Raw genomic sequence first — 139,184 nt, 5'->3', positions numbered from 1 at the left:
TCTCCCAATGGTGCAGAGTCTCAAGGGTAGACTGAATGTCCTCTTCCATTCGGCTGCTATTTCAGTCTCCATGTGAACAAGATGTGAGTCACCACGCAACAAAAAACATTTCTTTCATGGACACTCTCTCAAATGTGTCACTATTGTATAGCACCCAACTGAAATAGTTTAATTTCATGACTAATTATCTTGAAATCCCAATATTCAGGACGCTTCCCATAACTGTTGCACACTTTTCTTATATTCTTTAATGAAGTATTGTTGTTATTACGACATTTTACTGGGCCTTATACTTGTACGTGAATGTAAAGGAGTACCAGGCTGTTTTAGAGACTCACTGTGGGGTGGGCTTCCTCCCAAGAGTCCCAACACATCCCAAAGCATATCTTCATGGGCTACACCTCAGCTCTTATGTAAATCTTTGAATAATTGTTGCCCTACTTGAAAAAAAAAGAAGAGAAATTCTTATGTTCTTATGTGATTCTTATGTTCTCTTAATTCTCAAAGACTTCAACACAACAAGGACTTTTGAGTGTGACTCCAAACGACGTATATTCAGACGCTTTTCTCAAAAGGACTATATCATCCCACCCGCCACAGCATTTGTTGTCACGTGCAGCACAGTCATGTTAGTGACTCAATTGCCGACAGACAGCTCAGGAGAGAGAACGTGATAGAATAGGTTAACCTTCTAGTTTCTCACAGCTACTAAGCCACAACTGTGTAGAAAATATAATGGTAGCTGAGGGATTTTTTTAAATGTACATTTAAACCTGTTTTGAAAACAGACAAAGGGGGCCCTTACGATCACGATCACAAACAGAATGTAGCCAGTGCAAAAGCACCTCCCTTTTGAGTAGTCCTGCTGCTGACCATTTTGGTTTGGTTACCCATAATTCTTTGTTGGTGTCCAGCTTCCTTGGTTTTTGAATGTGTGGAAGTGTCTCCCGGGGCGATGGAGGCCTCTCGCTGCCCTGGAGCTCTGCATAAACATTGCAGCTATCATCAGCCTCTGAGTGTTTGCAACAAGGCAGGGCTTTGTAGGACTGGGGGCTAGTGTTGTTAATGGTTAAGCACTGTTCATCAGTCACAGCTCTATCTGTATTCCTCCCATCTTCAGACATTCATATGAGTCCAATGCTTTCTTCATAAACATGTTTTTTTTACAAACATGTTTGTATCAACACAGGTTGAAGACATGAATGCATGCACAGACATGCATACTCATACAGTACACATATATACTGTATTTCAACAGAGTGTTGTATAAAAATGTATCCTCCTCTCTGTGCCACTGTAGTCAGTGAGAGAGGAGCCATGGTGTTCCGTCAGAAGTCCTTAGCTCACTGTAGCCTCAAGCACAGCCTGCGTTTCCAGCCTACCCTTCTTGTCTCCAACTAATGAATAATTTCTCAGCAAATGTGCTCCGCCAGAACACATCAGAGCGCCGGATCACGTCACTGGACCTCTCTTACGCACATATCCCTGCCAATGCAGCTAGGCAAGGCTTTTCCCACAGACCTCTGGGACTTGTTGTTTTTGTTGGAGTGTAATGGCTGGTGTTATTAGTCCGCCGTAGAGCGGAAAAATTTAGAGGGAGGGACTAAAAGGGATAAATGTGTATCTGCTCTGGAAAACGAACTGTGATGAAGAAACAGTGTGAGTTTAGATGAAATCCTATATATACATTATATACATATATATATATATATATATATATATATATATATAAATCCAAGACCTCTATTAGTCCAAGCCAAAAATACATTCTCAACTCACATGCACACATGCACACACACACTTATAACGAATAAAGACAGAGCTCTACACCAACTCACTGTATCGAGCCATTTGTAAGGCAGTAGCAGCTGTCGGCGTGGGAGGAACTGCTCCTCTCAGTCCTCTCTGTGGCTGAGAACCCCCGCATGGAGTAATTAAGAATCTCTCCCAGCTGAGGAGCAGTGTCTTCCTAATCACATGCACACACACACAAACACATACAAACATTTACACTCACATACACATGCATGCATACACACGTGCATGCACAAGGTTCTCCGCCAATGTGTGCAGAGATGATGTATTATTATTATCCAATGTCATTTCAATATTTGCCATTTTTGTGCAATCTTGACCTCTGGCAAGCTTTCCTTCACACCCTGCTTTTCTCTCTACCTCTTGATCTAATTTATTCTGCTTATTTAGGAAATAATCAAAATAAAAAGATCGGTCCAAGTAATATGAATGGCTGTTATCTGTGTATTGTCACCTTCACAAAAAATATGTGTGTGCATATGAATGGAATCAGATAAGAATACTTTCAAGTTGAAATAGAATGTGAGGTCAATCTTCCTTGCTTTTGCACACATACATACATAAACAGACTTCTGCAAGCGCACTTTAGTGATGACTCACTTTTCAGAGTGCAGGAACAACGCTATTTCTTCAAATATTGGACATACCAGATGAAAAAGTGAATAACCTTTAGGGAAACTGATAATCTTTGTGTTGTTATGATGATGTTGGCACAGTCTCCTCTCCACAAGTATTTGTAAACATAAACTGCCATTCATTCCCTCAAGCAAATTCAATAAAACTATCATTTTACAGCATGTTCATAAATTGTCTCACTTTTCAATCGGAGGAGAAGTATAATAACCTTTTGTTTATGAGAAATTTGAATAAACTGATTATTACTCTCTCATACTCTCTCTATGTCTTTATCTCTACCACTCACTTGCTCGCATGCACGCATACACGGACCCCCCCCCCCCCCCCACACACACACACACACACACACACACAAACAATCACTCACAATATCATTAATCAGGTGTTTGACTGACGTGGAGTTAATGAAGAAAGGTGGCTCACAATACAAGTGCACTCATCCTGCTGATCATTTCTGCTTGTATCTCATTAGAGAACAAGCTCTTGTTAGAAACAACCAGGTGGCAGTGTTTAGAGCACAACTGCAATAAAGCAAGGCACAAGTTGCATATGTAAGAGACACCAGTCTGACTATTTTGCAAATTACAGTAAATCATTTGAATCAAAGTAAAATTATGTCATGAGTCATCTCAATCTCAATCTTAAATGTATTCCCCTTTTCCCTTTCTTTTTCTAGTTGTCACTGTATTGTTCTGCTCTCTCTGTCTCATTTGTAAGTCTCTTTTCTCACCTTTTACCTTACTTCTCTGTGTAACCATCTCTGTCTCTCACTCACCAACACCTACAGTACTGTATGCGTCATCCTCCCTTCTCTCTCCTCTCAAGGGCAGCTCACTTAAGCTCTCATTGGCTCACTGGATCTGTATGTCGTGATGACATCTCACATCCCCAGCTTAACGAAATATGGGTCTGTCTATGATTTTTTCATGCAAAACACATATTTTCACACTTCCACCCCGTGTGTGTGTACGTCAGTGGCATTTATATCAATGAAAATGAGTCTATAGCACCTTAGGCAAAAGGAAGTTTGATGTGCACAATTTCCAAATGTTCATGTAAAATGCTGGTTAGCATTGCAAACCATAAACTCAGAGCCTGGCTAAACCCTTTTACAATTCAGAGTTTCTAAAGTAAAACCTTCCTGGGAGGTAATTGTCAGTCAGTTATCTTTTCTGACAAATTATGATCTTGTGAGGGTGGGGCTCCAAATGGAAACAGGGTTGAAACATTATTTGGATACCTCACCAAGGACCACATTGAAGAAGCTGAGTTATGGGATGGAAAGCAAACATTGTCACAGAATTATCTCAAAAGGAAGAGAAGTTTTGGGAGAAAATGTTGGCCTCATGAGACTAAATGCTGGTAGACACAGTGCGCTGGTATAGCATCACCTGGAAATAAAGAACAGATCCTTCCACTCTCCTGACCTCTCCATTTCAGCACTCTGAATACTGCTCTGAGGAACACACCAGATGCTATGGCTCATTGTACTTGACTCCCGATCAATGAATTTTAACTAAACTATACTTCCCATATTGATCCAATAATCTCCTGGACTTGCTAAATGGTCAGCACCATATCATTAGGAATTTGCCACTATCTCAGCTAAATCAAATTCCGTCACAAACCAGAGGGTTTCTACACACAGTACAAGAGATTTTAGAAAGGAAGGTGTTTATGTTCACGCACCATTTCCTCATCCTTCTCCACTGTTGTGTTATTGTCGTTAAATTGTTTAGCTCTGTTTTGTTTCAGAGATGGTCCACCTGAACCTGTGATTCGTTTTCCCAGGACTTTCATCAGCCTTTCTCTGCCCTGGTAGGGGGTCCATCTTGGATCAATTCCAGTTGCATGATTAATCACTCTATTGAATAGCTTCGCCCAGGGCCCTGAACCTGAAACTCATTAAGCCACTGGGCTCAGGTTGTCAATGGCAATGAGATACAATTAAATGTCTCTGCTCCACGCCTAACACCAAACCAAGCCTTGTGGTGGAGCAGGTGCTACTATCCCATTCAGACTGGAGTCATGGTGAGGTCTGTGGGACTGTGGCAGCCACCCCATGTCCCATGGCACACCACCAGATTTGCCTTTCAAACAGCAATAAAGTTAGTCAATTAATACAAAGCAAACAAACGTCTCCTCCTCCTTTCCACTTCAAAGCTGATCAGCTAATTGTCAATCAAAGGTGTGAATGACATTTACAGTCAGCAGACTTACAAGAAAGTACATTTGTCTAAAGTAAGTGAATCATCTATAAATCAGTCATCATAAACAAAAATCTATGTTAGGACTAGGTGCCATTGGCAGTCACAATGCTAGAAAAAAATAGTATTATTATTGTTATTATTTTGTTTGTTTAAATTATTAACAGTAGAGGAACTGTACAGAGGAGTAGTGGGGGGTGAAGAGGTTTTAGGAGGGACAGTCAAGATGTAGCCCAAAGAGATGGGTCTTCAGTCTATGGTGGAAGATAGGTAGTGACTCTGCAGTCCTGACAGCAGTGGGAAGCTCATTTCACCACCGGGGCGTCAAGACAGAGAAAAGCCGTGACTGAAAAGCCATGACTGAACAGTGCGACCGCTGCATCCTCGTAGAGCCAGCCGAGGTGGAAGAATGGAGTGATCGGGATGGGGTTTGGGGGCTAACCATTGCTTGCAAGTAAAGAGGGGCTGTTCCCTTTACCGCCCGGTAGGCGAGCACCAGGGTTTTGAATCTGTTGTGAGCTGCTACTGGGAGCCAGTGAAGGGTGCGGAGGAGGGAGGTGATATGGGAGAATTTAGGGCAATTCTGGATGAGCTGCAGAGGTCCGCCGCACAGGACAAGTGGTTGTCAAGGATCACCCCAAGATTCTTGGCTGTCTGGGAGGAGGTCACAGTGGAGTTCTCGACTGTGATGGGGAAGTCTTGGAGAGGGCAGGCTTTCCCAGGGAGGAAGAACAGCTCAGTCTTGTCAAGGTTGAGCTTAAGGTGGTGGGTTGACATCCAAGCAGAAATTTCTGCGAGACACGTGTCGCCACCTGTGTGTCAGAGAAAAAGAGTTGAGTGTCATCAGTGGTAGGAGAAATCATGTAAGGAAATTACAGAGCCAAGAGATTAGGTATAAAGTGAGAACAGTAAGGGTCTTAGGACGGAGCCCTGAGGGACCCCAGTTGTGAGGGCACAAGAGTGCAGAGCCAGAGATGCCCAGCTCTGAGAGGGTGGAGAGAAGGTTCTGGTGGTGAGGAAAATGTGGAGAACAGTTTCCTTGGGTCAGAGGCAGAGGATTGAATTTTGTAATGGTAGTAAGAAACTTTAGCAGCTGATGCAGGAGAGGTGTAGTTGAGGAGGAGAGAGAGATAAGGTTTTAGGTCATCAGGGAGGCTGGTTTTACTCCATTTCCTCTCAGCTGCCCGGAGCCCTAATCTACAGGCTTGCAGGGTTTCAGACAGCCAAGAAGCATGTGGGGTGGACAGAGAGAGTCAAAGGGTGAGGAAAGAGAGGACAGGAGTGTGGAGGAGGCAGCATCAGTAGATAGAAGGGAGAAGGATTCAACAGAGGGTAGGGAGGATAAGACAGAGGAAGAGACACAGGTGAGGGAGACGGCTCGCAGGTTGCAACGAGTGGATACAGTATGGGTAGTGTCTGACTAGAACGGGGTGGATTTGAGGGAAAGAGAGAAGGGTGGTCAGAAACTGGAAGAGGGGTAACAGTAAGATTGGAGGTATGGGAGGATCTGGTGAAGACAAGGTCGAGCTGATTGCCCGCCTTATCGGAGGAGAGTGGGAAAGGAGAGAAAGAGGAGAGAAAGTTAAGAAGGCCAGACGAGTGAAACTTCTCTGACTGGATGTTGAAGTCACCCAGTCATGTGAGAGGTGTGCCGTCCTCAGGGAAGAAGCTGGACATCCATCTCTTCCAAGAAGTCACCAAGCTGGCCTGGGGGACGATAGATAACAACAATGTGAACTTTGACAGGGGAGGTGACGGAAACAGCATGGAATTCGAAGGTGGATATGGACAGGTGTGACAGGGGAAGGACATTATGTGACCACTTAGGTGAGATGAGGAGCCCTGTGCCACCCCCTCGACCAGAGTCTAGGGGAGTGAAAAAAGGAATAGGCATCAGAGAGGGCTGCCGGAGTAGCTGTGTTTTCCAGTGTAATCCATGTCTCAGTGAGAGCCAGGAAGTGGAGGGACATGAAACAGACATAGGCTGAGATAGCCTGTGCTTTCCGGACTGCTGACTGGCAGTTCCAAAGTCCTCCCACAACAGCAAGGTCCTGGCCAGTTGAGCATGGTGGGTAGACTAGATTAGATGGGTGCGAGGGTGGGTATAGCGTCTATGTGTCCTCCTGAGGGATGAAATAACAGGAATGGGGAGAAAGCACATTATAATAGTTACAGCTATAGAGTTAGAGGGTTTGTAAGGCAATATGAGATGTAGGTAGTGCTAAATACACACAAGGGTAGTGAAAACAAATACTTCTGGTCCTTCTGGAGTCTGGTCCTTCTCTCAGTCCTTCCTCAATGGACTCCCACAGACAGACTCCCTGGCTTTCAAAGGTGAGAATGAAATAATTTTCATAGTGATTAAGTTGTTGGTTTAATTGAATGCGCAAAGATGCCAATACATGAGGTGACACCATTGTTTTAAAATATCATGATAACAAATGTTTACTGAAAGTGGTTTATATTCCTACATAGAATAGATGATCTATTCCTAAACTTAGTTCTGACAGGTTTAGGTAAGAACGGAATTTGACTGACACCTAGTGGAAAGTAATGTGATTTCTGAGGCACAGTGCATTGGAGATTAGTCATCATTGAGTCTAAATTCTGTAACCGTGTCTCAGTTGGGTTTCGGCAGAATGATTATGCTAAGATAGCTGACAGAGCAATAATCTCAGTATTGCTGCCAAAACAAAACCAACTCTAGCATGATGAATGATTTATTATTATGTTTCATTAATGTGTTAAATACATTAATACATAGTTGAGATTAGGGTCTGCAGTCAGCATTAGCTTCTCTATACTGATTTTGTTGAGACAGATCTAGCACTGTAGATGTACTTTCAACAACAAAGGGGGAAAATAGAGCTCTTATCTGTATCTTGCAAATATAACCTTAGAAAACCATGTATCAATACCCAACCTTTCCCTTTTTTCAGCTTTCAAAGGATGGTTGATTTTCCACACAGACGGTTACTCATTCCGAGCCAGAGACCTGCCAATGCATCGTTTTTATATCTCAGGAATCTGAGGGATCATGATGGATGCCCTGTTCTGACGTCATTCCTTCAAAGGCTCACCATCTTTGATTTGACAGCAGGCTGAGAGGGGGGGAGAAGAGAGAGAGAGGGGGGGGGGGGGGAGAGGCAATAGAGTGACGGCAGTTGTCCAGATTGTACAATAAAATAAACCAGCAGCTGTTGCTTGTTTTGAGTGCTCCTTTGCGACCCTTAAGGACACCAGCTTGCTCCCTGCACATAATTACCTTACGTCTCTCCCAACACTCTGCTGTCCTCTTATAGCTTCTTATTCTTTCATCCGTGTGAATGTTGTTTACATGTCCCCTGTTTTTGTTTCTGTTTATTTCTCATTGACAAATTACAAAGGTCAATTAAAAACTTAAAAAAACAACAACAGAACCAAGAAAACTGTACTTACCAAGTATCTATCAAAATGGAAAGTTTATTTGTTCAGGAATGACAATGTTGATAAATACATATTTGTGTACGCATTCCTCATACAACTGTTTGAGGAACATGTCTGTCTGACATCGGGACATAGAAAAACAAATCAAAAGAGAAATTGTGACAGTTAAATACCAGTATATCATTCCAATCTGCCACCCTATTTGACACAGAAATGTACAATCTCTTGGGTGATCAGTCACCAAAAACAACTGGACAGTAGAGAACACAAAATGTTGTGATTATTACATGTGTGAGTACATGCTGTCTGCCCATTTTCAGCAACTACCAAGTTGACTTTATGCTCAGCTATTCACTGAAAATGGTAGTCAAAGCAGAATAGGAATAAGAAGTCCAACTTTAATATTTTCTTCAGTAAAACTTGACACCACCTGGAGGCATTTTCTGGAAACTAATATTGGCTGCCCAATAAAAGTTTTACAGAAGGGATTCTCTGTAGCTGACCTGGGGGGCCTCCCTGCCTCCATGACTGAAAGGTTGATACTCATCATGTCTGCTCTGTTCCGTTCAGGTCTCTGGTCCTGCTGAGACCTGGCTCAGTCCAACAGCTCTGTGGGCCACTGCTCCAGGTAGCATGCTGCATCTTTCTCCCTGTAACTAGAGTCTATTTGTAATGGCAGGAGTACTAGACAAAAGACTCAAATGCACGACTCGAAGACAAAAACTTAGATCCAATAGAATAGTCTTTACTTTCAGAAACGTTCGGTACACAGGTAGACAGTTCAAAAAGGCAGGCAGATAATCCGAAAAGGGATAGGCAAAAAGGCAAAAACACACTTGGAGATCAAAAACCAGGAATACTTACCATACAAGCTGGGATGTATGACACAAAGACAGCGCAGAAACACTGGAACACACAGACTAAATACACAGGGAAGGAATGATGAGGAACAGGTGAAGCCAATCAGGGCGGGGTAGACAATCACACAGGCGGGAAACACATAAGGGCAGGTGGTGAAGTGTCAGAAACGAGAGACAAGATGAGTAACACAAAAATAAACAGGAAACAATAAATTAATAACATGAAACGAAGGCAAACATAAACTAAGAAACAGGACGAGATGTTACACTATTTCCATTTTCAAATAGACTTTCAAATAAAACTGCATACCAGTGGAGGCTGGTGACATGACTCACGGTGTAGGCGCGGTATAGACAGCAAAGCATGTTTCAACCTAAAAAGTTTATTAAATACATTTATAGTAAAATGTATTTACGGAATAGCAGTGTCCAAGATAGGCTCATCATGGATGGATGGTGGATGGTGGAGAAGAGCTCAACTCTTTCACTCAGGGCAGGACAGAGTTTTTTCTGTGAAGACAAACACTACAAATGTGGTTGGGTTTGTGTATGTGATTGACTCTACATACAGTAATGACAGAATTTGACAGGGCTACTCACAGTGCTTATAGAGGAAACATTCAATGGCTCAATTGATGAGCTGATTAGCTGACTGGTTATTATAATAATTAGTATGAAAATCTAACAAAAAATCTTAAAGAAATTAAAATACAAATATCTCCTTCTCCTTCTCCTTCTCTCTCTCTCTCTCTCTCTCTCTCTCCTCTTACAAAATAAACGTGTCTCGCTTTTTTAAGCGAGACACTGCAATTCTATTTTCAAATGTTCAGGCCAACCTCACTTTCATAAGTGAACAATGTGGTCTTTTTTACTGGACTATATCCTTGCCTACTATGTCAATGGATTACATTAGTTTGTGGGTATCAAGTTTCTTCCCATCAAAAGTGAAAATGTTTTTAGCCCAGTAAGAACAAGAAGGGGGTGGCCTACGTGACTTCATTGAAAATACTAAGACTACCTAGCATGTGATGTCATGCACTAGCTATCTACAGTAGCAAATAGCAATACAACAAAATACCTCTGTTGTTGATAATAAAGGCAGCTACCAAAAGACACATAAATCAAAAAATTTTTTGTAAAAACAACTCAGTCTATTTACCAAACAAAGGCATGGAAAATTGTGTCAGAGCCAGGAGATTTTTTGGTGGCGTAGTTGGAATGCCTAAGCCTAGGCAACAAAGTATGCTCCCTCATCAATCAGGAGAACACTTACAGTAGGTAATATCTATTGCGGTAATTATACTTAAAATCCGGATTATCCCATACTTTCTAAAAATAATCCATGTTTATGTTGCTGTAAGTTAATGGAGTAATACCCTTCGCATCATACTTCTGACCCTATGCCTTTATTTCTGTTTTTCCCTATACAGTTTCTCCCAGTGTTCCTCCCTGTTTACCCCCCTCCTCCTCTCAGTGTAATTCTCACCTCCAACTCCACCAACCGCAGCCTGTCTGACTCATCTGGCCCCGTCATTAAGCTCTTGCCAAATCTCCATGATTAAATCGTAAAGGATGAGAAAAATGAGGGCCGTCAAGCACCTCTGGCCTCCTGCCCTTTTTGTGACAAACTGGAGGCAAATATGGGCCGCTAAAGGCCTCACACGTGGCCATACAACATAAAGGTGTATTTCTAAAACTCAATCCAAATTTCTCATGGCTGTAGCTATTTAAAGCTGCAGGCTAAGAGGTAGATTGGCACACTGGGAAGGGAGTTAGGGAGTTTGTGGCTGTCTGTCTGTTCGGGCAGATCAGGGCTGGGTTCATTTTTATGGATCCCGTCCCTCCCTTTCTCCACCTCTGATATCCAGACATCATGTGACGTGTCATCAATGTCATACAAGTGAAACCTTTGGAGGAGGAGCTAATGAGGCTGTGGAATGTAACAACTGGATCTGCGTTCCGTCATCAGTAACCATGGAGATGATGACTTTCACAGAGAATTATCGTCCATCAATATTTGGTATCAAAGATACAGTAAAAGCTTATCACAATGTTGTGAATTACATGTAACTTACTGTGTAATACTACATGACAGTAACACTGGTCATAAAACATATAGCTTATGGTTTGTTTGTTGCTTGTGAGGCAGGAGTGTATTAAGGGCTCTGCCTCTTCGCTTCACTGATCTAATTCAGATCGTTGATCATTGACTGCATGACTTATGACTTCTAGTAGCTCATATCGACACTTTGGTGGATCACAGCAATGCAATGTTCTGGAACAGCTTGTGTCAGTACAGAAAACATAGAGACTGCAGCAGGCACTGATTATGTCTTCAGTTGTTCATGGCGATAACTCATTGATAATCATTGATAGTCGTATGCACTTAAGGTATTTTTTTGTGTATCTTGTGCCTCTTGATTTGAATAAGGAGCACTCTACCCCACCAGAGAGGAAAACAAAGAATCAAAGGCACAAAAATAACTTCTCTCTGTTTATCTTGCTGGAATTGATAGAACATTGAGTCACCCACCACCTCCATCACATGCATCCTCCCTATCGCCTAGCTCCAAGACCCACTAAACACGGTTTGCTGTATAGTGCAATTGAAAGAGTTTAATTCACCTCTTCATATCAGCAACTCATTATCATAACTATGTTTGAAGCATTTCAAAAGCAATTTGCCATTGATTTGGTGCCCCCACTCTTTGTACTTTTTTCTATTTCATTATAAGGCATGTGCAATAAAATAATTAGTATCCTGTAGTCCAGCAGAGGAGACAGAGTGCTGCTCTATGTCTGTAATAAGGCAGGGGGGTGTGGGGGGAAGGATGAGTCATCCTCAGGAGCCAAGCATGGAAATAAGGAATCTGGAGACTATGTGGCCTCTCGCTGAGATGAAAACATTAGACTTCTGAGCATTAGACACACTCCTGCTGAACAAAAGCAACCACAGTGATTGCTGTAACCACGTGTCGATACATGGCCTAGATTGATTTATATTGGTTCTAATGTTTTAGGATACGACAGGGGGAGATATTTTAGGTTAACACTTTCTACGAACTGTTCTATGCGTGTAGAGCGTTATGATGATATAATAGGTTTGCAGGAGAAAGCATGTAGAAATGTTCTCAATATGAAGCCTCAGGTACAACTTCTTGTCAAATGACCCATGAGTAACAAGCCAAGCTGTATTTCAGAGCTGTCTAATGCTTGTTCTCCTCTTCCTGTGTTTGTTTAATGAATGGAAGAGGGCTTGGTGGGGTGTGAAGTCACATGTTAAAACATCCACGGGAAGTGTTAGATGAATGTGGTAATTAAGTCAGACTCACATTCTTGGTGCATAGTTTATCACTTTTCTAAATATATCAGGGGCTTTGTCAAGATGCTTCAATTAAATCAGATATAAATAGCATTGGTGTACTGTTGTAAATTGTAAAAGAAAAAAATACCTCTTAATAATACCTTGTTTTACTGTCAGGCAGTTGGCAATACGACATGAATTGTAAGGTATAAATCTTGATCACAACTGGATCTCAATGTACAGTATATTGGATCAGCCACACCATGATTTAATTTTTCCCTTATTTTACCAGGTAAGTTGACTGAGAACATGTTCTCTTTTGCAGCAACAACCTGGGGAAGAGTTGCAGGGGAGAGGAGAGTGGATGAATCAGCCAATTGAAAGCAGGGTATGATTAGGTGGCCATGATAGTATGCGGGCCAGATATTTAACCAGGACACTGGAGTTAACATGCCTACTCTGGTGATAAGTGTCATGCAATCTTTAACGACTCGGGAGTCGTGACCTCGGTTTAACATCTTATCAGAAGGACAGATCTCAGATTAGATCTCAGAGATCTCACAGATTGCCTCACTTTGATACTTTTGGATTAAGTGGAATGTGTGTAATCAGTGGAATGTGTGTAATGATAACAGTAAAAGTGTAAAACAGTGGTAAGCCTTCTTGGTGAATATTGTCTTCTGATTCCAAAGACTGTACAGTACTGATTACTACATTGGGATGTTTATTACAACCAAACTCAGTGCTTAGCAAGCATTCAACCAATGGGTCAGTGGTAGTAAATTTCATTTAATTAATTACTGTTGAATACAATTATTTTTGAGCACTTCCCTCTTTAAAGACTCATCTCTCCCGGAAATTGTTGCACATATTTAGAACCAGACTTTTGTCTCATATTACTCTTTTTGTCACTTCCCTTGTTGCATACTATAAAATATTTAAAAAGTAATTAAGCCCTACTTAGTGTTATCACATAAATCAGAGTGGATCATGGGGGAATGAGTCGTTGAGAGAAATCAGACCTCTGCAAGACTACGTACCAGTGTGAGTCCCCAGTGTATTTTCTCCTGGCTGATTTGTGGGTCAGTCTCTAGCCACTTGCAATTGATAAAAGTTATAGATTTTGAGCAGATACTTTTCAGATATCATCAAAACTGTTAGTTGAACAATAGCGCAGTTGTCTCTCTGGTCATTTTATAAACATTGGGTTAAGCACCATTAGCTCCCAAAGGGTCTACAGAATTATGATTTTTTTCTCTTAAATTAATATTACTGATTGGACAAAGCTTGAGTTTACATCCCAAACACGTTTCATAATCATTGACTAAGTGCTCGGAAAGGTTCAGGGTTGAATGTAAATCTACAAAATGACTACAGATTGAGGGAACAGATTGACACCTTTTGGCCTTGTTTGAAACCTGAGTGTGAAGATAGAAGGTAGAGGCCGATTCCATTTAAATCTGTCAATTCATGATATCAGTTGTAATTCCAAATATTAAAATGTTGATGGTTGATCAAATTAAATTCATAAACTGAATTCCAATTCGCTTGCTGAATTTATGGATGAGGAATGGAATTTACCAGAACCCTGGTGGGAATATACTGTAATGTGGGTGCTAGCATTTGCTCTCTCCCTGCCTGACTGAAATCAGGGGATATTATTCCCTTCGCCCTATGGCCTGAAGCAAGTGATACACTGCACAAGGACAAGCGCAGCACTAAAGTGAACACGTTTGTCTCACCCTCTGGTTGCTCCATCCACGGAGAAAGTGGGATAATTAATGTGAGCTACCCTCAGCACGTAGACCTCCAAAGCCAGGCACGCGCAGCCTTCGTCAGGAGAGAGTGAGAAGAGCGCAACAGAGAGAGAGACAGATAAAGAGTGTCTTTCCCTCCAACACGACGCTTTGTGATTTAAGGTAATCTAATAAAGGTCTAGTGTGAGGATAGAGAGACTGGTGAGTCATAGGTCAGCAGTGGGCGGAAGGTGAGAACATCGGAAAGCCTAAAGCGTTTAGGGAGATAATGAGGCCCCTTGCTGCTCCCAAGCGCCAAACATTAAGAGTTATTACTTCCTCCTATATTGAGGCTCCAAGCACCTTGTTTCATGTACAAGCTCACGACACAACAACTTCCCCCCCCCAACATCATGCTGTGGTACACACACAAACAAACAAGAGGTGTGAACCAAACCATCTTTCCTGAGCTGATATATGTAGTTACAGTATAGGGCAGGCATTTTGGTGTGCATGGCGGTAGCATGCTTGTCACCTCACTGTACGTGAACATGCATGAACTGAATCTGCGGTCTATATGCATAACAATAGATATAAGGTTAGGAGAGCTGTTCCTTCAGAATCAAACTGGAATATTGTTACAGGAGAGCACACCATGTCCCTCTGTATTCCCTGGATGGCTCAACAGACAGCGGTCCATCTGGTGATGTTCAAGGGTGATTCAGAACTGAGGACAACATGTTGCAGAGCTTACCTATGTCAGACTATTGGGGACTATAGAGTGAAATGTGATGGACTATAGGATGTCCATCACATTTTGACAAGGGAGTTTGTCTTAGAGGAGAATCCTAACCATTACGTTTGAACCTCAGGGCAGGCTCAGCACAACCATTATGTGAATCTAAAGGTTTATAGTGTGATGGAAAATTACCTTCAAGTCTCTGTGTGTCAGTCTGTGTGGAGAAGAACACATTCTGCAGAGGTTAGCACAGCAGGTGACCATGCAGAAGCGACAGACCACCTTTAACTTTGAGACAGTTAACACAAAACAGAGGCCCATTAAAGGTGCTCGCACACTGGCCAAATATTACTTGAAAAATAAAATGTTGGGTTGGTATACTTTGATAGTAAGTATCAGCTACTGTTTGTTGGTGAATACTTGGAACACTTCAGACTTAGATTAAAGGAATCTTAGTTTTGGGTTTAGACCTTGTTTAAAGGTAACCCCTAACTTTTTAAATGTGACTGGTCGACATCTGCTTTATACCGGCATCCGGATGTGGCCCAAGTACAACTTTATTCCCTGGGCCAGAAGTGGGCTGGCTCTGCCTGCCATTCCTAAGCCTTATCTTTACCATGAAAAGGCTGGTATGTGGATGTGGCCCAGTTATTGATAACCATGTCTGGTTGCTTAAGGCTTTGATGTGGTAACCATATCGGACTCATTTCTGGGCCATAATTCCAAGTGGTAACTGGGCCACATCCACAACGACCTGACCTGTACTAGGCCACACTACCCGTGCCGTTTTTAGCTACCCTTCAGGAGTAGGTACTAAACGTAGTACCCATGCTGAAATGCTTTACTGCTGGCTGTTGATTGGTCAATGAAAGCCGGGGTAGGGGTTGGGGGTTAGGTGACGTCACCACCATATGACGCTTCACTCCTCCTACTTTCCCGATATATCTGCTGCTAGTGCTCTAGTATGGAGAAACGCTAGTAGGCAGTACGCTACGGGTAGGGTACAAATGCGTGCTGTCCTATCATGCCTTACAGTACTGTATAATGGAGAAACGCCATTAGATGTGGCGAACTGAGCCGGTCTACTTTTGGCCCAGGGAACAAAGTTGTACCTGGGCTACATCAACATTCTGGCCAGGGCTTGGCCTATTTGTGACAAAAGTCTGGCTTAGTAATGGAAACCAGACCTGGCCCACTTCTGGACCATCATTCCAAGAGGTTACCTGGTGACATCCACATGCCAGCCAAAATGTGGCCTTTTCATGGTGACAATTGGGCTTAGGTACGGCCACCAGAGCCAGTCCACTTCTGGCCAAAGGAACAAAAATTCTGGCCCAGGCTTGGCCTACTTGTGGCAATGGCCTGGCTTAGTTATGGCAATCATCTTGCTTTGTTCTTCTAAAATTGTGGTCAAGATCTGGCTACTGTACTGCAACCAGATCAAGCCCACTTATGGTTGTATTGTGGCCAAGATTTGGTTTACTTATGGCAACCATAACAGGCCCATTTATAGATGTACTGTTGAGTGTGCTGAGGTATTATTGCCTTATGTATGGTAACCAGATCATTGTTGCATTGTCAGAGATTTGACATTTGTATGGTAACTAGTTATGTTCCTTTATTCTAAGTGGGATGCATCAACATTACAATTGGGTTCACTATGTGCTTTTACAAAATATCCAATTAAAGGACTTTTTTCATGATAGTCAGATGATTCCTTACCCTGAAAGTAATCTATGGGCCTGGAGAAATGTTACCACTCAGATTTGTTGAAGTAGCCAATGCTAACTTCAGCTAATTGTAGCCACTGCTAAAAAAAACGGTGCTATGGAAATACTGACCAAGTTTAACATTTATCATCACAAATTCACATGTAACCAACTATTTAATTTGATGCAATTTGAGTAGATTTGGTTGTGCAGTTTAAAACTTTGTTTGTGCAGTTTAAAGCACATTTATTTGTTAGCCGGGGCTAAAATTAGCATATGGTAGCAGTAGTTTGCTTAAACAAATGCAAACCATGGATAATGCTGCATTCATGACAAGCCGGAAACTCAGAAACTCAAAATGAAATAAAATAAGTTAATTACATAGAGCTTCCTATTGGTTGGTTCTGATACTATCCAAGTGGGAAACTCTGCTATCATCTTTCTACAGTGAGTTCAATATCATTCCAACTTGTCATTCTTGTTAAAAAAGGCCAGACCTTTCTACCAAATGTTTCCCTTAGTTTAACTTTCCACCTCTGCCCTTGTCCTTGATTGTCATTATCTCCCAACCCCCTTGTCACTTTGCCATCGCTGACCTTATCTCACTCCAATCAGTGCCCTAGAACGCACCTTAGGTCACTGCCCTCCTGTCCTCTTGGTAGTGTGATAGTATAACTGTGTTATTACGTTTTTACAACTTGTTCTGTATGCTTGCCTTTTTATACTATTTGCAGTGATAATTGTCATTTATGTATACCGTTCACATCATTTATGTATACCGTTCACATTATTTATTGTTTTCCATGTGTGTGTTTGTTGCTATTACAGGGGCACTCATGCATGGGCAGTTAGATTTTAGTTTTGGTAACTTTCCATCCCTGGCACCAGTGGTCCGCACCTATAGATCACGTGACAGGTCAGGTCACGTTCACAAGTGTTTTTTTCCCCTTATTTATCAACAGGGCTATATGTATGTAGTACAGTAGGTTCATCTGGTCAATGCTTAACACTTAGTCTTAAACTCTGTATGCCATTATTCCTTTGCACCATCATTGTTTTGATAAAACAGTAATTATATACAGTATGATAATATAAATACTATGAATCTCTATACTTTTTGTTTTACTATCACCAGCTGACATTGTCATTGCTTCATTTGTTTGTCTAATTGGTTAATTTCTTTCCCTAAACCTAAAAAACCTTCAAGGCAGCTGGCCATGGGAAGTGAGGTAGGGGGCTTTTCTCAATTACAAGAAACCCGATTCCTCCCGTCCTCCCCGTCCTTCTCAAAAAGCATTGAATGAGTATATCTAAATGGAAGGAACCTAGAAAGGTCTAGGTTCCTTCCATTTAGATATACTCATTCAATGCTGATATACTCCAATGCATGTTGAGTAGGAAGCAAGTGGAGGATGGAGAGGACACAAGGAATCAAGTTGCTTACAATTGAGAAAGAGCCATGGTGTCCTGTTGCTGGTAACATGTGCTCAGGCTGAACGTTTGTAATAACTGAAGAAAATTAAGCTTGGATACCAGCCTTTCGACTGCATCACTTCATGTGTTTTGAACAAAAAAATGTCTTAACCATTTTTCCTGGTTTGGTCATGACCATGGATATATTTGATGAGCTTATATACTGAGTAGACATAGTGGTGCCAAAGAAGGAGTCAATTTTCTATTGGCTAATGCTTATGGAGACTCAGTTCATTCACGCATATCTATGGAGCCTATTGGAACCTATTGCCAGGCAACCATTTGGCTAGCCAGTCTGACAAATATTGCTACTGTAGCTTGATTAAAATTACTGGAATTTCAACCGCAAAACTTCTTAGTTATACTCATATTTGTGTGGTTAAGCCAATTCAGATATACCACTTTGGATAACAGAATAGTAAAGTGATTTTTCAAAAATGTATTGTCAATGGTAAGGTTCCCCCTCTAACCAACCCTCTGGCACCACCTCGAGGCTGCGGTGGTCATCACTGGAGCGTCTTCCCAGTCGACAGCGCACCTGGACCCGATCTCCAATCAACGCACATGCAACCCATCCACAATCAACGACCTACTTAAACCCTGCCTGATCTTCACTCCAGTGCCAGATCGTACTGTGTCCCACGGTAACTCTTTGAGTATCACATACGCTTCCAACCTTTTCATATCTTCCAGTGTTTGTTTTGTGTTTCACCGCGTTCTCCTGTGATCCCCTAGAACCCTCATCTTCCTCGAATTCCCCCTTGTCTACCTTCCACGGACCTATCCCATTCCTGTCTGACTACCTGCCTGCCTGCTGACCCCTGCTCGTCTGACTACCTGCCTGCCTGCTGACCCCTGCTCGTCTGACTACCTGCCTGCCTGCTGACCCCTGCTCGTCTGACTACCCGCCTGCCTGCCGAACCCCTGCTCGTCTGACTACCTGCCTGCCTGCCGAACCCCTGCTCGTCTGACTACCCGCCTGCCTGCTGAACCCTGGACCGACCCTGGACTACTCTCATTTGGATTATCCTTCTCTGCCCTACCCTTTTCCCTTTTATTATTAAATACGCCTTCGGGCTTCATCTACCCTCTCTGTGTGCCGTCGTTTGGTTCCTCAGACCTTCTGTGTAACATTCAAAGTGGGATTCTGTCATAATATCATTTATCAGGATCAATTGGTGTTTGCCAGGTGTTTTGGACAGGGACAGGGCCAAACCAGGAAATTGTTTTAAAAAGGTGGAACATCCCTTTAGCACATTTTAGTACATCTTCTGTCACCTTTGATAGAGGCACTTGAGGCGTTGCTAAGACAATAAACACCCTCATCTTGAAATCTATTTTCCGAGATACAGTAGAGCTGTGAGAACTTATAAGAGTGAAAGAGTACTGCAGAAGCTCAAATGTACATATACTAATGTTAACTAAATACCGTAGTGCATGATACAATGTTTGAAAATATAGTAATTGGAATATGTTTCTTTATGATAATTACACTAACAAATTATTATTTTTGGCAAATCTTTTTATAATGAGGGAAAAGTGATTAATCTAGTTAGACTTTACCTTTGGACCATGCAGATCCCCTGTCCATGAATCAGAGGATGAGTCATCTTCATTTATAAAATGCTCTGCTACAGCATTAGGAAATCTGCTCTGTGAAATGAATTTAAATCTCATGCTAATTATACCAAAACCATAGCTTTGTGATGCACTCAGGGTAAGACTACAATGTATTTGCCACAGTGATTAAAAAAGGGAGGGAAACATTCATACTGAGGAAAAACAGAATACGTAAACATAATCATGAAAGGAGAAATTATTCTAATATTAAGTTTGAACATGAAATATTTGATAACCTCAAATGTTACTATTTCAAGAATGGTAGCTATGAAGTGATATAGATAGATTGTCAATAGATCAGGTGTGATCACTCACATCAGATAACTTTGACTTACAGTCAGAGGCATCACGCCCATAGGGGGCATGTGCCCCCTCAGATTCGTCCTGTTTTAAATGTTTTAGATGTTGAATTAATTACTGTACTTAAAGGTTTATGCCCCTGTTTTATCATAATTATTTTTTTAAAAGATCCAGGAGTTGGCACACTGGGCTGGTCATATACAATTGACTAAAATACCTTTAATTATTTGGCTATGATATTATAAGTTATACAAGTTTTACAGTTAAACTCATAAGGCATAAAATACCACAAGCCAGAGTTTGCCAATAAGCAAACTGCCAATTTCCACCCAGTACTGGTCCCCCTATTCAGACCTACTGTACACTGGCCTAGTGACAATCTGAACTTATTATAGCCATACACTACATACAATAAGAGCTTGCCCATAAGCAAAGTATGGGTACCCTGAAATAAGGGGACTATGCATTTATGGATGGTGAAACCAATATGTACACAAAAACATTTTTACAGAAACATTTTTATTATTTGGGGTCTCCTTGGGCAGTCATAATCACTGAAAACTGAGTCCGGGTATCTAATGGTTAACTTGTTAATTGTATGCTTGTAAAACTAAAAATATAAACAAAAAAAGCTGTTATATAATTTCAGCATACATTAGCATATTCATAATAAGCTGCTGTAGCAATGCATTAATTTGCAGGGTATTGGGAAAAAATAGAAAGTGTATGGCTGCTCTGCATTCAATTTGCTGTAAGTCTTGTTAGTTCCAGGATTCAATTTAAGTCTTGTTAGTTCCAGGATGATGCCTTCCATGGTCCCAAAGGCAGGGTAAGCTGCAGCATTTCTCTATTTATTTTCTGAATGAAAAGCTAAAAATACACATCTTGTTTTATGAATGAAATGCTAAAAATACAGCTCACATTCATCCATTTCCCCTTCTCGCTCTCCCATCTCTCTCTCTCTGCTATCTCTCTACATCTCTAAGATCCGATGGATGACACTATTCAGCTCCCCCCCAGACATATTAATTTCCTGGGCTGAGACTCCAAATGTCTGTATATATTAACACCTGATCTATAACGACCTGGCCATGAGTACTAGTCCTCAGAGCCTCCAGGGAATGAGGAATGTGTGAGTTGCCATTGTCAGTGCCTGTCACCGGGGAACATGCCCATAATAAAATATAATACATTCTTAATAACAACTGTAAACTGTGCCTCTTACATCCATCTTCCTGATTAGGCGGTAGTGCTCTGCACACCTCAATGTAATTTTCCTCTCCTTACAACCCTAAAATGTCCTGTAGCCTAGTCTCCTTTAACTACTACATGAGTCTTTGTCTGAACAAACAACAGAAGGACAAGCATAGTATTAATAGTATCAGACAATCAGACAATCATTACAACATAGCAAGTACTATTTTAGCAGTCATTTTGTCTAGGTCATGAGAGTTTGACTTCTGGATGTACTGCACATACCATGCAAATGTTATGGAATTGACTTGCATAAACAAAAACTTAAAAGTCTTCTCCATCTGCACATCTAATTTTCACAATCTTCACATTCTTATTATTCTACCATCTTTACAGTTTTATTCATTTTCTTGGTCCACCACCTCAATTTGATCCAGCAACAGAATCTTTTCTACCATAAAACCATTTTAGTGTGGTGAACAGCCCCTTGCCTTTACCTATAGACCGCAATATATCACTTTTTTACCACTTACTTGTTAACCTGTCCATTTTGGGGTTAATAGCCCAGTTCAACTTGCTTCCCTTACAATTCAATTGTCTCTCATGATTAACCTTATAGGTCAACTCTTTTAGGTCAACACTGCACACTCTTCACAACTGCACACATTGTGAATACCTGTTTAGTTTAATTTAATTTTCATTAACATTTAAAATACATCAGTTTAATTTCCCTCTCAATACTTGTGTATGAAGACATAGAGGATGCATGGAGCCCAAGGTTCAGTTACTGTAATTAAGTTGCAGTTAACATTACAAACCGTTAGGAGACACTATGTGAATGGCCTAACACATGGAAACATTGTTTTAGGGAGATGATAAAAACAGGGAAATATGTCTTTGCTCAGGCTTGCTTAGGAAAAAAGATTAAATCTAAATCTCTCTTCTCTGTGGATGACACAATCCAATGCTGGCATAACATGCTTCTCTTGACCCAGCTGATCTGGGGTATTTACATAAGACTCATTCAGAAATATGTTTCTCAGGCCCGAAAAATGTAAACTGTCATTAGCTAACTGGCCTTGGCTCACTCAGACGACTCAGGGTGCCTTGCCCAGAACCCACAGCATAGCATGACAAGTTTCAATATTTACATTCCACATTGTCATAAAAAATGCCTGAGACTCAACAAAAGGGGAAGAAAACTATGGAGCTCAGACTATGCTCTTAAAAAGGAAACAGTTCTTTCCAGGCAGTCATTATTAGAATGTGGAGAATGTGATGATGTCACCTGGAAACCAAGGAATCCTTGACCAATGTCCTGTAACCATTGATGTACACAACATATTTTGTGACACTTGCCCTGTTGTCTTCTGGGGTATTATCTTGAGATAAACTGTCCAGTTTTTTTTTATTAAAAGCATGGACTTGGTGAGAGTCTGACGGTGTTGGGGGATGGTTATACATAAATCAAACATATCTCCTGTAAGTGTAGGTGTTCTCCATGTTTGCAGACTCTGGTCTGCCTGAGCTCAGGTTGTTTTCAAATATTGGTGGGTTTTCTGTGTTTTTTCGAATTCCAAACAGATTAGGTAAGGGTATATTTCAGTAGGGATGTGAAAGAAGATGCTCTGGTGTAGGCTACTGTGTAGTGCTTTTTGACTGACATTTGGCTTGCTAATCTAGGACATTGCCGGAAACAGAATATCACAGGGGACAGAGTACTGTAGTTACAACTAGGACTGTACCCAAAATCGGGCCAGTCTGGTCATCCTATTTTTGTGGTGTAATTGGCAGTTCTGCAGTAATTGAATTCTTAAACACCATGTAATCCATCATAATTGCATTTAAACTTTCTAATAGTAGGCTACAATAGATAGCATGCATTGCCATTTGTTTGTGATTTACAATTAAAGGTTCAGTATGTAGATTTGAGGGGGACCTGTTTTTTGCTCTTGTGAGCACATTTTAGAACCAGTGGCTGAACAAATATCCTGTTGTATCACTTTAAGAATAAGACTTACGGACTGCTGGGAGACTAGAGCAGGGGGCGTATGGAGCTGGGGAGGTGAGTACAAATTTAGAAGTCAGCCAACAGATGAAAAAAAAACTTCTCCCACAGGTTTGAAATAAGTCCAAGCCCCCCTGATGATGATGTTCTGCAAGCTGTAAGAATTCTGGAACACCTTCCCCAGTTGGCCCCCTCAAAACATCATACACCTTTTCGCTGAGCTTGCCTCTGCACAAACAATGGTGTTTTTGCATCCATAGAGGATTAAAATGCCTATTGAGTGTGAACTCTGTCTGACCTTGATGATTAGCTCATTCAACAACTACACTTTAAGTTATTTGGCTTATCATTCACTTGGAATATTAAGGTGTAATGTGTAATGAGGTTCGTTGAATTATCCCCATTGGTTGTCTTTCCTTTAATCATCTATTAAAATCAGTACAGTGCTAATCATTCAATTGATTTCATAAGACATTTAATAATAAATGTATCTGTATGTATCACTTATGTTCATTCTTGTGTAGCATGGATGAGATAGACAGGTGTGTTTTCTGAATGTTTATGCTTTGAGGTCTGATGACAATATGGGTTTCAGTGCATGTAAAAGTCAAGTTACAGTTTATTGAACTGTACATCATAACAGCGTCATACTTCTGTTTGTAAATCACACAGCATGACATAACACATGTTATACGTAAGGACCTGAGAAATTATTGGCCACCTGTGACATTATCAACATGTAATACAAAGCTTATTCTCATGGCGAGACTGCATGTACCTCTACACTCCAGACAATTAACAGCAGATTTTCACACTTTTTACATGTTTATATGCATTCTGGTTAACCCTGCTGTTGTGTTCAATAAAGCTATCGAAGGCCTTTACTGTATGTTCTGTGTCAAATTGACCCAGTGCTTTATAAGTCACCTTAAAATAGTCGCACCTATGATTATAAAAAAAAATACTTTATTTTATACAGACCACAATTGCCTTATATTTATCTATTTGTTTTCATCATAAAACACAACATAATTTGCAACCATGTTATGCTAAAATGTTATGCATTTTTAAAATTTGCTCTTGGGATAAACAATTCAAATACCAACTTTATGTATTTGACGTGTGATAGCATATCTTGCGGGACCTGGGACCTTTCTATGTTTTCAACAGGCACTCTTCCCTGAGTGTTGGGGAGTGGGGACCATACAATGTTTACATTATTTGACATGAAAACCTTATTTTCAGGCTTTGAGAAAATGTCCTTTTCATCAGAGGATGAGTGCTAATGGTTAGAATTCACTCCATTGTCCTCAACCTTTTCCTCATTCTAACTGTCATATGGTCAAAGAGGTGTTCTCGCACCTCACTGACTAAATGTGTTCTGGTCATGTTTCAAGAGAGAACATACTGTTCTGTTGTACAGAGAGTGAAAATTGGGTAGGACTAGCATGGGAGAAAAAGAGGATCCACATATTCCGAGGGAGTGTGTGTGTGTGTGTGTGTGTATATGTGTGTGCATGCATGCACAGTACACATGTGTCTGTGTGAGGGAGAAAGAGATGGTCTGCATTAGCAAATTTGTTTGTATGCGTGTGTATGTGTGTGCGCATGTGTGTGTGTGTACATGTGCGTATACTGTACGTGTGCACACGTGTGTGGTGTGCATGCATACGCACATGCCTGTGTGTATGTGTATGTGTGTATTTGTCTTAATCTACAGGAATGGCAACTCAAACCTTTGACTTGGAGGCCATAATTTCATTGTAAAGTACATTGTATTACTCCCCCACTCATTGTTTAGGCCCCATTTTCGTTTGCTTTCAGTCGACCCGGTTCGACCCCTCACTATGGGACACGCACTCTTGTGTACCTTCCGTTGAAGACCGTTTACAATCATACCTGGTATAGGCCAGTGACGCTGCAAGCAGATAGCCCTGTCTACCGCTCTTATATATAGGACCAAGCAAGCGCACCCATTTTATCCTTTCCATTCTTCACTTGCTGATTGTCCGAAGCATACTGTAGTGTGTTCTTGTAGCTGCAACATAACTTAGCTGTTCTACTGAGAATCCTATCATTCTCCTGGGGCATTAGGTTGTCTCTACTTGAGGAAGCAACCTTTTTCAGCCAAGGTCGCTAATGGCTAAAGCCACTACAAGGCCCACCAAGAGGAAAAGGCTGGGTGGTCCACTCTGCCCCCGATGGAAGCCTCCTGGCCAACTATCTCGACCCGAAAGCTGGTGCCTCTGCCGTGCCCAGAAGCATGGACCGGTTTGGGTTTCACATCTACGACCGATCTACTGCTCTACGTCTCAGGCGGCCCTTAAGGTGGACACTAACACGGTTTTGTCAGTCTACCTGGCAGAATTGGTGTGCGACATCTCTGAGGCTAAGGACCCGGGAGCAGGTGTTGACGCGGACAAGTTAATGGAGCTCCGCCACCTCACGGACCATGTGACCCACACCATCAAAGCCACGGCTCAGTGATGGGTCTCTCCGTGGTGGGACAGCCAGCCCTCTGGGTTGACAAGTCCTGCATTTCTAACAGGGAGCACCGGTATCCTCGACAGGCCCGTTGGCTGTTCGGTTTCGCCTGAGGCTCTTGGATCTAATGGCTTCATCGATTGTCGTCATTCAGCTTGGCCTCTTCCACATATGAGACTTTTAGCTATTCAGTGTGGCAACCGTAGATCAGTTCACATAGCTGGAAAATGCACAATGTCTGTTATTCTTTGTCATCACAGATCACCGCACTCTGCTAGGCATTGACGCACTCGCCCATCCGTGGCTACAATCTATGGGTTTGGCCCATGAAAGGTCCAAATGGAGGCTATTTGAGGTGTGGTGTGAGAGCCGCGAGATGGTGTCTGTTCAAAGCCCCGTCTCTGCGATCCTCCCCTTCTTACAGGACCTGCTCGATATGGGTAAAGCCTTCCCCACAGTCAAGGACTACCTGGTTGCCATCTTGGCATGCCACATAGGCTTCGATGGGACACCCCCCGCCCCAGTCAGTGATTTTATGAAGGGAGTGCAAAGGGTTCGTCACCAGACAGTTCTTCTCTTCCTGTGACCTGTCTCTGTTTCTGGAGGCACTCACTAGTGACCGCTTCCAGACTGTTGATGTTTAGATGCTGTCTTTTAAGACCACATTGTTGCTTTCATTGGCCATGACCAAGCATGTGAGTGACTTGCGTGTGCTTTAGGTCCATCCTACATGCACTCAGTTTGCCCCTGCCGATGCTAAGGTTACGCTACGCCCTAACAGTTCCCAAAGTCATCTCCATGACATACCGCAGCCAAGCTGCTGTCCTACACCCTTTACATTCCCCACCCAGAGCAGGGGCATGTGAACACCTTTTGTCCCCTACACGCTCTGCGTGTTTACATCGTCGCAGAACAGCGTCGTTCCGGGTTCGTGATCAGTTTTTCCTCTGCTTTGCGAACCCTGTCATGGGTAAAGCCCTGTCTACACAGCACCACTCCTGTTGAATTGTGGGGGCCATTGTTGAGGCTTACAGTTGTTAGAGATTGCTGCCTCCTTTGGGCGTCCGGACGCACTCCATTCGTGGGTTGGCAGTATCGTGGGCCCTGTTCAAGGGTGTCTGTTTCAGAGATATGTCAGCTTTTATTTGAAGGTATTTTTGTTGGTTTCACCATTCAGAAATTACAAAACTGTTTATACAGTCTATTTCAGGGCACCAAAAGTAATGGGGCAGATTCATATAATGTCCAAATTCAGCACTCATGTTTAGTATTTGGTCGACAATCCGTGTGCTATACCCTGCCTTGCCTACCCCTTTTTGGATATCTGCCTCTCTATGAATTGTCTACCTGTGTACCGAACCCTTTTTCTGGAAATAATGGATTATTCTTTTGGATTAAGCTTTTGTCCCTAGTCGTGCGATTGAGTCCTCTGCCTTGGTCTACAGTCATTACAAACAATTTCTTATATATATATTAATGGTGTAAAGATCCATAAAATTCCACAGACACTGCATAAACAGTATGTTTATCTATCAAATCTAGAAGTGTCAAGAGAGACAAACTATGGATGTATGAAAAACATGTCTCACCGATGCCTATTTGTGTGAAGAGCAATATTTATATACCTCTTGCAGTCAAACCTAAAAGTTGTACTATTTGTGTGTGTTTGTGTGCCTCTTGGGATGAAAGGGGGATGCAGACTGACCAACTGAAATAACTGTTGTTTGACGTCATTACTTTATTTTTAGAAGGTAATATTTGGGCGTGGAAGTGCCTTTTCATGTCAGAATCAAAGTACAAATGCACAACATACACACTCAGATGCTGCAGCCCCTCCCCCCAACACACATACACACGCATACACATACATGCGTACAGGAGCACACACGCATGCACGCACCCATGCATATATAGATATGGTATCGTGTTTTGTGGGGAATTTGTTGTAGATATATCTATTTTTCTTACAGTAATATACTTAATGAGTTAATTGATGGATGACACCTGTAAACCAGGAGAGCAGTGTACTCCAGAACATATGAATCATATAGGGATCTTCCCTCCCTGTCCGCCCACCACTGAGGCCAATCCCCTGGCAAAGGTCTATCCCACTAATCATGTTGCCAAAGATATAGCAACAATATAGGTGCCAATATTTTTCACATGTAGGTAGAGACAAATGGAGATATCCTGATTTCTGAATGTCAGTCAGAATTCCTTCTCAATTCTCTATCTCCTCTTGATACACTATTCATACCTCATCAACAGTTTCCTGATAAACAGTACACTTGAGAAACTCAGCTTTTTCTACCTCAACAGTTTTCAACGGAACATTCCTCGAGTGAGAGAGTATATAATTACACTCACTGAGCTGTGTATCTTGAGCTATGTATGTGCACCTTGTCAAAATGAAATTGTATACCACAATGGTTTTCAGTCAGTAGGGGGAGAAAACACTTCACCCAGCACATGATCTCAGAGCACCTCCTCCTGTGTGTCTCTCTCCTCTTCCCTCCTCATTCTCTCTCCACCACAGTGGGCAGGAGCACCATGAGTCAGGAAATTGGGCATTATCACCAGAGGCATGGGGAGCCTCACAGACAGAGTCAAAGTGTGTACGTGTTAAAACATGCCTGCTATCCCTCACTTCATCATCAATGATAGATGAGGATTACGCACGTTTTCCCTGACAATAGTTGTGTTTGAGTTTATTTCCATTTTGCACCTCTGTGAGCTGTAAATTGGTGGGTAGGAAGTGTCAACCTTTAAGTTCTGTGGCCACACTTTAAGTTATGTGGTGCATGTTTCATCTTAAGGAATGGTCTCTCTCACAATGCTCTGCATCTGGTATATCTTTTAGCAAAGGGCAACTTATTACAGTTATATGTTTGTGAGAGAATATGTTACATGTCTCTTGAAACAATACATGTATACATATACATATAATACAGAGTAACTTCAAGTGAAGGCAGGCCTAGAGGCCTGTAGGAACATAATCGGACATCGTCCCAACCTTTGTAATTGATTGTTTTTTTGTTTGTTTTTTTCTTATCCCCTAACTCAGATATAGACTCTGCTCCTACACCAGAGGTTGCAGAGCCAAGACCTAGTGGCAAGGGTGGTGAGGTGCGCTAAGATAGATGTCTAGGCCCAAGGGCCTTCAACCTTGAGTCCTGGGCGCCAAAAAACAAATCATCCACTACTATCCCAGTTGGTCTTGTAGTGCCACATATTGCTCAGTGCCGGAAATGGCAATTAGTATATGGGCCAGAATGGATATATGAATGCCAGAATGTGATATATGGCCCTGATGCCTTGCTCTAGTTACTGGGCCATCTTTAGTCTGAGTGTGATTGACCAGTACCGTTGAATGAGCATGCCTGGTGGACGTCTGAGAATATCGCACATCACAATTCCTTTGCTATTGTAATATACACTCACTGAACACTTTATTAGGAACACTATACTAATACTGGGTAGGGCCTCCCTTCCACAAGATGTTGGAAACATTCCTTTGAGATTCTGGTCCATTATGACATGATTGCATCACGCAATTCCTGCAGATTTTTCAGGTGTGCTTTCATGCTGTGAATCTCCCGTTCTACCACATCTATTGGGTTCAGATCCGGTGACTCGGAAGGCCACTGAAGAAGACTGAACTCCTTATCATGTTCATGAAACCAGTTTGAGATGACTTTTGCTTTGTGACATGGTGCATTATCATGCTAGAAGTAGCCATTAGAAGATGGGTAAATTGTGGCCATGAAGGGATGCACATGGTCAACAACAATACTGAAATAGGCTGTGGCATTCAAGCGATGATTGATTGGTATTGATTGGTACGGGCCCAAAGTGTACAGTTTGTTTATTTTGCATGTTCCTTTAAAACTATTAAATCAGTTCATTTGTTGATACTCTATTCTCTTTCTACCTATGTGCATTAATGTGATGTTGTGCCCAAGATAAAGGTTAATCTTGACTAGGTTATCACATAGATTTCTCCATTAATAATGTCTAATGTTCAAATGCATAGTTAGCAACACCTAGACTTGAGTCATCAAATCAGGTATTGGACCATGTGTAAAATGGTCATAGCATATTGGGTATTCTTAATGGAATCTAGGATCCGATATGATCGAGTGTCTGTCACACAAGGATGAGCAAATCATTATTAATCATAACATATATTTTGGAATCAGATATAACATAATGTAAACTTGTGTTAGTTTGTCATATGACCACTAGTGTGTAGAGTCCGCTTTATCATGTCCATAACCGTCTGAAGTTGTACTGGGGAATAAATGTATGTTCTTTATTATTGTTCAGTCCTTTTCTCTCCTTCTATAATCATTTTGGTTTTTACCAAAATGTCTGTTCGCTTTATAAACATTTGTTATGTACAACTACTTGAACAGAAATGACACTGTAAACAGAAAAGATAACAAATGAAATTATATTAAAAAATAAAAATTATAAAATTATATTTTAATTTAAATTGATGACATGCATAAATCGTGCGCACTATGACCGCCACCATCATTCCTTCACACACTTACCTATTTGCATTGTAAACTTTTGTCCAAGCGTCTTTTTGTTTTGAAAATGCCAGTGTGTAGAAGCAAGAATTGGTAACATACTGTACAGCACAAAAAATTTGAAACAGAGAGCAATCTCTCGGCAAACAATGTACTGTGGTAATTGTGGGGAGCAATGATGGTGGTGGACGAAGCTTTGAATAACATCAAATTGTAGGTGCGAGCCATATATGTACATTCACTATTCGATGGCCTTGAAAGGACTTACTACAACATGTCTGGTATCTGCAAGGGCAATTCACACTCATATGCGATAATAATTATCTGGGCCCTGGCCATTCTGAGTGAACATTACTCATCAAGGTCTATGTAAAGTCATTGTGTCACTCATTTAATTTCAGATAAAGTCTTAAGCCTTCACCCACTGTGGTTATGCCAGAAGAGTAAGCCATCTTTCTGCCTACATCTACTGTCCATTATCAAACCAAGGTGCTCATCATCCAGCTGACGTGGAGCTCTCATCTTGTCAGGCTGATGAAGTGTAGAGTTGTCACCCCACCTTACCATACCGACTCAGATAATTCATCATGATGTGTGTAATTCTTTTTGGCTTTGAATCTCCTCATCCAGCCACTGGCCTATATTTCCTACTCCTCCCAAACCTGTTTAACCGTGACCCAAACACATTAGCTCTTAGCCTAATTGACTCTCTCTGCATTACGTTTCTCTGCAAAGTTTATAGGATGAATTATGATGTGGTCTGGAAACATGAGGCCTATGGTTGATTAATCTCTGACACTCATTCATTTGGACGTATGTTTTCATAAGGGCCTCCTGCCAAACCACTCCTGTTCACTCTCCAATGATACATTTTCAGAGGCCACTGTTCAAGTGGAGCTATTTGTATTAGTCAAATATACCATTTTCCTTTCCCTACCCATTCAAGGACTTTGTATCAATCTAAGATATTCTGTTGCTTCTATTTGCTTATTTGTAGTATGTGTAACAGTGTTATATACTTTGTATTTGACAAATCTTTGGAACAGCAATATGGGGGCACTATGGAGAATTTCAAGAAATTTCAAGTTCATTTTGTGCAGATCAGATAAGCAATCAAATGTACAGTATGTGTCAGTAAGGATCTAACTGGAGATCTGCAGGCTTAATTCAATTATCCCATCGACAACAATGCATGATCACTCATGAGTCACTGTCAAAGTCAAGTTACGATTTGGCCAAAATTGCCTAAAAACAACCCAGGCATAAACCCCCAAAAGAGCAACTTTAGAGGCTGGGAAGAGCAGGATGCAGCAGGGACAAGTCCAGGGCAGAGGGCATAGGGCAGAGCAGGTGTCAAGGTTTTGATTGGCCATTAACAATTGCCTACATATTAAATGGCAGTTTGAAAATGTGTGTTTTGAGAAGTGCTTTGAACGCTGTTACAGATTCAGCTTCCCTAACACGGTCAGGGAGTGTTCCACAGCCGTGGAGCAGCACAACTGAAGGCCCTGCCCATGGTCTTTAGTCTGCAGCGGGGCTACTGTAGGTAGATGGAGCTGGAGGAGCGAAGTGTGGGGCAGGACAGTTTGATGAGGTCAGACAGGTAAGATGGGCCAGTGGCATGGATGGCTTGGTAGGTGTGGACCAGTACATATTTTTGATAGCTATAATCAGCAGGAAATCTTACAAAATGTACCATTTAAGTGTTAAACAGTAATTTAGGGCAATCTCATTTTGGGGAGTTCCCAATAATGGAATAACACGCATGAATAATTTGAAACAAAAATGTCTATGAAGCATGAAAATAAATATGTATGCAGTTAGTATAATGAAGTAAGTATTGAGACATGATTAGCATTTTTTTCCCCTTCTGACGGCTTATGACAAGGGAATGCATCCTAAATCACATGGAGGCTATAAATAGAAAAGGGGGACATAGCATCACCCCTTACACACACACACCCTCTGCCATCGTCTGCATTTGAATTGTCTCACTGTTTGAAGTAACTCAAAGTGAATATGTGATTTGTCAATTGATTCTTTTCCTCCCAGGCTATGAATAAAACGCTTTAATTATTGATGTGCTGACGTCAGACGTCCGTTTGAATGTTGTATGTGGTGCAGACCTCTTTCTCCAGGCTGGCTGATTCCCCTCCCCACACATACTCCTCACTATCTGACACCCCTACCTGGCATTAATGGAACTACGTTGCAGGCAGCTTGCAGAGAAGCGTCAACCAATAGGAAGGCGGCGCCAGGCACGAGGAAGACGGGGCATTCACAAGCGTTGAATAATACAAAAAATGAATCTCTCTGCTGCATTCCCTCCCGCTAGAGGCTCATCTATGCCATCGAAGCACTGTAACTCTCAGGAGCAGCTGGGTTTCTGTGGCAAACTGCATCTCAAAGAGATTTGCCAGTATATAATTTCCCGGATCATAGCATTATGTTCTTCAAGAAATATATTTTTTTCCCCTCTTCATGTGAAAATTGGAAAGGTGGATATTTTTTTTAAATGGTTAGGCTGTCAAACGATAAAAAAAAAAAGTTATTCACATGGTTTGGTCAAATTTAGCCGTGCATGTTTTAATGGAAAAAAAACCTACATTGGGATCAGATGCATCAGATGTTTTCATTAGCGTCTTCTCAGCCAATAACAATTCACCCATAAAGTTACGAGTATCTACTCCCCCATTTGCATGGTATTCAACATAACAAGCTACTGTAAGCTATACAATGGGGATGGGGTGCATGGATCTTCTCAGCTGAGAGCTACAACAACAACACAAATATTCAAAAGGAATAATAAGTCCCCAATGTTTCTGACTGAATTACTGTACTATAGGAACTGTCAAATCTCTTCAGTCTATGACAAGAACTAGGCCTATATATAGTAAGGAGTGGGACATAGAAGACAAGTTAACCACGCTTGCACAGACAGCGCACGCAACATGATTGTTGCAGCAACACTACTGCCCTGAGCATTTCTTTAAGCATCTGCCCTGGTCGGTTTGAACAAGGCGCTGCGCAGAATCAGTGATCTGTAAATTACCTGCTGCAAGAAATAAAACTATGGTAGTAGGCTACTTCGCAAGGGTCAAACTGGAGAAACTCAGTTGGCGTTAAAAAATTAATACGCTTTATGGAATTTTAATCACAGGAATTAACGCATTAACTTTGAGAGCCCTACAAATTATACATCTATATTTTTATGTTAAACTTCCTTTAACATACAGCAAGCAGATCATAAACATAAAAAACTTTATGACAACAATTATTTGACAAATATAGTAATTCAACTATCACCAAACTATCTCTGTTGGCCCATTCGACATGCAAAACCAACCTATGTCACATTGCTTTTTGCTACTTTAGATATATCTAATCAGACTCATAAAGAGGCAATTTAGGAATGAAGAAAACTGCTTTTCTTTGCTAGAAAAACTATAAACAAACTTTATAAAAAATGTTAAATTAATGAATTATTTCTACATCCAGGTAGACATTGCGCAAGACATGTTACGTCAAACGTTTTTGAAATGCAGTAATTATGTGATTGTTAAATATTGTAGGTTTTCTGCAATACTTATTTGATTGAATAATTATTTTTAATATCCAAGGGGTATTGGTGTTATAAGGCCAAACAAGCAATGCACCCTCCAGTACAGAAATTAGGAGACAAATGATGAATACCAAATCTGTCAACAGGATCAATAGCTGACCTCCGGTCAATAAGGTGAGAGAGAATAATCGACTGGGTGAAACATTAGGCCCAGTTCTTGCTTGGTCAGCGCTTCAGGTAGAGACAGGAGCGAGCTTACAAAGATCCACCTTTATCACACTTCCCTTCAAGGTTCTAAGTGTAACATGTATCCTTGTAAAGGATGTCTTCTTTAGCTTCTCATCTTGATAGAAAACCATAGTTATCTGCACAAAGGTGTACCACATTCCCAGTGAAATAAAAGGCAGAGAGAGACAAGATACAGACTAAATGAGAACACACTCAAATACAGAAAGGAGAAACATTGAAGGTGTTGCTTTTAATAGGCACTGAAGAGCCTTTTCAGAGCTCATTTCCAAGTCAGACTTCTTCAGTTGAGCAGCCCAGTCACCCTAAAACCTAGGATTGGAAAGTTGCTTCAAGGTCTTGGATTGGAGGGAAGTGGCTACAAGGTACCATGGATTGGAGGGATAAGAAAAAGGGATGAAAGGAGTGGGTAAACATTTGAAACAGGTATTCATGTCACAGTTGAATGTCAGGTTTTCAATTAGGCCTTTGGATAATACTGTAGATGAACTTGGAGGATTCATTCATGGCAGAGGTTTATTTAGAATTCAGTTATGTGTATTTTGGGTGATACATTATACAGTCATGAGAAAAAGTTAGGACACCCTATGAAAACCTTTGTCTTTTTCAACATATTCAAACATATGGACATTTGATATTCATTTGAACAATATTGAAAAATTGAGGTAATAAAACTAAACAAATACAACTGAAACAAATTATTTAAAAAATGATTGGTAAAATGTAATTAATAGAAATGCAATCTTCTTGTGAGGAAAAAGTTAGGACACCCCCACATTTAGTTCCACTTAAAATGCCTAAAATTATAATCAAGAGCACCACATCAGGTGCAAATGATTAGAACATCGTTACAGAGGATTTTGGAGGAGCCTGTCCTATTTAAACCTCAGACATTTAGTTTGGTTTGCTCTTGATTGTTGAAGTGAGTTGCATCACCATGGCGAGATCAAAAGAGCTCTCTGAGGCCTTCAGAAGAAAAATTGTAGATGCATATGAGTCTGGGAAGGGATATAAAAAGATCTCCAAACAATTCGAAATTAGCCATTCCACTGTCCGGAAAATAATTTACAAGTGGAGAACATTTAAAACCACCACCAACATGGCCAGGTCAGGCCGCCCAAGCAAGTTCAGCCCAAGAGCTGACCGAAAGATGCTTAAAGAAGTCTCCAACAATCCCAGAATGTCATCACGGGACCTACAGGTATCTCTTGCCACAATTGATGTCAAAGTACATGCATCCACCATAAGAAAGAGACTGAACAAGTTTGCATTACATGGGAGGTGTGCAAGGAGGAAACCCCTGCTGTCAAAAAAAAACATCAGGGCAAGACTAAAGTTTGCCAGAGAACACCTAGAGAAAGACCAGAACTTCTGGAACAATGTGCTTTGGACAGATGAATCCAAAGTTGAACTATTTGGGCATAGTAAGAGTAGACATGTTTGGCGCAAAACCAAGACAGCATTTGAGAACAAGAACCTCATACCAACTGTGAAGCATGGGGGTGGAAATGTCATGGTTTGGGGCTGCTTTTCTGCAGCAGGGCCTGGTCAGCTCACCATCATAGAATCCACTATGAATTCTGTATTGTATCAGAGGGTGCTTGAGGAAAATGTGAGACCATCTGTTCGAAAGTTGAAGCTGAAGCGGATGTGGACCATGCAACATGACAATGACCCAAAACATTCCAGTAAATCTACCAAGGAATGGCTCAAGTAAAAGAAATTGAGAGTTCTGGAATGGCCAAGTCAAAGCCCGGATCTTAATCCTATTGAGATGCTGTGGATTGATTTGAAACTGGCTGTGCATGCAAGACACCCCTCTAACATCCCACAGCTGAAAGAATTCTGCAAGGAGGAGTGGGAAAAACTTTCTCCCAATCGATGTCAGAGACTTGTAGACAGTTATAAGAAACGTCTAATTGAGGTTATTTCAGCCAAGGGGGGCAATACTAGCTATTAGGGCATGGGGTGTCCTAACTTTTTCCTCAGTAGGAATTGGCATTATTGTTAATTTTTCGTTAAATAAATGATTACAAAGTTACATTTTCATTGTTTTTTGTTCAATTACATCCCCTTTATCTATAGATATTGTTAGAAAGAAGATAAAATATTGATATGTCCATATTTTTAAAAGAATAACTTAATATTTTGGGGGGTGTCCTAACCTTTTCTCATGACTGTACTTTCTAAACGATTTCCTACATGCTGTGACGAATGACATTTCATACAGCTCAGAACTCCATAGTGTGTCGTGGCTATCCTGTTTGTAGTTAGCGCCCAGAGTCAAATCTAACCCTCCGAACCCTCTTCACAGGCTTTTTTTGTGACTGAGTCAAACAACCTTTCAACACATTTTATTGGGAATTGCTCCTAGCTATATCTGCTGTTACTTTCCCAAATAGCTACGCGAATGACTAACGCCACCACTCAGTGTTTCTGTTCTTTGAGTATTTTTTTCAAGACAAGCCAGGAAGAAAAACTGGCTGGTGTGGGCCTTTAAAGGTCTGGTGAGGAGAGTTTGTATAAAGCTATCTCAGATGAAGGACAGATGACAAGCAAATGATGCTGATAGTGAGTAATCCTGGGGTCAGTCATCTTTTTTATCCTTTTATATTCATTATTGACAATCAATGGTCAGCTCAAGGGGGACTGTTCTAAATGGCTGTGATGAGGGTGATGAGGAAGGGCAATGTGTCTGGCTTTTTTGAAAAGTGTCTAGAGTGTATGCCTGTTAATGATGGGTGAATCATCCAAGCCCAACCCCCAAGCCCTTACCCACCACTACCACAATATGAGCTATACTAATGAGATTGTTATATCAGCATCGTTTTACACTATGCGGCCAGTTCCCTAAAACATTTGTAATGCTACGGTCATTATTAAAAGTGTATCTTTAATTTTCAAGCAGTTTTACTTAACCCTTGTAACTATTGTTACATTTACAAACCTTTGTAGTTTAAATCCCAGTACAGATACAACAGCCAAGCCAAGCTGAGCCAAATGTCTATGAAAGTCAGTGGACAGTTTTTCAATGTTTAGTTAATACTGTATGCAGCGAGACAGTTCAGATCACAAGTAATGGTAAGAAAATGATGTACATGTAGCATAAGTTATCTTTCTAGCTAGGTGAATTTCCCATGCAGAAATAACATAACTAGACAGAAAGCTAACTAAATAAGTAGAAAGATAACAAGCTAACTTTTCATCTTCCAGTTTTCAGCTAAGATTTGACATGTTGACTCTTAAAGATGCCAACAGCCAACAAGAAATGTTCTAACAATAGGTAGATCATATCAATAAAATTGTGTTCTAAAATGGTCCAGTTTCTCATCTCGTTAGAACTGAACCAGGCTTAACTGGTGCCTCAACAACATCCATCATGAAGTGGAATTTATGACAGATGTTACTTCACATCCTTGACATTCTAAATATAGTTTCCAAAAGTTTATTTTTGTCATTGTGGCCATTGATATGTGGGCAACTTTGACACAAAGTTTGCAGGTGTCTTTGTGATTGTTTAAAACAAGCAAATCACAAATTACAAAATGTTTCAAAACATGCAAAGATACAAAGATAGGAATTGGAATACGGGAAGCTGACCCATGAAAACAGCGCTTCCAGCCTATTGATGATATCAAGATCGATACGTTCCACTCTCCTTTATGATGCGCTAAGCGACATTTTCTCTACATGGTGTTCTTGGAAACACTAGTGTCCTGATGGTCTAAACTAATTATATCTTTATTTGTAGGGAACAATTCATTGTTTTATATAATGGCTTAAGATCCATCACTATCACTTAAACTGTATCAAGGTCAGGTGCAATCTGGGTTCATAAATTGTTTTACTTTTACATTTTAATTAATTAATTCATATGAAATATATAGCCATTGATTCTTAATATCATTTATACATGTCTCATGAGATTAGTTTAGTCTTACCTCACATCAGGACCCAAAACATAATGCTGTTTTACTCCATTGTTTGGTTAAAACTATCATTTTTATCTCATGGATGGTCAGTCCTTAGCATCCTTTGCTCCGTCTATGAATTTGAGAGTGGTTACATTAGCCCCATCCCTCAGCTGTTTACCAAATAAAGTGGCAGGGGGGCTGCTTTGTTGTTGTTTGAATCCCAAATTGTTCTTTTAACATGCCAAATCCTTGGCCTTGTGGCAATATGAAGGGGTTTGCCAGTGGCTACAAGGTACAGTAATAATCATCTAAAGGTGGCAATGTGAACCCCAACAAAATAATCAAGTCTATCACAATTGGTGCTGATATTTTGAGTTATGCAGGATATGCACTAGCCTATCTAAGAAAATTATCCATATGGAGAAGTCCTCTATACTTATGAACAAGTGTTATTAGGGTACAATCCTGCATTGTAGTGTACTCCAAAAGGATGGAAAATGCTGGGATTAGCCAAAATGTCACTTAATTAATCAATAACTGCCATCAGCATTTTGTACCAGTTATGTATGTACTATGATTACCAAATAGCTAGAAACAATGATCCGTCCTGTCAAGCTCAGATATTTTCTTTGTTTTGTTTTGTGTGTGTCTCCTTCCGTTCTAAACTGACAGGAACAGAAAACAATCAGCCTGAATGCTGTCCTAGAAGAACAATAAGGATGGTGGTCGGATGTGCACTTCTCTCTCCCCAGTGAGGAAACATAGCTAGGACTGTACGTACGCCATGGATGTGAAGTGATCCTCGTGAGGAGGAGGAGGCACATTGAAACAGATGCAGAGAAATGTGAGAGGGTGTCAGTGAGGCTGGTGATGACGCGCTCATGGCTGCGGAGATCTGGCGAGGCCGCAGCCCTAGCTCTGACTCACCTCATCCCCACGGGGCCTCCTGGCTGACGTCACTCAGTGCGCGCTGTGGCATTTTTCTGCTTCAACTTAACTCGCAAGCCGGCGCACTCAAGCCCTCAGCCTCGAAAAGACTCACTCAAATGTGTACACTCCCTCCTGCAGTCTCACTCACTTTCAGTCTCTGGGTTTCTCTCGCAACTCCATCTTTATTTTCTACGCACACATACACACTCTGTTTCTGCCTACCCTAATGAATCCCTCTGAACCCAGAGCCAAAGCCCTGCTCGCTGCTTGGTGCTATAAACAGATGAGATATGGAGATATGTAACCATTTATATAATGTCTAGAAGCACTGTCAAAGATCACCATATCATCATAACTAAAATTGCTAGTTGCAGGGCTTTATATTCTTCAATGAGTACTTAAGTAGAACTGATTCATAAAAGAGATAATCCTGTATTCATCTGCTGACTGTATTGTGAATGAAATACTGTAAGCTCCTTCCTTAAATGTTTAAAGGTGACTTGCTAACCTGTCTGAAGTGTGGTTTTAATGCAAAACAACAAAAGGAAATAGATTTGATGGTATCATTTGATATCATTCCTCATTCCATTCCATGCATTACAATGAGCCCTTCCTCGGATCTCTCCCTCCAACAGCCTCCCCTGACACTCTCTCTCTCTCACACTCACACACACACACACACAAACACACACACACACACACACACACACACACACACACACACACACACACACACACACATACACAGACACACACACACCAAAAAATCCCCTTTGTTTGAGTGGTTGCTAATCTAAGGCCATGAAAACACCACAAGTTAACAAAGCGTAGAACAGAAAGAGGCAGGCGTACACAATTAAATCATAAGTGGGCCTCCTCAGACGTGAAAATTGTATGTAATTATCTTGCCTGGCAAAAAGTGCATCAGTGGTTATTGTCGTGGCACTTACGACTTGTTTTGATCAACTACTTGTAATCAGCAATAATCATATAATTTGCCCAGTAGAAACCAGTCAAAATAGGATACCCTCTCTTTTTGTCCCTTTCTGTCCCTTTCATTCTCTCCTTTCCTCTGTTCTTCTTTCTCATAAAATGTCAAGCATGAGGTAAAATAACCAAGTTCCTGATTCAATGGTAATTGTATCGGTTAATAATTAATAAGGCCGGTCTTAGTCATCCAGGGCTGAGAGAGAGAACGTACTGATGTGGAATATTACACTTAAAATCATTGTGCTAAAACTGAAATGGAATACAGGTGTAGTTGTAGTGTGTGTGTGCGTGCGTGTGTAGTGGTAAAGTCAGTAGTCAATCCTAATTGGACAATTCTGCTACCATTATTCTTGAAGAAGCTACACATGAAATCTGGCTCCCCTGTGGCCAAGAGTCGAAATTGCTCTTACAATGAGCTGTTTGTTTACACTAGCATTGATTCTAGGCTAGCTAGCTTCCATCACAAAATCGACAATCCAGACCATTGAGATAAGATCCCGACATGGTATTAAAAAATATTTGCTAATTTGTTATTTAAGCCAGGAGTTTATGCAGTAGGGCTTTATACACAAAAAGGGAATAATTAAGAGATCTACGGGACTTTAACAAGGTCTAGCCAACCTTTTGATAAAGTGTGCAATGATGAGTATTAAAACTATCACCTGTGATAAAGCGAAGGGTGCTATAGTAGATGGCATCCAAAGGTTTAAGAGTAGTGGCTGTTGCACTTCTGTAGATGACATCGCAATAATCAAGCATTGGCATGGAGGTTGATTGCACAATCTGCTGTCTGCTGTTAAGGGAAAGGCAAGATCTATTCCTATAAAAGAAGTCCACCTTAAATCTTAGACTTTTAACAAGCTCCTCCGTATGTTTTCTGAACGTCAAGACTTTGTCAAACAATGCTCAATGGGGGCACCACCCAAAGTACATATGCATAAATCAGATACAGATACATTTTTCTGTGATTTGGTAAATAACATATATTTAGTTTTTTAATTACCAACCTCAGCCCAACAAATGCTCTCTGCAGGACAACGAACGCAGACTGTAGCTCAGAAAGAGCCTTGTCAATCATGGGAGCAATAGCATATACAACAGCGTCATCGGCATATAGATGCAGGTTAGAATTATTTACAGATAATCCAATATTGTTGATTAAACTAGTAAAAAGAACCAGACCAAGAATCGATCCTTGTGGAACACCCTTTGTTATGTCCAGAAAACTTAATTTAACATTGAAGTATCACAAAGGTTCAGTCAGGCACAGCAAGGAGGATGCAGCTGGCCATCACGTTATACAGGTCATGTCACATTCACTGGACAGGCTATAAGAGCCAAGTTATGTTTAGACTCCACCATAGCTGAGCAGTTGTTTACGTTCATTTGAGCAACCCACCACCACCCCATCTTCCACCTGCAGGTTAGCTCTGTTGTTACCTACCTACTGGGGGTTTTGAAGTTCATGGGCTCATGCTATGTAAATTATTTGTTATTATAATGTTGTTTAATTTAAGTGGAGAGCTATATCAGAGTGGAGCCATCCTTTACGCCAAATCTAATTTCATTAAACCAATTTACACTAACGACTTAAGTGTCCCGACTGAACAATCAGTTAAGACACTGCGTTCTGTCCGTTAACTCATTGTCAAACCATCTACATGAAGCCTGATCCAGGCGTATTTCAGACAACCTCTGAATGAGTAGGTAATGGTCGACCGTATTGAATGCCTTGGAGAGATCTTTAAATAACACATCATCTAAGACAAGCGTAGCAGCTGAGACTGTGCAATGACCAGGTCTAAAGCCAGATTGGTGCACATTTAGAATAGACTGGGAAGATAAAAAGGTTCTTAGCTGGAAGTTGACCGGGACTCTAATACTTTGGAAAGGCAAGATAGCTTGGATATTGGGTGGTAGTTATCTTGGTCGGAGGGGTCACCACCTTTATGGAGTGGAAGCACTTCCAAACCTTGGGGATAGCACCTGAGATAACAGTCAGATTAAAAATATGTGTCAGTGACTCCGCAATCATGGGGACCAAAAGCTGCAATAGGCCTGGATCAAGCAGATCATATTTGATGTCAATTTTAAGCAGGGCATCTAGTACATCACAAGTAGAAAATGGTTGAAATGAAAACAAAGATTCGCTAGTAGTTGACTGATCTCCCATCGAGCCAACTGGGGGCTGGGCCAAGGTCATCCAAACCACCATTTCTCTCAAATAAAAAGTCTGCCGAGATAAAATGCTGATTAAAGGCATTACTTTTAAATTGATCCTCAATTTTGTCTGTAATGAGGCCAGAGTCTGACAAAATGTATTTTGGTAAGGATAAAGAGGAATTTCCGCGCTTCAGGGCGTTAAATTGTTTTCCAAGATTTTGTAGGATCACCAGCAGAATCTGAGATAGCACTTAGGAAGTAGCTTGATATAGCTTTCTTAATTTATGAGGTGCATCTATTTCTCAGTTGTCTGAAAACCTGCCAGTCAGCTACTGAGGCTGTTTTTCGAACAATGTAAAAAACCTTGCTTGCTAAAATGTTTAGAATGTCTTTTTGTAAGGAAGCGTGGACAGACTTTTTATTCTTTCACCTCTAATACAGGCTATCGGACGCTGATGTCATTAGCAAAAACACCACTGGCTATATATTTATAAGGCCTATTTGTTAGGATGATGTCTAGCAGGGTGGATTTATCTGGATTCTTCAAGTTAGGCTGTGTTGGTTTTGAGATTAACTGTCATAGTTGTAAACCATCACATAAGTGTTTGATTTTACCAGTCTAGACTAAAATCACCTATTATTACTACTTCAGAATGTACATAGGAGGATAGAAATGCAGCTAAGTTGTCAAGGGAACTATGATGAGCAGATGGTGGGTGATACACTCCTATCACAGACAGTTTAGAGTTATTTACAAAACACACACACTTAGGACTGAACATTCATATTGATTTGGGACAGTGGAGGATAGCAGAACAGATGCAGTAAAACAGTTGTTGACAAAAATAGCCACACCTCCTCCCCTCCCTTCTCTGTCTGTCCTAAATATGGTATAGCCATTTAAGGACACATAATTCTCAGGCACTGACAAATGTAGCCATTTTCAGAGATCATAAAAATGTCTGGATTTGCCTGCTGAGCCCATTTGTTGATGAAGTCCATTTTATTTATTAACCTTCTGGCATTTAAATGTAATAGTCCAAGCCCATTTCTCATTTTAAAATTGTCTGGTGTTTCTAGGGTAACTCCCCTGAGGCGTAGCCTGTACTGAAACAGGTTTTATCAGCAGTGTATGAGGGAAATGGATTGGGGTTACCTTAATAGGGCATGGACTAGCGTCCCTTCACCGCTTTTACACCTTCTCCATATTGTCAGATAGGATCCCTGCTCCTCTTCTGTTTGGGTGCACTCCTTCATGCTTAAAAAATGCTGGTCTCTCCTAAAACAGGTCAAAATTGTCTACAAATGGAATATCCTCGGCATTACAGGATGCTTTAAGCCACCGATGTAGCTGCCGTAGCCTGCTGAACCTCATGTCACCTGAACGAAGCAGGGGTAGTGGACCAGAGATCACTGGCTGTAGTCCTGATTCCTTAAGGGTCGTGGAGAACAGTATATAGTCAGTTTTCAGTTTCTCCAAACAGTCCAGTTTGATATCGTTTGACCCAACATGAAACACAACAGTTTTTCCTTCCCAGTCATGTTCCAGGACTGAGGGAAGCATCTGGTTTATGTCGTAGACACGTGCGGGTAGCAGAAAGTTTTGCTCTCCGGGACCATGACATCCGGCACCATAGAGCGGGGGAGCTGTTGTGTAGGTTTAATGTTAGTGGAAGAAGTTTACATCGTGAAATAGTTCCAGCTTTGAGGTATCTTCAAGTAAGATCAAAACACTTTTGGTGACCAATAAACCATGATCAAGGAGAGATATTCAGAGTTAAAAATTCATTAAAGACCACACAAAACTAGCAGGTTAAGGAGAAAGAAATGTTACGCTATGAAAAACGTTTTAAACCCTGTTTTTATATTCACTGTTTGTTTTTACATGGGGTCCTTTATATACCTGTTGCTAAAAATGAATGTCCTCTTGGGGATTAATAAAGTACTACTCTACCGTACTCTACTCTGCTGGGCCAACTGTGGAGATCCTTGTTGACCAGTCAGATTCATACATCTCAGTGTCAGTTATGAATCTGAGGAAGTCTCACTGGAGGAAGGAGGCTCATTTCCTGTGGGCCAGCTGTTTGTTTATGTTATGACTCAGTTCTGTGATGGCCAAGGAACAGATGACCATCTGTCCAAAAGGATCCTTATTGGTCATGTTTATTTGGCCTCCATATTTCGACTCAAAGCAAAGTTGTCTTTGTTAAATGTCTTTCTGACAGGAGCCATCCAGCCAACAACTATTAGATCTCAGAATGCCCCCAGTTCATCTGCATGAAACTACAAAATCCTCTTTGAACCTTAGCACTTGGTTCTCAGATAGCATTACCCTAGCACTCTTAGACCATTCTAGAAGAAGAAGAAGAAGAAGAAGAAGAAGAAGAAGACTACTTTATTGTCCATTACACAGGGAATCCCCTCCGAGACACACACATATATCCCTTACATATTTACATTTACATTTTTTACATTTAGCAGATGCTTTTATCCAAAGCAACTTACAACAAGTACATTTGTCTAAAGTAAGTGAATCATCGATACATCAGTCATCATAAGAAAAAAATTATGCTAGGACCAGGTGCCCTTGGCAGTCACAATGCTAGAAGAAGGAAGAAATACTTTTTTTTTTCACATTTATTTTGTATTATTAACAGTAGAAGAACTGTATAGAGGGTTAGTGGGGGGTGAAGAGGTCTTTAGGAGGGACAGTCAAGATGTAGCCTGAAGAGATGGGTCTTTAGTCTACGGCGGAAGATAGGTAGTGACTCTGAAGTCCTGACAGCAGTGGGAAGCTCGTTCCACCACCGGGGCACCAAGACAGTGAAAAGCCGTGACTGAACACTACAACCGCTGCATCCTCGTAGAGGCGGGGTGCCAGGTGGCCAGCCGAGGTGGAAGAACGGAGTGATCAGGCAGGGGTTTGGGGACTGACCATTGCTTGCAAGTAGGGAGGGGCTGTTCCCTTTACCACCCGGTAGGCGTGTACCAGGGTCTTGAATCTGATGCGAGCTACTACCGGAAGCCAGTGAAGGGTGTGGAGGAGGGGGGTGACATGGGAGAATTTTGGGAGATTGAACACCAGACGGGTAGCAGCATTCTGGATGAGCTGCAGAGGTCTGATGGTGGAGGCGGGGAGCTCGGCCAAGAGTGCATTGCAGTAGTCAAGGCGGGAGATCACAAGTGCCTGGACCAAGAGTTGTACTGCTTCTCTCGTGAGGAATGGACGTATCCTTCGGATATTGTAGAGGAAGAATCTACAGGAGAGTGCTGCTGTAGATACTGTATGCACCTGCAGTGCAGCGCCCCTGGAACAGTTAGGGGTCACATCTGGCTCTGGGGAACAAACCAAGAGCCTTCCAGCTACTGGCCGGCCTCTCTAATTTCAAGGCTACCAGCTGCCCGAGAGCAAATGTTGCTAGCTTGGCAGGCTGTAGTTATCATAAAGCTATAGCATTATAATGCATATTGATATGCATGGCTTTTGGATGCATGTACTGTGTATGTATTACGTTGTGTCCCATTTTCCATTTTTCAGAATCCCCCCCCCCCGCCCTCATACCTTCATCTTTTGTAACAATCCAACAAACATGAGCTATCAAGTGTAATACATTTAATTTGTCAGGACAGTTAGATGGCGAAATTTGTCTTGCAAATTAAATAGCAAGTAAATGGAGTTAGCAAGCTGACTTTGACCAAATCTTGAGTTGTAGCTAAAGTTAGCTCGCTAATTCCCTTAGGTTGCTTAATACTACTTGAAAAGTGAGTTTATTTATTTTTTGCAAGGCACATTTGGCTGCCTTGATGCCCACCAAAGGGGGCAACCACACAACGAACCATCAGTCAGTGAAATACTGTATATAGATTTTACGTAGTGTTTCGTGCATTTAATTTCCTGATGATAACATTTTAGGCAAAAAGACCTTAAAACAAACCCAACAACTAAAGACTGTTGCAGAACACGCCTGGCAGAGCATCATCAGAGAAGATACCCCATAGTTTCTAAGAGACTGTTGGATATGGGGGTAGTCAACCGTTTTGAAGTAGGATGTGTACCGCCTATGTTTTAAATCAAATTTACAGCATTTTTTGTATGAATTATAATGTTGCTGGCTTAAAAATAGATGGATTTATAGACTGCATTGTAGTTAGCCTCGCTGAAGCCAGATCAACGTGGTACACAGCGAGCGCTGCACCCACTGCAGTAGTAACCCAACTTTCTTCACTCTCATTCCCACCCATTTTAGCGGCCCATATTCAAGCCTGCTTCTGAGTGGTTCTCACATACTTTGTATTTGCATTTGGGGCGAGGCCTCTCGTTCGTTGCTTCTTTTGTTGGAAGTGATGGGGTGGTTCTTAAAAATGAAATCGAATGTGTCAGCCACTCAATCACAAAGTAAAAAATAGCTTTTTATAGCTATATATATAAATAATACACTTCACAATGAAACAATCCCTAGTAAACTCTTTTGAGGGTGGACTGTATTATTTGCCATTAATTAGTCTCGCGTAGCCATACCTCCAAATTACGTAATTATCATGCCTCTTTTGGAGGTCTGGAGAATTTTTTATTAAATGGCTTGGATTGAACTGGATGGAGCGAAGAGAGAATGTGCCCCCAATTTGATTGGATGTTATATTCCAAGATCCCTCCCCCACAGGCCTGTAGAATGATTGCTCGTTGTTATGTGCATACATGTCGCAATTTCAGGACCAGACAGCGATTGTAAATTAAATTAAATGTAATCAAATTAAATCTATTCCCACTTGAGGGACTGGTCTCCTGATGTAGTCAGGAGTAAGTAAGACTCCTGTCTTACTTCCCTAAAGGCCTACTAGTAGCATATGCACTGCATCACTTGCATGGTCTCCTGGTGTAGTCCTCCTGTCTTGCATGGTCTCCTGGTGTAGTCCTCCTGTCTTGCATGGTCTCCTGGTGTAGTCCTCCTGTCTTGCATGGTCTCCTGGTGTAGTCCTCCTGTCTTGCATGGTCTCCTGGTGTAGTCCTCCTGTCTTGCATGGTCTCCTGGTGTAGTCCTCCTGTCTTGCATGGTCTCCTGGTGTAGTCCTCCTGTCTTGTTACTTGCTTATACTAGTAGCCTATGCACTGCGTTGCCTTGCATTTCTTTGTAGAAATGTTTTAACCACGGCCTGCTATATTATTAGGGAGGATGTTGTTGTTTTGAACTTTGAACTGAATTTCACTGTGATGGCCTGAGGTGGCAGATTTCTGACAAATTTACGCATAGTAATTGTTTGATTTCAAATCCAAACGTTTGTAGAATAGGGTTAGGGCCAAAAGAAGAAAAAATGCTTCACTGCCCATTACTTATGCAGGGCACTGTATGTACAAGTATATTGCTCAATCAAACATTATCTCACCTCTTCTCTTGAAACAGGGAATATTTAGGAAAACATTTTAGATATTTTTTTGTAAACATTACATCATTGTCTTATACTGCATCTCTTAAAGTGCCCCAGTCACCCCCTGCACAATTTGTGCAGTCCCCCCCCCCAATCTCTCCCTTCCTTCAGAGTCTAAAATTGAAATACAATAAATTAAGATTTTTCCCACTGATTTACACAGCCTACTGTACTGCAAATCAAATCAAATCAAAGTGTATTTATCATATGCACAGGATACAGCTGTAAACAGTACAATGAAATGCTTATTACAGGCTACCTCTCAACAGTGCAGTGAAATACAAGGATAAGAATAAAATAAATAGAATAATAACAATATAATACACAATAAACAATCAATGGTGATTGGAATACTTTACAGTATACAGATAAAAGGTGTGTGTGTGTTAGTTAGTGATGTGCTGCTGGGCATATTGATTAAAAAGAAAAACTTAGAGAATATAATTGCTAAAGTGGTATTAATTCGGAAATCATGTGAACTATTATTATTGCACTCAAATGGGCTCAAATTTACCAGGAATATTCACGCCCTTTACAACCCTTTTACCAACCCATACCTGGATTCGATACCATGCTCCCTCTAGCACTCTAAAGTAAAGCATACATACGGTAGTGTACTGGACCACTTAATCCAGTTATGATGAAAGGGGAGTCAAGGAATCATAAGAACATGCACTGAACCAATGAGCTAATTGAGTGCTCCATCACAGCCCACCAATCCAGCAGCAGGGATCATTAACAGTCATTTTGGCCCTGGTTCAAAAGGGAATCACACTCCCTGTTACTGTAACTGCATTAGAGCTTGCTAACGATGAGAGACAGATGCACTGACCATTAACGACAGACCACAGGACTCTTGTTTTTACACTGCTATAGCAATCTGCCTAACCAACAGTGCACACACTGATACAATACCAGGAGACAAGCTAGGCCATGAAAGCATCAATTTGGGGGTGTACTGGGGGATGTGCTTGCTTGGAATGGAGTCATTTACACCTGCACAAACCCTGTCATTATCTAAGGGGCGATTTTGTCTGCAGCCCTACTGTAAATTCGCTGTCAATCTTTGGGAATGGTGGCGCTGTAAGAGCCCGTGGACTGCCACAGGGAATATTACAGGTCTCAGTGCAGACAGGTGATTTTCCTCTAGCAGGATAATGGAGCTGAAGTGGAGCGGCCACAGGTCTGAGTCAGAGACTCCCACTGTGAGGGAGATGATTTTATTCTGCTGCCACCATCCAGTATGCTGCCTCATTGGTGTTGATTACAAATAGCTCCTGGTTTCCTGACTCTGTTATGACCCCCTGCTACAGAGAAACCTCCTCTCTGGCAATTGGATTTCCTCTGAACTGAAGCACTGAACTATTTTGTTATTTTACAAAGTGATTGGTTATTTTCCAAATCTCTATCGATTTACTTCTCATGCAGGAAAATTGTCTGTTTTAGAATTTCATGTATTTCAGAAACAGAAGAGTGCTCAAAATATTATAGAAGCAGTGCTAACCCTCACTATGCCTAACATGTATCTTACACTTATTGCCTTATTTACACTTACACCTATTGTCTATTGTTATTATTGTATTTTTACATCCTGATATTGGCACTGTTGAGAAGAAACCAATAAACTTTGACTTGACTTGTTTATACTATAGACCTTCAGTACACTTGAATAGCCTTCATATTAACAAACAAGCGTAAGAACATTTTCAAGTAGCCCAGAGGGTCAGTTGTACTGTATCTTCATAAAAACCTCGATGAAATGGGGTGGATGAAAATGCATGCACATTTTATTTATGAATGTACAATTTTACATAGGTCTACATACAAGTAATTGAACATCTTATCACATGTGATGTCTGAGTCCTGTGTGCGAGATGTGACTGAGAACAGGCAATTGTGGGCACACAAGGCTTTTCTCTGCTGTAGCTCTGGGACTCCCTCTACCTCTGTCTCCTCACAGCCTGGCCACACTGAGGATTGTGATATGACCATTTTAGGGAGGCGGAGAGCAGAGTAGAGCACTGTGTAATTTAATTCATTCTTACAGTCCACTTGAGAGTCAGTGACATGTCTCTAGCGCATCTATACTCTTGAGACAGGACTGCACTTCAGCTCACTCTTCACTGTGATAAAGTGGAGAGGTGCACTCTGTTAAAGGTGGAAATACAATCGATGGGCTATGATTAGTTAGAGCATTGAATGAGCTAGATTGGGTATATTGGTTCAAGACATATGTTATGCACTCCCAGGAGGGGAAGAGCTCCATTAACATCATTTTAATTGAAGTTTTTATTTTTATTTTCTTATCTAAGTTTTAATTGAAAGTCAGCAAAAGACAGCATAAGCCCCTAGCTGTGCTACTGTGCACTCCGGCTCTGCTCCAAACATGGCTGTCTCCTCTTCATGGTTTGATCTGCCTCCCCTGAGAGCCACAGCCCCTGCGTCATTCACAAAAATCATTCAAATGGCTTTGACCTCAAAGTCTTTTTCATTGAGAAATCTTTTTATAGCAGGAGCAGCAGAGACAGGCGGGGGGTGGGAGCAGAAGGGTTGTGTGGGGGGGGTGGGGGATGCACTGTCGCTGTCCCTACCTGACTAGCAATGTGCTCTATCCGAGCTTTAGGGCTGCTGCCTAATTGCATCTCTGTCTCTCAGAGGGGGAGCCATTGGCTGACACATGTGTCCATTTCGTCTCGTGTGGCGATTGATTGGCCGGGATACATGTCTCTTTGGCCTGGGATAGTGAAAAATTGGCTGGAGCAACTCTCTGAAACTATTGAACAGTGAGCCATTGGCTCGAATCCTAGCAAGGGATTGACTGGAGAAGACTTTTGGCTCAAGCCACAGCAGTGCAGGCTGGTTATGAGTGAGCCTCTTGAAAACAGACACGCTACTTCAGTTATCCTTTCGTCTCCTGCTAGCATTCAAGTACACACACATACATACACTGGCACCTTACACATTGAATCCTAACAAGATTATTTTTTTTAAAATATATGTTTTTAGGGCATTTCTGCTTTATTGGGATAGAGAGAGTAGAGATTGACAGGAAGAATGGGTGGGTGAGAGAGAGGAGGGATGACATGCAGGATATGTCAATGACCGGAATCGAACCAGGGACCTTGCGATGATATGGTATGCACCTTAGTGTGCTACGCCACTGAACGCCCCATCCTAACAAGATTATGCCATTTCTATTAATGCATTTTATTCATTTAATACATTTTTCATTCATTTTCTTATTTGTGTGTGTGTGTGTGTGTGTGTGTTTTTTTTTGTCTATGTACTGTAACTCCCTCCTTCTAAGATTTGGATTAGGTGTTCCAAGTCTGTTTTGACAACCAGAATGTTCTCTGTCAAGGTGACTCTGCAGCGGGGATCCAACATGTATGCCCCACCTCCACAAATAGCCTACCCCCCACCACCACACCATCTCCACTCAGCCCACGTGGACTTCACATAATGGACAAAAGGTGTCTAATTATGGCTAATTAGAAGGAATGCATGCATGTATCTCATTACCTGCCCAGATATTCGGTTGACTCACATTTCTTAATTGGTACATTAAAAGAAACACAGCGGGCAAAAGCAGGTAGGAGTTATGCACTGAGTGTGTTAATTTTGATCTAGCTAGCATGAGCAGCCCTGAGCTATTGTAATTCACAGACCAGAACCGTGCGAGATGGAGAGAAGGATTCCCAGCTTAATGGGGTAAAGCGAGGCTGCTTACGTGTGTGATCATTTTTCATCAACTGTCCCTGCCCAATCTACATCGTTTTTGTGTGTGGAAACATTTGATTCCAATCATTGAAAGTATCCATCCAGATCCATCAAGAATGGACTTGTAATTTGTCTCCACAGATGGAGATATCAGCAAATGTGAATACTGTAATTAGGCTCTTGAACATACTGTACACTGTAGTCAAGCCTGCAGTTATCTGAATCTCTTGAGGCCTGCAGAGTAGAAAACATGAAGAACACAACAACAAACAACACCAACAACTTACAAAGAGAAAATGGCCAGACTCAATTGTTTTCAGTCAAAAACATAATTTCATGACTTTTACTTTGTGGAGTCACAGAATCAGCTGAAACATTTTCTCTGAGAACTGAGGTGAGTTCATAAATCTGTTTGTGAGTTTGTTCCTATGGCAACTTAACCTAACTGATACACAATTGTTAGTGCATAGGGATACTGTATGTGTTATTCATCTTGTCTGTTCACTAAGAGTCGTCGCCAGAACAGTGCTGCTGCTGTGAATTGATTAACAACGTCCTGGTAGTTATTGCCCATTACTCACTAATTCAATACATGGATTGATACATGGCCTTAATAATAGAGCAACTTGTCTGAATTGCTGTTTACTTAAGCTACTGTTTCCATGGTAATTGAGAACATGCCGTGGCAGGTGAGTCTCATTTCCAAGCACTGATGTTTCCCCCTGACGCTTGTCTCGTCCCCCTCTACACAAGAGTAACTCTGATGATTTTCACATGTACAGTACATTACACACAGCTGAATTTCAAGTGAGGTAGACAAGTTGAGTTGGTGTTAGTCCCTTGGTTATCTGAAAGACCCTGTCACACACGTAATACCCAGAATATGCAAATTCATACAGCATCAATAGCTGAAATGAAATGAAAGTTAACAAACAGTGCAATTACATACAATAACATTGAAGATCAATGCTCTATAACACAATATTGTAGATTTGCAGTACTCAAGCTGTTATATTGAGCCAGGAAAACTGGAATGGATGCAATTTATAGCATTAGAGATTCCATACTACACTATGCAGACAGTGATCATACTGTAGGAGAAAATGCTGTGTTCTAATTTTTTCTTTGAATTCAAAACCTAAATCTAAGTGATAAATGAGAAAGTGGCTTGGAGTCATTGGGTCAGTGAAGAACAGACTAAATGCAATTCTAATTTCAGATTCGACTCAAATAAGCATGACAACTGTGTGATGTCAATTGACCTCAAAGGGAGAGGCATCCAAGCAAGATACAGCATCGTTTCGCACTAGATTAAAACAGCAAACACATTTAGACACAGTTAAATGTTACTTGTGCCATTTAGTTTCCAAGGTAACAAGAAGGGTATATTTAGAGTGTACAGAACAAGGCAGAGGGAAAAAAAAGTGTTGATCCTCTTGATGGAGCAATTACAAATAGACAAAGTCAAATAGTCAAGATCAAAACACCGATCTGCTAAACAGTTGGAGGAGAAGGCTCAAGAACGGAACAGTCAACCTCTCATTCACAACACTTGTGACGCTCGAGTCACTTGATATTTAAAGACATTACTGATTCATGCCGTACAGTACTACGCACCTACTGTAGGAAGTTGTTTTCTCAATGCTAGGGAATACAGGCATCAGTCAGTTAGAGAAGTTGGTGCCTACATCCTTTGAAGGGTGACAGTCATCAGTTATGACCGGTTGGAGTCAACATTGTTGTGATTAATTCATTAGACAAAATAGCAAAAACATGATGGGTTGATCCATGAAGGGACAAAACAGGAAGCTCATAGGACATAACTTTTACTGTATGCAACTGTGTCAACACACAGCTATAAAGTCTTCTAGTACAAGGAGAACTACAGATGGCCTGCCTTCCATCCCTCTGGCTGCATGTCCTCTCAACAAAATACTCTGTCCCCTCCTTGTTTCTTCTCCTCCATCAGCACTGATTAAATAATTGGACAGGAAAAAGTAAATCAGTAGTATATGCATCCTCCAAATTGCCTTCACCTGACCTCAAGGAGAGATGATGGGAGGAAGACACTTTTAACTATTGAGATTGACCCTGTGCATGCTGCTCTTACTTATAGTTCTTCACCAAGTCTGGGCCCAATTTCCAAAAGTGTTAACACTTAGATCAAAAGGCAAATTGTACACAACAAAGTGTTGAAAATTAAGCAGGGCCAAGAGGGATGAGATATGCAGTAAAGGCCTACAACAAGACCTGGAATCTAGCCCAGTCCAGCCTAAGCCAAGTCTAAAAAGCCTTTATATTCATTTTATTCATTTTGGTAAGGTGTACACAAGACACCTCTTCTTGCCAGAATAAATACAATGAAATTAAATAAATACACAGTACCATCAGCACAACACAGACTAATGAACACACAAATTCATGAATATTTAGCTATTTTCATCAATACCCAATTGATGGCACCGTAAATCTACTTGCAATACACATTCATGTGTGATGTCCCATTGTTTAGCATCCAATTCATTACATTTAAAACCCTAAGCTATTTATGACTGTTCAAAAATATTGTTTTGATGTTTGAGTAAGGTCCCACTTCTGGGGTGAATTAAAACAAGACCATAAATTATAAGACATCCAACATCAGATTTTTTCATAGGCTAATAAGTGACAGAGATGGAGAACCAAAACATGGAGAGAGATGGGTTGGGGCCGGAAGACATAATATGGGGATCACTATAAAAGTGTAGAGGTGAAGAGAGAACATCAAGAGGATGAGAGTTAAATGACTGTGTGAGAGATGTGGGTGTCCAAACATGCCAGTAATAGATAGCAATATAGTTCTAATGCAGCATAATTGGTCTGGGCACCAGTGGGTGTTATCAAACTAACAACTCAGGGTTAAACCACTAACAAGGCACTTGTTCTGTCTCACGACATCACTCACACTCTGTTTGGATATGATTAGCAGCATGGTGGTGTCAGACCGCAACCAGCCTGGTGTCTCTGTTGTTTAGTCAAAACAAGAGAAGCTGTAATTGGGTTTAGTGGAGGGTGAGGCCAAGTTATCGTTTGAGTGCTGTCCGGAGTTTGGCTGAGCGTCCACGCGGGTTCTCTTGCACGTCCTCTGGCTGGGGCATGATCACCCCTCTCTGGAGCTGGACCCAGTGAGCGCTGTCCTCCTCCTCCACCTCCGCCCCTCGCTGCTGTACTTTCTGTCGGAGGCTGCGATGGGGCGGGGCACCCACGTCGTCTCCGTGGAGGAAGCGCTTGACCAAACGGTCCTCTAGTGAATGGAAGGTGACCACACAGAGACGGCCACCAGGTTTAAGCATAGTTTGGGCGGTGCGGAGACCGGTGTACAGCTCGTTCAGTTCATCGTTGACAAACATACGCAGCGCCTGAAACGTCTTGGTGGCAACGTGTGAGGGGCGTTGGAGGCGGTCTTTGCGAGCATAGAGGGCACCGGCTGGAAATGATCCTAGAAACAAAGAAATGCTGAACTTTAGTTAGGTCTTGGGTAACACTACAATACGTTGACCCGCTGTGTATAAGCACTGTCATTACTTTAGTAACAACACTATATTAAAGGTCCAGTATGTAGATTTTAGCTTTAAAATAGTGCTAAATGGCCATGATAAACTGGTAGCCATCAAAGATCACATGATGAAGAATGTTCAGTGAAGAGTGCTGTTTTCGTCAAAACAAGGTGTTTTCTAAAATCTGGTGTCGGGTAGGACACTGGCCTTTATGTGCCTATTTCACGTTTGCTTTGTTTACAAGGATATGCACGTTTGGCGCTATTAGATAACATATGCAAGTTTTCAAACTTGCAAAACAACACGCAAAAAAAGACATGCTGGACCTTTAACATTTAGTTGTTACATAGTTTATTACCTAGTAGTTTGTGCTATTACATAAGTGGAACAAGGAACAGTCCTCATTCCACTTGTGTAATAACACAAGCAGCTCAACTCTTAATATGCATGTTGTTACTAGAGTAATTACAGAGTTATTACACAGGTATAAGGACAACTTGAGTACCACCGTTACCTATCCATTAACACATAGTTGTTGGGATGTACTGTACAAGGTCAACTTTTGTATTACTTTATATCAAAGGAATGTTGGAAATATTTAATCAAACAAATATCATCAAAACAATGACATCACATAAAAGGTGCATTTTCACTGTGCAGAGCTGTGTTATTCCTCTGGAGCAAAGCCTACCTGAACAGATTTGCATTCTCTCTCTGTGAGACTCGTTTTCACACTGAGCAGGTCTCAAAGGCTGTGTAATGACCTTCACACAGTTTTTCATTCCATCCTACTCTTCGATGCCATTTAATTTTTCAAGGTTCCTCGCTGCTCTTTCTTATTGTTGGGTTGATAGGTACAGTATGACAGGAGATGATTTGCCTCAGTTTGAGAGCTCTGAGTGTACTATGCTGTATAAAGAGCATTGCTCATGCCATGACCACTGTCCATTTCACTAAATGAGCACCATAAGAGCTACAATTACACACACCACTACTACTCATGTACTAGTCTCGCATAGCTATACCTCCAAATCACGTTGTTCTTATGCCTCCTTTGGAGGTCTGGAGAATTTTAGATTAGCCGATGTGGCTAGGATTGTACTGGACAAAACAATGGGAGAATGTGCTTGCAATTTCATTGGATGTAACATTCAAAGAACCCTCCGCCCACATGCCCATAGAATGGTTGCTTGTTGTTATGCGCGTCATCTTTTCTGGGTAGGATTATTTTTGCACCTAGCTACGATAGTGGTCACGGATCTAACCATTGCTATGGGGATCAAGAGCGGGAGAGGGTTTTCGTATCACTGTATCACTTCCCTAATCTATTTTAGCACCAAAATGTGTTTTTGCATTATTTTACAGATCACAAATACTGTTGTGGTTGAGGAGCAGGACCTGCCCTGTGCTTCTCTTAGCGCTGTAGCACTGACTGACAGATATGAGGTCCAGATGGCAGGTCCTGCTGTAGTGCTGCTCTGTAACCAACCTGATATATTGGCCTCCCATGCTCAGAGTAATACCACCATGAATGTCAAGCCCAGCCCATATGTGTACGTGGGAGAAGGAGGGAGGGAGGGGAGGGGGAGGAGGGAGGGAAGGAGAGAAAGAAAGTGAGAGAGAGAGAGAGAGAGAGAGAGAGAGAGAGAGAGAGGGATGTGGCATTTCTTTCCTCCTGCACTCAACAGCACTGAGTGTGACTCACCCAGCAATCAATACTAAGCCTGCACAGCGGCCCTGGCCCAGCCTCACCAAGTTGTGCTCTCTCTCTAATTCATCTTTAAAAGGTCCCACAGACAGAGCGAGTGAGAGAGAGAGAGAGAAAGAGACGGAGCGGTACACTGAGGAGATGAAGAGGGAGAGGAGGAAAGGGGGAGACGGCACATTGCACATTGCAACAGATTGCAAACAGCACAACACAAACGCTAGTACCTACATCCACAGCTTCATTGATCAACTGACCTGGATGAACAAATAGCATTCCCAAACAAACACACACACCAAATCCTGCAGGCATCCTTCTGGGATCACACCTGTACACATGCCCTTTTTGTGTGCATCAAAAAAGGTCTACATAGTCCTTGGTCCAATGCTATGCAACTCAACCAGGGTGACATCAAACCACTGATGGCGCTTGGTGTCTCAGCTCTCAACAGAGCACTCCTAATCATCACCTAATCTATCACTCAACTCCTTCTTTGCAGTCGATGAAAAACTATTTTTAAAACAAGCACCATGACCTTTACCAGGTAGAATAACCAGTGACCTTAAGGCACACAGAGACAATGGAGCATCCTTAGTGCACACGGTGCATAGAGTGTGTACTGTACTCATTGAATCAACAGTAAACACAATGTTACTCCTAGTGACTGTAGTTAAAAGACTGACATGATAAACATTTCTTCTGGTGCCTCTCTAAAGTCATGGGATTTAGCTCTATGCCCCCTGATACCACTGAACTGCTGTTCGTGTCTCTTCTTTGTTTCTTTTCAGATTTGTGATAGAGGTTTTCTCTCTGATTTGTGTCTGCAATGGTGGCAAGTGTGAGGCATTTGCTTCACAGTCACATAATAACGATTACTTCTCAATATGAGGGCAGGTTTGCACTGTGGAACGATTCACAATGTATTGCGTTCAATAGCTCCAAATTATTAATTTAATGTCCTGAAAGAATAATTTTTGAGGCGGTAATCTGCTACATGTTTATGCACAACAGTGGTTAAGACTAATGCATGGTTATTAGTTCATAAATCCTGCTGTATAACAGTACTGAGGCATACTAGACGATGTGTTACCTCATAAATATTGTCAGTCAGGGCTTGAGGCACACGTCTGCAGTGACTGCCTGAGAACTCTCCATGGATCTGGGGCCTGGGCTGCCTGGGCTGTCGTGGTTATTAGTTTTTGTGCGCAAAAACAACCGTCTCAGCCAATGTTTGTGGATTGTGAAACGATTGTACTACTCCTGTGCTGTACGACTGCCATTAGCTGGCAGAGGCCAACATTGCTAGAAATCAAGGCCAAAGCATCATGTGATGATAGGCTGGCTTATCTCTATTTGACTTTAATATAAAATTGGCACTCCTTTGAAGCTGTTCAACACTCAAAAGTGCTTTGTCTAAAATCAATACACCCAGGTCGTAATCTTAAAAATGTAAATAGAAAAATTGGATCATTTAGTGCAAGATGTTACAAACACACTGGCACACTGAATTTATTGGGAGGCAAACAGCCATAACTAACTGCATCCATCACATGAGTGAATAATGGGACACACACACTCCCGTTGTAATCAATCATGTTATCCTCACTAGCAGCGTCCATCAAGACATCAAGTGTCGATCTGCTCATTCTGCTGTGTTAACGGCCAACTGGACTTTATTTAAGATGCACTGCAGAGGACCCATCCCCATTGTTTAGTGGTTAACAGATGTGTCACTCTGTCCCACTAGAGGCTGTTTTGTCAAATGTCACATACAAATGGGAGAGGGGTGGATCTAGATGGGTTAAAGGGCCAGTTCTCCATATTAAGATGTCTGTAAGTTTTTACAATTTTTTTTATATATTTTCTATGTGAGGGGCAACATAGTAATTCACAATTGCATGAGCTGATGGGGACGCCAGCCCCGACAAAGGCAAATTCAAGGGCCTCAGTCAGCTGCAGCGAGGGAGGGTGTGGGAGAGAGTCACTCCCAAGAAACCAGTCATTATGGGGTTTCACCACCTCTAGCCATCCCACCATTGCTTAATTTGTAACAAAATAGATGCCTGGGTGCGAGCTAGAGGGAGTGGGGGTGGGATCATTAGGCATTATTGTTGACTCTGGGAGAGAAGGCGCTGGGGGAGGGGGGAAATTGCCTTAGAATTAATATATTGAAGCCATAACTGAGGCAAAAATATGCATAATTGTGTTATGCAAGTATATGTGGCTGGGCCAAACACAAAATTAATTGAAGTATACCAGTATTTTTTTCAGTTACTGGATTGGCCATTTTACCAAAATGATTCTTAATACCCCTATCATATAATGGTGGATTATGCCATATCTACATTTTACACTCTACATTCACTGGTTGTACGACACATTAAACTCAGAAAAAAAATGATTTATTACCTTACGATTACTATATTACTTTTTTCTAATGGGTTTAGGATTGAAGGATACAGGGCTACTGCTCCTTGTAGAGGAGTTAAAGGGGCTTTCAGTAGCAAACACAAGCAATGGCAATGTTGAGCTTGGCTCAAATTAAGCCCTGCACACCAACACTGCCAAAAGTCTGGAGCGCTCTCTGTCACTATAGGGCTTTAGAGATCTGCACCGTGAGCTAACTGCGTCTGCAGAAAGGAAGTGATGGGGGGGGAGCGAGAGAAAGCGCAAGAGAGGGGAGAGACCCGTCCAAAATACCTACAAATGATGTCTGAACACCCCCCAATGCTACACCCCAATGTGTCGTCATTGCCTGCCCCCCTCCAATAAGAATGACCACTTCCCCCTCCACCACTGCCCCATAGCAGTCTTCTCTAGGCAACGGTGTAGCCGCCACAGCCTGGCGTGGCATGGACCCCCGGGAGGTACACGAGTTAGGACCTCTTGGATTGATTGGAATAAACATTGGTGGTGACTCGCTCTGCTCTTCAAAAGAGATCAAACAACTGCCCTTCCTCACACCTGTTCTCCCTGTGTGACGCACATACCACTTCTCGCTACAACCATTGAGAAGAGCTCTCACTCTATCTTGCCTTATCTCAAAGAAAAAACATGTACATTTAGAAAAAATTACCAACACAGAAAATGTGGATCCAGCCACAGCAATCTAGGCATGAGTGTGTTTGTGTGTGAAAGAGAGAGAGGGGAGGGGGGAAGGTATAAAATGAGCTTGGGTGGGAAACAAATCAAAAGAAACAAAGGAGGGGAGGAGGAAGGGAAGGAAAAGGAAGGGGGGAACGGGAGGTTATTGTGAAAAAAAGGAAAAGAGGCAGTCAGTCTCTTGTTAAAGCGTGAGCCGCGCCCTACACCAGCCGCCTCTCGCTCTGTCCTCTCTCTTTATTAATCGTAATCGCATCAGGAAGGGTGTGTGAGAGAGAAAGGCGTCCAAAACACAGACGGGAGAGGATGATGCTTGAGATTAGAGCCATCGTGATTCTCCCGGACAAATAGGTCCCATAGGGAGACACCAGGGCTTAATATTTCCCTCCCTTTTTTTGCCCAGAGCCTCCAAGATGATGTAGGGAATTAATGAGGGTACCTGCCACTACGCTGGCCAGCTGCTGAGTCCGGGTGATGGGGTAGACACTGCGTGCCTCCACGATGGCAGAGGCTATTTTCCTGGCGTGCCTCTCCTCCCCGTACGCGGTGAGGACGGACGCAAGAGCCTGTTGATCTAAGGCGTTGACAACGTCAGCGGCGCAGGGCATGTCGGGGTACCTACGCACAAAGAGGAGCCCAATTAAGCTGCTTGACGTCACGTCCTCGCTGACAGAGGCGAAGCCTAACAACTCATGGTTCCCAGTTGTGGGTTGAGATCTTCAACAACAACAAGAAAAAAAACACTAACAAGAGAAATGTTACTGTTAGCTGGTAGAATAGCCATATGTCTATATTTGCAAGTTCCTTTGTTTCCGTTTACATATCTACAGCATCTCTCATGCATCTCCTTGAAGATACATAAACAATATGGATAAAAAATGTTTGAAAATAACCAAAATAAACAGTTGAAGAGGCTAAGCATTTTCATAGCTATAGATCAATACCATGTGCAAGTGTGATAGATATCACACGTCCTTTTAGTTAGTGCTGAAAAAAACAAGTGCAAAAGGTTAGGTCACAGAAAAATCAATACTGACCTCCCGCATATTAAAATCCTACCATACGCCTCTTTAGCATTTCAATTCAGACAAAGGACGCAGGCGTTTCCACACGTCATAGCCACTGAATCAGTGTAGACTCACATTAGCACAGCTATCTCTGAAACTGAAGATCTGTCATACAATATGGTAAATTATGCAACACTTCACAATTCTTTCACTGAGGGTGAAAAAAAAAAACTAATTTCAATGTAGCCTTGCCCTGAATAACTTTGGCAGTTTTAAATAAGCACATCGGCCTTGGTCAATATCATTATGATGTGACGACATGAAATTAGTTAATTTATGCTATAATTCCATACACAAGTCAAAAAATGTATGATGTATGTGCCTATAAAAGGTTGAAATTGCATTCGTGTTACTGTTCACCCCACTATTTGGTAACAAATCAAATAACAGGTTCAGTGGGAAACTACACAAGCAACAGGTCTGGAAGTCCTTATACATTGTCGATCTGCAATAGCAAGAGTGAGTCATTCGTTTATTGAACATGGTCTATTAGTTAATGAATCACTCAGGTTAGTTATGCTCATATCCTATCAAGTGGGTATCAATACTAATTTTGCTGCAGAAAAGCGCGGTCTCTGGCTAACACAGCAGGATTCAACTGATTATACAATAACAATTGCCATTCCTTTCTAGAGATACCAGTACATAATCCGTCAATGTGAAAAGCCCATGTCAAATCACTGTCAAGGTCCCCCAGCATAGAGAGATTGATGGACTATGAATTACAGGCCTTGTCTGTGTTCGGTGTGCATATGTTTAAACCTATGGGAATACATATTTCATCTAAATGACATTCCCTTCATGCCAGTGACAGGGAAATGCAATTGCCACCACACAGTATGCCATTTCCCAGCATGCATTTGGAAAGGGACAAGCTGGGTGGGGCCAGGGCCAAGACATACAGTATTGTGTGCTGTTGAAAACAGAAACTGAGCTTTTTCATATCAAAGGAGCCATGGCTGAAGGCTAAAGAGTACCCGCACCTTGAATTTGTTTCTGCTTGAATACCTGCACCTCTTATAGAACATGAATTCTAAAATATGAACACAATTTAAATGAAGACAAAACACCATTATTATCCTCTTAGGGGAGGTAGACCAGCGAGTAGTAATCTTCGCTCTTTATTGAGGCTACACGTGTTCTGTGAACACATCTATAGAGATATCTGAGTATAGGACCGGCCTGTGTACTGTAGTGTGATTATGTGTGGTGGTCCCACCTGTCTGCATCCATCCTCATGTCCAGAGGCCCATCCTTACTGAGGGAGAAACCCCTCTCGGGCCGGTCCATCTGCATGGAGGAGCAGCCTGCGTCAAGGAGAACAGCATCCACACTGCCTGGCCTGAAGCTCAGCTCAGCCAGAAGGGCTCCCAGCTCACTGAAGCGCCCCAGCAGCGGCTGCACCCGGCCACTGGGGGAGGGAGAGGACCTCTGATCAGATTATCAAATGTCAAAACAGGACAAGGAACAAGACAGGCAGACATAGCGTCAACACATGTAGAATATACAGGTCAGAATACGCACATACTGAAGAGGGATTGTTGACTTTCTATGAGCCACCTGTGTGTAATTCTGGTGAACTCATATACTGTAGTACAAGATCATTGCTAATATGGATTGATGTAAATGTAAAGGTGTGTTTTTCAGCATTCAGTAGCTTAGATCCTTTATCCTGCTTCTTTATGTTAACCAACCCATTTAATATTATTGGGTTGGCTGAACAACTGGTCCATCTGGTTGTTAACGTCTTCTTTGCTGTTCGTCCGCGATGAACAGAGTCTTTACTTAACTCCCTCCCCATGCACATCTGTCCTTGTCTCTGCCTGCTCAGTACAAGACATGGAGCCTTCCTCACACACAGGTGGCGGAATCTCCTCTAGTCACGGTCATGCATTTTTCATGTGACCTTTTCAGACAGTGAGCACAGAGATGATGGCTGATGGCTGAACAAGAGGAGCAACCATCAATCAGCGTGTGGGGCCAATAGGGCCACAGAGCAGGGGCACATGGGGTGGGGGCCTGGACTCGAATCTAGGAGTATAGTTATATCTCTTCTGCATCTCTGTGCTCCAGACAGCCTCCTCCTCCAGCCTCTTCTCCCCTCAAACATGTCGAAACAAAACAACATTTAAAAAAAACTAAGTCCCTGTTGCCAATAAGACATAAAAGCAGTGTCCATCGCTAAAGGTCTCTCCCACTAGCAGCTTAGCCAGGGGGTGTTACCAAGCAGGCCCTGGGGTCTCTCTGTTTATACACCCACTGACGCTCCAGAGACCCAGGGCGAAGGAGCAGCTCGCCCACACTGCCAGGGCTTTCCCTTTACCACGCTCTACAAGTTTTCATTATTCGGTGCAAGTCGTTAATTTGTTGAAAAATCTATAGCAAGGCATTCTCCCCACCCACGTGCTTCCCAGTCCCTTCCACCCCCTCCCAGCTCCTCCTCAGCAGAGCAGTGTCTCCAGACAGACAAACTAAACTCTGCCTGCTCTATACTGATGCAGAATATACACTACCGCAAGGCCCCATGGCATTATGGGAGAGTTTATGGCTTCAGCAGCTCACTGTCTTAAGATTGTTGCCATCAATTAGGATTCTTGATGTATTTCTTTCACCAACAAGGTGTGGTCATTTTTTAAAGTTCTGTTCAATCTCACTGCATGTATAGTTTATTTAATCAGAAACTTGGCTTGGTACAGATGGTGCAGTCTCTTACAGAGGTCTCCTCCATGATTCATACAGTACATTGTCTAAGGCAGTAAGGTAGGCTAGGAGAGCGAGGAGGTGGACTAGCAAGTAGTTATGCAGATTCAAAACTTCTCACAAACTGCTCTTAGGGGACTTATAAAAGTGTTACATACCAATTATTATAAAACAATTATGACAAAGCATAATATCTGGTCAGGTCTCCCTTAAGGCCAGGTTTGTAAAATAAGCATTTTGACCTCAATGGGACTTCCTGAATAAATAAAGGATAAAAAATAAAAGTAAAATCAGAGGAAGAAATATGCATAGATTTAAAATGACACTATGACGGAAAGCACTAAGTAAAGATAATTGTATGCCATCATGTCTACAATTGATAATAGTCAAAACTGAGACACTGGTGACTAATTTATATTTACCATTATAATTTTCCGTTACTGCAGTAAAGATCCTGGTACTTTCCCAGACATGGCCATAACAGCTGTGAAGCTATTCTTTTAGACTCTCCATCCCTTTACACCATAGAAGCTAAGGGTTGAACTCACCTTCCCCTACACACTGAGGGGGCTTCTCTACACCGTGTTTTGAAATGCCACAGAAGGATTTAGGAATATGCAAAACAGTTACATAACGTTTTTAAATTATTAATTTCTTTATGTGGCTTAGACACAGGGTTGGAGATATAAATGCCTTATGTAAGATCTTATATTATTAAAGAGGACAAGTTTCAGTAGTGTGTGTGTGAGGTCCAAGTGTAGGCTTACAGTATAATTGCTTAAGAGAACGTATCTATTTATAGTCTTGCATCACACAACATTGACATCATTCTAAACCTTAAATGGAATAATAAGTAAAATGTTCATTTTTTTTTCTTTAAATGTTTAATTTCCCCTGGCCCACCTACAACATTGTAAATGATTGAAGCTAAGGTCACATTGGGGTAGGCAAGCGTTTTTATACCCTAAAGCAATGTTGGAGGATGGCAAGTAAAACAGGCAAATGCAGGCCAGTGTTTTTAAAACCAACAATGTGAATTGGGGTAACATGCTGTAACATTTACAGGATATTGCTCTTAAGCCTGTGTAGTAACACGTGTAATAGTTCAAGTAACAACATTGTAGTAACATGTTGTTTCATAATAATTCAGTTATTGCTTAGTTATTATATAATAGTAATATTAATAATCATCATCACCCTCACCATCATCAGTTGTAATAACGGTACATTGTTCATATTCAATCTGAAAGTGCTTCACAGTCCAACAATAATTTATTTAAAGTAGGCAAAGAGAAAACAGTGCTTGAGGATAAAAGACGTAGGTGTCGGTGGGGGTGAGGTCTGATCTAAAAGCTCCAACATGGTTAGGGACAGTGTTTATGAGACATGGAGCAAGATAGGAAAAGACCCAGTCCTCCATGATGTGGAGCCAGGTCCTGAGGCCATAAAGCAGTTTGGCATGGCTAGAAATGTGGATGGGCCTTAGGGGGGGAGTAGGTATCTTAGGTAGACAGGCCAAGTGTTAGGGTTTTGAAGACAAAGAGGAGGATCTTAGTTTGAGTGACGGGAAGCCAGTTGAGATCGGCAAGGATGAGGTAGACATACTTTTTTGTCAGAACCCTTGCACGCTGTTTTGAATGAGTTGTAATTTGTTGATTGCGTTAGCAGGTACTGTAGGCCCCCAAGCACTGAGTATATGTAATCGATCCAGAAAATAAAGACATTGACATGTTTTTCAGCATTGGTGTGGAGAGACAAGGTTTCAGGCAGAGGATGCTCTGGTTGGAAAAAAATAGGTTTTGCAAATGTGCCTGAAATGTAATCAAAGGATAGAGAGAGGTGAAAAGGACACTTCATATAAAGATGGAGTACTGGATATAGCTACAACTATAAGGCCAGGGCAGTGATAAGGATTTTGTAGAATCAGCCTCACTCCTATTTTGGCTGGAATTGTGACTAGCTACAAGAAATTTGTCAACCAGGAAATTGCTTTAGGAAAAGTTACATTACAGTGGACGATTTCACAACCATATCTGGTAAGAGAGTGATCCGTATGTATCAGGCTATAGCGCCATTTCAAGCTGAAAATGGAAGGTTACATATTTCTTTCCTTATCATGGCAATCTTCCATATAGAATCTTTAATATAGGAGTGAAATCTCAAGTCGTCATTAATGGCCATCGGTATGCCAAAGTTATAACTCCAGAACATTCTTAGGATTGCAAAACGATTACATTTTCGAGGTTTACCACAAGAGGTGTTCAAGATTCACATGCGGCTACTTATGGCCTTATACACATGAGTTACCTTAGATAAGTATGAAAAATGACCACTTTACAATAAGGATACCAAAAGCTGTTAACAATTGATTAATTACTGTTAGCTGATGATTAATAAACACTTTTATGCCATTAATTGAGAATTAATTTGCATTCAAGTGTTTATTAAATTGTTTATACATGTTAAAGGTAGACTCTGGCATATGATGTCATAGCAAATACGAGGGGGGGACTTTCAAAAACGGAGATGCAACAGGCCAGAGAATAGAGCGTGTTGCTGCAGTGCCCATGCATCAAAAGTTTTGTTATGCAGTTGTGAGTGTCTTCGGTAGAATTAAAATATCTTTTGGTCTCATCGAGGCAGCTGTTTACTTCAGGCTAATTTTCAGAGAATTGGAATCAAAGACATAAAAAGAAAGAAAGTGAAGGTCAATGAAACGAGTGGTTCGCTCTTGTTCACACTCAATATATTTGATGAAAGTTGCTCTGTTTTCATGGGCCTGATGTCATATCCCAGAGTATACCTTTAACTACTGCATTAATTTTACTGCAGATTTTTTTTAAATAAATATTTTTTAACCCTTTATTTTTTAATGCCAGAAATTAATATAAAGTCAACGAATTAATTTGAATCATTAACACACCTCCATCTATAGGCAGGCTAGGCTGCTTTATTTTTTATTTTCTTTACATGACTCGAAACATAGGCCTATGTTCAGAATCTTTGTGTTGTATATATATTTTGAACATAGGTTGGCGAATAATTCTCATGGGCGCAATCATGCAGCTTCTACAGTATTTACAACATGTTAGCTGTATAGCTGTGACCACTACCCTTGCAGTCCAGTTTGCATGCAGTACATATGCAAAGGAAAGCGAGAGGAAAGATGCGGCAGACAGACATTGAAACAATGAATGAACAAGCTGCCGCAAAAACATTGAAATAATGTATCAATGAGCCACCGCCTCGGACAACATTGCAACAGTGTTGCTTCTCAACAAGGAGGCCCAAGCCCAAGCTCCACTTTCCCGCGCCAGTTGGCGATTTTTAAGAGAGTGAGAAATCATCGGGCTGTTAACACTGTAAAAAAAAAAGAAAATCGCTACAGGTATGTTTAGGCATTAGGATATATGTTCTGGGAATTAATGTACAAACAGACTGGAGATAAACTGATTAGAGGCAGCGATAGGGAAGTCCCCACTATCCCCGGCGACAAATCGCACCCTGAATACAAGATGCTACAGGATGTTTGTCTCCAATACTTTACATACAATTTCTTATCTCTTTAGACCACACAGTCCTCAGTTTAAGGCCAAAAGGGAGGCGTGTCCCTCTCTGTCCAATCAGGTAATTTCTTGACAATATTTCTGTCTATTTCGGGGACCTTTTTTTGGCTCATTAGTGCTAATTTTAGAAGACTGAAAATATAAAAATAAATCCTGTGACATCTGTTTAATGAATGTATCCTTATTGTAAAGTGTTGTCAAAACTATATGTACATAATATGTGTATATATATATATATATATATATATATATATATATATATATATATATATATATATATATATATATATAAACGTCATAATGCAATGCAAGGCATATATGCATTGTATACAATTATTGAAGCGGAGAAACTCATTCAAAAATCAGCATCCTGTTCCAGTTTCAGATTTCTGGCAATGTGTTCCTCAAATGCTATTTTTAGAGTTCAGTTTGCTCCAGAAAATCTCCCCAGTTATCTGCTAATTCTAACAAGAGAGGCATTCCCCAGCCCACATTTTTTAGCATATTTGCACTTAAATAATAGCAGAAACATTAACCATTGTACCTTGGCTGTGTTCACAACCTGTTTCATCTTTACTGTCTATGCCTTACACTGCAACATACTTTAATTGTTACATTGTAGTAACATCAATTACACAGCACACAGATTTACTTGAAACTGCTCAAAGTAACTATCCTTGTCATACAGTATATAGCTTGAACTACGACCAGTAGTTTTGGTACCCTGGGGCAAGACCTTGATGAACTACATGTAAGAAGGTTTGAGTTGGTGTAGTCTTCCTCATATGTACTTCAGTGCAATGACACTTTGTCTTACTTCATAACTAGTTTATTTTAAAAATAAGGCTGATATATGTTCACATTTCTTTGTTGGCCTGCTTCAGCAGTAAGTAGTATTCTGCTGAGTCACAGTAATTTACCTAGACTGTTGAATTTCAATGTAACACTTTCATGTAAGCTGAACCAATTAATGAATTTAATAGTGTACAGTAAACATGCTGTCCCCCACGAATTATGTAGCGTCCCTACTTGTGTGAATTGGTGACAATTGTTCAAACATATGTTTTGTGGATTAATAATGGGAGGGAGATAAAGACATCTAATTGGTGGATTTCATCGTGGGGGACAACAAGGAGTTAGCAGGAGAAAGAGCTTTGCAGTATGATGCATCCACATCAGTCCTACAGTATGGTGGTCAGGGAAAGTGGCCCAATACAGTACATTGCCAATATACAGAACATACATTGCTATAGGGCAAAATCATCATCAATCCTCTCTGTCTTGAGCCTTATTTGATTATATATTAAAAGTGAAGCATGTAGTTTTGTGCTTTGTTGCCCTCTTTGACCACACTGAAAATGTGAAAACGTACAGCTACATTTTCTAATAACGTCAAATGTGTGCATATTGTAAACAAACTTAAAATACATACAGTAAAGGTCAGTGCTCAACCTCGATACCAGCTTTTAGATAGCACTTTCTTTTAACCAAAACAGTGCTCTTCAACAAACGTTCTTTATCATGTGATCTCATTCATCATGGCCAATTCATCATGGCCATTTAGCAATATTTTAAAGCTCATATCTACATATTGGACCTTTAAGAAATTAGCAAATATTGCATAATTGCTCACAAAGACAAACACCTGTTTATCATCGGATTTGTTATATACAGTAAATATATATCTTCACTCAAATGCACTATTTCTGGCTACTAAGACACAAATATGTCTTAAAACCCTGTTCCCATCCCAACGCTAGTCTGGAGGTAAAAGTGTTGCCACAGAGGATGTCAAGAGTCCTCACCATTGAGTGACTGTGTATATGTGTGTGTGTGTGTGTGTGTGTGTGTGTGTGTGTCCAACGTGACGTGCTGCCTCTTCACAAATCAAGCCTGAAATATTCCCCAGTGCTGACCTGCTCAGTTCCTCTACCTGCGTCACTGAGGCCTAACACAAGATGCTGATTGATTGCTTTCAGCAGGGGAGCAGTGATGAAAATATCTACAGGACATGTGCAGTGAGGACAAAAGGAGAACATACACACAAAATAACAAAGGCCAAAGCCTTTGAAGAATTTGTGTTTGGTTTGGAATGTGACTCATGCGACCTCGACTCACCTTCAGAAGTTTAAACCAACTTAAAAAAAGAATGAAATTGTATGTGCTTTAGATGTAAAAAAGAGTAAAGGCTACATAGACTCCTAGTGGAATTACTGCACATAATGTCTCTTTCCCTTTCTTCTCCCTAGCAGGCCTGTGCAGAAGGTTTCTGTGGAGTGTCGCCCTAGGAAAGTGAATTGGTGTCTATAGTAAACAAGACACATTCAATTGCTTGCTAAATGCTAATCCCCCCCTGCAAATCAATGACATGCAGACACCAGTCACTTGTAATTGAGTTAGGTTTCTCTTCTTTTTTCAGATGTGGCTTAAGCTGACTGGAACACACTTGAATAGTTTGGTGTGGTGGAAAGTGAGGGTGAACGATCAATCCACTTTATATTCAGAATCTCTGATCTGACGATTATGGCTTAAAATCATGAGATCATCTCTGGTTTGTGTTTGACAGCCATACTGTACATTGCACAACTCACACTAAGGGGCAGCTCTTTAAAGGGCAGTGCAGTATTTGCATTATATCACTTGGGATACAATTATACATATATTAGCATATTAAATTAACATACATTTACTGTATATAACAAATCCTCTGCTGAACATGTTCTACCAGTTAGTGGTGGCCAGCGCAGTGCTGTACGCGGTGGTATGCTGGGGGGGCAGCATCAAAGAAGGTGACACCAAGTGGCTGAACAAGCTTATTAGGAAAGCTAGTTCTGTCCTCGGTGTCACCCTGGACACTGTGGAGGAGGTGGCCAATAGGAGGATGAGGACCAAACCTGGCCATCATGGACAATCCCTCCCATCCCCTACATGACACTGTGGCAGAGCAGAGAAGCTCCTTCAGCAACAGATTATTACAACCACATTGCACTAAGGAGCACGATAGGAGATCTTTTCAGTAAAGTTCAGTAAAGAGCATTGTTTTGGTTCAAACAAAGCATTTTCTATAATCTGGTGTTGAAGTTGAGAACTGGCCGTTACGTACCTATTTTACATTTGGTTTGTTTACAAGGATATGCACACATTTGCCACAAACTAGAAAACTTTCAGTAGCATCTTCGTTTCACATTTTCAGTGTGCCAAAAAGGGCAGCATAGTGCAAAACTACACGCTTCACCTTTAACTAACTTTGAAAGGGGTGTGGTTAAAGGGGTAACTGTCAGTAGAAATCATATGAGCAACTCCTTGATATTTTCTGTATTTAAGTATTTTCCATCATCAAGATGCTTCGTCAAGAAACTTAAAGCTATCCCACCCTCTTCTCACTGTGGTTGCCCATAAACAAATGTAAGGTTGCTTGGCCTGATTTCTCCAGCCCTCTTGCTGTAGAGAAGCAGGCTGAAGATTTATGTCTCTAGAGGCACACCTCTATGATTTTGATTAATAGCATCTTTTTGGTGGCTTTGGGAATTCACAAGGGTAGAGGGAGACATCTAATTGCTGGATGTCAGCTTTTAAGTTCAGATAATGTTCCCTAAAACATACAGTTCCAGGCCCTTTTAGAAATTTACCCCGATGGTGTAGTTACATACGCTCTGCGCCAGATGTTCTGCAGCATATACTTTCACAGCGCTGTAGTGCAGCATAACCTTTTCAAGCACTGAAATGTACATCCTAAACTCCTGTGTTATTTTTGAGTGCAGCAAAGGAAAAGGGAGGAATTGTACAGTTGTATATAGCTATATACAAAAAAGCTGTAGAATTCCTCCCTTTTCCCTTTCTGCATATACACTCACCGGCCACTTTATTAGGTACACCTCGCTAGTACTGGGTTGGACCCCCTTTTGTAGGTTCGACGTGTTGTGCATTCACAGATGGTCTTCTGCATACCTTGGTTGTAACGAGTGGTTATTTAAGTTACTGTTGCCTTTCTATCATCTCGAACCAGTCTGGCCATTCTCCTCTGACCTCTGGCATCAACAAGGCATTTTCGCCCAGAGAACTGCCGCTCACTGGATATTTTCTCTTTTTCGGACCATTCTCTGTAAACCCTAGAGATGGTTGTGCGTGAAAATCCCAGTAGATCAGCAGTTTCTGAAATACTCAGACCAGCCCGTCTGGCACCAACAACCATGCCACGTTCAAAGTCACTTAAATCACCTTTCTTCCCCATTCTGATGCTCGGTTTGAACTTCAGCAGGTCGTCTTGACCATGTCTACATGCCTAAATGCATTGAGACGACTTTTGCTTTGTGACATGGTGCATTATCATGCTAGAAGTAGCCATTAGAAGATGGGTAAATTGTGGCCATGAAGGGATGCACATGGTCAGCAACAATACTCAAATAGGCTGTGGCATTCAAGCGATGATTGATTGGTATAAGGGGCCCAAAGTGTGCCAAGAAAACATTCCCCACACCATTACACCACCTCCACCATGAGAAGGTGTACAGGTGTTCCTAATAAAGTTCTCAGTGAGTGTATATACAGTATACATACATATTATTTATTTAAAAAAAATATTATCTGAAAATGTGTTCAATATAGACTTTCCATGTTAGTGGCCATCACTAATTGTCAGCAATGTTATGAGTTAGAAAGTCAAAATAAACCATTTTTGATTGTAATATAAACTTTGTTCTACGTAAAAACAATAATATTTTTGGAAGAGTGGAATGTAAACATGTAAACAGATGTTCAAGATGTTGAAAGCCCACCAGCTTAAACTATCATGAACCGTTCTCTAAACTAGCCATTTAGCCTAGTTTATAGCCAAAAACTGATTTTTTTTTTGCAATTTGTAAAAATGTATACACATGATATACAGAGTAGTGTAGGCTACAGAATCTTCACAATACAGTTACACTCACTGACTCAGGAATTGCCTCTCAACAGATGTTAATGTCATTCCTGACGTGGTTTTGTGTGTGTTTGAGGGGTAGAAGGACATGGCCTTCACAGAGTCTGGTCAAGGCAATGTTCAACTGGCAACATTGTCAGAGATATTGTATTCACAGACAATTTCAATTTACAATTTCTTTGGCCTCTGTGTTCAACGTGGTTTATTAAAAAACAGCCAGATACAGTAAGTGGGACTTTTAGATGATAATTCCCACCATTTATTTCAACAAATAAACAATGAAGAAACAATTAGATAATTTCCATGCATCGTAAAACCATTTAATTATATGGGTGATTTTACAAATAGAAGACCAGGATATACAGTGCCTTCGGAAAGTATTCAGACCCCTTCACTTTTTCCACATTCTGTTGTTATAGACTAAATTTAAAATGGATTAAAATTAAAAGAAAATTTCAAAAAGGAACTAAGGAAATTTCAGTAAATTGTAATTTTGGAATTAATATCTTTGTTTTTATAGGGTCTGATTTGCATAGGAATCAATTACACACTGTGTAGATTAGGATGTCACAACCAACTCAGCAAATTTCATAATTTTCTCTTGATCCTGACAAACTCCCCAGTCCCTGCCAGTGACAAACAAACCCATAACTTGATGCAGCTACCACTATCCTTCACATGAAAGATGGTGTGGAAACTGCACTGCATGTGCTGGATTTGCACCAAACTTAATGTTTTGTAGTAAAACCAAATAAACACATTTCCAGCCGCTTTCTTTGCTGTTGCAAACACAATTATGGATATGAGATAGATTATTTTCCATTAAGGGATCCTTGGTTATAGACCACTTGCTTATAGATCAATTTTGTTGAGTGACTGAGATGATGTTGTCCCATCGACTGTGCTTTTTCCTCTCCACCATTCAACTTTGTAGATTTTTGTAAGTCTCCCCAGGCCTCAGGGTCACATTCCTGAGCAGTTTTGTTCCTCTCCATTTGCTCAGTTTGTAATGACAACCTGATCCACACAGTGTGTAATTCTATATTATATTAATTCCAAAATTACATGAACTATTATCATTACATTAAGATGGACTCAATTCAACTTATTGAATGATTTGTTGATGACATTTTTGCATTTTAGCTAATTTTAAGTGTCATAGCAAAGGGTCTGAATACTTATGCATATGAGGTATTTCTGTATTTAATTGTAATACATTTACTGACATTTCTAAAAACGTGTTTTCGCTTCGTCATTCTGGGGTATTGTGTGTGGATTGATGGCAAATTCTTTTAATTTAATCCATTTTAAATTGAGTATATAACACAACAAAATGTGGAAAAAGTGAAGGGGTCTGAATACTTTCCGAAAGCACTGTATATACAGTACTGTAGTTCTGGGTTGATACAGTTGTCACCTGACAGACAAGCAACCAAAGATGAAATATGTCAGGGTCTACATTGCCTAGCCTACATGCTAAAAAGGAAATCCCCTGTCTTATTCTTCATCTGGGCTGCAATCTACGCAATTACATAAGTGCAGAGTCACATCCCTCTTCAATACTGTGCATAAAGGCAGTGCTTTTTGCAAGGCATAGGAGCAGTGAAATCAGTGCTGGGAGGAGAGAGATATGGGAGCGAAGAAGGCTCTCCAGCCCTGTTGTGTGGAGGCACTGCGTGGGCTGCCAGGGTCTTTTATACAGGCTTCCAATAATATTGGCTAATTGCTAGATTTCTCCTGCTTCTCTCAACTCACATCGTGAGTGGGTGTGGAAGGGTTTATAGCAGGGGTATATTGCTGCTAACAGAATGCCGTGTTCTGATTTTCTCTCTTCTTTCTCATCCCCCTCGCATAGGCACGTTGCTGTAGCAGATATTCCCCCCGAGAGAGGTTTCCCCAGAATCTACGTAAAAGGATTCCTACCCACGCCGTGGTCTTAGGAACATCTCATTTTCATCCTCCCTCATGTGCTCGCTCACACACACACACGCATACACACATGCACACAAACACACACCCTCTCTCTTATTAAACACCATGGCCTGGTGTCTCCCTCTCTCTCTCTCTCTCTAACTTTTCTGGGCTCTCCTCTCTCCATCCCACCCACTCACCTCTGACGGAGAGAGCCTCTGTGGGAGGCAGCATCTCCCTCACACTGCAGCCGTGGGCCCCCGCTCTGACAAATGACACGCTGGGCCCACCAGCTACGCGTGGGGGAGGCGACTGGGTTTAAGTCTCCATGACATAATGAATGTGGATGGATGGTGAAACTTGGGGGTTTTAGCAGTATCTCAGTGTTGGGTATTTGTCAGTGTCGAGGGTTGTCAGGGAGGTAGAGAGGGTTGGGAGTAGGGATATGTGCAACAGGATGTATGACCATGTAGTCTTCAATCTTCAATCTGAACGATGATCTCTAAATTGTTAAGCATGTAACTTTGAGGGTTAGAACACATCACAGAGCAATATTTACCATGCTAGCCTGTGTACAAATCACATTCGCTGTAGAGTTTGTGTGAGGTTTTCATTTGGCTCCTTCACTTACTTGTGCTCCTTAACTAGATGCTGGGCCAAGCCGAAGGCTGTGGGGTCACGGTCTAGGGCCAACACGGTCACATCAGGGGTGGACTTCAGGATGGCTTTGGTGTGACCTCCTCCGCCAAAGGTCATGTCCAGGAAAACCTATAGAGAAAGCCAATATATTGTATTGGTGAAACAGATCTCACATACATGCACTGTGTCCATTTTAAGACATCCTCAGTTCTCACCGATAGAGTCAATATTCAGCCTTTGCAGCCTCAGTTCTCCCCTCTAACGGTTTAGGACGTATGGTATACTGTAAGGTTGTGCGCTGAGAGCTGAGGAAATGTTACCTTGCGCTAAGGACGTTTTGTTTAATGGTTGAGGAATAGCTCCGTTTGAGATGAGAACTGAGGCCGCAAAAGCTGAACATTGACGGCTGAGAACAGAGGTTGAGTGTAAAGAAAAAAAAAAAAAGCACACACAGACACACAGAGACACACACACAGACACACAGAGACACACACACAGACACACAGAGACACACACACAGACACACACACACACACACACACAGACACACACACACACACACACACACACACACACACACACGCTAGACGGCTCTACATTCGCACCCAAAAGTCAATGTGTGAGTCATCCTTGCCCCTCTTGAAAGATCTTTCTCAACTCAGCCTGCAGTCTGAGCTAGCCTACACCCCAGCCCCAAGTCCCTGGACGCTTAACACCCACGCATCACACAATATGTGTGCTGAAAAAATAAAATGCCACTGAAAAATAAAGACAATCGCAAATACTGTTTACAATTAGTTGGACTGCCAATCTCCCTGCAGAGTCATCAGTTCAGCCGCCACACGTAGTTCCATCACTGTATCATCACTGTGGGGGGGGGGGGGGGCTGGCTGTGCACCGATATTCAACTGACAAAGGCTGAATGATCCTACAACCTGCAGCACATAAATATGATCACATCCGTCAAAGGGCTTTCTGCCTGTAGAAATTACCCATTGATTATTCTCTGAAAAAAAAAACATTTTTTCTCTCTCTCTCTTTCTCTCTCTGTCTCTCTCTCTCTCTCTCCTAAGACATCTCTATCTGTAAATACCAGCAGTGTTTTTTCTCTGAATGTCTGGGGCAATGACAGCAACAGTGCCACTGATGATTTCTCGTTAAGGCATACATGCAAACATTTTATACATAAGACATTGAAGGCCTTGGTACTGATTTTGTCTCAACTTGATGAAACACTGCAGTGCTACAGGTTAGACTAGGTACGCAATAATTCATACATAGAATGGTGACATTTTAGAATATTGCACTTAAGAACAAGACTATAGGTCCAAAAAATTCACATCTGACCCAAGTTGGATTTTGATGGGCTTTCAAAGTTGTTGTCAGAGCATTGATCATGATTGATTGTTGATTAACATTGCAAATGCAGGTCATAGTTTAGTCTAAAAGGATCACTGAAGTACTGTAGACAAATACTAGACAAAAAGGAATCAGGGGTACCAAGGTGGGATAGGGTGTGGTGGTTGGAGGGTGGGTGGGTTGGACAGAGGTTAAGAATGTCGCTAAAGTAGGTAGGGTTTTGTATTTGATCCTTCCTTAGATCCTGAGAGCTTTCATTTCTGTGCCGTCCTCTCAGAAGAGACACTCTGATGAGAGAGTGCGTCACTAGCCTTTTGATTTGTGACTGGTTAAAGGGCCAACTTCTCTCACAAAGCTAGAGCTTCACTGTAGGTGATCCACTACCACCAAACCTTTTTCTATGTTTTCCTAATTGTATTAGGTGGGCTTGCTTCAGCAAGTCCAACTATTGTTCTTCAACATACTTATTATTATTATTATTATTATTATTATTATTATTAGGTGGGCTTGCTTCAGCAAGTCCAACTATTGTTCTTCAACATACTTATTATTATTCCAATTCTTCCACCTGCTACTCCTCCTACAACTTTTAAGCTTTTCAGACCAATCCAACTTTAAAATGTGCAGAGAGGTCTAACTCGCGTTGCTATGACTCTTGGTTTAAATGTTACAAACTTGAAACGTTACAAACTTGAAATCGCACTTTTTAACATGGAGGTCTATGGAAACCAAAAGATGCATTTTACAGTTCATGTTAGCTATTAACATGAACTGTAAAATGTGTCAAAAACTAAAAATTCAAGAAAATAAGCTTTTCGCAGAAAATAAGCTTTTTGATACCTATTAAACTTTTTAAACTATTAAGCTACAAAACCTCCCATCCAGTGAACACATTCTTAGAATGATCACACAACAATGTATCTATGACCTTCTAACATACTATCTATCTACTTATATCTTTCCAACCTCATATCTATCTAACCTTTTAACTACCTAGCATCATCCTTTCTTCTTTTCACCAGTCACTACTGCTACTCAGTATAACCCACACTGGCTAACCTCTTAATTGTTTTGATCTTTCCATACATCCCCTCTCTCATCTATCCATCCTCTCTTTAATTTGTCCATTCATCCATTCAATAAATCAACCTATCTCACTTTCTTTCAACTACCAAGAACATACCTATTAAACTTTTTAAACTATTAAGCTTTTTGTAACTTCAAAAACTCTCATCCAGTTAACCAACCAACTCTACCACTCTCAACCACTCAATCAACCAACTCTCTACCCACTCCATCCTATCTATCCATCTCTGTCTAACATTCTACCTAGGATCTTCTAACATACTATCTATCTAACATTCTATCTTTCCAACCTTATATATGTCCTAACCTTTCAACTACCTAGCCATCATCCTTTCACCTATCACAACTGCTTAACTCAGTATAACCCATACTGATTAACGTCTAACCAACCAACTTTACCACTCTCAACCTGCCAACACTCTACGCACTCCACTGAACTACCCCAGGCTTATCCTTTCTACCTATCTATCAAAACATCTTTCAACTTTTTACGCTACCAAAATAAGACTTTGCAAGCCCACAAAGTTAATTCTGGAACTTCTTTTTCTAGTTATTCTAATTCTTCCACCTGCTACTCCTCCTACAACCTTTAAGCTATTTACAACAATCCAACTTTAAAACGTGTAGAGTCTAGGTCTAACTCGTGTTGCTATGACTTAAACTTGAAAGTGCACTTTTTAACATGGAGGTGACTGCTGCTCCTACACCTTTTAAGCTATTCACACCATTTCAACTGTAAGATGTGCCAAAAACTCTAAATGATAAATTCTGATAAAATAAGCTTTTTAAAACCTATTAAACTTTTTAAACTATTAAGATTTTTGTAACTCCAAAACCTCTCATCCGGTTAACATGGTGAAATGTTGATTTAGGCCAGCATTCTGAGAGCCACCATTGTTACTGCAACTGCTATGGAACAACACACCAATTACAACATTCAATAACATTAGAATCTGTATCCTATGAATGTGTTTACATCCCAACCAAACAAAAGACTGAAGCTTCCAAGTATGCAGGTCATCCCTATAACAATACACATATGTTTATTATACATTTTTTTCATACTTTAAACTCCTCCTAATATCTTGAGACTCCTCTGTCTTTACCGGCTAGGGACAAGCAAGGGGAAATTGTCCTCAGTAAGTGTAGATGTTTGCTTAATCATTGTGTTGAAAGTGTAAAAAAAACACTGCTGTCAAGTTTTCTATACAGTTTTTGACTTCTGCTGTATTGCATAAGAAAATAGGGTATCTTTGGTGGCCATCAGACACAATGGGAAACGCCTGCCGCTCCCTACAAAATAACATGAAACATGCCGATCGATAGTGACGTCGGAGGTGGGGTGTGTGCGTGCATGTGTGAGAGAAGAGGTGATCAATGGCGTTTCCCTCTCCCATGTAAAGCCCAGCAGCAGATGGGGAGGGGGTGTGGGCTAGTGGGATGAGTCACGCGCATAATCAACTCGCCTGTTGTGCCATTCAATATAAAAAACAAAAAGAAAAACACAACAAAAATACAAACAGCAAGGTCCACTGGACTTTAACCAGAAGGGTTAACATGCTAAAGAGAGGCAAACTAGTCTACTGTTAGGGCAGGTGAGCCAATCTACATATTGAAATCTGTGGTCAGAGAAGCACAAATACTGGCTATAGCATGAAAATGTCGATAGCTAGAAAGAAGTTGAATATAGAAACACATTAGGCCTATATTGTTTAGGGAGATAGTATTCACTTATGGGCATTCACTATACACCTTAAATGTATAATCTGATGTTAGCTTTCATTGTGTGAGAGAAAGACTGGCATGACTGGCTATTGGAGCTTGTGTTTGATAATATGTCAAGCTTGGTAACCAAATACACATACAGTAACAGAACACATGGAGATATGATATAGCTAAACTATGTGTGACCGTGCATGTACACAGGGAGTGAGTAATGCAACAAGTTCACCAGAACCAGCAGTGTCACAGGAATATTCTCTGTCTGTTTGTTTGTTTATCTAACCAACTCGTTCGTTCCTAATATATCTTTCAACGCATGATGTCTGTTTTGAGACAGAAAATAGACACAGCCTAAAATATTAATGCCCAGTGTAAAATTGACGACAAAGACCATCCATTTATGTGATTCTTCCCCTTTAAGCAACCTGCCATCTCCGCAACCAGACGGACGAAACAACTCCCTAAAGGATTTGGCTATAATGGGCTTGGCATTTGCAATGATGATTGACACTGAAGTTGGAGTGAGTCATTCGCATTGATATTTCATACGGAGGGGTGTCTGTGCTGCTCTCGCCAGGTCTGGCCGGACCAAGACATCCCAGATGAGGCAGGAGAGGGGAATGGGACCAGAATAAAACATCACCAATCCCCATCTCTCTCACTCTCTCTCTTAAGGTGAATGCAGAGGCTTCTTCCCCCTGAGCCCTTGCCAGTAACAATACAGGGGATGTTGCTCTTAAATAAATGTGCCTCGTGCTGTGACATGCAGATGATGAAGATGTCATTTGGTTTGACAAGACAGGAGAAAAGCTAATGTATGCAGAACACTGGTGAGACCTGTGTCTTTTTGCCCTAGCCTTGTGAATGAACCATCACCATCACAGCTGAATGTACAATGTGTCCTCTAATTAGGGCATGCAATATCTGCCTTTTCCAGCAGAGGGAACAGGAGAGTCAGGAGTGGCCCAAGTGTCGCAGTAGGACATAGAGACTGTAAGGCAGCAGAGGAACAGTGCAGTTGAACACAGTCACCCCAACTGCATTTCTCTAAACTACTCATATACATCCCTAAAGGAACAGCCTAAAGGAGGAGGGGAACAGCATAGACACTGATAAAGGGTAAAGAGAGCAATTGATACGTATTGAAAAACATACAATGATGTCCTAGAATTTTAGATCTTGCAACTTGCGTTGATTAGTGAAGTTGACATTGTTTATTCAGAGATATGACTGATGCTGACCATATGGAAAAAAGGCCGCCTCTCAATGCTCTTCCTCTGGGTCAAGTTGATTAGGAAAAAGGGGACAGGAACCTGAGAGACGGCAGAGAGGACTCACGTAAATCCTACTTGTGACTCCCCAGCCCAGGTCAGTTACAGTGGGGGAGCTAAAATGTCACTGAGGGGAGTTTTTGAATATCTTGTTACACTAACAGACAGACCATTAGGGAGACAGATCCACTGGTACAGGATCGCTTTCCTTGTCGCGTCCGTTGCCATGGCAGGGGCTGGGGGTGTGGGTTTGCATTTCTCCCATCACTCAAAGTTCAGAGCCAGATTAAGTATACATAAATTTGTCAATCATGTGATGGAGTGCATGTGTTTTTTTTATGTACAGAACGCATCATCTTCAATGGCTAGTAAAAGTGCAGATTGTGATGGGGATGAGAGAGGTTGTCATCGACTGCAGGGCTTTACGGTTGAGTAGCAGCAGCGTCTGCACTATAGCCGTCGTCGCCCATGGATTCACTCAATTGCACGGGAGGCAGACAGCCAGCTGGCACTCTTACTGGTTAAGGCCATTAAGGGGCCGTAAAGCACTGTTAAAACACACACTTTTAACTGAGGGTCAGGGATAATTCACATCAAATCACCAATTAAGGTCAATGTGCCATGCAGAAGGAGGTTTTTTTTTTGGTTAAGGTCGACATTTTCCGCTTCTTACCACAGGCACTTCTCAGTGCTGAAGGTATACTAAAATAGGTAAAATAGGTGAGGTCATTACTATCTGGCCTTGATAGAATAGATAGGAGTATGCTGCTTTCTATCCACACAATCTGTATCATTTTAAACCCTTACTCAAATCTTGCCCCTAATTTCACCCCAACCCTACCTCTTAATTGAAAGGAAATAGCTTATGCCTCATTCATAAATTTACCATTTGGGATAAATAGCGGCGTAAACTGTGACTAGAGATTGTTTGTCCGCACAATTCATTATCATACAAGGACCATCTTGCCCCCTATCCACAATCATATCAAATGCCTCGCAGTGGTCAACCAGGTGGATGTTTAAAATGTTCCAGAAAAGATAGAGTGAGCTACCTCAGAGAGAAACAATCAACAAACTCATACGCCAAGGTTTAGGGAGCAAACCAGATGGCAACTGAAAGATGAATACCTTGTTTAAGGACGAGAAAGCTTCCAGCAATTACTCTGTCAAGACGTTATTATGTTGATTGTGATCATTGATGTTGGTGGCCAAGACACATGTGGTCTCTTGCCTCAAACTGCTTCCACAGGCTTTGAGTGGACCTACCTGAAAATCTTGCCTGTGTGTGTGTGTGTGTGTGTGTGTGTGTGTGTGTGTGTGTGTGGATGTGTGTGTGTGTGTGTGTGTGTGGATGTGTGTGGATGTGTGTGTGTGTGTGTGTGTGTGTGTGTGCCGCCGGAACTTCAACAATAATTTTGCTGGAGGGCTGTTTTCAACAGCCTTGCTGTATGTTAAGCTAATCTCCCTTTTGTCAATGGAATGCTGCTGAGTTACAACAAATACAAATATTCTTCATCTATTCAATGGTGTCTAAACCCTTTACAGAGAGTTTGACTAAAGATTTTTAGGTGGAAGCTTTTAAGCTAGTGAAGACAAGACAGAACTGCCTGAGTCAAAACATTCTTGCTCGTTTGTTTCTAAAAGACACCCAGCTGAAGATGTTTAGGGAGCATTTCCCAAAGATCACTTGACCAACTGAATCCCATCAGAAAAACATGCCAGGGCACATCGTATTTGACTATGCTCCCCCTGTGGTGAATCTGATCACCCTTGCCATCATAGAGATCTGACACATGATCTCTATTGTATTGTGTCACTAACCAAATCTCCAACCAGGGACGTCTTAACAACTTACGACCATGTAGATGGAAGTGTAACACAGTCCATCCCTGTTATGGTTGGACACTGGATTTGAAGCCACGTCACAACGACACAACGTACTCCATAAAGCACCGTCGAGAGCACTGCCAATGAAAGGCATTTCTGGTCTCAGGAAGACAATGTCACTGCATGAACATCTATCTAACTGCTACATAAACCCACTGAGCTAAAGCCTTGGCAATTTTTCTGGTCTCAGGTAAGGCTACTGGTCACTCGAGTATAGTTCACTGAAGCACCTCTCCCATATTGATCTCCTCCTTTCCACACCAAAACAGACTCAGGTTCTGTGGTTCAGGTCACAGAACCAAACACTGCATATTTTCACTTATTAATAATATTCTCATTTTAAGAATCACTACTCATTAAATCAATTTCAATTCATCAAGGCTGAGGGATCTGGTAGCCAGCCTATTAAACACATTGGCATTGCCCTCATATCTAAAATCAAACTACAATACTTCCACTGGATCACAGGGCCTGGGGTGAGAGAGGAGATTGCTTCTTTTTTTTATGGCACCCAATTCTGTCATAATTTCATGCCTTGTTAATTGTCTCATTGGGGTGATCAAGTCTTTAATGTGCCCACAATCACTTGCTGTCTCACAGATCACGGGGGTTCGGAGCTGTATCCCCCAGCCACACAGAGTGGAGGAGGACAGAGGGAATTGGGAGGGAGGATTTATCTCTCCATCAACGCCCCCAGAGATGTTTCTAGATGTTAGCAGTGCCATCGACAACTCCAGTCCCAGCCTCCTCTTCATAAAGCCCCTGTCAACCCTGCCTCCCACGGCGAGTGTCCTGAGACTGGGTCTTAACAACAGTTATGGTGCTGGTGGTGGATAGATGGAAAAAACAAGGAGGAACCTGCATATGAGGCACTTACTTCTGCTGTTAAAATAGGCTGCAAAAGATCACTTACTTGCTGTCTGACTTAAATCTGATGTGAACATTATTTTTTTACCCTCCATCAAATACAGGCCACATCAAGTACAGAGCAACCAAAATGTTTTAAAAGGGAGGGTACAACATGGTGGGGGTCGAGTCTGGAGGCAGTGAATGACAGTTGGTAATGAGATGTTTGGGTACTGCAGGTGAGGAAGAGGGAGAAGTGAGCTCCTTTAAGAGGGAGCATGAGTCATCACCCCCTCCTATGAATCGACTGTTTTTGCCCCGTAGGTTCAGGATTCACTGAGCACACTTCAGATTTCTAAAAAAAATACATTTGACTGAGTGTAGGCAATTATATCACCATCATCATTATCATGACCAATGGAGTAAACACGTACAGTATTTGCATTTGGAAAATCGTGTTGTATAATTTCACAATGTGAGAGTTAGTCTACATTATAAGCAAGTAATAGTCTCACTAAGTCAGACTCTCTATTTAAGTGGAGAGTCTGACAGCGCACTCTGATAGAAGTGGTGCTAGGAGGCGGATGCATCCTCTGAATTTGACCAGCACCACCGATTCAATCAACGAATAGAGAGGAGTTGAGATGGTGGAGGCAGGGATTTTAACCAGATTTTTCATACAGGGAATTGAATGCACACTTCTCACCTGTGAAATTATGGCATCAAAAACATATTCAGCTAACTCCATGTTTTAATTTTGTGCAATGCATGCAAGTTGTGTTGTAAACATATGGCAGGGTGACATATGACAGGGTGGTCCTTCGCCCCTAGAATCTCAATAGAGAAAGAAGATCCTGGGTTCGAAGATTAGGCAAGTCACAACAAGAGAAAGCAGATAAAAAGATCCATGGTGATCATGCATTAGCAAATGTATGTAGATATCACTGGACTGAAGGTATCATGTTGATTTGAGAAAAGAAAAAAAAACTGTAATGAGATTGAAATGTGATGAGTAGGCTGAATCCCAGGCATAGCTCTGAGGTACGGACAGGATGTTAGTCATGCCAGCTGTCTCTGGTAAGGAATGAGTATATCTGACAATGTATTACAAATAAAGGTCCAACTACAGGGTTGATGATGTTTTAATAATCCACAAAGTATTTTCAATGCCATTCATTTTTTAAATATGTGTTGCCACTAGAGAGATAGGGAACAGTCAGGAGCAGAGAGAGACTGAAGAGCAGTGGCAATGCCAAAAAGCCCTTCTTCTAATTCATTTTAACAAGAACAAATGAAAAACAGGGTCAAACATGATACAGCGGAACTATTCAAGATGACTATGCGGTTGGTTGGTGCCCATTCTAAAAGACTCCACTTAGTCAAATGGATATGAGAGTGTAACAGTATTGTCAACACGGCGTGCAAAGGAAACAATGCAAACTATATATAGCCCAAATGAAAACAAATTGAAAGGAGGGGTTCGAGGGTGGAATCATCTAACTATATTCACAAAATGTAAAGAAGCAGAAATGTCTTCCCCTCCTGAAGGTGAATTTCATGCTACTAAAGGAAGACAAAAGAAGAACAGGGCCATGTCCATTAGGATGTGTAAAGGGGAGTCAAGCTAATTGAAGACCTCCATGTGAAAGAGTGGGAAGAGAAAAAAAAAGAGATCTAGAGGCATACAAGTTGCTTCCGGTAGTTGAAGGCTGCTTTGACAATAACCGATGAAAGAAAAGAAATGGAGGGAAGGAGGGATGCATGGTTTGAGAGAGTGTGCCATCCTTCATAGTGTGTATGTATCGCAACGGTGTAAAGATGTTCTGATAAAGTGGCTGCCCCAGGCCATTTAAGGCTAGAATTATCATCAGTCCATAGCTATTTTGTACACATCCAGCTGTTAAAACGGGGGGTGGGGTATAGCCTACTAAGTGCAGAGCATTTCAATCTAGTTCATCCTCTCAGACAGACTAGACTCACACAGTCCATGGAATACCAGACAGTTTTCACTTAGCAAGGCCCTGTGCTTACAACCCCCTGAAATGGATAAGATAGTAAGGTACAAAAGCTTCCTCAGATTTTGTGTCAGCTGGGTGACACCCCTTGTCTTCTTTTTCTTTTACATTTAAGATGAGAGAGGTAGTATATTTTCTTAAACTACTACATGAATCCAGTCATGTTTAACATGATGAAAGTTTGTATTCCTGTAAAGTAGCTTGGAAGGTGTGTTGGCCACAATGTGGTTGATGCATTCTATAAAGCACAACCTAAGAGAAATAACAGAATAACCACTAGGGGCAACAATTGAATTGCAGCCTCATTCTGATGAGAGACAAAATAGGATGGCCGCATGATGGGTGTTGTCCAATCACCGGTCTCTGTTCATCTCTGTAGACCAAAGCTGAGAGAAGACAGTGAAAGTGAGGGTCTACCCCCTTTATGGTCCCTTGTTTGAGCTGAGGGAAGATGTAGCTATACTATAACGGTCCAAAGCAATATTGGACAACCAAAAATCCAGAAATGTTTTAAACAATGTCATTATAACAGATTAAAGGTTGTTTAAATACAGGCATCCTGTATCTATATATATCCTTTTATAAAAGCATATCAAACCTTTTTATAATTAAAGGAGCAGAGCAGGGTGTCTGTTTGGAAATCTGCCACCTCTGGCCCCCGAGGCGAAATTCGGTTTGAAGTTCTAAACAACAACATCCTCCCTAATAATAATATTACCCACGAAATGGACTTTCAGTGTTGGACATTAGTTGTTGTGCTTCTGCATGTGTGCAATATTCGAAGAGGCAGAGTCTACTCCCCTAGAACACCCCTGGCCAGTAACAACATGTTTGTATACAAACCGAGTGTCGGGTAGGACACTCTATTTTAAAATGTGCTTTTGTGGGACCAAAACAATTGTAAATAAAATATTTCTTTCAAGGGATCTCATTCCCTGATCACAACTGATTAAACATGGTCATTACAACCAATAGAAAGCTTTTGAAAAACTTGAATGCAATTGCACATATTGCATTAAAGAACAAAAACATTTCTGATAGTAGTAGTAGCTGGCAGGCACATGAAACAGACTCAAGACGGCTTGTTGACAAAGTGTTGAAAGCCTGCTGCACCTGCCCTTCACTAGCCCACATCTATTTTTCCCTAATAACAATAAGAGCATCAACCTGGGAATGACAGTGCCAACTCAGCCCCACCTACAAGCCAAATATGTGGTATTTCACTAATAGAGTGTTTACTCTGTAGCTGCTTGAGCTGCATGGAGCATGCTATGACACAGATACAATACAAACAGATGACCTATCTATACTAACAATAAGCAACTATCACTAGTGCAAGTAGGAAGCCCTATATGGGCCCGTTTATATGGGCCCGTTTCATATGAGCAGATGTAATGGTGTGTGTGTGTGTGTGTGTGTGTGTGTGTGTGTGTGTGTGTGTGTGTGGTAGACCATTGCTAAGAAATGTCCTCTTGCCAGCTAGCAAGCTTGTGGTGGCACATGAGTGGCCCTTGCTGTAAGCATGGCAGCATTTTGCTCACTGACTTTACAATGGCCCAACAGCGACAAGCCAACACCACAAACAGTGGTCCGTTGTCACCCTGCCATTCGCTAGCCGAGTATTCATATCGGTCTAAGATAGTACCATCATCAGCAAGCAGACACCTGTGAACGACCCCTATAGACCATGGAAACCTGATTTAATTTAATTTAATTTAATAAACCTGACCGGTTTATTTCCAACATTTACCAGATTTTGGCTTAGATAGTCCAATATTGCTTTGGTGTCTACGTGTACAATAAAGAAAGTTAGTTGGGAAGCTAGACATTTTTTACCTAGGTGACTAGTGCCATCTTTGGCAAAAAAAGAAAAGAAAAAGTGAATGCATTAAACAGCAGCCAAAACGAACAGATCCATCACTCCTCCCTCGCTGTTGTGAATGTGTGAGTTAGGGCCTCCCTCTCATGCTCTCTCACAGCTGAGGAGAAAAAACACTTTCACGTTATCGCCCTCACTTCCCAGGTCAAAGTAGCACCAGGGCCTTAGAAGTAAACAGTCGAGTAGGGATAAGAAAAAGAAAGAAATGTGAGTAGGGATTTTTCCAAATCGATAATGATTCCAGGTACGAAGACTGGTAAAGACTGGTGATAACTGGCAAGCCGTGGTGAAGACTCTTGAAGACTACCACTAGTGAAGGCTGGCATCCGCTGGTGAAGACTGGCTATTACTGGTTAAGACTGGTGAAGACTGTTGATGACTGACTAGCACTGGTGAAGACAGGCTACCACTGACAGAGACTGTTGAAGACTTGCTAAGTCGACTTGCTAGCACTTGCGTGCACTTGCTAGCACTGGTTTAGACTAGCTACCAGTGCTGAACACTGTTGAAGACTGGTGAAGACTGGCTACCACTTTGAAGATTGGTGAAGACTGACTACCACTATTGAAGATCACTTCACTGCTGTCTGCCTTTCCCTCTCATCCTGGATTCGTCAGGGTGAGAATATGCTTTTTTCTGTTTTACGGCCGGCTGGTTCCAGGTGTAATTCAGTACCACAAGGGGTAATGCATCCTACCCCACCTGAACCCTGGGCCACTAAGCAGCCTTTCAGACTAAGCAGGAACAAGGCAAACAGTCCTGTGTAATCCTACTATCCATGGATGACTTACAATATAATATATTTACAGCCATGAAAAATCCTGATTCACTAAATTCTGCTCAATCCTTCTACTACTGTAGAAAACTGGTTAGCGATAAAAAATCAAACTGTATATCAAGTTGTTAGTACACTGTTATCTGGTTTCAATTGAGTTCATTCAACTGAACTGGGTCCAAACCTATTGGAGAATCTGCAGCCAATATAGTTGTGTCGTTCCAAACAATAAAGGCTGCTTTCAAACTCTTCTCTGGCTTTTTCATTGAACTTCATGCAGTTCCCCAATCACTGCAGGGAGGCAATGAAAACTAACCTCAATGGAAGGACTTACATGTCTGAGTAAGTGTGGAAGCTGAGTCAACCTCAACTGACAGCAAATCTGACTGATGATGAGCAGCATGCAGTGCTCAAAATGGTCAGAGAGAACAACCCATCCTCCTATTGAAACTTTGCCAGGGCACAGAATTTATAACAGGTTAGACTGGTAAGGGTGTCCACAATCTTCACACTGTTTGGATAGCAGATAAAGGTCTGTTTACATATTAGCATCATTTAAAGCCCCATGCAGGTTGTATCCCAGCCTAAAGTGGAATTTTAACCAAAATCAATTTGCATGTGTATTTCTAGTCAATCCACGATTAATAATGTACCGTCTCGAACTATCATAATTTAGTGTATGGTTGCATCATAGCTATCAATATGCGAGGTCTGTATTTACTTCCTAGAAGAGTCTCATAGCCGGGACAAAATACATCACTACAACACTCGCATGCACTTTGACCCTGCTGTACTATGCCAGTGATTCCCAGAGGACAACATGCACTTGCTCTTCAACTGAAAGCTGTTCAACAGAAGGTAGGTGGGACATATTATAAGTCGCTTTGGATAAACATTTCTCGACCAGGCTTCATGTGGATGGTTTGAAAACTATTTAACGGATAGAAGTATATCTTCTGATGCAGGTTTTCTGGATAGAACAAAGGGTATCCCACAAGGCTCGATTCTTGGTTCGGTCCTTTTTACTATTTATATCAATAATTTTGGGACTTGTGTACAAAACTGTAACCTCCATTTGTATGCTGATGATACTGTTGTATATTCTGTTGTCATATATACTGTCATATATTCAGGCTTTTTCTGAGCTTCAGGCTGCATCAACGGCTCTTCAGAAACACTTGTTAAATTGAAATTGGTACTTATTGCAAGATAAAACAAGTATATGTTATTTTCCAGATCACAGAAAAATGCATCTGATGACTTATGCATACTCTATGTACTTTGGGTGGTGCTCCAATTGAGCAGGTTCCTCATTATAAATACCTGGGCATCTATATCGATGAAGAACATTCTTTGAAATTACATATAGAAAAATGTAATTAAGAAAGATAGAATCAGACTCGGCTTTCTTTACAGCAACAAGTCCTGCCTCTCTTACGAAAGTAGGAAAGCGATAGTCCAAGCTACAATTTTACCTGTGATAGACTATGGCATGCATGCATGCATGCTCCCACTAGCACATTAAAATACTTGGGTGCTATACATCACAGCATGCTCTGGTTTATAACAGATATACCACTCATTATTGTGTGTGGGTTGGGTGTCCCTGGCTAATCAAAGATTGTGCCATTGGCTTACTTTTGTTTATAAAGCACTTCTCCAGAAACTACCATTGTAACTTACCCTACTTTTGAATCTGAGGGTCACAAATGATCACACAATATCTCAAGACTGGCTAGTTTGCAAGGTTCCCTATGCTTCCACAGTTGCTTAGAGAACAGGTTTTAGCGTTCATGCCCCATCCTCTTGGAATGGCCTTCAGGAGGAACTAAAGCTAAAGCTAGAATTATTGGTCACCTTAGAGTCATTTCACCTTGAAGATTTTAACTGTTTTAGCAGGGTTTTTTTAATCTAGATTGTGCTTATGTCTTAAGGGTTCATATCATTGTTGTTATTCTTTTCTCCCATTCATTCCTTTGTAGATTTCCATTTTATCCCCATGTACCTACAGTAACAGGGCTCTTCTGTAAAAGAGACTCAGGACTCAAGACTCAGGTCTGAAAATCTTCCCTGTATAAATGAAGGATAAATAAATAAAAGCGTCTACTAAATGACAATGTAATGACAGTGATGCTTAATGAACACACTAGGAATGTTATTATAAATGTTACTTACGCATGCATGTTATTATTGCATTATGTCTGTTGTTATGAATGCTTTATGTATGTAAGTAAAGTGTTACCAGAAAAAGTACCTACAACAATACCTTTTGTGAAGAAGTGCCACCTCTTTTCCTGCCATCCTCATCATTATTAGTATTTTTTTCTTTGAGAGTATATCACTGAGAGTAGAGTGATTTTTCCCTGACTATTTTAGCTATGTTTTACATGAATAAATAAACCAGTCATGTATTTAATTAATCAATTTGCTAATTCCCATGAGAGAGTTAGCTGTGTGGAGCTGATTGCTGCCGCTGAGAGGACTAACAAGACATACCGTAAATACAAGAACATTCTGGTAAAATAGGCTAAAAGGAAATAGCTGTTTATCAAACACTCAACCATGCTTCAAGTACTAGCCATTAACCTAAGCTTGAACTAATGTTGGCATCATACAGTAGGTGCTACATATTCAAATGACTGAGACACAAAGTCAGTCTGGTTTAAGTAGTCATCATAACACATTAGACTGTTCCCATGAATCATGATGTCTCATTTGACAGATATTGATGCAAGATAAAAATATAATTCAGAGCTATGTATTCCGTTATTTATCAGTAAACTAATTTCTATGGACTGCTTCTTTACCATTGCTTAATCGTTTCAATCTATGGGCTAGCTAGATAATGAAGAATTCAGTTTCTATGAACCAGGGAGTAGGGAAAACCTCCTCTGACAGGCTACTTATCCACATTTATCCAGAGCCCGCTCTGAGAAATAGCTTACTCAGCTCAGACGACCGGGCTAGTTAATTCCCAGGCTCTCAACAAACAATTACAATTGGCATGTATGTCTTACCAAACCTCTGTGACACACAAATACACAAGTCCCATTACTTCTGAATGCATTGATGGGGTTGCTGTTAGGGTAGCTGCCCCCCAGCGACTGTGAAAATAAAAACAAAACTACTGGTAGGATCCAAAAGGGCACAAGTACACACAATGATGAAATAAATAAATTAGGGTACATACTTCGGGGACTTGTCAATCAGGCGTGAGGGGCTAACGACTGCACTTTAATTAAATCGGATGCTGTTTCCAATTAGTTAGCCGAGGGCACGGCTGGCCAGGAAAGCTCTGAGTCAGGAAGGCTGACTCATCCACCAAAAACTTTTTACCCTCCCCCCCACACACACACACACATACACTTCTCCTCCCCTTCAGAAAAGGAAATATCAGCTGCAAGATATCCACAAGACTCAAACAGTGACTCAAAGTCCCAGTTCCATTTGGGCCCCTAACCCCTACCGTTTTCTGTGTTCACAGATCTGAAAAGACAGGATAGGAGTCAGCAATTAAGTGACCAGTTCCAGCAGAACGGGGCGCATCACGCAAAGGGAAGGAAGAAAGGAAAATTCATCCATAAGTGCATTTCCCAATCTTGCCAAAAATTCAATTTTTCCATGAATCGCTCAACATGTAATCTCTGTCTACACAATTTTAATAACATTACAACTGTAATATGAACTGAATAGCTGAGAGGATGTTTTTAGCACACATTTGTGGCCAGAATGGTCTTTGTTAGGCTTAATGAAATTAAGGGGCAGCAAATGAGGAAATGCCTGTTTCAGCCAAAACACATTTACACTGCAGTACCGCCACTAACCACGTGTGCATCTCTGACTGACACTGGGTGCTGGCATTAAGTATTATTGATTCCAAAATAAAACATAAACTTTTAATTTTACTAGTGAAACGCTTAATTTTGTTAATTCAACGTTTGAAATATAGGTATGTTTTACAGGGTCCGCAAGGGATGAAATAATGACTCTTAAATGTTTTGTTTGCATAAATTATACACAATGTTTACATTTGATCTGCATAGATGATCTCCGACACTCTTCTGCACTTTGTACGTTTATAGGTACTGTATTTTTTGCACATTTCAACACTGATTAGTGGACAGGAAATGTTCTGGATGAAACCATCTGTTGACCACTAGTGGAAGATGGCCTACGCTAAGAAAACACACTACATTAAAACTTCAAATCAAACCATAATAAAACATTATCATTGTCATGTCTACAACTGTGTGAATTCTGTGTGAAGCTTATGCCCTTGAACCCCATACTCCCCCTGAAGAAAGATAAGTATTTTAATAGCCTAATTACAGTATCTAACACTAATGAAAATATTAGTAGGCATAATAATGACATTGTGCTTTTCCATATCTAGAGATCTACTTTCTCAGAAAAAGGCTTCATTATGGAAATCTACTGCAATAAATCTTAAGAGAAAGCTTATTGGAATAATGCAGGTTTTGAGCCTTCATAGAAACCCCAATCAAGGACATGTTGCAGGGATGACTCATCATCTCAATCCAGCTGTCCACGGGGCATACATCTGATTAGCATACCCACGCTCACACACACCAGGCGCAAATGTAAATATTGTAATAAAACCCTCTGTAATAACATCGCTCCCATGTCTTGGAAGGGCTTCGCTTTGTTTATTTTTCCCACTTTCAGCAATATTGTATGACTGTGAGCAGGTACTTAAGTAACAGTTATTAAAACTGGATTTCAGGTGCACCCAGCTACCAGAGATTCGTCTACAGCCTCCACCCTTCTCTGTGCCTTGTCTCTCCTCTCTGCTGTCGTTTTCATCAGTAGTATAAATATCACCCTCATCATTGTCATCATAAGTTATCATCATCAAAGGAGTAGGTGTTTGGCATTACATTTTGATCTCCTGATATTGACGAGGTACAGAACAATTCAAGGAACCTGTTGTTACCAGAGAAACGTAATCCTAGAAAAAAAAATCACAAAACACTTTTTAAGCCGAGTATATTTCCTACATTGTAATACACAAAGCAAAACCTCAGTGCATTCCACGCCTAATGAACAGTAATGCCCTCTAAACATACAAGAACATGAACAAACTAAGAAAAGGATAGATTCTCAACATGTTATCACCATGTGTGTAATAATGGTAAAATATGCCTTGTGCCACTCATTGTTTGCTCTGTACATTGTTATTCAAATGAAACTGGAGATACAGATTGTGTAAGATGAAGGGTTGAAGCAGCTCAACACAAGGCCACACAGTGAAGCACCCACAAGGGGGTTGTCTGCTCAGCAAGGCTGAGCCACCTGGTGCTCCGTAGACTCAGGCACCCCATTTCACTAATGAAGTCCCAGACTCTCTTTCACACCACGCCCCCACCACCACTATGAAATGCTCTACTCATGAAAGTAATGAGACAGGGAGGGAGAAAGACTCTTCTGGCCACTGATAACCTCAGACTAAACTTGCAACCTTACGAGACATGGGCTTAATATCTGGCCGTCAATCAGCCCCGGCGTCCCTAGCTGGAGTGTTTAATTACAAGGATCAATTATTCACCAGCCTCCTCTTTCACTACTCCGTGCTCCGAAAAACAATGGAGGAGTGAAAAAAAGAACGATGGGCAAGGCCTGCAGGAGGCCCAAGTTTACCCTTGGGGAAACAGCAAACCCCCCAGCTCCAGACCAGGACATACATGTGCTCACTTTAAACATATACATTATATATCATTCAAGAGATCTTTTCTCTTAGACATTGGTACACTTATTACAGGTAAAGGACTCTTGCTTAGTTGCAAACTTTCTGCAATGTCACATAAGTATATTAAAAAGAATCCTCAAGCTTCTTATTTCCAAACAACGGAACACTCAGCTTTCATAAAATGATTGCAATTCATTGTATTCATTCACAAGGCTGTGTTCATTCAGTTCCTTTAATTGTTATTTCTCAATGACATCTGAGTCATAGCAGCTATTCATTACTCCTGAAATATTACATTAGCTGAAATACTGGCTAGCAAGAAAGAATTTTTGCAGAAAACATGCATTTTCAACACCCAAAAGTATAAAAGCATTATTGACATGACAAAGCAAAGCATCTGCAGTTTGTCTTACTTAACATGTCAAATTGTCCTGTCAAATTGTATTAGCCTACTCATAATTACTTGTGTGAAATGGACATTTGCCTTGTTGAACATTTCTATTCATGCAAGGAGCAGGTGTAACACGGGAGGCCATGTTAATTCCACAAGGGGGAGTGTGGGAAGACTGCAGTGTGGCCACCTCGTTTTCCTTGCTAAAGCAGAGTAGCGGATCTTCCCCAGGACACCCAGCTGACGGCTCATTAATCTGCCCGGCGGAGGTCCCCATCACGGGCGCCAGAGAAGAGGATTCCCCCACGCCTTGTCCTCATCCACTGAGCTGCACCTGCCTGGGCCAACCACTGAGGTGAGGAGGTGGAGGAGGAAAAAAATAACGAGACGGGGGAATCCTGGCAGCATTTAAAACAAACAAATCACTTCCCCCCTGTGGAGCCACCGGGATGTCCTCTGTGAGTGGGCGTGTGAATGCAGGGGGGTTGGGGGGGTTAGCGCAGGATACAGACACTAAGTCAAAAAAAAAAACAGTCACCCACTCTATCATCAGTGGGCTGGTAATGAGGGATGCTGGAGGACAAAATCTATTGCAGTGGTCGTGGGTGGACCTGACTCAAAGACAAAACACAACAACAATATCAGGTTCTGGGCAGCAGGTTTTAAGTCAGTACATTTTGTAAAGACATCTCTTTTCCGAACGGTGATTTGAGAGGCAGTGAAAGGAGGCTGAATGAATGGTTCAACTTGCTGTAAAAAGTCAGATTTTACTTTTTTCTTTTTAATCACAATAAAAAAAATATCTTTTATGTTCAGTAACTACTGTGCAAACCACACTCACAAAACAGTCTCTCATCCTTTCGTTACGTACTAAGATAGAAAATAGGGAGACATAAGGATGACGCAGAAGGTTTCATCGAAGCTATTAACAAAGCTTGAGTAATACGTGGTTCTCTTCATACACTATACATCATCCCCAGGGCAACAGTGATGCATAAGATCTGACTGACGGGGCAGCCCTGACGTTGTGTGATGACATCCCTCTCTGGGGTGTTACAGTATGATGGGTCGTTAGATGCTACACAGACGATGACTCGCAGGCAGACAGAGTGACAGTGTCAGGCCATGCATCACTGTTGAGAGTTACCCCATAGAATTAGAATTCATGGTTACCTCTCTACATTGACCATGCCCCATTCTTATTCAAAGGAAAAAAAAGTCTTCGTAAAGGTGCAATCGATATCCTGACAAAAAGAGTCAAGACTTTACGGGTATGTATTCTCCTAAACATATTAGCTAGCAGTTTACTAAATGAGAAAGAGATAAAATAATTTAGGTGAAGCTTAGCTGCCTTTTACGTTTAAATCATTCCGAAACATTCATAAAACCACACTGCCCATACTCTGGATCCGCCTCCTCCCTCCCCCCTCCCTCTCCCCCTCCCATTGACGACTACCCCAGTCAGTCTCCCAAATCACAGTCTGTAATCACACTTTAGGCCTCACACTGCCCATTATTCATTTAGACAAATGCTACAATTGCATCATGATGGTAAAGATAATTGGGGTAAAATGGTTATCCGGCTGGCAAAGCGCATCCATGTTCAAGGTGAATAGAATAATATTGAATTGTACAAACGGTAATCTTTTAAGAGCTAATTTGGTGGGTAACGAGGCCAATCTAGTTTGGCTCATTTATGGTTGATGGGAGGGCGAGGGAGGTAGGAGCAGTGGGAGAGTGAGGTGGGACAGTGACTGCTTGAGTTAAGACAATCTGCTACATGACTTCATAAGGAAAATTAGTCGGTTGGTGACAGACAGGCAGACAGAGCAGACCAGACTGGAAACATATAGTAGATACATACATCAATCTATCTATCGATCGATCCTCAATAATATCAGTTTGATTTTTACAAGGAGTAGGGTCATTTCTTCAAGTCGTCTAAGGGCCAGCGCATGTGCAACACTAGCCCCGATAGTGTAGGAAAATGTGGGGAAATATCACAGTGTAATTCATCCACCTGAATAGATATCTGCGTTGGACTCCACGTGTGGGAGGCTGCAGGATGCTGAAAGGTTGCATTTACCCACTTTGGTATAATTGCAGCATTTGCTCTGACTCCCACCAGCTCCCTAAGTGCTCCATTCATACACACTCTGCCTTGTCTGACAAGAGCAAGTATACCAGCGTTGATTGCTTTACAATAGCAGATCAAAATATTAATCTGACCCCCCTTAGTGATTTGAGTGAGTATTTGGCTAACATTGAGGGCGGTTTTCCTCCTCCTCATCATTGACTCGTCAGTGACACCCTCACTTAACCACACAGGATCTATGATTGCCTATAGTGTAGCAGCTCTACACTGAGAGCTGATGGAAACCAAGTGCAGACATCTGATTGCCTGGCTGTTTCAGAAAAAGGAAGGGGGGCTGTCACACAGAGAATTTATACCATATGAATTTCTATTGTAAGAGCATTTAAGTGCTTGCATCTGCTGTTATTAGAAAACGGAAATGGAAGCACAGTAACAGTAAATTGCTGTATTTATTTATACCTCGGTACCATGACCAAGACAAGGCCCCTCTACATGTAGCCTATAGACCGCATAAACAGATGAATGTATCAGTAGCTTAATAGAGTTTGTGATATAACTATTTTATTACTTCTTTTTTTTTTTGGGGGGGGGGGGGGGGGGGGTTATAATTCAGTTATAATATTTGAGGCAGGAGCACAAGTTATAGTATACCTATAGTATAGCTTACAATTGCCAGAGCAAGTCAATTATATGAATGAGCAGTGACTACAATTACATTAAAAAATCTATGTAATGCTGTTTTTAATAGCAGCCACTTGGCAAGCTCTCTTGGGACAGTTGGCCAATGGGCGGACAGTGGAGGAGTTAAGAGGCGCTAAACTTTAGGCAGGAGTGTTGCAGCACCCTATGTCCTGCCAACAGCCTTAGAGTGGCACAATGCCTGACTAAGTTGTTGACCCGTGGCCCCCAACTGCCCCGTCCGTGTATCGTGTCTCGGCCACCCGCGGGGGCCATCAAGTCCCCTCCCACGCTGCCCACCGAACAGAAGGCCTTTGACTCATGCCCATCTGTCCTGGTGGTACGTAATGTAAGTGAATGCCAAGGTACTGGGATCCTGGCGACTTCATATGCCCTCTCAATAGAATTATCTTGTGAACTGAGAAATTTGAAGTTTGGCTTTAAACAACTTTCCAAAGCACATAACCATTGAGGTAGTCACTTCCACCCTACCTCAAGTCACACTGAGAGGCTCCCTTGTTTCAAGTCTTGTCATAATCTGCCATCAACTTGTTAAATGCATATGACAGTTTAATCATGTTTAGAATCACGAGTTACAGGTGCCAGACGACTTCCCAGCCAGTTTCACCACTCACGCTGTATAGTTTATCATGTCACAGAACTTTCAGTTTAGAAATTTACTGTCAACTCCTTCATCCAGGACACATTGCAGTGCTTATTACTTTATCTGCAATATATTGAATCACAGACAGTGTAAACTCACTGAATTCTGATATCATGCATGGCACATGGCAACATTACAGTCATAGCCAACCCTTCTAGTACCAATCCTGCGACACATTGGGCCTACGCTGCACTGAAAAAAGTATGCAAAAGAGAAAAACAGAAGTACAATGTCAAGACCAATAGACAGAGAGGCAAGACTTACCTGACCAGGTAGGATATTTAAGCAGCAGAGCACTTCTTTGAGCATGACAGGTGTGTGCAGAATCTCCTCAGCCAAGGTAACAGAGTCTTCTTTAGATATGTACTGGTGGTCAGGACCCATGGGGGGTAAGCCTGAGTAAGGTGAGGGCAACATAAACCTCCAAGGCAGGCTGGCTGTACAAGCAGCGATAGCTGCTCTCCATGGTCTCAAGGTGGACCAAGCAGACACATACTGGCATGCCATGGTTTGCTTTCAAGACAAACAATCTGAAGAGGATTGGGAAAAAAGAGAGATGTGATGACAGAAAAATACTAGCCATTATTCCAATGATTAACACACAGCGCACTTACAGTAGGTAGCCTCCTACTTATTTACACTGAGGGTCTATCGGTTACATTGGGGCTACAACAGGCTGCAATAATGTGCAGGCAGCTATTGACAAATTTAAGGCAAACGTCAGAGGATCCGAAAAGAGAATGAATGCATTAAGGTGAATAGCCCACATGTACATAGCCTCACATCCAGTTCTTTCTATACAGGTCAGACAGCTGTAGAAGGCAGACTTACAAAACGGAGCTGCGTCTAGGTCACAATAATAGCACTGGTGCACAGCTAGTCAGACAGAATAACTCATCATTTGGGGGGATAGTGTAACCCTGCGAAATTATTTAAAATGCTTTTTTTCTTGCTATGCTGTTGCCTGATTCTTGACGTGCGCTCACATAAATACTCTTCCAGGAAACGTGCATTACGAACATTTGCGTTCCGCGCACTGTAATAGCTTAAAGCTTGAACAATGCTGCTTAACATGCAGATTAATGTGGTTTTGTGCGAGACAGATTTATCAACTTCATTTTTTTCCGAAGGAACTTCGTTTGTTGTGTCAAGCACATACAAATCCCATATATATTACATTACACTTGGTTCTGGTTTCCACATAATGAGAAATAATGTAATCATAATAATAATTATAATTATAATAATATGTAATATTTCGTCACATCAAATGTCACAGTTTTATATTCGCACAACAATTCATCACCTCCCTTCCTATCGCCGATCGGCATGTGAGATATCACTTTATGAAGTAGACACTGCATTAATCAAGCGGAGGTTAATTCATTGTTTGTTGAGGAATTGACATGACACAATTGTTCTTAGTTGCCTATTTTATGCATGCACGCAAGCCGGCGTTGTACAAATAATATTTACTTCCTCCACACTGCGACGTCACTCGGGGTGCCTATCCAATCTGCTGTTGCGAGGGAAGAAGGGCTTGTTTTTGAAAATCTTCGCGCTAGATCGATGAACCAGTGACGGGATTAGCATTTCTAGCTAGTAGACACATTGTTCGGCAGATGCAAATACAAAAGGTAAGCTATATAAGTATTGCTTCAAGGCATGAAGTGATGTGTTCAGTGAATTTTACACGACGCCGAACAACTCAGTTTAAGTACTCGCAGCTGTTCCAAACGAATCTAGCTAGGACGTTACCACTAGCCTACCTAGCTAGCTAGCGAGCGGTGCTTTGCAGCACTGCAGACCGCCTTTTGTTGATATTGATAGCTAACGTTAGCTGGCTCATAGCAGTTAGTTAGAGAATTGAATTAATGTCGAATACACATCTACTTAGCTAGCTAGCTTTGTGTCATCCAAAGTAGTAGGTAGCTGAGCTAGTTAACAGCAAACATAGTCAGAACAGAAGATGGTTAGCTCTGCCCTGTCTGCTCCATCCATGGCATCAAATCAAACTGTATTTATATAGCACAATTCATACATACATGCATGTAATGCAATGCGCTTCACACACAGATAAAAACAGGTATGCATAAGCCATGCAGTTCCATGGAGTCGTCAAACACATGAGTCTCAAGACTATCAAAGTTCGTCTACACTACAGGCTCATTATGTAAATCTGTTGGTTTGGCTACATTACACTACAACAACAAAAATATTATTTAGACTATTGGGTGGTTCTGAACATCAGATTTTACGAAGGTCTTGTTATGAAAGTAATTGATGTGTAGTAAGCTATACACAGCTGTGCTATGTGTTGTTATGTATGTTGGTTTTTACTAGCTCTAATCATTGGTCAGGCCAAGATTGGGTGTCAAGATGTCATGTCACATGAGGTCCAAGGCAACTGACTGGGATTCACACTAGTATATGGATATGGTATAGGCCTACTCCTACTCCTGTCTTACTGTTGGTCTATTATCTCTCAACTAGCCAAACACCTAGTATTGAAGTGGACCCATCATGGCGAGTGAAGTGTGCAGCCATGTCAAAGTGGTTGTCCGTGTGCGGCCATTCAACGACAATGAGAGGAGCGAGAACTTCAGGACGGTGGTCCAAGTTGTGGACAACCATATGCTCATATTTGACCCCAAGGAAGAGGGAATTCCATCTTTCGGGGCACAGAGACTCAAACACAGAGATGTCAGCAAGAAAGCCAAGAAGGACCTGAAGTTTGTCTTTGACAATGTTTTTGGGGAGGATTCTTCCCAGGTTGACATCTTTGAGAACACCACAAAAGCGATACTTGATGGAGTTTTGAATGGCTTTAACTGCACAGGTAACAAGGTCAACACAAGACTATCCCTAATATCACCTGTTGCATAGAACTATTTGTGATAGAAACTATGGTTGTAAAGTTTAAAACAAGTTTAGTATTATGATTGATTTAGACCAGAAGTGTCAATGCTTCTCAGGCTCTAGATCTTTATTTACTTTTGTCAATGTCTATGATTACAATTGTCATACCATGAAAATGGCCTTCTCAGCTATGATTTTGACACCCCTGATTTAGACTTCTCTGTTATCTGTAACAGTATGAAGATTGAAATGCACTGGACACCAACTCTAACATACAGTAATTTCTTACAGTTCTGAAATAGTGCTTCTAAGTGGTCTGATTATTATGATGAAGTATTCACTGGAAAGCCTGTGAACATAATGAGATGGTTACATTTACATGCAACCTAAATATCATAATACAAAGGCTTTCACACATGGTATGGGATAGTGTGTGAGAAGTGGAAGAGCCTTTTGATATTGCTTCATTACTAAACAGTCTCTGACACATTGCAGTGTTCGCCTACGGTGCAACAGGAGCAGGCAAGACACACACAATGTTGGGCTCAAACAATGACCCAGGTGTGATGTATCGCACCATGAAAGAGCTGTTCAACCGCATGGATAAAGTCAAGGATGAGAAGGTTTTTGATATTGCGTTTTCATATCTTGAGGTGAATCTTCGTTTTTGTTCTTTCACACCTTCCACCCTACTGGGTTACTTGGAATGAAAATGTTTTGGAGTTAATTTTGGTTACACAGTCTAGCACACAAATCAGAGAATTTTATTTCAGTGTCCCTAACAATTGTCTTCAGAACAATTACGCTATATTTGACATGTCTGTTTTGCAGGTGTACAACGAGCAGATCCGAGACCTCTTGGCTAATGCAGGCCCTCTTGCAGTGAGAGAGGACAGTTCAAAAGGAGTAGTGGTTCAAGGTCTCACTCTGCACCAGGTTGGTGAGAAACAAAGAGCCATTCAAAAGTCATTCACAGTAGCCACTCTGTGTCATTATTTAGCGTTTCATATTTGTGCTACGCTTTGTTTTATTTTTTTCTCAAAGATACCCTTTCTTTTTAAAGAGATGCTATGGGATAATTTGTACAGTTTCAGCCTATAGTTCTAAAAGTAGCGCTTATGAGTGAAAACGGGTCCCTGTGGCGTGCCCTGCAGTCTGTGTGCATGGATTTCACTGAGCACAAGACGAAAGTGAAAGTTAAACTTAAAGTATTGCTGCTTCAAAATACTGGCACTGATAAACTAGGGATTCTGTGGCTGAATGAGGTATTACAGTGATTTAGTTCAGAGTTCTCCCCAAGATTTTTTAATAGGATTACATTATCAAGACTGACTTTTATTCATGTCAAAATGTGCTAAAAATATAGCTAAAACACTGAATTAATTGAGGAACATAATGCGTTCGTGTTTGTTTTCGCTTTTAACAACTGTCATTGGTGAACAAAGATAGTAACTCAATCATTACTAAATATCAGTTTAATTTGCTCTGAAATGTTGACATTGTGGCGGAGCCAAGTCGACAGGGTGGCGCAGTGCCCCGCTTACATTCTTTGGGGAGAACCCTGGAGTTCCTAGGTTATATTTGTACAAACTATACATTTACCATCCGGGCCTTAAATGAGAGGTTTAAAAAAAAATAATAATAATAATAATGACCGCGATGATCCCGTAGCATCTCTTTAAAAAGATTTGATATATGTAGGTGCTTCTGTCTGATGTCTTTTTTTGTAGCCCAAATCTGCTGAGCACATCCTTGAAGCTTTGGATTATGGCAATAAGAATAGGACACAGCACCCCACTGATATGAATGCCACCTCATCACGGTCCCATGCTGTATTTCAGGTAAACATCTGAACCATGTTCAGCTAACTAAAAGTAGGACAATGATCAGTGTAATTGCCATTTTCTCTTAACATTTAAATGATGTCACAGCAAGCCACTGTGCCTGAATAAATGTCAATGGTAAGACTGTAATAAGGCATGACAAACTTAAACCAGCAGATTTGATTGTTTACGTGCTTGAGTATGTCCCCTAGATTTATTTGAGGCAGCAAGACAAGACGGCCAGCCTCAATCCCAATGTACGCGTGGCCAAACTGAGTCTGATTGACTTGGCTGGCTCAGAGAGAGCCAGTGCCACCAACGCCAAGGGAGCTCGTCAACGGGAAGGTGCTAACATTAACCGCTCACTCCTTGCCCTGGGTAATGTCATCAATGCCTTGGCTGACCCTAAGGTAGGTTCACTTAATTGGCTCCAAATCTAAAAATGTTATCCTATTTGGAATCATGACAAAAGTCAAATGACACTATGTTGAATGCATTTAAAATATCCATTGTTGCTGTAAAATAAGAATCATACATGTTATCCTGGAAATGCCTTATCTGCATTTGATTGAATGCAGGTCTTCCCTAACAATGCTCGGAGTGAAGCAAGACTACTTAAGACCAACTGACTTCAGTAAAAAATGTTTTTTTTGTCAATTGCCCTAAACATATTGTATATTACAAGTGTTTGAGTAGGACCCTTGATTTTAGAAAGGAAATTATGCCTTGTAGAATTCAATATAATACAACAAAGCAGTTGTGTGCACAGTAATCCTTTTACAATAAAACCCACCAGCATATCTGTGTGAGCAATGTTGAACAGGCCTAGGTGCTGCCTCATCACTGAGGGTACATGGAATAATGCCTAGATTTCACACTCTTAAAAAGATTATGGATAATTTACGCACATATCCCATTAGCCTGTGACACTTTGAGATTAGGGTTTTGGAAAGGAACTGTTAAATGTGATTTCAAATGTTTCTCACTGATGAATGGTGTTGGGCCTTGAATATGTTCCAGGGAATATAATAGATTATTTCCGCTTGTTTTTGTTTTATAAATGCTACGTATTCCTCTCTGTCGTTACTACTCCCCATGCCAGTTGATTCTTGTTGTCCGCCTGTGCTTTTTGTTATGGAGGTGATCTATTTTAATTGTACAAATGTAGTGAGGCCCAGTCTAATTTATTCTGCCTTCTTTGTGTCTGTAGTTTGTCCCCATGCTTTGTGTGAGAATTGATTACAATTTTACATCATGCCTTGGAACCACTACCCTGCTTGGCCATTGCCAGGATATATAGTGAACAGCTCTATCTGACTCAATGAGCCTTGAGTCTGGACTGGAGCTGGAGTATTTGGGTATTATTTCATTCCAGTTGCATACATTAACCTGTCACCGCATCGTCTCGTCTTACCACGGTCCCAGGGGAGGCCACAAGCAGGCCACTTGCATTTAGGAAATGCTGCACAAACGTGCCACCGCTGTAGCGAAATGCGATCCCCCACTGCACTGTTCGTTTTAGGGAATGATACCTTGATGTCCCAGGACTAGTGCCCTGGCCATCACTGAGTTGCAGTCGCACCGTTGGGCCTGTGCTTTTCTCCTTTGGCCCATTTCTTCTCTCCGGCTGTTTCTCCCTCTACGCTGTAAATCCTGCTCTGATGAAATGGGTGCTTTGCTTAATTGGGACAAACTCCCCATAGCTCCAACCATTTGCAAAAATGTTGTTCCCATAGGATCAGATGAAAATCTAAGGCCTCTGAAACCAGATGTAGTTTTCAGTCCGGGAGAACAGCTGGGCAGCCCCCAGCCCACTGCAGATCACTTTCCCTCCTCTGTATGTTTGGAAGTTTCCTGCTAATTCTCTCCATGAGACTGTGACTCACCTGAACAGCTGTGATTGGCTCAAGACACATCTGTGCCATTAGTGCAGCTGAGCTGAATTTACACACCCCACCAGCACAATGATTTCAGACCAGCAGAAAATCATAATGTGCTTGAGAATTTTGTTGTTGAAAATTGTTTTTGCGCTGCCTTTTACCATACACATGTTGACTTGTTTTACTTAACTCTTTTTCAGAGTAAAAAGGCCCACATACCATACAGGGACAGCAAGCTAACACGACTACTGAAAGACTCTCTGGGCGGCAACTGCAGGACTGTCATGATAGCCAACGTCAGCCCCTCCTTCCGGTCTTATGATGACACCCACAACACACTGAAGTATGCCAACAGGGCCAAGGAGATCAAGTCTTCGGTTAGTTTCTGCTCCTCACAAAGATGTTATACTCTAGGATATGTGAAGCCCCTTTTCTATTTATGCTCTGCATCTTCTTAAAAGCCAAATAGGAATGTTTTTGACAATCAAACATATTCCATGTGCAATTTTGTATAAACAATCCTCCTATTTTGTAATGGTTTTCTCTCTGTTGATTTCTGTGTGCACCCACCTGTCCATCAGCTGAAGAGTAATGTTGTCAGCTTGGACAGCCACATCGGCCAGTATGCAGTGATATGTGAGAGGCAACGACAAGAGGTACTGTAATGTTAGAAGAAGCACCCATTTCTACTACGCAGACAAAAGGGCCTTCGGTTCAGAAAATGTTTGCATACATTCCTCTGCCCTTCTTTTTACAGCCATTATCCTGATAAAAACAGCAGAGTGATGAAAGTTGTCTTTAAATATTTTATAAAATTATCAGACATAAATATTAACTTTTAATTTTTCCATTTCAGATTGTTGTGTTAAAAATGAAGTTAAAACAATATGAGGAGAGGAAGATGGAGACACTGGTACCAGAGGGTTTGAATACTGTCTTCAGTCAGAAGCAAGCAGAGTTTAAGAGGTGTGTGTGTGTGTGTGTGTGTGTGTGTGTGTGTGTGTGTGTGTGTGTGTGTGTGTGTGTGTGTGTGTGTGTGTGTGTGTGTGTGTGTGTGTGTGTGTGTGTGTGTGTGTGTGTGTGTGTGTGTGTGTGTGTGTGTGTGTGTTGTGCCCATATAAAAACAAATTACACTAACGAAAATCTTTGCAATGCATAACATGTAACCACACTTGAGTGTTGGACTTAAACTTTTACACTTTTAATTAAAATCCATAATTTATAACGATGAAGAAAAGTACAATGCCCAAGGACCCAGTAGGTGGAGAGTTCGCTCTGCATTTTTGATAGGGGCAGCTGTGAGCCAAGATGTTTATTTTTATAAATATAGATAAACATTTATATATTGTATAAATCAGAGGCCCAGAAAGCAAAAAAACTTCCCTCAAAGGGCTGCAGTGGCATCTGTTAAAAAAGAGAGCGAGAGAAAGGAGGGGGAGGGGTGAAAAAGCTGAATGAGTCTCACTCCCACGCATTTCATTCACCGGCATCAGAATTCACAACTCGCACAATGAGAGACTCTGAAGAGAGGCCGCACGCTTCTCACACTATTAAAAATGCAGCAGTCTGGCAAGGCCACGGCGGCTCCTACGTCACAGGGGTTACATTGGAGAGTGCAGTCACATCTCAGCGACAGCTCTCCACTGTCAGTTTGTTTATTTATTTATTTATTTACCTGCATACCTCTCTCTTCCTTTACCAAAATGAGACCTTGTTGGAGGCCTCTTAGTTAAATGGTGATCCAGTGCAGCAGCCTGATTTGAGCACCATTTAACCTATTCAATAGGACAGAAGCATGCTGTATGCATTTAGAAATGGCTAACATTGAAAACGTCATACTCAAACGTTTTTTTTACGCTAACCACATTGTAAAGATAAATGATGGAAGAAGCATCATTCATCAGTCATTGAATCAGCTTATATTACTGCTCAAATCCTCCAAATGGGTATGTATTCTCTATGTACAGGATGTCAGAGTCTCTGCAGAGCATCTTCTCCAGTCGTACCCAGATCAGGAGGGAGCACCTTGTCCTGGAGCGGCAGCTGAAAGAGAATGAGCTGCGTCAGCGCCACAGCGAGGACTGCAACCAGCAGATCCAGCTCTTCTGTGTCAAAGACAAGACTGAGAAGGTCTGGCCCAGTCTCCTTTCACCTCGCTGAATAGATCACTTTCATATTTGAAGTGGAAGGCACGGTCATATTGCCTATAAAATTGCCCCCCAAAAATAGCAGCACTTCAATGATGTATCAGTGGCGGTATGTATGCTTTGAAGCACATACTGTACTGTAGACTCCTTTGTCATGTGAAAATGTATTGACAGGCTCTGTTGTTTTAATAGGCCACCTGCAAGCATGAGCGCAAGCTGGCCTCTCTGCTCACGCAGCAGCAGCATATTCGCAAGAGGCTGGAGGAGACAGAGCTGCGTTTCCTGGAGAACGACGGCTGGCTCCACCGGGTGGAGAACGAGATGAAGCTGCTGGGACAGGAAGCCCAGGCCCCAGAGGTGAGGCAACCACTGAAGGGGCCGGAAAATATTATGGAGTTAGATCTCAGAGGACGTGTTCGTATTGAAAGGCGGGTTATTTGGGATGTGCTGGAGATGTAGACGATTCACACCTACCCTCAGGGGCGTGTAGCCAATTTCCGATGATCCAGTTACAGAGTACAAAGCACTGTTTTGGATAACTGACAACATATGGTGGCTATTTTTTATGTAAACAAAAGTAGTTTTTTGTCAACTTGCTAACCAGCTGACGATATCCAAACCAATATGTAAACTGATGCTACTGAAGTGACCAAGTTCGGCAGCATGCGAATAGGGTTCCAAGCACACCAATTGTTTTACAGACAAAGACGCCAATGCTAAGCTCTGAGTAGGTAAATTAACTAAGCCATGGCATATTTTTGGGTGCCGACTCTCAGGATCCACAGATCACTTCCTAGGTATCGATCTTGGTAAATGTGTAATTTAGTTGTATTATCCCTTTTAAGTGTCTTGATGTTCTTGTCCAAAGCCGAGAGGGTTTCGGGAAGGTTGGCAATGTGTCGCTAGAAGTTTAAACTATCAGCCCTTTTATTTTGTAGGTTTGTTTTTGAAAGTGTGTGTCTCTGCTGGTGTCATGAGCATTTTTGTTTTCTACCCATCTGTTCCCCTAGTAATTAGAAACGTGCTCATTTTATTCCTTTTGTTCACTCGTTGATGACTTGAGAATAAATCAATGGTCTTTACTCACCCCTCACACAGCCAGTTACCTAAAACCATGTCAATGTTTTTTGGGTTTTCTTTATTTTTTTTTATCCCTCTTCCAGGAAGTGGCCCAGAACAATGACGCATCTGCTTAATGTTCTCTCTGCTGTCGTTCCCCCCCTCTTTAAGTTAGAGGTGGATGACAGCTTTTTTTTTTACTCAGAAGACAGGTTCTCAGAGGGGAAGCATGCCACAAAATAAACCCCCTCATCGGCTTGCAGGTTTTAATACATGTTTAATACCTTCCCCCACGGTTCAATATATGGTTCCCCCATAGCTCATCCATGTTCCATTTCCCCGTTAGGTACTCCAAAGGGACCTTCAATGCCATCGGCTTCAGTTGCAGGTAGAGGACCTCAAACAGCATATTGAGCAGATGACCCACCTCATCAGCCTCCAGGACCAGGATAACAAACAGACTAAGAAGTAGGTCCTGTCTCCTATAGGGGGGTTAATATGTATTCCATAAGAAGCACATTTCACTTCAGCTCTTTGAAATGTTTTATTGTGATTCTGACACAACAGAGCATCTTGTCATTTCTTAAAACTTTGAGTGGCCAAAATTGAAATTGTAGGCTTTTATTCACTCACATACAGGTCTGTGTTCTAGTAGTGTGTTCTAATGTAACCCTGCCTTGACTTTCATGCTGTCTTGTGTTCAGAATGGTGACCGCCCTGCTGCCAGCCTACAACAGACAGTACTGGACACTGAGGGGAGCAGGCCTCTTCACAGCTGCAGACGAGGCTGAGAACCAGGAGCTACAGCACCTGGTCCTGAGGGAGAGAGCCGTGGTCTGGGCCGACCAGGAGAGCACCGGGGAGCAAAAGAACGTGGATGCACAGCGTGGTCCTGAGGTTGCCAGGCTCCAGCCAGAGCTTGCGCCAATTCTGTCCTTCACACACCTCATCTTTCACCAAGACAGCCCGTGCAGTAAGTGTTGCCTTCACACTTAGAGCTGTTTACATCCCGTATATGACATGCAAAAAATGTAATTGAGTTAGTGAATGCAATTCAGCAATATTGTTTGATAGCCATTTTTTATTTTCCTGTGGCACAACTTATGACGTTTTCGAACCCTTTGGGAACTGCTTAGCAAAATATGTACAGGCCATCAGTAGTCGTATATTTTATTCCCCCAGGCCACGCTGGTGTATTTACTGTTGATCATGGGAGTGTGCATGCATGGGAGTCAACATGGTTGTTCTATCACCCCTGTATAACCCAGCACCAGCGCTCCAGCAGGGCCCCTTTCATGACATTCAGCCCGTAACAGACAATGGAGCGTGAACCAAAGCTGGCCAGCGATGCTCAATTACTATGATGCTGTCCATCATTTGTCAGCAAGTGCACCCCGCACCTGTCCCTCTGTGCCGTTGCACGCTTGTTTCCTTGTGTCTTTTATTTAGTATTTTTGGCCCTGTCTCCCTGTGCTTGCAGTTGAGTGATACCCTGTAATTTGACCCTCTCTTCCCAACACATGAGCACAAACATAATGCTACTGGTTCTCAATAGGTCGTGTCTGTTTGTTTTAATTCCCTCCGTTTTCACCTAGCAATGACTATGCTGGGGACTGCTGTTGTTGATTTATGTTGAAGAGGGTTTCATATTAAAACCTGAACCTTAGCCATCACTACCCATGAAATAACTTCTGCCCAGTTAATTACCGCTCTTTTCAGAAGTATTTTAGCCAAACTATAATTGCATGTGGTCTACTACATGTGATCCTTTATCCCAAATACTTTAGCTGGTGTTAGTTTTATTGATATTTGAGAGTGCTGTATTTAAAAATTAATTAATTAAAATATATATATATATATATATATATATATATATATATATATATATATATATATATCACGTTGTCATAGATTTCCTCTTCAGGATCGGTGTGACTGTCTATTTATTTATTTATTTATTTATTTATTTATCTTAACTTCTTGTTTTAGGTCTGGATGGTCAATGTGTAGTTTCTACAAATTATATATATAATTGGAATCACTGTTTTACCTCATTCAGCCATGGAATCTCTCGTTTATACACAGTTTTGAAGCTGTAGTTTACATTCACTTTCTCGTTTGGCTAGAGTGCCCATGGTCATTGGGCTCAGTGGAGATTGGGCACGCGACGGGACCCGTTTTCGCTCATTCGCGCTACTTTTACAACTGTAGGTTGAAATTATACAAATTCTCCCGTAGCATCTTTTTAATGTAAGGATGGTTGTGGTAAGGAAGGATGTTTGAGTGCTGATGGTGATGCTAGTCATGCTGATGTGTTTTATGGTATTGATCAAAGCTGTGCTGATGATACCGTTTGTCACTCAGGTGCTGAGAAACATAAGAGAAGAGTCTCGCTGCGTCCTCAACCCACTCCATCAATGAAAGGTAAACTTTTTTTTTACTTTTCTGTACTCTTCCCCCCAGGCCTGCTAACCTGGTCATTAATTTACCACCCCCGCCTCCCTCAATATGACAGAGGCGATCAAACTTGTCCATCACAGCCGTCACTCCTGTGGTAAAAGCTCTGCTTCAGCTGTCAGTTTCTCTCAGTTTGAGTGCCTCACACTGTCATGGCAGAACCATTCATGTTAAAAGAATGCAAGATGTTTCTGAATGAAAACGTGACTACACCAACATTTTCTTGTAGTTTCTAAAATGTTTGCTCTAAAAATGCTGCACACTTCTTGAGGAACTTACAGTGCCCTATGTACGTATTTGGAGATTGAAATTGTTTCCCTTTTGGCTCTATACTTTTTAATATGAGGTTAAAGTATCATATTTTATTTGAGGGTATTTTTTACAAGTATCACCATTTGAAAATAACAACACCAAACACTTTTATATATGTTTAGTCCCCCCCATATTAGGCCACCAAAAGTATTTGGACAGATTAATATTATGTCCAATTCAGCACTCATGTTTAGTGTTTGGTTGAATATACTTTTTTAAGTATATTGGGTAACGCTGGGTATCTTCTCTGCTGCTAGAGAAGTACTGCAGCCATATACAGTACAAATACTTTTGGTGCCCTGAAATAGGGGGACTATGTATAAAAAGTGTTGTGTTTCTAAATTATGAAACCAACATTTACAGAAATAGCCGAATGTGAAAGCTGACAATCTGTACTTTAACCTCATATTAGTTGTCAAAAGAAGAAGAAAAAAATGTTCACTGTCCAAATACTTAAGCATGGCACTGTCATACATGTAACTGCTTTTCTTAGACACCCCTTGTCGCAACTTTTGAGTGACACAGAAATTAACATTTCATACAGCAGTAGTCGTATTCAGCGACTAGCATTCGCCATTCCGACGATGATTCAGTTTCAATTCCCCCCTATCCTTCCTACTGTCTATTATTATTTGTTGAATACGAGAGGGGAGTGGAATTCTAACCCTAACCCTTTCTTTTCTTCTTTTTTTTTTATTGTTTTTTTTTGTTTTTTTGCATTGAAGCCCATTCATTTTTAAAAGTTACATTTTAAACACTTTTATATATTAAGAATAGGTTAATCTCAACATTTACAACTTCCCCATTGTAAACCTCAACCAAAGTGAAAGTACATTAGTTAATGTGGTGGATGAACATTAGTGAGGTTGGTAGCACATAAAGTAGTTGCGAATTAGGCCTGGCTGGACCACTATTCCAGGTAAACAACATGGTAAACATTCTGCTTTGTAAAAGGAACCGGGGAGACAGTTTATCAACACAACAACATTGAAAAGTTTAGGTTTCTAGCAAAATTATTGGAATACAGGCATGTATAAGGAGTAGAAAATGCCTTGTTGCTCCGCATTCTGAGAGAAGGTGTGTAAACAACAACCTCAAACCTGACTATGATTTTACCTCTGAACTAATTATTTAAGGGCAGTCGCTTAGCAGAACTTCTCAGTGACTTTTATAAGCTGCAACACCACGCTTTTCGTACTGTAAACAAAATGGTGGGCCGGCCATTTCGCAACTGTGGAAGGCAACTATAAATTGGAATTTTACACACACAAAAAATTCTGTATATTTCTTGTCAGCCCACCATTGATAGGGTCCCAAAATATAATTGTTTTGCCATATAGAGCCTCATAGATATCTTAAAAGCAAACTTAGATTCACTTCCTGGAATAGTCTCATGATATGTTTTGACACGACTATTCCATACAAAACCAAGACATATATTATGAAACCATTCCAGGAATCAAATCTGAACGTTTAGGATGTCTGAGGTTTGTGTGCACACAGTAATGATATTTTGGGACCATATCAATGCTGGGCTGGTGAGAAATATGCGAAAATTCACTTTAATTTGACTGTCCTTTTTTCACTGGTATTTACGGTACCTAATATTTGCTGCAAAATGAATCCAACAATATTGGTAACTACCTGGTACCAAATGATGCCTACTATGAATCATAAAGAAACAAACAAGTAATTCAGAGGTCTGACAAATTGCTAGAATGGAATGTCTGAATAGCAAGTGTGTAATTACCATTTTAGTACTACTGTACAATGGTAATACCTAATAATGTTTACTGTGTATATATTTTTTTATTGCTACTTATTGATCATTGGTGTTTACTATAGCAAATTGATTTCCCCTCTGCCATCCTGAAGAGATGATGTGGTATTGATTGCCACTTAATTTAATTCTTAAGCCAGGAAAAATAGGGAAACTAACAGGTAAAGCCAGCTGCCAAATAAACGTTACAGTATTCTGAAATAAAATAGAAATGCAATTTACAGTTGTGCATTGCTGCAGACTTCCTGTTCTGGAACCAAAGTTAGTTTATGAAATGAAATAACATTCAAGACCCCTTTAGAGAAAAAACATACTTGGGAAAACCGTTAGGGAAATGGAATAAGGAAGTATGTGAAATATGGCAGTCCAAATTGGCTGTAATGATATTTTCTGCAGAACAGGTGGTCAGCATTTGATTGAAACACATTGTGGGAAACCTACATTTTAAAGAAAACAAGACCAGAGGACCACAGCTCAGCAAAAGGAAATGGCATTAAAAGAAAACAGCCGTTTTTACACTGCTTTTATATTATTTCTTGTCTAGTTCAGAATGTTTGGCTCACTCACTCTCTTCTCGCCCAACCCCTCTCTCCCAACCACACTCCTTCTCCTCTCTCTCTCACTCTCCTCTCAACCTCTCCTTCATCCCAACCTCTCACTCTCTCTTTTCCAATCACACTCGTGCTTCTCTCTCTCACAACTTCTCACTCGCTCTCCTCTCCCAGCCCCGCTGGCTCTCTCTCCCAGCCCCGCTGGCTCTCTCTCCCAGCCCCGCTGGCTCTCTCTCCCAGCCCCGCTGGCTCTCCTCTCCCAGCCCCGCTGGCTCTCTCTCCCAGCCTCTTTTGCTCTCTCTTCCAACCTCTTACTCGCTCTCCTCTCCTCTCTCTGTATCAGTCTAGATTTCCTCCCTTCTATCTTTCTATCGATCCCTATCCCCCCTCCCTCCCCTTTTTCTCTATCTTGTTCAGTCAATCTAGCATCTCACCCTCCCAACCCCTCTCGAGCCTCATTCATGAAAATGCAAATTCACTGCAGGGCAAATAACGTCAGCAGGCGAACCCGCCCCTGCCCCGTCAGCGAGAACAGCGACACTATAAAAAAAAAGAGGCAGCAGCCAGGCGACCCTAATTCGGTGCGGTCTCCACCAGAAATAGCACCTCATGCATGTATTAATCCTACAAGCCAAAAATATGTGATTGAAAGAACTTGGCTGCCATTTATTGCCGGGGCCAGATCTCCGTCAGAGAGCCATGCCATTTATCACTGTCCTCTTATCCTGCCTGCTATCTGAGCTGTGACTCAAATTTGCTAAATATTGCATTCTGCTATTCACATTAGATATATAGAACCATTAACCATCTAAAACATTGTCCCCCTCAGCCCCAGTTTTTAATGATAAGGAAATATGTGATTGACTTTTATTTTTTATTTTATTTTTCAATCAGGCCATCTGTATATGGACTGCTTTGCCTGTTGTTTATTTGACTTTATTTTTGGGGGTGATGAGACTAAGCTAATTGAGATGTCAAATCCACCACTACACAGTCCAGATTTCTCGGAATTGCCTCCTCTACATTGTGATGTACCCGCATCACGGGGCTGTGATAGGGCAGAATGAGAATGATGCAGACTCACTGGGTCTCACTGCAACAAGTGTGTCTGCCTCATGCTCCGTTGCAACGTGCTCAGGTTTACTTCAATACACAATTAGCTTGTTATATATATATATATATATATATATATAATATATATACATACATACATACATATGGAAAATATTCATACATACATATTACATATTAATGTAATTTTGGAATAAATGTCTTTGTTTTTATAGGGTCTCTGATTTGCGTAGGAATCAATTACACATTGTGTGGATCAGGTTGTCATTACAAACTGAGCAAATGGAGAGGAACAAAACTGCTCAGGAATGCGACCCTGAGGCCTGGGGAGACTTACAAAAATCTAAAGTTGAATGGTGGAGAGGAAAAAGTACAGTCGATGGGACAACATCATCTCAGTCACTCTACAAAATTGGTCTATAACCAAGTGGCCAAAAAGAATCCTTAATTTTCTAAAAACCTGTTTTCGCTTTGTCATTCTGAGGTATTGTGTGTGGATTGATGGCAAATTATTTTAATTTAATCCATTTTAAATTGAGTCTATAACACAACAAAATGTGGAAAAAGTGAAGGGGTTTGAATACTTTCCGAAGGCACTGTATATATAGACTAGCCTTTCATATCTTACAATTTTTTGTTAAAATTAATCCTCAATTACAAGTGATACCATAGATTATTTTAGATGTTTTAGTATGATAATAGTGTAGCAATACAATTTAGGGTTCGGCACAGTTATCTCAATAATAGAAAATGAAGGTTATACTAACAGAGGTTAGTATTCAATGACTGTGAGTTTTCACATTAACTGGTTACATTTTGACATCCCTGGATGTATTTAATTACCAAAGATGACTTTTTGAATGCAATGTTGATAATTTGTTTGAGTATAAGGCTGCTTCATATAGCCACACAGAAATGTACAGAAAATTCCAAGGATTTAATGATTTTAATTTGTCATCTAAATGTGATTTCTGAGTACAGAAGCAGGATGCCCTATTATGTTACTCACACAATGCATGAAACTGTTGCCGGTCCAGTTGTTCCTGGTGAATATCTGAATATTCGGGCACACAAAAATCCTGTGATTTTTCAACAGTGAAATAAATAATGAGTAGGCTATGCGTTAAGTGTTTTGAGTTGCATTTCTAATAAACAAGTAGGCCTGTTTGATAAGTGTTGTTAGTTTTATGTAGCCGAGCTATGTTGGTCTTGATCATATGACCAATAACTAACATTATGTAGTGTATGACTCATCCGCACTTATGACTAATATGGTGATCCATTTTAGTGGAGCTTTACCCCTTATACGACAGGTTATATAGCGTGTGACTCATCTATAATGGCTAGTGATTGTGAACTACTTATGCTATATAAGCCTAAATTATTACATGGTTTATATGCCTCTCCTCTCCCCTTCTTTCTCCGTTTCCCCAGCCATGTGTTCTATCGGGTTTTGTGTGGCCTTCATAGTCTTGTCTACTTTTAATCTTTTCATTTTTCTCTCTACTTTAGTCTCATTCGATTTGGTTCATTTTCTTCTATCCCCCACTCAGCCATATTCCATGTCACTGTGGCTCATGTCGGAGCTGGTGAAACTCAATTTGTGATCATAAATGTGTTCTGGCCCTTACTCCCTTACACCTCTGATTAATGTCTGCCTTGTGTGAAGGTCACCAGGTTCACTTTCTTTGGGCACCTCTGCACTTCACCAGCTGCCAATAGATGAGAACACATTACTGCAGACAAGGATTTCTCTTTGGTATTTGACTGAAATTGTCTTTTTATGCTTTGTATTTTCGCTGGCTTTATTACTAGTTAGGGTCCTTGTTTGATACTGCAACATCTCACCCATTATTTTTTCCTTTTCTTTTAAAATAAATAATGTTATGGTGGGTGACACGCACGATCAAGCAATGTATGACATTGCTATGGCAACCTGCTGTCATATTGTTAGTAAATACCCACATGCTATGCACTGAGATTCAGATGGAATGATACATTGTTGCCTACATTACACTTGGTGATTTGAAATCACAGGTAATGTCACGTCGTGCCATTAGCTTTATCTCAAGCCTGAGCTCAAACCAGACCAGACCTTAAAGGGATAGTTCTCCCAAGTTACAAAATTGCATATTTGTTACCTTACTTTGAGTGAAGTCTATGGACAATGATAGACTGCAATCCATTCATCCATTCTAGCCATTGTCACCAACAGCTAACTAGCAGGGTTTCCCCCAGATTTTAGGCGCGGTACAGCATCCAGGGCTGCCAATACCAAAATTTTCTATGCAGGCAAAAGAGTTTTGGATTGGGCAAAATGGATCCAGGCAGGGGAGTCCACCTATTCAATAGTAGGGGTAACACTGAACTGTAGCATTTTGTAACCAAAACCAAGTCAATATACCTGATTTTAGCTTCTTTTTCTTTTCTTTTTTCTTCAAGATTTCATTCTCAAAGTAACTTCAAACAAGTCGCTTCACAATCCCTTCCTGAGATATTTTGAAATGATTCATTTAAACATGCTAAATCAGGGGACTAGTTTTTTGAGGTTAGAAAATGTAAGTTGTTTCTGATCTAAGCGCTAAGCCTTTTCATGAATTGACTGATTAATGATGCAAATTACCTGTTTTTTAAGGCCTAGGAGACCATGTGACAGAGCTGGACCCCCCTGTCAAGAAGCCTACCAGGAGGAAGTTGGCTGTGTCATCGCCCAACCCTGGGAACACTGTCCCTGCCCATGCGCACGGTCCTATGGTCCTCCAGGAGGTCCTCAAAGAAGAGGGGATGTTCCCACTGCAGTACACTCCTGAGGCCAGCCTGAACTTGCCCTCAGCCCTGCCACTCCAGCCCTCTGCAGCCAGTGACCCCAACATGACGTTTGACATGATCAACTCTGATGAACCAGCTCCTGCTAACGCTACCATTATCCTACACACCGGTACTCCTAGTCCAGCCAAGACTTTCTGCCCCTTGAGTGTAAGCCAACCGCAGGCTTCCATAGCCAATGACACGAACGGACCCCTGAAAAGGTACAGTATTGTCAACAATGGTCATGAACTCCATTCCAGCAATCAAATTTTATATTAGCTGTTGAACACTGTAAAACATTGTATACATATTCATAGCTGTGAATTTGAACCCAGTCATCCCGATCATAGAGCCTAGGACATACCCTATGCAGATCATGTTCTAAGCCCTTTCCTTTGCCCGGATTACAATTCCTACCATTCAAATCTCTATTTTACACATTTTGTCCCCAGAGAGAGACAGGCAGAAATTGTATTAGGATTTGAACATTTCTATGAAATTTGATATGCCCCCCACCGGCTTTTCTTTCAAAAGCTTTGCAAGCCTCTTTAGTGTTCTGTGGTATGAGCAACAGACAAGCCTCTGATCCATTACCCTTTTTGATCTGATATACAGTTGCCCTAAATGCATTGTCATAGTATCACCATTTGCCATTACTGAGTTGTCTAAAGAATGATACAAGAGGTTGTCACAGTGCAGGTCTCATTCAATGTCTTCATATATTTTAGTACGAAAGTAAGAGGTGGTTAACATATTGAAGGAAAGTGACATGCCCCGCCTTCTATCCCACAGACTGGAGATAACGTCTTTGCTAGACACCAGGCCGCCCTACATGGCCATGACGTCAGCTGCACAGGGCAAACGTAAAATCAATTTGTAAGTGTCTTTCAAATTCAAAATGGTTGTTATCACACATTTTCTGTGTTTTCTTAAATTTAATTTATCCAGGTTAGCCTCATTGGGATCAAATACATTTTTAAGAAAGACATGGTCACCTTCTAATTATAAGGATGTATTTTATTCTTATTAATCACAAATGTTAGAAGTAGGAAGTTGGAACCCATGGCAACTTATTTGAAACCGTTAAATGTTTTGTTTCCATCTACCCCTGTAGCAGCAGCAGAGAGGACAGCACACAAGGCCTTGTAGCACCCAAGCGCATAAAGCAGGATCCCACAGTAGCAAGCAGACCACTGAGAGTGCGTCGTTTTGCTGGTAAGTTCTACAATAACAGTATTCTTCCCCTGAATGGAGGAAACATCCAGGTAGTCTTCACGGGTCCACCTGGGATCCGTGCGGGTCTTTTTTTTAAATCACTTGGGTCTAATCAGGTTGAGGCTAGAACCAGCCAGACCCATCAGGTTTCAGGTATCGTTGTTCACAGGTCTGTTTGGGTCTGACTGTCCACGGGTCCGTTTGGATTCAGGTCTTATTATTTAAAAAGAAGAATGGGTCTGTTTGGAAGATCCACAGGTCCATTTCAGAACAGGTCCACATTTTTGGACTCGTGAATACGTCTATGTCCAGGTCAATGCCCAGAAATGGGTATTGGTAAGCAAAACAAAAACAGTTAATAAACATTTTACATAAACATGGACATGAATATTATTATCTATTTTGGGGCATATCATTGAGAGAAAAAAGGTGCAGCTTTTACAGCTCAGCATAAAGTCTACATTTCAGTTAAAGCACTTTGTGTAGGCCTACATTATGAGTCGTGAACTGTAACAAAGTACAAATAATCAGAACTATTACTAATACTTCTAAAACATGACACTGATATGATAGCCCGTAATGCAGTACTCAGGTAAAACATTGCATGCGCGTATGAAATTGAGCCCCTCAATGATGACCTAGGCGAAAGTAACTGGTCCATTGTCAGTCTGCTGTATTAATCTTCTATACCTCGGTGTGATATTTTAGTGGAAAACGCTTCTGGTCTATCGATTATGTACTGAATGATACACATTCCTTTCTACTTTAAGATGAACTTCACAAATGTGTTAGTTATGAGGTGGTTTGGGAAACACTCACCAAACTACATCGCACGTTAGCTAAGTCCTTCATGAAGTGGAATCGAAAACCCATGAATCAAAAACCCATGACCTTGGATGGCAGTGAAGCTTTGACAGATGAAAAAGTGCAGTCTTAGTGCTTGGTGTTCACTGTCATTAACTTGGTGCTGAAAACACTGATTGTGAAAATATTATTAGTGTTGGACTATTCTTTCCCCTCAATGAAATTCCAAGGTTCAATTCTTTTAGAGGTGGTTACCCTCTGAGATTACATCTGTCAGCTCTAACACAACGTTGGGCTAGGATATGTTTAGCTATGTTTTATTTACTGTGAAGTAGTCGACCTGTCTTAGGACAACTGCTCAAAGAGAATAGGTTTTGTGAAGATGGGCTGCATGTTTGAGTGTCTTAGTTTGATAAATGGTAGTGCCTCTTCTACACTGCTGAGTAGTAAACATTACATTATTAACTCTGTTGATGATAGCACTAAGCATTTTGTCTGTCTTTCTGTCTCTCCCCAGGATCAGAGGAGAATGAGCCTAGAAGAGTTGTGCGGAGTATTTCTGAGGGTAATATCAACCTTCTTGACATTCGCAGGCCTAAACCCAAGTCCATCTTTTATAAGACCTCGCAGACGTTCAAGCGAGTGACCAAGAGGATGTGAGACCTGCTTTGGCCTTTTGTTGCAATTTTGCTTTTGTGTAGATGTGGAGAAAATATTAAGTCCTATGGATTTCCTGAATAATTTACTTGGATTTGTGTATTAACTTTTGTTCTGAAATTGCTGTTTTTTAGTATTTTCTTTTTAAAATGTCAATGTATTGTTTTTATTTGCAACATTTTTAAAAGTTATGTTGTACAGATAATTATTTGCTAAATCAGTTATTTTGTAATATAAGGTGACTAGTTAATGTCTCTGTGATTGTTTTACCGATAATAAATTCACTCCAGCAATCCCTTTCTTTTTTTCTTTCTTTTTTTTTCTGTCTGACCATGTACGGCGGGGAGGGGGGTGTTAGTATATGATCATTTGGCTAAGTATATGATAAATTATTGTTGACATGATGTTCAGCATATAGACCAGCTGTACTAGGATGATGTTCTACCTATTTCATTATGGCCTATTTAATTCTAGAATCATCAATATCAGGCAGTAAAAGCGTAGGTCAAGGAGGGGAGAGGAATTGCCATTTTACAGCGTATACCAAGCATATTTTCATTTTATAATTGAATTGAGCTATAACAGAGATTGATATGATGTGTCTTCCATATAATTTTTACTTTTTCTGACGTGTTAAACATTAAACAAGATTTTAGGGAAGATTTTGTTGAATGTTGAACTGTTACAGATTTCCTACTCACTGACGGCAGTAAAGAGAGCCAGGTAGTTACCCCCCTTGAGGAACCACATTCATATGCAGTCTACCAGCCGTGACAATGTTGTACATGCAATTTGATACAAGCCCCCCTCTGTTGTGGCTGTATTTATCTTCAGGTCTCTGAGAAAATCAAAATCAAAGATGTGCAATATGTCTGGAATGAACCAGACTCATCACCTTGAATTCAGTCTTGCAACTTTCAGTTGCACAGCATTCAATGCGATCTTTATTTTTTGCCAGGAAAGCTCAATGCATGTATCAGCAGTCTACTGCGCAATCACTATACCCTCTCGCTTTCATTCACAAGAATCTCTTCATCGTGTTTTTGTTTTTTTAAGAGGGAGGAGGGAGGCAAGTCTTGACTAAAGTTTATTAACTTCCTCTCAGCCAATGAGATGACTACTGCATTTTACCCGCTGACCAATGGGACAGAGTGAGAGGTTGGAGGTGGATGTTGCTTAGCAACTGCAGGTAGAATCTAGGATCATGTTGGAGTCATTGTCTTGTCTTACCTCCCTGAGAGACATCACATGTTATGTGTTGTGATTTACAGGGGAAAAAAAACCTGTGCAAATGCGTCAAAGAATTTTAAGTTGTTAAGTCTATTCTTGTCTTTTTGATTATTGCCTCTGTGTCATTACCCCTTTAAAATAGACCACTTGCAAATGTCAATAATCAAATACATAGTGCTCTTGAATTACCAAATTAATGGAAAATATTTCATTACATCTACAGAGTGGTGGATGATGCGTTTTTTTCTACAACTGGATCATTGACCAGATTTTCTTCTACCACATAATGGGGTAGTAGAAAATGAATATTGCCACCCGCAAGTTAGTTCAGGGATAAGGTGATGAATAAATACATACACCCTGATGTGATTGTTAATAAAATAAGCCTCTATGCACATGCACTTACCTTGATCCCTTCTATGGTCTGTACTGTTTGAGCAGCATCTCTTAGTACAATATAATATTCAATTGAAGCGGTCACACAGGGTTGAGGGCTAGAGAGCATGGTTTGGGGACTAGATGCCAGAGTTTAAGACAGATTGCAGCTTGCTGTTTCCATGACAGGTAAGCAGGAAGACATGCACAGACTCCCACACACAAGCGTAAACAAACATACGCACTCCCTCCTACGATGCTGCCGTCTCCCACAAGGCAGCGCGTCACAGCAGTGATCCTTTTGTCCCTTGGCTAATTACAGAAACTCAAGTCTTAAGACTTCTGCTTGAGTGGAAGCTGGCATTTAATTATTTTACTTCCCCCCTTCTCTAGTTTGTTTTTGTTAACTTTTGCTTAAAGGGGTAATCCGGGATTCAAACAATAACAAAGCATTCTCCCTTCCACTTTTGGGGTATACAGCTGAGGGATGGGGCTGGAGAAATGTAACCCACTCTCAAATTCATGGACATTTGGATGCAAGGACTGACAATGATAATGATCAAAATGATAGTTTTGAAGCTATACTATATTTCTTTAGAGTTTCATTATTTACAAACAATGGAATAAAACAAGCTTATATTGTAGGTTCTAATGGGGCAAGACAGTTGAATTAAGCTTGTGAAGCATTTAAATGTGGAAAAAGTGGCTTCACTTTCTCCACATTTTGTTGTGTTATAGACTCAATTTACATGGATCAATCCACACACAATAACCCATAATGACAAAGCCAAAAACATGTTTTTAGAATTTTTTGCAAATGTATTAACATTGAAATGCAGAAATACCTCATTTACATAAGTATTCAGACCCTTTGCTATGACACTCTTAAAATTTGCTCAAATGCAAAAATGTTGTCAACAAGTCACTCAATAAAACTACATCTTAATGCAATGATAATAGTTTATGTGATTTTGGAATTAATATATTTGCTTTTATAGTGTCTCTGATTTGCATAGGAATCAATTACACACTGTAACAGGCTGTCATTAACAACTGAGCAAATGTAGAGGAACAAAACTGTTCAGGAATGCTTAATCCATTTTAAATTGAGTCTATAACATCATAGTCTGATGTGATACAAATAAATACAAAAACATTTACAAAATGATCTGTCATTGTCCTTTTAAAGGGAACTATTTTCATAATTAAGTTTGTGTGTAATAGTGGAAATAAAGTGTTGTTATATCGACATGTATGTATAGCCCACAATAAAATGTGGAAAAAGTAAAGGGGTCTGAATACTTTACAAAGCCACTGTATATCACAGCGTGCTCCGGTTTATAACCAGCGACAGATATACCACTCATCATTGTACTCTATACCAGAATGTGGGTCGTACCCCATCGTACCTTACCCTACTTTTGAATTAGAGGGTTGCAAATTATCACACAAGATCTCAAGACTGGCTAGTTTATGTGTGTAAGAATGGAAATAAAGTGTTGTTATATCGACATGCATGTGCAGCCCACAAAGACATGAGATGGATGTAGAATTTCTCATAAAGATGTTTTTAAGTCATACTGAGAGAGATGGATGCTGTCCCCAACCACTTCCTTGAGTCCAGCCAAAGAATGCTCAAGAATGCAAATATGACTGAAAAAAGTGTCTAGATAAGCCTACAACACTCCAAGTAAGTGGTACATGAGGTCTAACATCCAAACACCTGATCTATCCCTTTAATACACGTTCCTTTCAAATAAGAGCATGCTACATGAAACAAACTACTAGAACGCAAGAGGTCAGATGAGGAGAAAAATTGTCATGACTTACAGCATGCAACATTGAAACCCATTAAAACCTAACCCTGCGTCCATACACTCAAATGCATGAGGACTTCAGCTGCCCTGAAAAAAACAATGCAGCAGAATAGCATTCTAGCATTCTCATACATTGTCTCATTCACTCTCTAAAAACTATAGTATGACACAGTTTTCTGATACGCTCAAACTATTGAATGATTGGAGCTGTTCATAAGAATTAGCCTATATGATTTGCATGATAGTCAAGAAATTGATTCAAGTAGTTCAATTCAATAATATAGAGTACATTATCAGAGTTAGAGATATTATGCTGTGCTTGAAAGTGTTTTTTTTACTGTTTCTTTTTCCATTGCACTTGCTGTCATTCATTGTTGTTTATTGTTGGTATTTGGATGAAGGGAGATTTTTATTTCCTAAATAGTGTCTTGGTAAATGAATAGAATGGAGAATTTGCAGGTACAGAGGCCCATGAGGTGAAAGTGAGCATTTCATAAGAATTTCATTTTTGATAGATGATAACTTAGGAAACTGTAAATCAGTGCAATGGATATTGGAAGATTTATAGTACAGTATATAGGCCTAATAAACAAGTTTTTACTTTTTAATTATTATGATTGTACCAATGAATATGCCTGCTCATATAGGAGGGACAAAATACGCGGCTTTGAGCTCAGTGTCCCGTGATGCTCAATGCAAATATTTAAAAAGGGGTTATGGAAATTCCTGGGATGCACCCTGGATTTGAAATGTAAAGTAGGGCCATTGAAGATGGTTGTTGGGACCAACTCCCTGTCTTCCCAACAATTTAAACAGAATCGGAACCTTGGCTTTACGTTCATTTGGGGTATTGGGGTTTTCTGGGCCTACAATAGTGCTGCTATTGAGGAGACAACTTCTACATACTTTACAGAATAAGGTAAGCCCTGCTACAGAGATGAATTTCTGCAAAGATCTACAATTACAGTACATTCTCTGGAGCAGTGTTTTAGCATGGAATACTACTGGGTCTTTTGTTCACCTTACACTCAATCACACTTTCACTGCATTATGGCCTTCGGACATTTACCAACTTGAGTTTACCATTTAGTGTCTAGCCAAACCCTTTCCTAACATTTGAAATGTTTTCCTTTTTTAACTGACGTCCGCAAATTGGAACGTCTCTGTCAAGTTTTGTTAGCTTAGGTCTGCTTTGCCATACAAAATGTGTGCTCTCAGTGGCATCATCTGTGTATGTTATTATATTTAAACAATCTGCCAGAAGGCAGTTGTACAGTAGCTTGTTGTGTCCAGAATCTACAGTGGTTGGCTACATATTTCTAATGACCCATGGCACCAAAAGATTGTGGTATCCCCACACATGAGGAATCTACCTTGGCTGAGTTGCCGGGTAATCAGAGCAGAGCTACACCTCCATGCAAATTGGTTGCATTCAAAGTTGGTTGTAAATAGGAAGTGTCATGTGAGATGCCCAATGCTAGTTGCCCAAAGCCATGTCTAAGACAGAACCTAAACCTGTGTTGTCTGACATGTTCGCTTTTGTAAAGTTCTATCTTTTGTCTGCTTATTATTATATATATATATATATATATATATATAATTAGCTTGGTTAAGCAGACATATATATATATACACACACACACACACACACACTCACCGGCCATTTTATTAGGTACACCTTGCTAGTACCGGGTTGGACCCCCTTTTGCCTTCAGAACTGCCTTAATTCTTTGTGGCATAGATTCAACAAGGTGCTGGAAACATTCCTCAGAGATTTTGGTCCATATTGACATGATAGCATCACGTAGTTGCTGCACATCCATGATGCAAATCTCCCGTTCCACCACATCCCAAAGGTGCTCTATTGGATTGAGATCTGGTGACTGTGGAGGCCATTGGAGTACAGTGAACTCATTGTCATGTTCAAGAAACCAGTTTGAGATGATGTGAGCTTTGTGACATGCTTTGTGATCCTGCTGGAAGTAGCCATCAGAAGATGGGTACACTGTGGTCATAAAGGGAAGGACATGGTCAGCAACAATACTCAGGTAGGCTGTGGCATTTGAACGATGCTCAATTGGTACTAAGGGGCCCAAAGTGTGCCAAGAAAATATCCCTCACACCATTACACCACCACCACCAACCTTTGAGTTACTGTTGCCTTTTTTATCATCTCGAACCAATCTGGCCATTCTCCTCTGACCTCTGGCATCAACAAGGCATTTTGCCCAGAGAACTGCTGCTCACTGGATATTTTCTCTTTTTCGGACCATTCTCTGTAAACCCTAGAAATGGTTGTGCGTGAAAATCCCAGTAGATCAGCAGTTTTTGAAATACTCAGACCAGCCCATCTGGCACCAACAACCATGGCACGTTCAAAGTCACTTAAATCACCTTTCTACCCCATTCTGATACTCGGTTTGAACTTCTGCAGGTCGTCTTGACCATGTCTACATGCCTAAATGCATTGAGTTGCTGCCATGTGATTGGCTGATTAGATATTTGCGCTAACAAGCAGTTGAACAGGTTTACCTAATAAAGTGGCCGGTGAGTGTATATGAATGAGGGCATATTCTTTAGAGAATTCATAAATTGGTGTTACCAAAATGTAATGTGCAAAATGTAATGAACAACTACTTCATAATAATTCAATTAATTCATCAAGCCCCAGGTGATGATAGCCATAGTGAGGGGTGGGGGAGATTAACAAACAGTCTCTTTACCAGGTAACGTCTGCTGTTGTGAAATAATGTGACATAAAATCACTATAGCTGTGATGGCTCAGCAGTGTTTGCAGCATTGCTACCTCTCTTACTCAGGAACTCAGCCAAAGCACACCCCAAATGTATATCCTGTGGATGACTCACCCTCAGGGGAATGTGTTGTATTGTGCAGGTAGCCTGGTTGCATATCAGCACTGCAGCTTTACTGTGAGTAGCTCACTAACATTTAAGATTCAGAGAGCAGTTTGAACAGCATATATTAGCAATGCACTGAGTTGTTTGTCACATAAATCGTATGCCCTCTATGAGTATGAGGTTCAAATTGGTAGGTGATTATGTTGAGCAAACGTGATCTTCAAAAAGACATGATGGACAAAATAGAGAGTGCTGCTAATCAATAATTGGCCATTTTGACATGACATGGTCTTCTGGGGGGGTATTCTTGAAATGACCTAAGAATGTTTCCAAGGCTGGTAATCAATCTTTGCAGATAGTGGATTTTCCACACTGTACTTTCATTAGTGTATTTGTGTTAAGTGTTCATATGTATTTACTCCCTCAACCAGACCATGCTGTCATGAAAGTCAAACAAACTTTTGAAAGCACAGTACAAAAAAGCCATTAGCTGTAATGATTGAATTCTGGCCAAAGTTCCATGGTGGAGTTAAGGATAAATAATGTGATTTTCACCATCAGATTTCACATCTCATCTTCCCTACCAGTTTACAGTGTGACATTACACAGAATGAATTTACTTTGGAGCATTTTGACATGCAATTTGAAAATGCTAATCTAGGGCAATGGCCTGCGTTGCCATGGGATTTTTGGTTATGAAGCTAATTTTAGCCATGTAAGACTCTGTAAACTTACAGAAATGGTTGTTTCCCTCCTGCCTGTGCACTTTAGGGTAAGAACATGCTTAGCTCATTTCGAAATTTGACTGAACTATCGCTTTAAGTTTTATCAATATTGGCAAGCAGGGTCCAGGTGATAAAGGCTGCCTATTGTGTTGCCATGGCTGCCAAACTAAATCATTGCTACACTCTTATTCTTGGTGTGAAAATGTCTTCAAGTTTGAACAACAAGGAGGAATCTTTTGTCCATTACTAGGTCCTTGCATCGGCTCCGCATTTCCTGTTTTGCAGTGTTACTCCAGAATGATCCATTTGAAGGGAGATCAATTATCAATTGGTGTTGCTTTGGTTACATACTGTAGACATCATGAGCTTGCATTGAGGTAGTGTCTTCTTTATGAGGAGCAGTCATTTGTAATGGCTGACATTTACCTGCATCTGCAAGATCTCACTGGTGAGGGAGGAGCGGTGAAAACATTCTTATATATTTCATTTCCCATCCTTGTACAAATATAGCTCTCAAATAATAAAAACAATATCCAGCTTATATCTGCAAGTTAGTGAGACACCCACACTCATTTGCAGTGAAAGGCAAATGACCCTAGTGATGACTCATAGCATTCGCTTAAATACTTTCTTTTTTTATTTTCTTTTTTAAGCACATTGAAATCCTTTAAGGCTTGCGCCCCTGAGAAACAAGGCTGATAGAAATGTTTGCTGTAAAGAACAACCATGGGGCTATGGTTACGATCCAAAATGCCTCCCCAAATAAACCCCCTGGAAACCACCCAATCATGCACAGGTGCACACAATTTACACAACAAACATATCATGTGAGCTTTAAAAGAAGTGCAAATCATAAATCCTGCATAAATCATGAGTCATTTCACAAACATGACATAACAGTTTTATAAATCATTCATAACATAAGCTCCTGTTATACTTTGGGTGACATAGCTCATGTTTAGGTAGATATGGCAAAACACATGACAAACATAGCATATCATATGACCATGTCACCATCATCCTTTAGACTTATGGACATTTTGTAAAACTTCCATTGTACCATGGTTGATTTTAGTTTATAATAATACACTTGAACTTTGAAGTGCATTTCTTGAAAAATGTGAATGTGGCTTTACTCAGGCAGAGCAACTGACATGTTTACAGTATCAAGAAATATTGTCGATCTCTTACTAAGAAAATAAACTAAATATTTGTTTCTCCATTCCTTAAAGGGGCAATCTGGGATTCGTACATCCATTTTTTTACTTTTAAATTAATTATATATAGCCATTGATTCTTGAAGAATATAACTTATAAATGCCTCATGAGTTTAGTTCAACTGTCTTACCCCATAAGAACCCAAAATATAAGCTTGTTTTACTCCATTGTTTGTAAACAATGTAATTGTAAATTAAATTACGTCAAGTTGCTGCAAACAGTATTGCTTCCCCGCACTCTCAAGCTCAGAGGGGTTACACTCACCCCTCTAGACTCACGAAACCACAGCGCCCCCAGCCGTTGAGCTGAGCCCAACTGTTGTTCCTGGTCACGGCACCAATGAAACAGACGTCAAGTTGCTGCAAACAGTATTGCTTCTTCACACTCCGAGCTCACATGAGTCTCGAACCTGTGTCCTCTGTATTGCCAACACAGGTGACCATCTCCTAAATACTCAATGGAAAAGCTAGCAATTTGATGGCGCAGGTGGGGGCATTTGAAACACTGTATAGCTTCAAAACATGGTTAAAACTATAATTTTGATCTCATGGATGGTCGGTCCTTGCATCCATAGTCTCTGAATTTGAGAATGGTTATATTTCTTCAGCGCCATTCCTCAGCTGTTTATGAAAAATAGTGGTTGTTTTTGAATCCCAGATTGCCCCTTTAATGGCTTTATTCAGGCAGAGTGACTAATATTTTTATTCTATAAAATATATGCAATAAATATTGGCCATTCCTACATGGCTTTATACTGCCATTGTAAATAAAATAAAATATTGGTGAGTAACTGTGGCTTCTTTCCATGTAGCACTTTGTGCACTTAGATAGGCATGCACTTGGATAGTCCTGTGCTGAGATGTTCTGGCGACAGGATATCCTGCGCTCAAATAGGCCTGTGCTTGATTGATTAGACACTGAAAAGGCGTGCACTGGAGGAGGTCACACGCTGAAATAGGTTTGCGTAGTAGTGGGTGATACCATAAGGAATGGATATGGTTTTGGACGTTTGTCTAAGTATAACTGCTATATCATACTCTACTGTACATTGTTCCTATTCTATACGTTTATGACAATTGTGTGATTTTCTAGGTTGTTAATTTACTGTATAGAGTTATGCAGGTAATATAGAAAAAAAGAGGACACTGTTTCAATGCTGCAAAAATGTATAGGTTATTTGGCCAATCTGACCACAGTGATCTGAATGTTAGTGGTTCTTTACTAAAACGATGGAAGAACCTGACACTCATTTTTGGGCCTTAGGCCTGAGGGGTACAAGTGTTAACAGTCCCTGTCTTATCTGGCTGCATCAAGTTTACTTTGTTTAAAAAAAGAAAGAATGGGGGGGGGGTGTAATGGGAGTCTTTAACAGGGAGTAAAAGGGCCTGAAAAGATTTTGATGCAGTGATATTATATATCTGTCCTGGTCAGGGCAGACAAAAGCGCACAGCGAACCGGCAGAGCAAAGCATGTCATCTGAATGGTAAGTCTTCTTTGCAGTGTATTACATCCAAAGGCTTTGTGTCTCTGAATTTGGCTGGTAGAATGCACAAAGGAGGCAGTTTGTTCGCTCCTGACAAGTGTGCTTTTATTTGCGGCGGCCCTTTGATGTATAGAGAAACTTTGGCTCGGATATCCCTTGCGGACAAATGCATGAGAAATCCCACTCCTTCATATTATCCTTAACAATTCCTCACCATTCACTGGAGAGCCTTTATTCACTTTAAGACCCTAACTTTAAACCTTTGTGCCTACCGCCTGTTTCTCAAGTGTAATGATGAATTTTGTATGACTTTATTGTTGGGGGTGGGTAGTTAGTTGAAGTGGGGGACATGTTAGGAATTGTTGAGTAATGCTACAGAAGCATCACATCAATTGGGACATAAAACAAACACACATTGGCTCTGTGTTGATGCGTCATTAGCTATCTTACTGTGGCATTCATCTTTGCACCTGCTGGATTTAAAAGGAATTCAAGCTTGGAGACAAATATTCTGCCTCAATGATATTCAACGTCAGTAGCAAATTGCTTATGCCGGTGAAACAAAGAAAACATGTTGAGTAGTGTTTGTAAGTCCAATGTATTTAAACACAGTGATTGCATTAGTTGGTAGTCTTCTTAGTGTGAGTTCGCAATACAAAAATATCATTTTCCAGAGTTTAGATTCATGTTTTTTACACAAGGCGAGAATACTTTGCAATTCTGTTATTTACACTGACTAATTTGTTTTAGCATTATGTCATGAATGGACACATGAAGCCCAAACTGCTTTTCCTGTAGAACAGACAAAGTATATGACTCCTACCGTGGTGAAAAGAAGGGGCTTAAGCTACAGTAACAGATAGCTTTTTTGACAAGTTGGGTGTGAAAGGGGATAAGATAGCCAGTGTTCCTGTCTTTCACTTACTGATAATGGGTGTGGCTAGAGCGTGAGCGTATGAGCTGACCAACCAATTCTATGTAAATCTGGTCCTCGTCTCTTATCACAAACGATAAATAGGAGGTTATAATAAAAAGACAGTTTCTCTGACTACCACATCAGTATGTGTTATTTTTCATTGTAAGAAGGCCCATCTTTTTTTCTTCAAATGATTATGTTTTTCTTGTCGCAATGTTAAATATTGGTGTAATCATAAAGGGATACCATTTTAAGGGTAGTCATACATGCAAATAATCAGATCACCACTGCTCGGAACATTAATGCCTTTGGCCAGGCTAAGCAACAATATGCAAAGTTTATTCAAATCAACGTCACTCCATATACACACACACACACACACACACACACACACATAATGCTTCTTTTGGACTGAGCAATACCATCACTGAATTGTCATACTGATTGATGCTCACTCAAGAAGACAGCTTTTTTAATAGCCCACAGTATTAAAGTCAAATGATTTTTTTCACATAGGCTTATCATTGGAATAGTGATTATGATTTATTAATTCTAAAAGCTGAATTAATGTTGTTTTCAAGAGGAGTTCATATTTCCACTGTGAAATTGCTAATTATATGTAATTTTCAAATACCCAATCCAGGGAGAGGGTAAAGCTGCTCAGCAGACTTGTTTATTTCCAATAGCCTAACAAGCCATTACAATATGTATACCATCTCAGAACATATATCATTGGTTCTGAAAGTTTGCCATTTAGTAATGGGACCAGGCAAGCTGGACAGAGTATGGGGAATTATGACAAAGTCATTGCTGTCAGCAAGGAACAGGCCTGTTTAGAGCCATAAACAAGCACAAACATCACGTGAGAACCATGTGTAAGAGGGGAAAGAAGAGCTGAAAAAGCAGTTTGTGATGGAAAGGGGAGACAGTCTGAAATGTGTATGCAGACATTCATTTATTGTGTATTTTCTTGTTATACTGTATATGGCAGATACATGTTTACTCAATAACACTGTGTGATGACCCCATGGTTTGGGTAATGTCACCCTTTTTACCACCAATGTATGACTCAGGTATGACACTAGTCGACTGAGAGGAGGAAGGGACAGAATGTAATCTGGTAAACCTCTATTGATTCTGATGTCACAGAGCAACATGACAGAGAGGGACTACAAAGAGGGGACACACACCTGGATGGGAAGATAAATTGTTTTTGCCGGTGTTCAGTTGCTAAAGGGCAGTTGAAATATGAGAGGGCTGACTACAGTATGCTACAAAAGCATCACCTTTGAATCCCTTTTTCTCCCCCTTTTTTTTTTTTTAAATGAAAAAGCCTTATTATCTGGGTGCTGGATTGTTAGAAAGTAAATAAAAAGGGAGCAAGGCAGTTAAGCTACAAGGTTGACAGCCTAGTAGTAATTGTGCAGTCCATGTGATCTGCCTGTTCTCAACTCTGGAGCCATGTAGCTTCCCGTAGACACAGACGGACAGGGAGAGGTTGAAGAGATGGACTGTGATCTGAGGGTTTGAGATAACCTGCCATCAGCATGTGTACGCTATTTTTAACTGCAGGTACTAGTAACTCATGACGTGAGGTGCTCATTATCAATATTTATGGAACGAAGATTGAGACAGAGTAATGATACGCCGGCCCCTCAGGACCCATCCACTCCTAATAGTTGTTGTTACAGGGAGCAGAGGAAAATGCTGATGGACAAAAAATGTAGGCTGGCACTTTACATTTAGTAATGATTTCAGAGACCAGACTAAGCCCAAATGTAATTAACAGACGTAAACAAGGAAGCAGGATGACCTCAAAACATGTTCAACTATAGATGCAGACAGAATCCAAAGGAATGACAATTTGTATGAGAGTCTGTTTTCAGTGATGTTAAAACAAGTTTTGTTTAATAAAATACAAGAAAACAAGCTAAAGCTTGTATTCGGGGGAAGACTTTGAAGCTAGCTCTGGAATACTAACTATATTTCAATGTAGGCCATAAAAATAATGAAAAATTCTCATTGTAAGTGTATTAACGATTGCATGACATAACAACTGTTGATAGAGAAGCCGGACAAAACTACTGCTGCTGGCAGGTGAAGAGTTGGTTAATTACCAACTGTCAAAAATGTACAGTGGTGGGAACTGTGTGGCGTGATAGTGGTAGTCTCTGTTGTATGAGGGTTCACACACCAGCAGGCTATATCACATCAACTTGTTGAGTCACAGCAACAAATATCATCTGTCTGACCAAATGACTGTAGATTCAGTAAATATTGGGCGTAATCAAAGATTTAATGGTTGTAATGTTGTAACGTTACTGGATATAATGGATTTTGTAACCACTTGGTGAAATTTGTTTCATGATTATGAATATGCACAATATTGTTCTGTTATACGTTAAACACGAAGATCTGGGTATAGGCTACTTAGCCCTACCTTAAAAGACAAGTTCCTGGAATTAATGATTAGTCCTCATTGATTTTCCCTGTCACAGATTATGCAGAGAAGGTAACACTTTACATTAAGTTGCCCCTATACCTGTGTAGTAACACTGTAATTATTCTTGTAACAACATAGGATTCAAATGTTGTTTCAAAATTAGGGAATTCCTTGGTATATGGAGTTGAAAGATGTATGTTATTACACAAGTGGAATAAGGGACAGTCCTACTCAACTCCTACTCAACAATTGCTATGCAATTACAAATGAACAGTTACTACACAAGCATAGGGTCATCTTGTAAAGCGTGACAGAAGAGAATCATTCTAGTCTTACAAGTCCTGTGCAGGTTTATCTTACAAGACAAGCATTGAACTACGTATCTTGAGGGCCATAGGGGAAAATGTCATGCCAAGTAATGTGCAGTCCAGGAATGGAGTGATCGATTGGTGACCTCGGAGTGAGCCATAAGATATTGTGGTGCAGAGTGCGGGGGAGGGCATGGATAGTGGAAAGGGGCGAGCATGAGTCAGTGGCAGAGTCTGTGAAAGCTGTGGGAGCAGAGGAAGTGCTAACAACATAACAAGTAGAAGTAAGTCAAGTTGCCATGTTATGAGGCAAAGAAGGGCTGAGAGTAGGATGACAGTAGAAGACTGAGTGGTGATGATGGGAAAAGTACATTTGAATGTACCTTCTAGAGATCTATGTGTGCTGTGCTTGTGGGAGGGCACCTGCAAAAGTTGTGATCTAATCATGTGCAGTTCATCCACAGTGTGCCGTGAGCTGTCTGTGTGTCTGTCCACTCATTGGGTCAATCCCCTCATTGAAGCTGTCCTTTCATTGTGTGAAGGACAGAACTTGAGGAATATAACAGTAAGAGAAGAAATGAAAATGAGACAAAGGCAAAAGTAGCAATAATCGCCACAGAGGATCACAGGTGATCACAACAGGGAGGCTGAGCAACTCTTTTGTGTGATGTTTTTCTCTATTGAAAAACCTTTATAAAGAAGACACACACACACACACACACACACACATACACACACACACACACACACACACACACTCAGATACACACACACACACACACTCAGATACACACACACCACACACACACACACACACACACACACACACACAGGTGGCTTTGGAATAGGTCATTGGACAGTGAAAGTTGCCAGTCACAAGTAAACACACTCAATGAATCCTTAAAAAAGGGAGAGTTACACAGCACAGGTTTGGCATTGTGTTCTTACACCCCTCTGATACGGCAGTTTGTTACATTACTAAGGCTCAAATTAGTTCGACAGTGATGTGTGTGCGTGTGCGCGCAAACGTGCGTAGCCTACCTGTAGTGCGTGAGTTAGTGCAAGAAATATAAGAGGCTACCACAATACAATATTTGCCATGAGCTATTATTAATACAATTCTGTTTCACTTATTTTACAACTCCCCAGATACTTCGAATCTTGGCTCAGAGGGAGGCAAATATCACCTATTACTCATGTTACTTACCAGTACATTTGTAGCACACATGCAAGCATAGCGCTTCGTCACTGCATAACAATTAGATGGCTGAGTGTTCGCCGTGCAACTGATGGAATTTTCCTGAAAACAGATTTCGCGTTTTAACTTGGAATTCGTGATATATTTCCGACTTAAAGTATTGAGGTAGCATTATTATATGTAGTTTCAGGGCGCACTGGAAGACGTGGATTCACTTTTGATTTCATAGGCAATTGAAAAGGAAGCACACTATTTTGCAAATGTAAGTATGAGACTGGCTGTTTGTCCTCAAAGCCTCCGAGTTGTCTTTTAAGCAGCAACAAGTTTCCTAAGAACTTGATCTCACTAGCAGGAGGGACGCAAAACGATTGTGAAATGTGTTGTCTTACCTGGTACTATCCCACCTCCGATTGGAAACATCTAAATATTACAAATTGTACCGGCTATGCGTCATATGGCCTTTTGCCTATATGGAGTGATGACATAAGACAAACATACAATATATAGCATACTTCATGGATATGTCTTAGAACTTTTAGGAGGACTGGACGTTTTTGTTCAAGCATAATTGAAATAATTGAGATTAATTCATTGAGTGGTCAGTTAAGGTCCCTCATAAACTTGACTGCTTTCGCTTATTTCAATCACGTAAGACCCCTTATGGCGTTGTCCGGGCGAGGGTATTGCGTATATCTATACAGGCTTTTCTGAAAATCGCGGCTAGTTGTTGTTTGTCCTGACTGTAGAGCCACCAAGGTGTTAAGAGAGTTTAAGCACGCGGATATTGCAAAGGGTTATTAGATTCATAAGTCACCGAAGTGGTGGGCGATCTACTGAGCACAGCAGAAGTTCTCATATGATGACTTCAAACAAGACACATTACCTACCAGCATCTGTTGGAGTGAGTGGATATTAAGACACTTCTATCTCCAGGACAGCGTAGGGGAAAATGGTAAGTAGCATGGAAACACAATCGTAACAGGAATGAATACCAAGAAATAGCAATGCTTGCGATTTAATCCGGGAATTAATATACATAGCTGGAAGGGTGGACCCAAAGGCTACTTGAGAAACTCAGTAGAGACCCATATGTCTGTAAAGAAGACGTTGGCAAAGCTTGGGTAAAAAGATTTTAAAGCATTTCTGGGCTCAAGTAATGCAGGTAGCCTACAGTGAGAGGTATATATAAAGGGGATATATTGTATTGTCTCTGCGCGCGCAACGTGTGAATGTGGTGTATTGTATTTGAGGGTTTTAAGGTTCTGTATTTCCAGCGAGGCTTTCATGGTATGTACTGAATATGTTTTTTCAAGTGCGGTGCCAATGAAAAGCAACATGTGTGGACCTGTCGTCCTGCCCTATACATGACTTCAAGTGCGCGGCAATAACGCATTATAGGAGCAGCATTGTTAGGTATAATTTGGAGATGGTATTGGAGCCTTCGTGGTGACTAGAGGGATATGACCGGCTTTGGGTATAGGTGCTGCTTTTCTTAAGGAAAGGTCCGGCCAACATGTGATCAAATATTAACAGGACGGGCTTGGCAAGGAAAATTTCACGTGACAAGGCGTGGGGAAGCAGTAGAGAAAAGCAGTATCAAGTGGCACTTAACAAAACTATAGATTTTTTTGGCCCTTTAGTTACCCTCGCTGTGTTATGCTTTCAGCACGTTGGACAGAGGCACCGGAGTCGTTGCATGGACTAAAACACGAAGTGGACATCAACTCTCTCTTTTTCCGTTCCCTTGCTAAAGCTGGGGAGTTTTTTTTCAACTTTTGGTAAGCGTTTGCTGAGGGAGCCCTGTGATCTTTAACGGAAACACACGAGAAAAGCGCGTGTCAATAAAGGGCTTGCGCTTTGAGATTTGTCACGCCACTTAGAGCATGTGAAAGTTGAAATCATAGAGCCGCTGTATAGGGCATGCGTTCTTTGCAAGCTCCTCTTGGTATACAGCGTTAACTTTGGGAGATGCAAGTCTTGGTCTTGGAGATCTAACCACAGATAGTGGTTGTCAGCCCTTAAAAGGTAAGAGTTCCCTCCATTGTCTTCATCTGCCATCCTTGTCATTATCACTTACATTTGTATTTTTTTTCTCAAATTAAAGTAAGTTCCTTATGAAGGCATCGTCAATGTTGTTTTGCGCAGAATTATATCCTGCCTTAGTTACACTAGAGAGCATAATTCTGAATTAATCTTCAAAGTTGATTTATGATTTTAATGAATAACAGTTTGCGTTTTGTTTTTAATAGACGTCTGAAGCAGATATTTTAAATGATTTATATATGTACTGGTTACAGTGTATCTCATACCTAGAAGCGCATCATTGAGCCTTATTGGGCAATAACTTATAGGCTATACCACACAAAGCACTCGTTTACAGCCTTGCTAACCCTCTTATTAATAGCAAGGAGTTCATACTAGAAGATAAGCTTAACACAACTATTTCCTGACAAACCCTTAAGGAACAATGGTATGTGTGATATGTGTGGACACATTTACTGCAACATATGCGTGATAGCTGGTTTATGTGTAATCGGGTTTCTATCTCCCAATCTAAATGGAAGTTTGGAATGCGCAATCGTTTTACCCAGCACCAAGCAGAATAGTGGTGCATGTCCTAAATAAAATATGTCACAGACCTTTCTCAAGCATTCGCTATTTCTTCTCTCTCTCTCTCTCTCTCTCTCTCTCTCTCTCTCTCTCTCTCTCTCTCTCTCTCTCTCTCTATATATATATATATATATATATATATATATATATATATATATATGTGTGTGTGTATATATATGTATATATATATATATATATATATATATATATATATATATATATCTATATATATATAGATATATATATATCATAGCTTATATCAAACTATCGTATTCCTCTCTCGAGCCGTTAGCGGCAAAAAATAGCCCACTCTTATCTGTTTAACATCTTCCCATCCCCGTCATCGCGATCAAATCACTTGTGTTTTTACTACGACGGTTCCTCGGTTTCATTCATACTGCGCTTTCACTCTAGCTCTGGCATCACCTGCTACCCCTCTTTGTCCGCGCGTAGGTCCGTGTAGCCCACATTCGACCTGTCGGATACAACTTCAAATGAATAGCAAAATCATAAATTACACAATCGTTTTAACAAATATGAATTTCTGAAACATCAAAAGGGGGACTTGCAAATCGTTAAATTCAGAGATATGAAATTACAATAAAGATAGGCGTGGTCAAACTGCATTGACAGATGTTATGGGTGGCTAAGATGGAGCGAGATAAGATGGCTTGATAAGCAATTGTCCGGAAGGAGTGGATTTGTAAGACATAGTATAATTTCAGGCGTGAAAGATTGAGATGATCAGTAAAATGATTAGTCCGCGACCATCTTTTTGCTGACTTAACAGCCACGGACTTTAGAAATTCGTCTCGCACGCCAGCGAAGAAACGGTGGATATTGCCTGTTTTCATTCTCTCTTTGTACCGCTTCTGGTCAAAGATTCTGATTTCAAGACGAAGCTATTGAATGGCAAACAGCTGCAAGAAAAACCCTAAGATGTCAACGCCCACAGGCACTCGCAGCCCTGTTTTAATCAAGAGGCTTCCAGGGGGGTTACATTTCAATGCGTTATTGAGCCTATCCTACTAATTTTTTACAGTGGAATTATAACAGCTTCATTGTGTTCTGTTTCAATATAGTTTTCATTTTACCCTACTCTGGTGAAGCAAATAAGGCTCGTCAAAACAATGCCTACACGTGATTTATTATTTAATTTGAATAATTTACTTAATGATTTAACGAAAATACTTTTATATGCAAAAGACAATATAGACCTTTGGTAATGATAACGCTTGCAATTAGGGCTCTGTATAGACTCCTGCCTACAATAATAATAACATCAATGTTCTTGTGAATAATAATGATAACAATAATTGTAATAGTATTAACAGTGATAATAATAAGCTAATAATGATGTATTTAACGAATTGTTCGCCTGAATAACGTTTTCGTTTTATTCGTTGCAGTGGGTTTATGAATGAGTTAACCTGTGATAATTCAGCTATTAGCCTGCTGGCTTCATCCGAATGAACCTATATTGTTATTTATTATGTTTTCAGGATATCAGCTATTTTTGTAATTTTAGGCAGGTTTTTCTTTTCCTCTTTTTCCCAAGAATAGCATATTTTCTCCTCAGGAAAGTCGTAGCGAGACGTGGGTTTATGGTGTGGGTGTGGGCGTGCGGGAGGAGGGGGGAGGGGAAGAGCGGAGGCGGGGTAGGGGGGGTCTGTGGGGTGGCACGACACACTTTGTATGTATGAAGGTTTTTTATAGAACTTTCTGCAATGTACGTCATCGGATCAGTCCATAAATGGGGTTGTGTTATCTTAGTGAGAATCTCCCTCTCCAGCCCCCCTCTCCGCACTCTTAGCGCTGCAGAGTTGGGGTGGGCGTCAATAACAAATCTGAGGATGGTAGGTTTTCCAAATAACATGAAATGCTGCTGTGGCATCATATGTGTGTTTCATTGTACAGTGATGACTCATAAGGGCGATGAGAGATATTTATTTTTGGTTTCATAAAAAAGGTGTTTCGTTTTCCGAGTCAACCTTTCATGAACTTTAATTGGTTAGGGATATGGACATATCGATAGCTCTCGGAAGTAAGCTATTGCATTATAGGCTAATCCATGGTAGGATCTGAAGTAACAGTTAACAAAACTCAAGTTGGAACTCTTTGTCAACACAACGTTTTCACGAAAGAATCTGTTTTCCATAAAGTATTGGTGGTATGTATCCTTTCATGCGTAATTGGATAGGCGATAGTTATAATAATAATCATCACAATAATCATAATAATAATCAGAATGATATTTCAATGATTATGGTAATCGATGGCGTCGTCATCATGCTCATCACTAGCACCTCCATCATCATGTCATCATAATGAGGTCTGGCGGGATGAAACGTTTGAATGAATTCATTTATTAATTCAACGATACCAAAACATATCTTGGTCAATTATAAGTAATGGGAATACAAGATTACAACAGCTGATCCAACACGATATGACAAGTCTGTGGTTTCCCAAACCAATTCCTTGCTGCGCTCCCGGTCCGGTAATTGCGCCCAACGAGACACGAGTCTGACTGGCTGCTGGCCTGACGCCACTGCAGGACAATGATTCTCTCAAGGATAACTGTGTGTGTGTGTGTGTGTGTGTGTGTGTGTGTGTGTGTGTGTGTGTGTGTGTGCGTGCGTGCGTGCGCGCCTGTAACAGTGAGGTCCGATGAATTGCTTCTCGTCAGAAAACAAGCAATATGGATGGAATGTCGGAAGACGACTTTTTGGAGTTTAGAATTCTCTATCTCAATTCCACCGTTAAGCTAATGTTTTTCACGTATAAAATGGTATGCATGTGGAAGGAGCCGGCAGTGTATTTCATATGCTCAGAAAAATAGCTATGTTTATTGGCCTAAATGTTAAGTTCTGCATGCATGTTCCCACGCTCTGGGTACAGAAGATTATCAGTATCAGTTTGATTCTACCTATAGCCCCTGGCAATGTGTGTATGATGATGAATATGGAATGGTGTGTTGTGTTCTCTCCCTGGTTCTGTCTTTCCTTTGTTATGAATACTGTTGTTGTTATTATTATGCATCGAATGCCTGGTTTGGAAAAGCAAAGCCACTTATTGCGCTTACCTATTTCAACCTGTTGAAGCATTTTCAGGAGCAAGGCTGCACAGTGTGCTCACTTATAAGATATCCACTATGGTTCCCCTCACTCTCCACCCTGCTCTATAAGGTATGATTGTGTGGCTATCGCTTTGGTTTGTATGACCTGATGCCACAGCCAATTTTATGAGTGTGTGTGTGTGTGTGAGTGTGTGTGTGTGTGTGTGTGTGTGTGTGTGTGTGTGTGTGTGTGTGTGTGTGTGTGTGTGTGTGTGTGTGTGATAGAGAGAGAGAGACAGCGACAGAGACAGAGACACACACAGAGAGAGAGAGAGAGAGAGAGAGAGAGAGAGAGAGAGAGAGAGAGAGAGAGTTGAAAGTGCACCTTAATTGCTCTGAGGTCGCTCCCCTCTGAGCAGAACTTCTTGCATGTAGTGGCATAAAAGAAGATGTGCACAATAGTAGTACATGAGACATATGCCTTGCTTTTTGATAATCAGACAAAGACTGAATGTTTGCTTGTGAGTATACAGTCACAGGAGCTCTTAAAGTCACATTTTATATGGGATTTTACAGTTGCCTATTGGGAGTCTTCTCATCTAGGTGTTGAAAGGCAATGGGGTCTATTGGAGGACAATGGAAGAATAGACCAGAGTTTTCTTTGTAGTTTCCCAGAGACTAGAGAGACAAGTGTCCAAACTTACTACAGTGTTAGTTACTGTGGAGCTGGATGTTTATTAAGCCATCTCAGAGATAGGAAAACTTGAAATTGATCCATGGAGTTTGCAGCATAAAGTTGTGGCCACAGTGGATTTTGAAGGTTTTGTGGATGATGCTTTTTGCGGATGATGCTTTTTGTGCTGTCACTTAGACCCCTTGTTGTTTGAACTTACTGTAAGTAATTCTCTTTTCTCTTCTAATAACTGGAATGTAAATTTAAAAGGCTACATTCCAGACACCTTTCAATGTTTTTGTCAGTGTTTTCTGTTGAAGTGTTGTTTTGTGTGA

General features: G+C 41.0%; 2 protein-coding genes across 2 annotated transcripts; one reads left to right on the top strand and one right to left on the bottom strand.

Moving 5' to 3' along the window:
• Positions 1-49,850: 49,850 nt before the first annotated feature.
• mettl15 (methyltransferase 15, mitochondrial 12S rRNA N4-cytidine) lies at positions 49,851-97,482 on the bottom strand. The gene is made up of 6 exons (XM_083665112.1): positions 97,346-97,482; positions 96,779-97,044; positions 74,132-74,268; positions 61,625-61,816; positions 59,778-59,956; positions 49,851-54,473 (listed from the first exon to the last, which is right to left on the bottom strand). The coding sequence occupies exons 2-6, from the start codon at positions 97,019-97,021 to the stop codon at positions 54,058-54,060; spliced, it is 1,167 nt and encodes a 388-aa protein (XP_083521238.1). The 5' UTR covers positions 97,022-97,044; positions 97,346-97,482; the 3' UTR covers positions 49,851-54,057.
• Positions 97,483-98,091: 609 nt separating this feature from the next.
• kif18a (kinesin family member 18A) lies at positions 98,092-118,221 on the top strand. Its single transcript, XM_083691520.1, has 18 exons — positions 98,092-98,151; positions 99,008-99,353; positions 99,869-100,026; positions 100,205-100,309; positions 101,104-101,214; positions 101,409-101,606; positions 103,277-103,453; positions 103,658-103,732; positions 103,933-104,042; positions 105,044-105,206; positions 105,416-105,580; positions 106,629-106,750; positions 106,987-107,255; positions 108,647-108,706; positions 115,089-115,482; positions 116,054-116,137; positions 116,376-116,476; positions 117,798-118,221. Exons 2-18 carry the CDS (start codon positions 99,038-99,040, stop codon positions 117,938-117,940), a joined length of 2,751 nt encoding a protein of 916 aa, XP_083547646.1. The 5' UTR covers positions 98,092-98,151; positions 99,008-99,037; the 3' UTR covers positions 117,941-118,221.
• The last annotated feature ends 20,963 nt before the right edge of the window (positions 118,222-139,184 follow it).

The sequence above is a fragment of the Argentina silus genome (genome assembly GCF_951799395.1).
Source record: "Argentina silus genome assembly, chromosome: 2".
NCBI classification, from domain to species: Eukaryota; Metazoa; Chordata; class Actinopteri; order Argentiniformes; family Argentinidae; genus Argentina; species Argentina silus.
Note: the sequence above shows the minus strand (reverse complement) of the source record. Positions and strands in the feature narration are given on the sequence as shown.

Excerpts from the sequence above, each read along its gene's own strand:
- mettl15 (XM_083665112.1), bottom strand. The coding sequence starts at position 97,021 with ATGGCATGCCAGTATGTGTCTGCTTGGTCCACCTTGAGACCATGGAGA. Across the intron at positions 59,957-61,624 it reads ATGAGGATGGATGCAGACAG|GTACCCCGACATGCCCTGCG; the intron begins GTGGGACCACCA and ends CTTTGTGCGTAG. Across the intron at positions 54,474-59,777 it reads GCTGGCCAGCGTAGTGGCAG|GATCATTTCCAGCCGGTGCC; the intron begins GTACCCTCATTA and ends CTTTGTTTCTAG.
- kif18a (XM_083691520.1), top strand. The coding sequence starts at position 99,038 with ATGGCGAGTGAAGTGTGCAGCCATGTCAAAGTGGTTGTCCGTGTGCGG. Across the intron at positions 100,310-101,103 it reads AAGGTCTCACTCTGCACCAG|CCCAAATCTGCTGAGCACAT; the intron begins GTTGGTGAGAAA and ends CTTTTTTTGTAG. Across the intron at positions 104,043-105,043 it reads AAGCAAGCAGAGTTTAAGAG|GATGTCAGAGTCTCTGCAGA; the intron begins GTGTGTGTGTGT and ends CTCTATGTACAG.